The 144,179-nt window shown below is 45.8% G+C and overlaps 1 protein-coding gene and 1 long non-coding RNA gene across 2 annotated transcripts; both read right to left on the reverse strand.

Annotated features, from left to right (window-relative positions):
- Positions 1–3,833: 3,833 nt before the first annotated feature.
- On the reverse strand, positions 3,834–58,073 carry KIAA0232 (the record flags this gene model as incomplete). The annotated part of the gene is made up of 8 exons (XM_079712836.1): positions 3,834–4,053; positions 6,087–6,184; positions 10,623–10,731; positions 15,860–19,148; positions 21,221–21,302; positions 22,448–22,514; positions 34,003–34,140; positions 57,843–58,073. 8 exons carry the CDS (start codon positions 58,071–58,073, stop codon positions 3,874–3,876), a joined length of 4,194 nt encoding a protein of 1,397 aa, XP_079568962.1. The 3' UTR covers positions 3,834–3,873.
- Positions 58,074–58,180: 107 nt separating this feature from the next.
- On the reverse strand, positions 58,181–92,315 carry LOC307059120. The gene is made up of 2 exons (XR_013811110.1): positions 92,289–92,315; positions 58,181–58,341 (listed from the first exon to the last, which is right to left on the reverse strand). It is a non-coding gene; the product is annotated as an uncharacterized lncRNA (long non-coding RNA).
- Positions 92,316–144,179: the final 51,864 nt, after the last annotated feature.

Raw genomic sequence — 144,179 nt, forward strand, 5'->3', positions numbered from 1 at the left:
AAGATGGATAGAACACAATTCGAATCCTCCTGTAGAAACCCACCTCTCCTCCGTGCTGACGAAAGGCAAGTGCTCAGCTTAAGAACGGCTTAAAAAAGGATGTCTAAGCTTTCTGAGGTTGACCGTGGGTAAGTGAAACCCTGGAAAGTAAAACCACGGTAAGGGTGGGCGACTGTACATGAATTTATACATGTGATAAAATGGCACAGAATTATACATACATATTTTATCAACACATATTTCCTGAGTTTGATATTGTACAATAGTTATGGAAGATGTAGACATGGGGAAAACAGTGAAGGGCTCATGAGCCCTCTCTGTACTATCTTTGAAATTTCCTGTGAATCCCTAATTATTTTGAAATAAACTATTTTTAAAAGTAAAAAGAAAAAAAAATGTCTAAGCTCATGCACAGGTCTAAAGGACCTTGTGTCAGTGTGACATGGGCGACACCACGGCACCCCCAGCAGGCATCCCACGGGCTGGAACTGCCCTTCCGCAGCCATCGTCCAAGAAGATCCATGTTTAAGGACATCCACAGAAATGCTATTTAGAATAATGAACAAACACGAAAGGAACATTCTAAATGTTGATCCACGGACTTCCCTGGTGGCACAGTGGTTAAGAATCCGCCTGCCAGTGCAGGGGACACGGGTTCGATCCCCGGTCGGGGAAGATCCCACATGCCGTAGAGCACCTAAGCCCGTGTGCCACAACTACTGAGCCCACATGCCGCAACTACTGAAGCCCATGCGCTCTAGGGGCCACGTGCCTCAACTCCTGAAGCCCACATGCCTAGAGCCCACACTCCACAAGAGAAGCCACCGCAACAAAAAGCCCGCACACCACAACAAAGAGTAGCCCCCGCTCGCCACAACTAGAGAAAAGCCCCTGCGCAGCAACGAAGACCCAGAGCAGCCAAAAAAAGAAGTCGATCCACAAGCAACCTGTTAAATTCATATAATAGAATCATACAGCTATAAAAATGACGCAGATCTATCATTACTGACATGAAAAGATGTCTGAGAAAAAAACCTATTTCTGAAGTTACAGAAGAGCAGGTACAGTACAACCCTTTAATGTAAATTTCTCTCTCTATATATATATCCATATATACATTCAGCTGTCTAGAATGGTGTTTTGCACAAATGTTAGAAGCTACCCTCTCAGGGTGATGGAGGTACAGATGAATTTTCCTTTATACTTCTTTAATAATACATTGATTTCTTTCTTACAGTGTACAGTGATCATGTTAATATACATACATGGAATTTTTTTTTTTTTCAGAACAGAAAGATTAAGCTTTGTCTACCACCACAAGACAAAAATGGTGTGTTCTTTGCAAGGTTCAGGCAGTAGTTCCTAGGGGTGGGGATGGGGGGGGTGGACTCTTTTCTCAGCAGGCCCCACCCATTTTCTTCTCCAGCAAAGCAGACGCCAGCACTTTCTGCAACGCCTATAGGAAGAGCTAACCTTCTTCTGGAATGATGTGACCTGGGCACACATAATTAAGAGGAGGCTGGGGTTCTTTATAAAAGAATCTTTGCTATGATAAATAAAGACAACCAACTGTTTTTTAAATTTTTTATTTGGTGTTAACTCCACAAGAAAACAAAAAAACCAGTTACTCTGGTGTACGTGAAATCAGAACAATACAACCACGGGGAAAAAAATAGCCCAGGAATGGAAAACTGATACTTCAGTGCTATGGATATGCAACGCGCTTCATACCACAGTGCGTTTCAGCGTTTTGCCAACTTTTTAAAAAATGCTTTTTCTTTGTGATCCATTTACAAAACTGAAAACCATACTTTCAGCTCTGTCGCTGAAAGCCTCTGGGCTTCAGCCACTTAGCTACGAAAACAAATAAATACATAATCTGTTAATCCCCTTGCCCGCTTATAATCCATTCCCATTCCCCCGTGGCAGGTGCAATGTCTTCCCACTAGCGTGTAAGGAAGTCTGCACCTCGACCACCTGGAGCCCTTTCGTGATAAAAAGCAGCTGTCCAAAATCAACTGAGCTAAAGGTTGTGTCTGAAATATATTTATTTGGTCTCGGCTACATAAGCAACGATTTCTAGGATGATCGTCACTGTAGTGATTTTAGGAATTTACAACTTCCAATTCTTTTTTGCCTTTGCTGTTAAATTATATTTCAGTGCAGATGCTAATCAATTTTTAGGAAGCTCTGGAAGAAAGAAAAATACATATAACCTTATAAAGTCTGTAAATAAATAACAGCAACATAAAACCTTACACGCGCACACACGCACACACACACAAACCCACTTTAAAGTGTCAAAGATGTGCTGTATAAAAACAAACCCTGACATGTGGTGAGACCAAACCCAACGGCCCATCAGGTTTCCCACAGTGAGGACAGACAGCGCCGGGGATGACTCCACAGCCCTGGATGGAGTTGTCTGTGTCATCAATTAAGAAAAAGGCAACAAAACCCAATGCTCGAAGCAATTGATGTATTTCTCAGCCAGTTCAGCTCCCAGCTAGTAAATTATGCGTTTACTGCCCGCCAAAATAGTGGTGAAGCTGTCTCACCCATATTAGACTTCCTGATGTTAGACATGCTAAATTGATGTCACGCTTTGTTTTTTAAAAAACAATGAGTTGGTTAAAAAAGAAAAACAATTTTAAACGTTTAGGTTTTGCAAATGTTGCTCCTTCTAACTTCAACCTGTTGCATGGCAGCGTGAAAGCCCAAGGAAGCGACCGTCACGAACGGACGGGACTGGATGAGAGGGACTGACCCCTGGGTTCCCGAGTGACACGGGAAAGCGGGTCCCATGAAGCAATCACACAGGTATGGGAGAAATCAGTACTCTACCCTCTGACCCGCCACACACAGAACTTGCCCAGAACATTCTCTCAAACACAAAATGAGATCTAAGCTATACTAAGTCACAGCCACAAGAGCAGCCAGGTGTAGCAGCCAAGGTCTCTTTGGGGTGCTGGTGGCCTTTATTGCGTGCCAAACGTTTACAGTCTTAAGTTCTGGGGGCTTCGATTCAATATCAGTCACCAGAAAAATCTCATCTGCAACTAAGGTCCTCATCGAGTATTGTCAGACTCACCGCAAATAACCCTGAGCGGTGCCTGGGGGAAATGTAACTGCAGCGTTAAGAGCAGGTTGGGGGTGCATTCTCACCCCGCTTGGCCTCAAACGCTACCCTGTACCTCAAAGCCTTGGCTGCCTCAGGTGACAAGAAAGTCACAAACCATGGTATTGTCCATGATACTCTAGGGGGAAAATCCTAAGAGAGAAAACACAGTATTTTGTAAGTCTCTAAAAGCACACCCTTGTGTTTCCTACTTTAAATGTACATGAGATTTTACTGAATGAAGACCGGGGATGAGTCACCCATGCTGCCCTCTTGCCTTCAGAAAGGCACTGATCCACTGCAGGGTAAGTATTCATATCCCAGTTCTTAGAGGACAAAGCCTAAATGTTCCAAAGCTAAAGTCTCCGAATAGCGGAAGTGGTTGCTGACACTGCGATGCTAATAAGGTGATAGTGATGTGACTGCAGCTGGAAGGAAGGTAACTGCAGTGAAGATGCAAAAGGCAGTGATGCTTCTAAGACGAGCACATGCACACCCATTCTTGGTATGACAACACATCTAGTCTATTTCAAATAGCCAAGAATTTAACAGCTTGAAAAAAAAAATCTTCAACAGGATAGCTGTCCTCAACTCTAAAATAAGCAAGAAGAGAAAGATAATTACTGATCTGAACCAGTTAATTGAAGAAGAAACCTTAGAAACCTAAGTTGTTGTTTTAGATGAACAGGCCTCACAAAAGGGTACTTTTCGCTCACATATCAATTTTTAAAAATAATTTGTACTACTCTGCAGGTTTAGAGATGAGTTCGAGAAAAGAGTGCCTCCTCGCTGGGCTCCACCCACGCGCCTCCACCTTCCGAGCCCGTGTCCTCCGAGGCGGAGCTGGCACTGGAGTACATCTTTCTGCGGAAGCCGTTTGATTTTGCTCCAGAATTTCTCTCTCCTGTGCACCTTGCTTCATAAACAGAAGACACCTAAGATGAAAGGAACAATTGTCAACAGGTCAAAAGCCAGGTATTTTCCCAAAAGGGCTATGTGAGACACTCTATATGTGCAGAGATTAAGAAACAAATTGTTGATGTTTTCCAGTGGAGAGTTACAAAAATCTGAAGTTTTCCTGTTTGAAAGCAAAACAAACAAGCTTTCCTCCCTGATCTATACACGATCCCAAACCCTAATTCTCCACGTTCAACCCCTTGGACAAAACGCTGCCGATGTCAGGGCTGGATGGAAACGAGTCTTTGAGCGGGGACTCCACCGGGAGGACGGCACGGCCTTGCCCTGCTGGGGCTCACATTCCAGGGGAGAGGACAGCAAGCAGACCGACCAGCACAGCTTCCCAGCTTCCTGCTGCGCTGACCAGCTGGGGGATGTGGCTGACGGGGCTCTCCAGATAGGAGTGGCGGGGCATCCTCGCCCACAGGCCGAGAAGCAAGGTGTGCCACAGAAACAGCCAGAGCTGGCTTGGGACTTCGGGGCTGTGCTTCTGAATTGGGGGTCCATAGGTATATGGTACCTTTTGGGGATACTTTTGGCTGTGTGGGACTCTCCCCCACCCACAAGATGGTTAGCATCTCTGGCCCTCAGGACACCAAGTGCAAGTGGTAGTCCCTCCCCAGTCATAATACCTGGTGATGCCTCCCTGCAACCCCGTAATGCCTGGTGATGCTTCCCTGCCCAGCAATGAGCAACATCATCCTCCCCGCAACAGTGACTAGTAATTCTTCCCCCTCCCCAAAGTGACGAGCAACGCCTCCCTAGTCACCCAGTCACAGTGACTAGCAAAATCCCCCAAGCACCTGCCCACCCCCATTTCCAGATGGCAGTACTGTCCCTGGTTGAGAGCCCCCGAGGAAGGAGGACAGAAAGACCACCACACTGCTGAGCGGGGAGCAGAGCACGCGGGATCAGAGAGGCAGGTGAGGGCAAACACACGGCCTGGCAGGGAGCGCGCGCGGGCGAAAGGCCATGGCGGCCGGCAGGGGGAGTCGGACTCAGGGCTGAGGGTCATGGCTCAGGTCTGCACTTGGGCTGTGGCCATGTAGATACACGTTCTGAATCTTTACGGGCCTTTAGTTTTCTCTTCCGCAAAGTAACAGCACCTACCTCCCGGGGCGGCTGTGAGACTAAACGAAGTAACCCTCGCGAGGCTGTCCTGCCTCACGGTGTGGGGAGAAGACTGGGGAGGGAAAGGTGGAAGCAGGAAGGCCAAGGCGAAGCCCACGGCAGCGGTCCACAGGGGTGGTGATGCGGAGGAAGCGTGAACGATGGAGCCGGCTGAGAGGTGGGTGGTCAGGACGGGCACACAGACTGCGTGTGTAGGTGAGAGAAAGAGGAACGAAGAACGAGCTCTGGGTCTGGGGACTGACGCTGGGGGGTGGAACATCCACGGAGATGGAGAGACGCTGGGGGATGCCCCCAGACAGCTGCCTTGATGTGTTCGGTCTGACAGGTCCACGGACATCAAGACCACAGGGCGCTTTGGGAGCAATTTCTCACGAGACTTCAACTGACAATGACAATCACACTGAGAAGCCAAAGAAGCTCCCTTCGACTCATTCACCTGCCTGCCTACCCGGGCGAGGCCTGGGCCTAGACTGGACCAGGCACAGGCCCTGTCCCTGCCCCAGGGGGCCCACAGGCGGGTTGGGAGGCGGGCGAGCAGAAAGTGCAGTCAGCTGAGGGGCAGGAATGAGCACCAGAAGGGCTCCCTTGGGGTAAACACTTTGATGGGGAAAAGGGTGCCCACCCAAGGAGTTTAAGGGGAGTGACAGGGTCAGATTCGCACGGAGAAACTCCCTCTGGCGGCAGTGTGATGGACAGACTGCAGGGAGAGAGGGAAGCCTTGGCAGTAAGTGGGAGGCGATGCAGACCAAAGGGCCACGGACGAGAAAGGCCACACCCACAGAGCTTGGTGACAGGGAAAGGCAGTCACAGGACTCCCAGACTTTGGGGGTTGTGGTGGCCATTTGTAAGTTAATAATAAGGAGGAGGACAGTCCACTTACCCTATTAAAATCTAAGAGACGCTCTTCATTACTGGGCATTTCTTTAACATCTGGATATTCTTCTATACCATTCTCTCCCTTGGCATTTGTATAACATTCTTAATCATTTTGAATGGAGAAGGGAAAAGAGGGAAAGGGGGGGAAATTTCATTAAGACACAGTTACGAAACATACATTCTCGTTTCATTTTTCAATGAAAAGTCAGATCAATTAGGTCTACAGCCCTTTGGAGATTTTAAGGAGTCACTGAAAGCAGACATGTTCAGCGTCAGCCAGATAGGTGTGTACGAGGAAAATGTTCGGCCAATTTAAAAATTCTTCTAACAAATTGTTCATGGAGTTAAAAAGAAAAACAAAAACACAGGCCAGCATAACCATGCATTCTTGTTATCCCACCATGAGACATTCATTCAACAAATACGTACTCACACCTCTAAGTGACAGGCCCTGGGAAAACAGGATAAAAAGACCAGCAAGGTCCGAGCTCTCAAGCGCGTACGCGGTGTGGAGGGGGACAGATGATGCACCACGCGTATGTTCACAGAACAAGTGAGCAAAGGAATTTCAGACAAGAGGGGGCGCAACGGAGAAAACAAAGCGGGGCAACATCCTCTGTTCTTCCTCAGCTCAGCAGCAAACTAAGCCACCTGCAGAACAGGGAGGAGGAAGGGGGCTAGCGTTCTGACCGGGTAAGCGGCTCTCGGAAGGGGACAGGACTGGAAGCTGGAACTGGAAGGAGTCAGATAAATCATTTCATCTAATGCTTCTCAACCCTGCTTTTGCATTCAGATCACCTGAGGAGCTTTAAGAAAAGTCTGGAAGACCAGGCCCGCACCTGAGATTCTGACTGACTTAGTCTGGGTATGAGCACTTTCTGAGAAGCTCCCACGTGAGTCTGAAGCACAGCCAGGGCTGATGCCCACCGGCCTTAACCTGTACCGGCCCCCCAGTCACCTTAACTCTACAGAAAGGGTGTCAGGATTCCACCCCGGCCGCCCGCAGCAGTCACCGCGAGGTGCTGGACGAGCTGCACGCCACCCCACGTGTCACAGCAGCGGCAGGGCCAGCTCCACGACCATGGGCCCTCCTGCCACCACCGGGGGCGGGCAAGCCTGGGCCCTGCTTGGCCTCCCACAAAAGGCTGTACTCTCCGTGACCTTTAGTTCTGACAGCCTCCGGCCCTCAAACTCACTAGTGTAGGTTCACGAAAAAACCCAGGCTCTGGGATTAGACAGACGTCAGTTGATTCCTGATGATGCTACTTGTGATGTAACTTGGAGCAAATTATCGAACCTCTTGGAGTCCCAGTTCTCTCATCTCTAAAACAGGATCACCATTTGCCCTCACAGATTTCTGTGCAAATTCAGAGGTCACCTGTGTGCAGCCTCAAGTTCGGGCTGGCACAGTCATTAACACCTTCCACAGCTGCTACTAACAAAAGCCCTGGGCTTGGAGTCGGCCCGCCGCAGGACAGCTGGGGAGGACGACCTGCTCTCCCATGAGGCAGGGAACCCCTCACCCTCACCCTCACCCATTCTGGGCTGTCACCTTTTTCTCAGCTCGCCTACCAAGCTCTCATTATCCCCGCGCCCCACCGCGTTCGGTCACCATTCGTACGAGGTGGGGAAGGTAACCATTTCCTTGGCTCGGATATGCCCACAGATGGAGCGGATCCCCCTCACTATTACCTATACTGTTCCCCTGCAGGCCTCTCTCTTTGAGACTCAAATAACACAAACACTTTTGTAAGTGAGCTTTCCAAATGTTCTGAATCCGGTGTATGAGCTCTGGAGACGGACGCGTGGGACAGACTGTGGCACACAGCTTGCGAGGCCCTTGTGGTCGGACTCCCTGCCGCCCGCCTGACCTGCCCCTCCCCCCGGCCCACGTGCCGGGCTCACAGGGGCCACAGCATGTGCAGGCCTGCTCCTGCCCGGACCGCGCCCCAGCCGTCAGGCACTGGTGTCCTGACTCCCTCAGGACGGTCCTGCTCCGAGGTGAGCTGATCAGGAGGGCAGGGACAACGTCTCTGCGTCCCCAGCCCCTAGAACAGTGCCTGGCATGAGGCAAGCACGCACGAAATATGTGCGGGGTGGGTGTGTGTGGGGGCACACAGCAGGGCGGGGGCTGGGTCTTCGTGCCGACGGGGCCCTCGCTGCCCCGGCTCCGGGGCCACACTGCCTTCTCCTCCTTTGGGGCCTCCATCTCCCGACTCACAGGAGAAAGAGACAATCCTCCTTGCCCTCCTTCCCAGGGAGGCTGGAGCTCCCAGGTCAGACTCAGAGCTGCACAGGCTTCTCAGTAATCATCAGCAACGTCAGAAGCTTCAGGAGCGGGGACAAGCGTCGGCAGTCACAGCTGCTGAGTGGGTGAGAAGGCCACCTGCCTCCCGGCTAAGCTTCTGCTGAGTCTGTGCCCCCACCCCACAGGCTGAAAGCACCACACTTCATAACGGCACTCCGAGGCAAGGTCGTGAGTTCAAGGTCATTCAAAAGCCCGGTCACCACACTTATCCACTGAGAGTTTCCCTGCACGCCACTCCACAATTTATAAAAAGCTGAATGGACTAACAACCACGTACAGCACCTACAGGGCACTGTACAGATAACCACGGACCTGGTTATCAGCTGACAGCTGAAGCGCATTCCCCACTAACAACAGAAAACCGGACGGAGGCTGCAGAGACAGCCCGCGACACAGAGATGGAGCACCAACTCAGTGTGCTTGGAAGTCACCCCAAGCCATCCCCCACCCTGGCCCTGCCTGCTCTGCCACCACGTCCCTCCTTCCCTCTGGGTCCTTCCTACGTGTGGGTGTCCTCTTGTCGCACTGCTCCAGGGTCCCCGGCCCTCCCCACCTGCACTCCCATTAACTGCAGTTGGGACTCACTCAGCCAGTGCACTAGACTGGACTGAGGTCAAGGTCCGGTTTGCACTCCTATCACCCTGGTGTCTCCCGGGCACCAAGTGCAGACAGCTGCTGTGGACAGCAAGCTTCTGGACCACAAGGAAACAGCCTGGACTCAAGCCTGAGCTGCATGGCTAGTGCCTGATTCTGGGCATTCAACCTGAGACTTAGCTTCCTCATCTGAAAACCAGGCTTTCACGGGGGTTGTATAAAAGACTGAAAGCACCTCGTAAATCACAAAGAACCAACCAAATACTAGCTAATGGTGGAGGGAACAGGCCTTTAATAAATGCTGTTAAATGAAAAAGATGCTGAAAATAAAGACTCTGCTCTATGCTCCCCTTATGACTCTTTGGGAAGGAGGAAGGCAGGGTTGGGGAAGCCGTTTCTTGGGCCCACAGAACAGAGAGAAGCAAACAATCCCAGCCTTCCCCCCAGTCGGCTGAGGCCAGGCTGCGAGGGCAGGCCAGTGCAGGCGTCTGGAGCCCCCAGCGTGTGCAAGGCCCCACGGGCAGTGAGGGACATCACTGCTCCAGGTTAACTACAAATGAGCTGGGGAGATGACACACACTCGAACATGCAAATACTAACAGGAGACTGACCTGCCCCCAAGGCTCTGACGGGAGAGACCGTTGACGAAGTGCTGCAGCTGACAGCCCAGGGGACCACGGAGGTCTGCACAAGCTCAGAGTCTTGAGCTGACCACTCGGGCCGCCTCCTTAGTTCTCACTTCTCCCGACATTTCAGATCAGGATCTTTTTATAGCTTCTGAGTATGTCCACCTGGGCGGCTCACAGACTAAAATCATCTTCACCAAATCCGCTACTGCTCCGATGTCCCTCTCTACCCGGTGTCCCCTAACTCCCTCCCACTGTTCACCACTCACAGAAAGTCACCCAGCCAACGCCAGCATCCTCCACAAAACCTCTCGATGCTCTTCTCTATGCCCGCCGCGCCCCCCCACCAGGGCCTCAGTCCAGGCCTTTATCCTGTCACACCCAGATCACTGCAAGAGCCTAAGAACCCCAGCAGGGGCTCTGCAGGTTTTCAATCCCTTCCCCCTCTCCATTCTGCTGCTAGAACTGTTTTAAAAACCACACCTGACCTGATACCCTCCAGCGTGAACTCCCTTAAGTGGCCCTCTCCTCCTGCCTGTCCAACTGCGCCGAACTCAGCGCCCCCCACCCTGCCCCCCGCCTCTCTCCAGCTTCTGCTAGGACCCAGCTGGGCCCAGTGGGTCCCTGTCCCCCAGCCCGACTTGCCACAGACCCTCGGCCTTTGCTCAGGCCGCTCCTGTCACGGGGACTACCTCTCCCCAGTCCTCCCACCGGGGCCCCTCCTGCAGGTCCCCCAGAGCTGGGGACTCCCCGCTCCACCTCTCACGGGGAGCAGGCACGGAGCCCGTCAAGGCCAGTGCTGCTCCAGTGCGTTTCCACGCCCCGCCCCTCCAGGCTGTGACAGGGGTTAGAGCAGGGTCCAGTCCTCATGCATCTCTGCGTCCCCAGTGCCTGACAAACGCTGGCCACACAGAATGTTTCTGGACTGATTTTTACAGCAGAAGAACTTACTGCTCTTAATGAATTAGAAATCTGAGTGGATGAATGAATAACCTAATGCAGGTCTTCTTACCTTCACATTCTGAGGCAGGAAAAAGAGGAGAGTACAAGGCTTTTTCCCACCAGGTCTGTTTTTCTTGACTTCTATTCATTCCTTGTACATCAGTGTTCAATACAGGAAACTGTTTAGATCAAACCAAATATAGACAAAGTTCACAAACTTCCAAAATAAAGGGGAAAAAATTCAAGCGTTATTAACTATGGACTACAAACCCAGGATTTTTTAACTGGTGAGGTTTTGGTTTTTTGTTTTTACTGTTCTAGACAAGCTGAATACAAAAAGCCAACGTGTTCATAGCATACAAAGGAAGTTTTTCTTAAAAAGCACTTATATTGGGGCTTCCCTGGTGGCGCAGTGGTTCAGAGTCCGCGTGCCGATGCAGGGGATACGGGTTCGTGCCCTGGTCCAGGAAGATCCCACATGCCGTGGAGCGGCTGGGCCCGTGAGCCATGGCCGCCAAGCCTGCGCGTCCGGAGCCTGTGCTCCGCAACGGGAAAGGCCACAACAGTGAGAGGCCCGCGTACCATTAAAAAAAAAAAAAAAAAAAAAAAGGCACTTATATTGGAAATGGAATAAAAAGTCTTTTTAAAAAACACAACAAAACTCTTACAAGGCAAACACATAAAGAAACAGCCTCAAATAAGGCAAGTTTTTAGATTCTGCAAGTACAGAGATAACGGGTGGCTAGTGTGAGGTGCTCGAGAGAAAGTGAGGAGGACCTTCTTCTCCTTCACACACTTAGGCAGGAGGGAGTCAAAGAAGAAATGGGACAGAGGAAGTTTTATAGGCAGAGTTACCAACCTAATGTCTTTATAACAATTATCTGCTTCGATGAGAACCAGAAGGAAGTTGAGACTAAAACCAAGTAATAACACTGATAGTAATTCAAATTCAAAACAGGAAACAGACATCGAAATGAGAGGAGGGCCGGACTCCTGAGAGCAGGAGTGACCCCGTACTCTGTGCACATCCACGGCCCTGGCAGAGGGGAAGGCGCTCACGCCCATCCTTCGCTGGTGGAGCTCTCAAGTCCCAGCGGGACGTGCCCACCTGCCTGGGCAGCAAGGACTAGATGCAGTGTGGCTGTCATGCGTGATCAAGGAGTGTCTTCGTGAGCGGTCGTCAGAAGACGTAGCCAGGGGCAGCCACCCCGGGGCCATCCTGGTATGCTGGGGTCTTTCATGCTGCTTCCCCACCGTGCCTGACAACAGGCCCTCCCAGGCTAAGTAAGGCCTGCTTTCGGCATCTCTGTAACTCCCATCACCCATCCCAGTCTCAACAAGTGTCTGCTCGATGCATACGACCTGTAAACACTGCATACACCTTTTAGAAGACCTTTCATTACATGTTCAAGTTTAAAACCTGAACTGTTTTACAACTGATGATCTTCAATTCTCTAATAGGATTTTGTTACTCTCCTAAACAAAGTAAATTATTTTACTTTATCAAAAACTTTTTGATTCAGTAATGTGTGATTTTTATTACTTACTAAACGGGAAATATATTTCAAATTCTGATTTTCATTTAACTTTTCAGAAATACCCCTCAATTAGAAACTGAAGAATTGTGCTGTCTACCCAGAGTGGTCAGTTAACCTTCACCATTTTCTCCTGCAGTGTATTCTAACAATAAAAATTAGTAAACCTATTAGATAAACAGATACCAAGGGCAACAGCGACAAGGCCAGGGTTAACGCAAATGAAGCCAGCAACATGCCAGGTCTGCAGTTAATTCAAGGTTGATTCCTGCATCTGGCACATACTTCACAGCACTATAAGACCCTTCTGGAAAGGCTCTGCCTTCTCTCCAAGGCATACCTATCTGCCAACAGATGACTTGGTGCTATCCAGGAGGAGCAAGGATGGCTCCCTGGACAGAAGTCTCCCGATCATCCCCAAGGCACTCTCGAAGAGAGATGGATTTGAAGGTAACAAGTTCCTATTTGAGAAAGAAAGTGTCTGGGGCAGGCTGAGGAAGGATCAGTGTTTTATTCATGTGAGTGCAGTCACACTGCTTATCTTTAATCCATTCATGAGATTGTGCGAGTGAGGTAAAGAGTAAGAAAGGGGAGAGAATTCACTGGGACAGACAGGACGCGCTGGGGGAAAGCAGGCTGGAGGGGCCGAGGTGTAGCCGGGAGGGCTGGGCCAGCATGAACAGGAGGAGATGAGACATAGGCAGGACCAGACGGTGAGCACAAGGCAGCAAGCGCATCTTGCTGATCTTCACACCTCCAGGGACAGGGCCTGGCACAAAGTAGATACTCCAGGTCTGCCAGCCTCAAGAAAAGGTTCCCCCTGGCCAAAGTCCCTGATTATCTAGCACGCCACTTTTTCTCTCCCTCCCCTGCTGAAATCACTGTTAGATCATGCCATTTCTGGCATAGTTTTAGGATTTTTTCTGCATTCTCCATTTGAATGTCAATTCCAACAGCAAGGACTTATTTTTCCTGTTTTATGTTACACCGAATACATGGTCAACGAATATGCATTATGACATCTTTCCACTTAGCTATTTCCAACTTTCAGGCTGCAAAAGATAACCAGGCTTTGCTTAAATAATGTCTGTTTAATGTATTAATTCAACTTCGGACTTGGTTGAGAATGAAAAGAATGAAGAAAGAATGGAAAAAATGGAAAACGGAACAGAATACAAGCTTGGAAGATCCAGGCACGCCTCTGCCTTAGCAGTGCTCTCCCGCTCCCTCCGGGTAGCCTCTTGGCTCACGTGCCACCTGGAAGCCTTTCTTCAGTTGTACCTTGGCAAGGAAGCCTGCCCTTACTCCACATTTATCATGGCAAACTCCTCCAAGCACTCCCGTCCCACCACATCCCTTACCCGGCTCTTCTTTTCCACAGCATTGGGATTCTAACATACTGTGTAACTTCATATTGTTGATTGAATATACCTCCACAAACGCAGGGGTCTTTGTCTATTCCTTTATACCTAGCACCTAGAATAGCGCCCAGACATAGTAGGCTCTTAATAAATATTTAATGTATAAAGGAAACAGTTAAAAAAAAAAAAAAAAGAGAGAGAAGAACATGTACTTAATCCAGAAAGGCTTATCAGAAATGTCTTTAGCCACAGATGTAATACTCAGTAATTCTTCAGAAGGTGAAAGTTAGGTAAAGGCTAACTGGTCTTCAGTACTAGACTGAACTCTTCTAGGGCAAGGACAGTGTCTTGTTCATCCAGGTCACTTACCTTAGCGATGGGCACAGAACATGTAAATGTTTAATAAATGTTTGCTGAATTGAACTCAACTAAATCTTTGAAAAGGATCATAATTCATGTTCCTGGGTACCAATTCTATTAGAAATCCTACCTTCTAGACCACTCGCTCTCAAACAGATTGGCAGCTAGTGACTTTTAAAACAGGGCTTTGCCCTCTGTAAAGACTGCCCTCACTCAGGAAACGAGGGGAAGAAGACCCTGGCAGGAGCTCCCCAAGACTGACAGGCAGTGTGAGAGAGTGAAAAGGCACAGATTCTGGCCCCAGCCTGTCCTTTCAGGCCACCCTCAACCTTTCTGTACCTCAGATGAATCTCTGAAGTTAGCTCCAACCTGGCTCTGAACTGTAAGCGATGCTGCTGAGAGACCAGGGCTGTGAGGACCGATGACAGCTAGGATATCGGACAACCCCAGTGTCCTCTGAGGACTTTACTGGCAGCTGAGACTTTTCAAGACAACCCAGAATTGTGGTAACACATAAGTACATCAACATACTAGAAAGCTAAGGAATATGGTAATGGGATGATGCAGAATCTCGCTCCTTTCCTCTTTTTCTTTCTTCCCAATCTGGAACCAGGTGAAATACAAAGTACATAAAGGAATCTTTAAGGAAGAAAAGTGGGGCAATAAACAAACAGATAAAGCCTAACAACATTATTTTTTGTTGTTGTTCTGAGCAGTTCAGACTTCAGCGTTTCAGTGGGGTTCAACTCATGTCTAAACACCCCCCCACCAGCTCACGGGAGCACTGATTCTCGAGCTGCCTGTGGGGCTTCCGACCATCACATGCACTCAGGTCCACACCTCAGCACCTAGCTGACAACTGAGTAAGGCATGACCTGTATCCATAAGGAGCTTATAATCTAATGAAGAAAGTACATCAATGACTCATGAAAAAGGGCAAATGCAATTAAAAGAAGAGGCATAGAGCATGTGAAAATTAAAAGGGAGAAATGATTTCTGATGCAGGTGGGGATGCAGCAGGGGAGAGAAGAGGAATGAGGGATGCGTCAGTGGGAGACGTGGGAGCTTGAGGGAGCCTCAGGGTACCAGTGGGACTGAGCCATGTGAAGGGGGGTCGGAGTGTGCAGGGGGGACAGATGGGAGGAAGGGTGACACAGCTGCTCTCCAGCCACAGGTGGCCTGACTTCTAAACACCTCCAACTGTCTTCTTAAAAGCTGCGCCTGGAAAAAGGCCAGGCACTGCTGTATCAAATAATGGCTGCAAACGGGCAGAGCACTGTGCTTCTTTTGTGAAACAGGTGATTGCCTTAAGTGTTGTCTCTTGTATACTCACTCAGTTTAACCTCAAATCACTTCTTAGGAATAGTCAAACGGTACAATGACTCCCATTAACAAAGCTATTACTATTAACCTCATTTGATAGGCTGACGCATATCATTCATGTAACCTCAGGAATATGTACTTTGTATAAAGCAAAGTCCACCTGTATGGGTTCTGTAGAAGCTATTTTGTTGCATTTGGATTGTGGCTTAATTTTTACATGTACCTTGTTAAATTTTCGAGAATTCTATAGATATGTAATTTATTTTACATGTAAAACATAAGTTTCAATAAGCTAATCAGTGTTTCAGAGACAATCAGACAGGCTTCCTATGTAAAGAAACCCTTTGCTGCCACTTCTGAAGAGCAAAGGACCTTTTGAAGAGTAAATAGCGACTTCTGGATTCATCAGTTTTTGAAAGCTGGAGCACTTATATGCCAGGCTTTGCTTTAAGCATAGTACGTGCACATTAAGACAACACAGTAACATCTCATATCCTGATTTATTTAAAAATGTCTTTGCAGAAAATGTCTACTGTCTAGTTCAAATTTATGAATATCAAATCCACGTTAAGTCCTTCCGTAAAAATCATCAGAATGCTAAGTTTTAAGACATTTAAACTAAATTCCCAATAATTTAACCCTATCTTTCACTGTCTGAAATGACTGCTCTTTAGAATTAAAGTCTGATCAAATGCTTTTACCAAATACCAATACACACTGACACATACCTCTTCCAGCTGTCCTGAAGAAACTGGATTATCTTCATAAGCAGGGAACTGACAACCTGCTTTGCAACTGCAAAAATTATTAATTTCTTCTTCACATTGTGCCATTATTTTACAATTTGCTTCTGAGCTTTCTAAATCTATTTCCAGAGACTCATTCAGGCTACATTCCAAACACTGATTCTGCTTTCCTACTGGCAGAATCCCAGCTGATTCCTCCTGGGAATCCAGTGATGTTTGAGCACTCTTTTCCATTCCAGATTTTTTTAACCTGGGAAGGAATTTTCCAGACTCAAGCTCTGATTTTCCATAGTAATGGCCTTCCTTCTCTGCATCTTCTTCCAGTGGTTTGAGATCTGCCTGTGGATCTTCAAATGCATCAACTTGAGAAGGAATGGGGATACTTGCTTCATCTTTTTCAGATTCAAATTCTGACTCACTTCCTCCTCCTGGGGACAGTTCAGATGCAGAAATTGGGCGAAAGTGAGTCCTAGGAGAGATCCGAATAGCCCTGTATTGTGTTCTGTCAACGCCACATATCCTGGGGTGGAGAACTTCACTGTCTGAATCAGAGCAGAGGATTGATTTCGGTTTAAAACTAGGACTGAAAGATGCAATCCCTTCGGGTTCAAATGAACATTCTACATGAAGAACTTGTGAAAATGGATTGCTTAAGTCAAAGGAAGAGAATGAATATTCAAGTCCAGGATCTTCAACTTGAAAGTTACCACAAGCTCCTAATAAGTCTTCATGGAAGATAAAAGAAAACCCCTTATTCAATCCGTTTTCCCCACTCTTCGGCTGGTCATTCTGTTCAAATGACACGAAGGGTTTCCATAACTGCCTGTGACCAGGAGCAAAACTGTTTCCTGGGGTCATAAAGACATCTGTACCAGCTATTGTCACCACGTCAGAAGCTGCACACTGTAACAAACTTCCTTTTGTGTGACTGGGTGGTACTACTGCCCATTCCCCATCGCTATTAAAGGTTTTGAGCTCTCCATAAACTCCTCCAAGAATGAATGAGTTCTCTTTATCTTGGGCCACATCCCAAGGTTTAGAGGGGGTAGTATAATCACCACCATCCACCTTTGATAGCTCACCAGAAACAAAAGCTCTTTTCTCTGGGTTCTCTTTCTGTCCCTCCCACAGATGATATTCTGATCTCTGCACAGCCTTATTAGGCTCCTGGAGGGGCTCCATTTTAGCTTCAGCATCCAAACAGCAGCAGTAGTTATTTACATCTGTCGAAAACAACTCATCATCAATCCTTTCTACTTCTACCATAGCTACAGAATTTCTATCTGCCATCTTTGTCCAAATGTCTTTAATAACCCCTGAGCTGTAGCCATCTCCACGTGGGCTGCTTTCACTACATACTTGTGTAGTTTCAAAGGTTTTGTTTTCTGTTTTTTGTTCTAGCTGAATACCACAGACAGATTCTAGTTTAGATTTTTTTTGGAAAACTAATGTCGGAATTTCTCCTAAAGTTCTACTGTTTTGCTGGCAAGTTTCATCTTGCAAAAAATCTAGAAGTTCTTCATCTACATAATTTGACGAGACTCTAGGAACTACATAATTCATATCGTCTGCATTAAACTGTGTGGATTCCTCAAACTGAATGTTTAATGTCTCGTTGTCTGAACGTGTTTCTTCTGAATGGGACCATGGACTACAAGTTCTTGTTGAAAGATTAGAACAGTGTTCATTTTCTTCAAAGGCACTATTTTTGGTCCATATTAGTAATCTAGACTGTGTTTTTCCAAGCACATTAGCACTAGAATCTGTATTTTCATTTCCCAAGTTGAGTGTTTCAAAAGAAAATGGTAAAACAGAATTACTGCATTGCACTTCAAACACTGAAAAACAAGAGTTTATACCAGATCCTTCATTAATATCTGAGAAGAGCTCTTGATTGCCAGCAAGCAAATGCGGATTGAGCACTGTGCTGTCTAAGATCGGGGAGAGTCTAATTGGAGAATCTCCTCCAAAACTCTCTCCATCGGCATCGCCAGAGCTGGATGAACAGCACTCCCAGAACTGAGCCAGACTGCCAAGGTCTTGCAGGAATAAGCCCTCAGCGCCCACAGAGCTGGTAGAATCTGTCCATATTGCACGTTCCCCTTGCAACTCCATTCCATCTAACACTATGCAACATTCTGCCTCAAAATCTGTTTTCTCTTTGCTTTTTTGTCGAATCATATTCAAAATCCGACTTTCTCCTTGCATTGTTTCTGAGGCACCAGGATCCAACATGGATTGGTCAATATCCACTTCATAGAAGTGTGTTAATTCTGATAGATGAATATCATCCAAGTATTTGTTGTCCTCTGGTAGAGAACAGAATGAGGTCCCAGTGAGGTCAATATCCTCATTTATAACTGCAGGCATTTCTACAAAATGACCATCAATGAAAGTACCTGCTGCGAGGTATGTTTTATGAATATTATTGTTGCTGATACGAAGACCATGCACTGATTCAGACAATTCTTCTACTGCTTCTGAGGTCAGATCGCTTGTATCTTGCCTGTTTCGGTATGTGGTCTCCAGTTTACTTTTTCTGCTCAAAGGAACGAAATACTCAGCGATCGGTTCCGTGTACCACAACGGCTCCTCTTTGTACTCTCTGTCGGCTCTGCTCTCCAGGTACAGGTCTCTTCCTTCAGTGCTTCCGGCGTCTTTCCTGCCCATCTCCTTCAGCGGCCTTTTAGCCCGCTTGCACAGCTGTTTGATGGAACCACTGCTGCTGCTGCTGCTGCTGCTTCCAGCATGCATGCTTCTTTCCGCCTTTTCGCCATGCTTCAGTGAAAGCCTGCTCTGCCCATTCCGCCCTTTTCTGTTTCGGATTTCTCGTGTCTTGTGTCTCACTTTCACACACTTCATGGATGCTTTTAATTCTCCCTGATTACCACTTGAGCTCGAGCCTCCTTCGCTAGAGCCGGAAGACCAGGAGCGAGGGCGCATCTTTCCTTCAGGCTTATGTCTGATTTGCTTTTTGTACAAAGCAGGCTTCTCTTCACCTGTGCCATTCCTAAATTTGTTCTCCTTCTCATTTTGACTCTTGCTCTGGGTTTTCTCATGCACAGTGGTGGGCATGTCGCTGCTTCTCTCCTTGATGAGCTCACCTTCACTGTTGCAGTCCTTCGGGGAGGACGTGTCTGTGCTAGCTGGTGGGGCTGTGGACGATGAAGAAGAGCTAGGGTAAGAACAGACTGTAGACTTGTTCCACACAGTCAGGATTTCTTGCAGGCAAACTGGTTTCTCAGAAAGTGGTGGAAATGCTTCATAGTACCTGAAAAACAAGTAGAGAGTTCAAAAGTGGGCGCTCAGACGTATCAGATATAGTAAAAACAACATCACCAATCAGAGAAATGGGATATTTCATTTCAATAGTCAGTGTTTATGCCACCCATGAATTAGTAACTTTTTAAAAATTAGTAATACCGTAAAATATACTTTATATTTAGTTCTATGGATCAAGCACTCTTACGTTCAGCAGTGAGATAAGCACTATAGGAATATTTAGAAAATACGTTAAGATGACTTTGATCTTTAAAATTTGGATTTTCATTAAGTCACTAGTTACAAATTAATACAGTAGAAAGAATGTAATATTTTTGATTCAAAATATCTGAATTTGAATCTCAGCTCAGTCATTTACTATGCTTGTGACTTTAAGCTAATCATGTAATGTCTTGGTCCATTTCCTCACCTGTAAGATGGTGATACTATGACTTACCTCACAAGGCTGTTATGAGCACTGGAAACAGATGTAGGTGAAAAGCTGGATAGCAAAGCAGTTGAGGACATGAGCTCTGAAGCCACTCTCCCTGAGTTTGAATCCTCACTCTGCTATTGCCTAGCTATGTGACCTTAGGCACGGTCCTTAACCTCTCTGTGGCCTAGAAAACGGGGTAATTATAGTATCTATCTCACAGAGTTGTGAGGAGTAAAGGAATTAACATGAGAAATGAGTCAGAATGACACCTTCAGTGACTGTTGTTATCGAATCTTTTCTCAGGAGGCAAGTGCAATGCCCAGCATTAAGCAGACCCTCAGAAATGGCAGGTTTCTTGGAATTCAAGTGTTCAGAAAAGGGGATGCTGGTGAGGCCTAGAACAATCAGACAAAGCGGACCACAGCTGAGCCCTGACGTTCCAGATACGCAGCGGTTTGGTGAGTACTGTGAGGCATGGGAATCTGTGTGAGGACACGAAGATGCTGTGCCTCATTAGACCAGCAACCATGGGAAACACAGGGCAGGAAAACCAGGGAGGCTGGCTTCAGAGGGCTTGAACAGGAAAGAAGCGTTTTCAGTTTGCTAGGAAACTGGTAGCCACTTAAGATTTCAGAGCAAGACAGACTGACAAAGGAAGACTCGAGAGTCAGGATGGCTACCAAAGTGGGGACTGTCATTCTGGAGGCAAGTCAAGGTCACACATGAAGTGATAAAAGGCCGGATGTTCAAAGGGCCTATACTTGACTCTCCTTTTCAGTCTAGACCAGAGCTGTCCAATAGAAATATATTATGAGCTTCATAAGTACTTTTTAATGTTCTAGGAATCCCATTAAATGCGAAAGAAGAAAGTGAAATTAATTTCAATAATATATTTTACTTAACCAAATATATCCACATTATCATTTCACATGTAATCAACAGTAAAAACTATTAATATAGTGTTTTACATTCTTTTTAAATGAAGTCTTTGAACGCTGATGGGTATGACACACACGGCACCTCTCAGCCTGAAACAGCCACGTCGCAAACGGCCAAAAGCCGCACATGGCTACGGCTACCGTGCTGGACAGCACAGCAACACAACCAACTAAGTACTCTTTTTCCCTTAAGATTTAGAAGTTGAGAAGATTCAAATAAAATGTATAATAAGGAAGTCTCCTTACAATGCAGTCAATTTAAATACGAACCATCTACAAAGAAAGACAGAAAAGCATCTTTAGGAAACAAGTCCGACAAGGTCAACGACTTGCCCAGTTCCCTCTGTAATCAGCAAGGGGAATTCGGCTTCCTTGTGTATAAAAGAAGGACAAGCTTAATTGCTTACAGCTGTCTCAAAGGACTGGCGTGAATTTCAAAAGAGGTATATGAATGGACCATAAATGGCCTTGTTTGCATCATTCCGTGAATTTCACAAATATTGATTCAATATGTGTGAAAAAGATAAGACCCTCTTATTCACCTTTGATTTCTCAGCATCAAGCACACAGTAAGTGCTCAATAAATTCCTGAGTTATAAAATATCAAACTAAATAGCATATGACAAACAAAAAACTGTAAACCATGTAGCAGTCATTAGTCTGATTTTAACAAATGCATGCTTTATTACTGAATACAATCTTACATACATTTCCACTTGATCCTTTGCTGTAGGGGATAATTCTGCCTCTGGAGAGGGAGACCCCTCTAACTTTTTGTGAATCTTCTCTTCTGTCATGAAACAAAAATTCAGAAAGATTTGTCTTATATTTAGTTAATAAATACTCCTGTTTTTTTCTTAAGTAAATTTAATCAGAAATTACATAGGCTTTTGTGGCTTTAAAAGAACTCTACACCAGTTTATCTTTTTAATAAAAATCTATTTCTTCAGTATGCCAGAGGGAACTCTGGCTAAGCCACGTTAACGTTGGGCTGAGAACAGAGAGAGGTTCACCTCATCACTGACAGAGGCTCTAGAGACACTTAATTAAGGGAATGAAATTCCCTGTGTACTTATTAATTACACCAGAAGGAGAGATCACCTGTTTAGATTCCAAAAATATTTTCTCACAAAATTCTGCACTCGACTTTATACTGCCTCATCTTGACTAACACTAATCTGTAAAGAAAGTTATTACAATTAGCTCTCTATTACTTAACATCTAGGTGAGGGCTGTGTTTCAACTAAAATAGAAGCAGAGGGCTATACTCTTAGCTTAGCTCATGATACTGCCCTCAGGTTAGAAACAAATAAATTGTGCCCTTATTAAAAAGAAGGCTCAAGGCTTGGTGGGCAGCAAAATGACCATGAAGAGGACATGTAAAATAAAGATCCTTAACTTTAATAGGTCACTCTTATTCTATGGGCTTGCAGGAAAGTTGAGAAAAGAAGCTGTGAGGGTTCACGAATCAAAATGACTTAATGAGCTTGTCAAGCCTGCCTTTCCAAGAACTTCAAGAGTCAAGGCAAAACTTCCTTCCAAACCTAAAATAACTAGTTGACACCTTTGCAGGCCTTGATGTCAACAGGCAAATATTAATTTGGGGGGTGGGGGGGAGGAGAAGGATGGGAAAGGTAAGAGGTTATTGCTCCAGATCCCTGAGTTTCAGTTTGAAGACAAACACAATGAAACATCTCCTTTCCATGAGGGCACTTGTGGATTAAGTCATCCCTTTGAGGGCAGGGATCTATCGACCAGTGATGGCTGTGGAATGACCCAGAAGCCACTCACAGCTAAAGACAGAGCATGACACTGGCCTGGTGACACACTGAATACAAAGACTTTGCTCCTGTTGCCTTTTCTTTCTGATCAATTCTAAGATCTGGTGACTCCACGCCCCTGTGCGTGGATAGCCCTTGGAGGCGGCACTCTCACCTTGCTGGCTCTGCAGGTCCTTCAGCCTGGAGCAGAGCTCCTCCACTAAAGTCTCGATACCAGAGCTCTGCGTGGGAACAGAAATGCACATAGTTTACTGCCAGGTATGTAAGACTCAGGTATTTGTATACTTTTGTCTTAATATAGAAGCTTTACAAATCTTCCATGTTTCAAAAGAAACATTATCAATATTTAAATGAACATAAGAGTTTAAAAACTATAGGTTTCTAGATTCAATTTAGTATACGTATTTTACTAATAAAGTATATTCACCAGCACTTACTGACAAAATGTGAAAATACTAATGTACCTCCCAGAGTGGCTTTGTCTTCCCAGTGATACAGCATCTTGCTCACGGGGGAGAGCCTAAGGACCTAAATGCCCATCTTTCGGTTAAAAAGTCAGTCACTATCAAAACCATTATTCAATATCTGTACGAGCAAGGGCTTGTACGAGACTCAATACAAATTAAAATCACAAAAATCTCCTCGTGGTCCTCTAGGAGTACATGGTCTAAAGAAAACAGGTGACTTTTTTTTTTCTCTTAAAGTGAACACTCATGACTGGAACAAACAGAGCACGTGGAAAACATATGTCATTACTGCAAGTGGATGTGAAAGCTTTAAGGGTCATGAATAGGGTATTAGCCTCTGTACAGAACTGGGGTAAAATTTAAGGAGAGTCTGAAATTGGGAGGAAAGGAATAAGAGCCAAACTCTAAAGAAAAATGAATGATGGAAACAGGCATAAGCAAATCTTTTACTATGTAGACTTTTAAACTTTTAAAATTCTCTATTTCTCACAGGAGAAAAGAAAAATCTTTTACAAGGTACCAAAAAAGTGAACGTATTTCCTAGGAACTTTTTATTTATTCAGTGGCTGAAAGCCCTATTTAAATTGGAATCGAGTCTCTCTAGGTGGCCACGACCCGAACAGACGCACAGGACTCTGCCTCCTGTCGTCCTCACAGGGCCTTGAGGGGCTAAAAATAGACGCTACCCCATTCACCTCACCCAAAATGACTCAGCAAAGTATTACAGATATCCTCAACAAGAAACCGCAGTTACATAGTTTGAGCAGCAAGAAAGATTACAATGAAAACAGCTAATTGTAAACATTGATAGTTACAGTCTATCCACATATCACAGCTTTTAACAGGAGACAGGACAAAAGAAGAAAGGGAAATGGGCCAGAGGAGAGCTGTCCTTTCCTTAAAAACTCCTAAAAACCATGGCAGATATTAGTCATAAGCTCAACTCTGACCACACAATTCCATCGGAAAGATTCTGCTTACCATAATGTTCAAGGTGTGATGAGTATGGCCGTTTTATTCCACTTCCTCCAGACCATGAACCTAACACCGGTGTCAGCTGACTCGCGGCTGCACGCTGGTCTGTACAGCAAGCCTGTGTCACTGTGTTTCTAAAGCCGGTGCCAGTCTCCAGGGCAGAACACCAAGCCCTAGGGATTGCTTATACGACTCCGCTCAATCCTCTGCAACGGCGGGCCATCTACTATTCTCCATAGAGCGCTCATTACAACAGTCACCAGATGTTACTTTTTATGCTTTGTCTTGGAAATCACTTCCAAGCAACTGTAAAATTTAGCTGTTCTGGACAGTAATGCAGCTTAGAAGTATATACATTTGCTCTCATATATAAATGGAAAATAGACAACACGCTTAGTCCTTAACCCTGTACACAAGAGCAAGCTCTACCGACCCCACTTCTGTCTTCCTTCCTTGATTCCTGAAGCATCATAATTGTATTTTTTCAAAAAAGTCATGAGACCACTGGGTTATCGTAACAGCAAACCGAGCAACAAAAAGGGGTGTCAGAAGCAGCACTGGACCCTGTCATCTCCTGGCAGGCATTCTGAAGTGTCGATTTGGTGCTGTTAATGAGAAACTTTATCCATTTTCCCAACTATGATATTAAGTACTAGATAATTTTATTAATCATATTTTAACAGTGTACCATATCCACGAGGGCATTCAAGAATACGGAGAGCCTGCAGTACATTATACTCATATCTTAGTGACAGCTCTAAGGGGAAACAATGCCGTAGGTGAAAAAACACTAACATTCTACCACGTAACTCATGAACTGCTTTTCCCAGCTGTAAGATGGCTAATACCCACTTACCTCCCAGTACCAAACCAACATGAGAAACTGCTCTGCAAACCACAGGAGCACTCTAAAATTCAAGTTATGGTATCCAAATCTGAACAGCGGGGGGCGCACACACGGAGCCGGGCACTTTTCAGGAGATGTTCAATAAGCGGTCTTCCAGACGCACGACCATTCACTCGTGTACTTCCCACTCACTCACACAGCAAATGGTCAGGGCCCCCGACGGCCAGGGAGGACACCCGGAGAGATGAGCTCCCTACCCTCAGGGAGTTTACCCTCGAATAACTGTCACTTCTCACAGTTGGGAGATGGCCGGGGCAATGTATCTGGGCCTGCATTCCTGCCTTGCCCATACTCACTGGGCAGTGGGGTGCAGCGCCACTCCTGGTCTCTGAACACCTCCCTCTCAAGATTCCCGAGGGTAAACTAAGGTGACGTGCGTATGAGGCACCCCTCAGAGTGCCTGTCACATGGGTCACCTAAATACTGTGCCCCCTTCTAGACTGTTGATACGTTTCTCACTTCCCAGAGTCTCATTTTTGGATTCACTGCTTTTTAAAATGCCTTGAGTTTTTGCTCTGATTTGTTTGAGGGTGGAGGAGTAGGAAAGGTAACTAACCTGATCTAGATACCGCAAAGTCCTCTGGATTCTGCCGGGACTCCACAGTGCTGGCACTGCTGCCTTCCCTCTCCTAGGCTACAGGGTGGAGCCAGACACTTTCGTGATGATGCAGCCCAGGTCAAACACTGCAGCTACTGTCCCACTGCTTCTGGGAAAGATTTTTTATTTGTTCCCTGATAAACTTCTATCATTTCCCATACCACAGCGTTTCCAATGCTTCTTCCCCCTCTCTGCGCTTCCCGTCCTTCTCAACTACTGACCTTAATCATCAGCATCAAGGAAACAAAGGCAATCTGACTTATTCTGCCTCATTCTCTCTCCTCTCCATAGTCAAAGGCTTCTGTAGCTATATTAATCATCTCAAAGGTTAATCTTTTATGGAGAACCCTTTGGGACTGGATATTGCCTAAATGCGTGACAGGCAGTTCCATACCAACCCTGTGATCATTAACCAATGTGGTACTCGGGGGCACTCAAGCGGTCCATGCCGCTGGGAGTCAAAAAGACATGGGTTTGAACTTCACCTCAGGGTTAGCCACATGACCCCCTTAAGCCAGTCACCTAGCAAAGCCTTACTTTTCACAGCTGGAAAATGGGAGCATACCAATGACACTTCCAAATAGCTGGGTTTTGAACTTCTTGTATTGGTCCCCTAATTTCTTTTTTCTTTCCTATTTGCCATTTCTTCTTTTTTTGGTTTTACTTCCTGTGAGATTTCCTCAGCTATACCTTCCAACCCTTCTGTTGAGTTCTTTCATTCCCATTATCATGTTTAGAATTTTCAAGAGATCATCTTGTCCCTTGGATTGCTTCTTCTTTGCAGCAATCTTTTCCTCAGAGAGAAATTCCCCAATCTTCAGAGTTCTAGCAGACAGGGAGAAGAAAGGGATGGGGATTCAACAATTTGCCAACTTTCATTTAGTCCCCAGTTTTTATTATGGTATCTCATGCTTTCTCTCAGAGGTGCCTGGAGTCCCAAGCCTGTCTGGTTTCCATCTGTCACGAAAGTACCTGTCAGGATGGGGAAAGCCTGGTACCCTCAGTGAGCCACAACTCCTGGCACTCACCCCTAGTATAGGCCCCTCCCCCAAATGTGCTAGGATTCCTCAGTGAGACACTAGCAAGTGTGATGCACGCCCTCTCGGAATGCTAACTCCCAGGCTCCATCTGCCATAGACAGAAGCCTAAGCTAGCCACACAGAGAAGGTCACAGCTCCTAGCTATCCCTCCTGAGGTGCCAGACAAGCTAAGAGAGCAATCTTGGATGTTCCGGTCCCAGCTGCCAATGACTGCAACAGTATGAGACCTCAAACAAGACCAGCGGGGGCTTCCCTGGTGGCGCAGTGGTTAAGAATCTGCCTGCCAATGCAGGTGACACGGGTTCGATCCCTGGACCGGGAAGAACCCACATGCCGTGGAGCAGCTAAGCCCGTGCACCACAACTACTGAGCCAGCACCACTACTGAAGCCCACGTGCCTAGAGCTTGTGTTCTGCAACAAGAGAAGCCATGACAATGAGAAGCCCGTGCACTGCAACGAAGAGTGGCCCCCGCTCGCTGCAGCTAGAGAAAGCCTGCGCACAGCAACAAAGATCCAACACAGCCAAAAATAAAAACAAATAAATAAATTTATTAAACAAAAAAAACAAACAAAAGACCAGTGGGACTTCCCTAGAGGTCCAGTGGCTAAGACTCCGTGCTCCCAATGCAGGGGGGCCAGGTTCAATCCCTGGTCAGGGAACTAGATCCCACACGCCACAACTAAGAGCCCGCATGCTGCAACTAAAAGATCCCGTGTGCTGCAACTAAAAGATCCCGCACATGCCAACTAAGACCCAGCACAGCCAAATAAATAAATATTAAAAAATATATATAAATAGTTAAAAAAAAAAACAAAACAAGACCAGCAAAAGAACCTCCCAGCTGAGCCCTACCCAATCCACAGACCTATTAAGTCAATAAAAGAGCACCAGTAAGACAACTGAGAATATATACCAGGGTTCATATACTCATGTCTTCAGTGGCCAGGGAAGTAATACAAACATGTGACAGCCAGGTATAACGCAATAGGAAGCAGTGGGGCACGTGGCTACGTGGATGGAATAAACATCCATGGCCTACAGCGATTTAAGGATAATTTTTAAACAAAAAATCCAAACAAACAAAAGGCTGTCTCTGCCAAGGCACCTGCATGAGGGCTGTGATTCCCATCCTTAAACACAGGAGGATCTACAAACATCTACCCAATGGCTTGCCTCCAGCTCTTATTTATATTCGCTCTCTAGAATGTGTTATAGTGGAGAAGGGAAGTATGCAATGGATAAATATTACTGCACACCTACTACAGGCCAAGGAGGCATATAAGAAAAGATAATCTTTCTGGTTAGGTCCACAGCTTTCATCAGATACGCAAGCCTGTGATGCTAAAATGGTGAAAAAAACAACTGACTTTAATGTAGCAGTCTGATGCCTAAGTATATACTCTAGAAAAGGCACTGTACATATGCACAAGGGTGGGAGCACAAGAACGGTCCTTGCTGTGTTCTTTATAACAATCAAAACTGGGAAACAACTGAAAGGTCCATTACCAGAAGAATAAATAGCTTTACAGTGTTACAATGGACATTTAGCAGTGAAGAGAAACTGTAAGATCATACTAGTAACATAGATAAATCTTTCAAAATGTTAACTAAAAGAAGTTACAAAATACATAGAGTATGATACCATTCATATAAAGCTAACATGCAAAACAGTCACACCTTTGTGTATCCCCTCAAACAACATTTAGTAAAAGCATAACAATGTGCACGGGAGAGAGGAAAACCAAGTCCAGAGCACTGGTAACCTCAGAGAGAGACGGAGAGAAGCACCACGAGGAAAGGGCACTTGCGGGGCTCAAGCTGTTTTCATGATTATATGTTTCTTAAGCCACGTACACAGGTGCTCACTGTCCTGGTCTCTGTCCCTCCCCGCGTCTGCCTTCCCGCCCTCACACACTCGGTCTGTCACACCCCACTCCATAACCCCCGCGTACGCCTCTTTTTATGCCCTTTTGCTCACCTCACCCTCAGATTTTTAGAGCAGCCCCTCCCACTTGTTTCCTGTTCCATACCCTCACTTTCAGCATTTAATAGTGTAGGAAATTTCCTATAAAAATCCCAACTTTCTACCTTTTCTAAAAAGAGAGAAGACCTGGAACCACCGGGATGGCGTTTCCCACAGGCCAACCCGCTCCCCACCGCCTCATTCATTTAGCGTCCTACTCAGCCCCTGGAGACACGCCAGACGGCAAGCTCTGGCCAAACAAGCAAGTGGTCTACTGTTCAACCTCCTCCCCCAAACCACCCAGCCCATCAACCCCAGACGCGCATATCCAACTGTGTTTTCAAAATCTCCACCGGCTCTCTCTCACAGGCATCTCACGTTCAAATCCTAGTTCACACCCATCCACCCACAAATTAGGGCTTCTTCCCCTATTTCCTTTTCCTCAGTAAATGAAGATTCCTTTCTTGCAGTTGCTCAGCCCAAAAACCTTGGCTACCTTCTCTGACTCTGCCCTCTTCCTCCACCCTACATCCAATCTTGTCAGCTCTACCTTCAAAATACATTTAGAAACTAACAAGGTCTCGTCCTCATCGGTCTGCTGGACTAATAAGGTAATAGCTTCTTACCTGCTTTCTCTGCATCTGCCTCTGCCCCTCCCCATCTACCCTGCCTCGCCCCAACCCATCTACTCTTAAATGCAGCAGCCAGCAGCACCTTATCAGCATTTAAGTCAAGTTACATCACCCCTCTGCTCCAAACTCTCCAACTTTCGAGGCTTCTCAGAGGAAAAGCCAAAGCCCTCACAACGGCCTACAGGCTTCCTTGAATACCCAGCTCTATCTATGCCCAAGGAGATAAGGCCTAGGCTTCCCCAGGCAGGGTTGGCTGTGACAACACAGCAACTGTGAACATTCTTAGCTTTAATAACCACTGGCTTCTCAGGGGCCTGGCCTGTAGAGGGAGCACCGCGTCACCTCTTACAATGTAGACAGCGCACCCAGACGGGTACTGCACATATTTAAGGGCTCAGTAAATATTAGTTATCATTGTCTTGATGCTCATTATCCAGAATGGATAAGTTCAAACATCAGCATGCAAAGAAACAATGTATATGGTCAAAATTAACCTTGAAAGTAAATTGCCATAAATGACTTTACATGTTTTTTAATATACAACCCTGTACAACATATAAACATACATACGCAAAATATTGAGATGTACTATGTACTTTACTGGTGAAAAGAATTTTACTGGTGAACTTAGCTGAATGTGAAAATATGAGCAGTTGCAATAAGATTTCACTGTACCGAGGACATAAATCCTCTACAAGACTCTTTAAATAACCACAGATCAAGTCAGTTACCCAGGGTAAGTTGCAGTGCTGTTACTTTCAAGACTAAGTTAATTGAAATAAGGTATCATTGCATCCTAACTTTATTCCCCAAACAGGGCCTTGTTGAGTTTCTAATATTCTAACCATTCCCAAAATGGGAGATGAAATACTAGCTCTGATTCAGTTTTAAGTAGCTCAATAAAAATAAAACAGAAATATAACTGATTATTAAAAACAAAAACAAAACAATATGAAAAGTTCCAACTCTGGGGAAAGAGAAAACAGAACCAAGTAAACTTGAGGATTCAAAAAACAACAGTCGGCACAGTTCCACTTTTTATGTTTTTAAAAGGGAGAAAGGGAGGTGTGGATATATGTAACCACATCAGGCATGTGCCATGTCCACTGGTAACAGAAACAGAACAGCTTAGGATAACATCACGAAACTATAAAATGCCCACCTGGGGAAGGTCTGAGTGGCCTATTGCTGAGTCACAGCACCGTTCTTATTTACAGACCCCATTACTAACTGCACTCAAATCAAATGCAAACTGTTATAGCAAAAAATGAGTACCAGGGCTTCCCTGGTGGCGCAGTGGTTGAGAGTCTGCCTGCCGATGCAGGGGACACGGGTTCGTGCCCCAGTCCGGGAAGATCCCACATGCCGCGGAGCGGCTGGGCCCGTGAGCCATGGCCGCTGAGCCTGCGCGTCCGGAGCCTGTGCTCTGCAACAGGAGAGGCCACAACAGTGAGAGGCCCGCGTACCGCAAAAAAAAAAAAAAAAAAAAAAAGTACCAGAGAATTCCATGTTATTTGCATGTGTAAACGAACAGTATTAGCAAAGGCAGTTTCAGCTGGGACTTAACAAACAACAAAGCCCATTAAAGGTCATGGTCCCCAACAGGAATAAACAATGGCTCACAGATGTTCACGGGCGTTGCCAAACCTATCATCAATGTATAAAATTAAATTTGGACATAACTGAGTTTCCTTATGGTTTTGGTGACGTTTCTCAGATAAATATCGGGCTGAGCGGGTTCAGAGACGTGCTGAAATGTGGGTACAGCTTGATGCAAGGATTAAGCGGAAGCACAGCATCACACCACAGGGATGTAAAACTGCAGTCAGAGAAGTCAACCATTCTATTTAAACCATGGCGCAGCGAAGAGTCTGATAACTTTGGATGCTTTTACAGAAACAGCTAACATTGTAAATGTAACAGTCGCACATGCACACACGAAAGTAATGAGAAAAGAATTCATCTCACATGTAATGCAAAACATCACCTCTACCTACCTACCTAATATAGTGATAGCATCACCTATGTTACTGTCTTGTGATTACGTCATTAACATTTTAAGCAATTAGACTGTAAACCTGTTAATGGCTTTTGACTCTGATCAGTTAGTAGTGACTACAGAGAGCTGCACGAAGAAGGGGTCTAAGTTGGCATTAGAACTGGTGGGAAAGCAAAGCACAGAATCGCCAACATTACCATCCTCAGTATTTAGGGAATGAACAACACACCCACGTGCAAACATTCACTGTGGCAAAAATATAGATAAAATAGAACTCTGCATTATAATTTCCTACATAGGGCCTTCTTTGCTCTCTTCTTTTCACTGAAGCCACCAGGCAGATTCTAGAAAAGAAAAACCAGCCTACAGTTCATAAGTGACCACAGTGAATCCTTTCCACTGGTACAGGCCATAGTTAGAGAGGGTTCTTTTCAACTTCTTTCCATTGGCTCCCAAGAGCCAGGTGAGCTGTCTTAGGGGGCTGTGCACTGATGCACACACAGCAGGCGGCTTGGGACAGGGCTCCGGGGCTTGAGGACTTCCTACTTCCTTTTCATTCTGACCCAAGCACTCGGCTGAGCTCCTGGTGTATGACTGGCACATTCACTTCCTCAGCCGACTTTAATTTGGTGAGATTAAAAAAACAATCCTTATTAGGAAAAAGAATGCAATAATTTTTAATAAAATGACAAGGAAAGAGTTAGGACAAATATGCTTCATTGGGTTTGAAAACAAAAATCCCGCCTTTGACAGCCAGGCAAAGGAAAGCATTTTCTAAAGCAACAACTTAAAGAATCAAAGATCTGTACAAGCCACTCTCCTCCCCTGCACTGTTTCTACCTGACACCAAGTTCTTTGTTGGCACACATCATGCTCAGCTAGGATGAATTACACACACTCAAAAAGCTGTCAGAGGAGAAGGGTCTTGCACTGCACACACCAAGGTGCCTGTGCTCCCCCTTTGCCCACAGCTGATTTCAGCTGTCCTTGTTTTTCAGTCCACTTCACCATGAGTCGAAGGCTAGAGTCATTTCTCAGCAACTGTGGTCCAAAGCAGAAATAAGATCCTTTCCCAGATTGAAACTCCCTACTAATATTTTCCTCCCAACCATGACTCAGCAGTAGCTTTTTTGGATTTTGCTCAAAGAATTTACCTGAACTAACCTCTTACTTTTAAAAACCATCTCCATTTTCAATTCCTTTAAAAGCTCTGAAATCCTTTACCAATCCATTACCCCCTTCAGTGTCACACAGAAAACACCTTTTGGGTAACTATCCAACCACCCCCTTTTCTCTGAGGACTGCCCATCACTCAGCCCCTGCTGAAGGAGTGGACCTGCAGGCAACTCTGTCCCCTCGCCACAGCTTATCAAAGCACAGGTGGACAACTGGCGCAAGCCTAGCAAATCAGATTCTCCCTCAACTGAATGGGACTGGGTACCAGACTTCAGCAGTCATGCTGGGCTGGGGCTAGAATGGTCATTTTTTCACCATGCGTGTGCCGAAGCAGAGAAAGCCAGACTTCAGGTAGAGAGGGAATGACCCAGAAGCACAGAGAGAAGCAAATGAGAGACTGTGGGTCATTAGAGAAAATGACTTCGGCTGCCAATCATTTGGTTCCCAGTTCAGGTCACTCCCCAGGCTGCTGCATTTCCAGCACTGGGTTTCAGTGAGATAGCCCTGTAACCTTTATGTATATTTCCATTTTTTCTTAAACTAGGTTAATTATGTTCCTTCTCTTTGTAACAAAAAGGTACCTAAGATAACCACATGAGTGGTAACTTCCAAATTCCTATCCCATAGTCTATGAGGCAGCAGCTTCAAGAAATCAGAAGTTAAAAAAAAATCCAAGGGGTGAGGGAGAGGAAAACAGTGGGAAGGAGAAAAAGAAGGACTGGATGAAAGTGGAAGACTCTTTGGAAACTGAGGTTCAATTCAATTCAAGAGAAATGCAGTACCTTCTACACGACAGGCACTCACTCTGCTAGGCACCAGGAGATGCAAAGATGGGGAACTCACAGTCCTGGCATCCAAGGAGCACAGTCGTGAAGGGAAGACAGAAATGCACAACTGCATTTAGGATGTCAGGGTATGCACCACGTACCATGGGCACAGGCCAGGGAGTCGGGCTCCCACAGACAACTCTGAGCAGGATGAGAACACACAGCTGGGAAGCACTGAACAAGCTTTCAAGGGCATGTGTGGTAGGTGGGAGACAAAATAGAACTTCTGCAGATTATCAAATGCAGCAAAGCTGGTTACCCCCAACATCAGACTGCTTGATAACTTAGGAAGTTTCTGCAGGTCGGAAGCTTCTCTACACATCTTGTATGAATCTTCTCAATTTAACTTCGAATTGTAAAGGTGCTTAAAGCACACTATCTCAAATAGCATGGTAAAAGCAAAATAATTTTCCAAGTAGTTATGATCTCAGAGATTTTATCTTATAGTGAGTAACAAAGAATAAGAATATTAATTTAAATAGGCGATTATGCTCTAAAACTATGTTGTTATTTCAGGATGCTGAAGGACATAAGAAATATTTTACATGAAACGTTAAAAGGTCACTAAAACAATCTTATAATATTTTCCTTAAAAGCAAACAAAAACTTATGAATCAAGCAAACATAGTGTTCTTAAATGTTAGAACTGCTTTCCCACTTCTAGCAATGTATCCAAAAAATATATATATACCATGGAAAAAGCCACGCATGAAAATATTCTAGACAGCATAACAAAAAATCAAGAGCAATCTAAATATCCAGTAATAAAGAATATATGAGGTGGCTATTGGAATATTATTTGATGAAATATAACTTAGCCACTAAAAAGAATAAAGGTAATGTATCAGTAATAACAAAATGAAATATATGTTAAATGGGGAAAAATATATATAACATTTTATGTATTCTCCAATTACAATAGTACATAAAAAATATATAAAACTCAATATATATAGAAAAATACTATAAAGGAAAACATGACAATGTTTACGTAATGGTGGTGAGATAATGAGTACTTTACTTTTCTAAGTTTTTTTGGTCAAGATGTGTTATCGGTAAACTTTTAAGACACACCGCCTCCTTTTTTTCTCCCCTAAGTATTAGAAATCAAATGTAAACTTACTTCATCAGAAGCAGATCGAAGACACTGGACAGCAGCCTGTTTTTTCATTTCTTCTAGAGTTAGATCTGAGCACTTTTTCTTACTCTTTCCCCATTTCTTATAAGCTCCTTTTTCCCAGCCCAGGAAGATGTCATTCTCCTAAAATAAGAATAGACGAGTTTCAATGATCAACGCTGAATAACAAGTTTCAAACACTTATTATTTCCCACATACTTACACATATATTCCCCTACCAAATTATTTTCATTCACAAATTGGTACACACTAATAAATTAAGAGACCATAGGACACTGTCAATCAGAACACTTCAGAATAATCCATTGTTTTGATATCTGTTACTGAAGTAATTATTATTTAGGATGTATGATCTCAATAAATCTGACCCATTTATATTTATAGAAAATGCTAATAAACTCATTCACATGTAAAGTCAAGTGTTATCATTTAAATTTCAGTATAAATTCTAAACTATACACACAATTAAATGTCCTCTTTTCTGTACTCCCCACTTGTCAATAATGACTGTTCATGTTACCAGCAGATTTTTTTTTTTCCAGCCACGCCACACGGCATACAGGAGCCTAGCTCCCAGACCAGGAATTGAACCCGTGCCCCCTGCGGTTGAAGGGCAAAGTCCTAACCACTGGACCGCCAGGGAAGTCCCTAACTAGCAGATTTTAACATTTAACAGGTGAATGGTTCATTCCTATATCTTGCAGTCTAAAAAACAACAGATATAAAATATTTTACATATTTTAAGTTTATTTTCCCCTTGATTATATATGCCTGTTATAAAAACTAAGGAAAATTAGAAAAGCAGGAAGAAAGCAAATTATCCACGATCCTACCACCCAGCGAAAATTATAACAATTTGGTCTGCTTCATTTGGTCTTTTTCACATGCTTTAAAAAAACACATGATTGAACTCACACTATTTGTACAATTTTGTACTTAACTTATATTGTAAACATTACCCCCATGTTACTACAATTCTTTGGTTATACAATATTCCAAGATGTAGGTTTACTTTACCTCCCTAAACTGGGACTTGAGTATTTTTAATTGCTTTGCCACTTCATTTTGCCCTTCATTTGGTAAATTATTATTAAAACCAGTGGACAGACAAGGGGGGGGAAGATTAGAAAGAAAGACAAAGGCAAAATTAAGAAAACTCCTTAGAAGAATATTTGGCCTACAGTGGGCCCTCAGGAAATAGATATGAATTAATGAATGAGATGGAAGAAAGGAAAAGCACAATAATAATAAATTCAAAAGATCTCTTGGATCAAATCACATACCATCAACTGTGTAGCCAATCTTTACTTTGATCAAATACAAAAAAGTACTTTCATGCCACCAGATAAGAGTGGGAGGACCCCTCCCCTCTATACTCACCATAATTAACATACTTTTTACTTAATTTCTTGGGCATGTTTGCAGATCTCGTGAACCCGAAAAACATATTTGCTGGCTGAGTGGTGTCAATTCCATTTGCCAAGGGAAAATGTGCTTGATGGCCAAGTAAGAACTCTCAGTGTATTTCCATTTATCTAATGTGTTTAGCTGGACAACACCTGAAACCTGACATTCCTTATCAGTGATATCTTCTGGAGATAGAGCTTGTCTTTTCACAGAAGCAGAAATAGAACCATAACAACGTAGATTTGAAGCTTCTGAAGACAGAGGAAAACGTTATAATTTTCCTCTATTCACAGCATATAAAACAAAGAAGGTAGAAAAGTTCTGTGTAATTACTGAAAACAGGACTCCTTTCTGTTTGAGTTGCTGAGACTAGCTTTCTCTTTACTCAGCATTATAAACATGTTTCTCTACTGAAGCTATACATATATATATATTTAAAATATTTATTTATTTATTTATTTTTATTTTGGCTGCGCCAGGTCTTAGTTATGGCATGCGAGATCTTTTAGTTGTGGCATGCAGGATCTAGTTCCCCAACCAGGGATTGAACCCAGGCCCCCCACGTTGGGAGCATGAAGTCCTACCCACTGGACCACCAGGGAAGTCCACTGGTGGTCCAGTAGTGGAAGTCCACTACTGCAGCTATATTAAAGTTCAGCAGGGTTAATACACATTCAAAGGTCCAAATAAAGTTTTATTATACAGACAGAAGGGACTTTCAAAATTCACATGGACACACAGTCCTTCTGGAGGGCAGTTTGACAATACATATCAAATATCTTAAACATGCATATGTACTTTTGATCAATAATTCTACTTCCGGGAATTTAGCCTAAGGAAAAAAAATCACCAAAGTGTGCATAGATTTAGCTACAGTGATGTTGACCATATAGCTGTCAATAACAGCAAACATGTAGAAACAACCTAAATGTCAAATAAGGAGGACTTGGTTAATAAGTTATAATTCATCCAGGCAATTAGATATTACAGCCATTAAAGAGATTATGAAGTGTATTTACTGACATGGGAAGCTACTCACAATATATATAAGAGAAGTAGTTTATACAACAGTATGATCTCATTTTTGGTTAAAATACACATGCACACCTATTAATGTGCATTAAAATGTCTGAGAGAAATGTACTAAGAGGCCACCAAGGAGCTTGTCTCTTGGTGAGCAGGAATAGGAATCTATAACTTTTCTTGTAACTAGGTCATACTCCTTTAACAGTTGAAAGTTTTTTTTTTAAATGGAATACTCGTAAGTCAAGAATAGAGAAATGAGAAGAGTTCCCGTAGCTCTTCACCTAGAACATGTGTCTGGCGCTCGCTTTGTTTGTCACATACCATAGAATTTGCTTTTTAAATATACAATTCAGTGGTTTTTAGTATAATTCACAGGGTTATGCAACAATCACCATTACCTTATTTTTTAAAATTAATTAATTTATTTATTTTTGGCTGTGTTGGGTCTTTGTTGCCTCACGCAGGCTTTCTCTAGTTAGGGCGAGCGGGGGCTACTCTTCATTGCGGTGCGCGGGCTTCTCATTGCGGCGGCTTCTCTTGTTTCAGAGTTCGGGCTCTAGGCACGCGGGCCTCAGTAGTTGTGGCTCGTGGGCTCAGCAGTCGTGGCTCACGGGCTCTAGAGCGCAGGCTCAGCAGTTGTGGCGCACAGGCTTAGCTGCTCCGCAGCATGTAGGATCTTCCCGGACTAGAGATCGAACCCGTGTCCCCTGCATTGGCAGGCGGATTCTTAACCACTGCGCCACCAGGGAAGTCCCACCATTACCTTATTTTGAAACATTTTTCATCACCCCAAAAAGAAGCCCTGTACCCACTAGCAGTTACTTCCCATTCCTCTCTCTCCCAAGTCACTGGTAACTACTAATCTGTTGTCTCTATAGATTTTCCTATGCTAGACATTTCATATAAATGGAATTATACAATCCATATCCTTTCCTGCCTGGCTTCTTTTGTTTAGTGTAACGTTTTAAAGGCTCATCCATGTTGTGGCATGTATTAGTACTTCATTCCCTTTTATGACTAAATAATATTTCACTGCATGGATGTACCACACTTTGTTTATCCATTCATCCACTGGATTGTTCTCACCTTTCGGCTATTGTGAATAATACTGCTGTGAACATTCATATACAAGTTTTTGTATGCACACATATTTTCAATCTTGTTGGGGATATACCTAGGAGTGGAATTGCTGGGTCACACAGTAACTCTATATTCAACCTTCTGAAGAGCTGCCAGACTATTCTTCAAAGCAGCTATACCATTTTAAAACCACACCACAAGTATATGAGAATTCTAATTTCTCTACATCCTCACCAACATTTGTTATTGTCTGTGTTTTTTATTTTAGCCATCCTAGTAAGGATGAAGTGGTATCTCATCATTTTCCCTAATGACCAATGAAGTTAAGCATCTTTTAAGGTGCTTATTGGCCATTTGTATATCTTCTTTGGACAAATGTCTATTCAAATCTTTTGCCCATTTTTAAATTATCTATTCTGAATACACATCCCTATCAGATGTAAATGATCTGCAAATATTTTATCTAATTCATTTTTTAAATATTTATTTATTTTCTTTATTATTATTATTTTGGCTGCGTCGGGTCTTAGTTGTGCTACATGGGACCTTCGCTGAGGCATGCAGGATCTTTTGTTGCGCGTGGGCGTCCTTCTAGTTGTGGCGTGTGGGTTTTCTCTCTCTAGTTGTGGCACGCTCTGTAGTTTGTGTCAGGCGGGCTCTCTAGTTAAGGCATGCAGGCTTAGTTGCCCCGCGGCATGTGGGATCTTAGTTCCCTGACCAGGGATTGAACCCAAGTCCCCTGCAATGGAAGGTGGATTTTTTACCACTGGACCACCAGGGAAGTCCCTATTTTATCTAATTCTATGGGTTGTCTTTTCACTTTCTTGATGATGTCCTTTGAAGTATAAAAGTTTTTCACTGTGATGAAGTTAATACACTGATATCTTCTTTGGCTGTTTACGCTTTGGTATCTAAGAAACCATTGCCTAATCCAAGTCATGAAGATTTACTCTTATGTTTTCTCCTACGTTTTATACTTTTAGCTCTTACATTTAGGTCTATAATCCATTTTGAGTTAATATTTGTAGATGGTATGAGACAGGAGTCCAACTTCATTCTTTTACACGTGCATATCCTCTTGTCCCAGCACCTTCTGTTAAAGACTATTCTTTCCCCCATTGAATCGTCTTGTTGGAAACTACAAAGGTTTATTTCTGAATTCTCAGTTCCATTACATACGGCCAGCCATATGTATGCCAGGATCAAACCATCTTGCTTACAGGAGCCTTGCAGTAAGTTTTAAAACTGGGAAGTGTTAGTCCTCCAACTTTGTTCTTCTTTTTTCAAATTCTTTTGGCTATTCTGGGTCCCATGCATTTCCGTATGAATTTTAGGATCAGCTGCCAATTTCTGCAACAAAGGTAGCTGGGATTCTGATAGGGATTGCCTTGAATCTGTAGATCGGTTTGGGGAGCATTGCTATGTTAACAATATTAAGTCTTCTGATCATGAACATGGGATGTTTTTCCATTAGGTCTCTTTGATTTCTGTCAATGATGTTTTATAATTTTTAGTGTGCAAGTCTTACACTTCTTTCGTTAAATTTATTCCTACATATTTTATTCTTTTTCATACTATTGTAAATGGAATTTTCTTAATTTCATTCCTTAGGATTTTCTATACACAACACCACCTCAATATGTCAATAGAGATAGTTTTCGTTCTTCCTTTCCAATCTAGATGTCTTTTTTGGTTCTTACCTAACCACCCTGTTAATGCTGATTTTTAAGATTTTATGTATTTCATCTTTGAAAATGTCTTTACTGATATTAATCCACAGGCATGGGTTCAACGGAACAGATTAATTGCTTAGAAGGAATTTATAAAATTCTGTTAGCTTCTTCCCTTGATACGTGCCTTTTAGCATGTCATCATATTGCAGATCAATCACTCCCAAGTGAAAGTTAGGTGGGAGCTTCTCACTGAAGTTAAACAGATTCTGAGATACAGACATTTCCTTTGCACTGTGTCAAGGTGTGAAAAATGCTGCTAGAACTGCAGTTTGACCTTGGACAACATATCCAGTGCAAATTTGTGTGGGAATGGAGATTTTGCTTCTTGTTTTAACTTTCGACATAATGAAAATGCATAAAGCAGCTTGACATTATTTGTGATTCAAACAATGTTAGCTGTTAGAATGACTTTACCACATTACAAATTTTGCTTATACGTGCTGCTTTGCCTTGCAATTTTAGGCTGAATTCATTAAGAAACACCATCAAGTCTATAGCAAAAGCTATACCAACACTAGTACACTAGATATATTTTTATGCATCCTGCTCTTGCCACTTACTGTATTTGAGAGCTCCCTTATTCTATTTTTTTCTGCCTTCGTGTACTGTGTGAATGTATTATGACTTATTCATTAACCATTAGCATTGAACTAATAATTAGACCTTAAAAGAACACAGTATAAAAAAGCTCAAGATATTTCTATTTTCTGTGCTATACTAATTAAAAGTCCACTTAGACATAAACATATAATATTACGCATGTGTCATATATTTACTAGCTAAACTCAGCAAATCAAGTATGATTCTTCAAAGTCATAATCTTAAAGACAGAGCACAATTATCAAGCACCAAAAGAAGATGTGGCTAAAGGACTTCTCAGGCCGAGAATCTACTGTCGGGCGTTTTTCTAGACACTACTGTAAGGTAACATAAGGCTAGAGTTTTGATTGACTTTGTCTTGCCGTCTTCTATCAAAAAGGAAACTGAGAACTGGAGGAAGGAAAAGACCACGGCACTGTGAAATGCAGCTGGGATCAACGACTGCTGTTCGCTGCGGGGCACCCGCCTCCCACAGCTTCCCGTTAACAAGAGTCCTGAAAAACCAAACCACCAAGTGTCTGAATGGGACTAATGCCACTCCCATCTGTGGGCCTTAATCCCTCTGGCCACAAAGACTGGCTCAGAGAGAGGCATGTGACCAATCAGAAATGAGCACTTGAAAATGGGCCCTCCACACAAGATTTCTGCTGGGAATGCAGGGAACACACCCTCTGCATAGTGTGAGAGCGGGATGCTGGAAACGTGCTCATTGTCATTTGCCCTCCAGTCCCCAGCAGGGGCTGCAAAACCAAGCTGGTGCTGGGAGGTGGGCGGACGCCCTAATGACACTGTGAGCTCTGAGCTGAGCCAGGCAGGGCCAGTCCTCATTCTGGACTTGCAGCTGTACGAGAATTTCTTTTTTTCTGATTAAGGAGATTTACGCCAAATTTTTGGTTGCTTGTGAATGAAAGATATAGCTAGAATCTGAGGAAAGGCCTCAGTAATAAATTCACTTCTCACTGCTCAAAGGAACTGTAAACTGCCTCTAAAAAATGAGTAGCACCAATTAAATGAGAACAACTTCAGGTTAAGTGCATCCTTTTTTTTTCCTACTAGGTCTTCAGCCAACAAGCTCCTCCCTGGCCTCCCTGTTTCCAGGTGCCCAACCCGATCACCCATTACCATGCTTGCCACTTGGTACTGCTGACTAAATATAGCAATGGGTCTTTTTGTCTCCAGGACTAAAATACAGATCCTCCAGCAGAGCACATCAGGTTCTTTGGAATCAGCTTCCTGCTTGCCTCTCTCGGTCTAATCTCCTCCCTCTCCCTCCCTATCCTCCTCTGGCCTCCCAGTATCAGGCCCCTTCCCGCTCCTGTGACCTCGTACGCACCCGCCTTTTCTTCTTCCTTCAAGGCTGTTCAACCGTGGTCTTGCCTGTGGTTCCCGCCGCTGCTGCCCCCCAGGCCCACGTCCCGGACTGTGTACACAGCCAGAGCACATCACAGACCCGAACCTGATGGCTGTCTCCCAGAGCCCCACTCAAGTCATCTCTGCAGTCCTGGTGCCTGCCGGTGTCTAGCAAGCACGTCATGGCCATTCATGTGGTGAGTAAAAACCCAGGCATTAAATGCAGTGCTGATATTCAAAACATCTTCTCTATTTTCCATGAAAAGATTTTACCAAAACCCCCCCCCACCCCTTTCACTATGTATCTGAGGGAGTCTGTGGACATGAACTTGTGCACCCACCATTAGTACTAACTCCTACTCTAAATTTTTTTTCACACTCCTTATGTGTAAAGTTAATTTAAATTAATGTCTATTGAGTGAATGACTGTTGAAATACAGTATATGCAGCAAGACAACTGAGGAACCCAGGATGGGTCCACTGTTATTGTTAAAGGAAAATACTGCAAATGCTAGCTTTTCCAAGCAGTGAAATGCTACACTAATGGGGATATACTGTAAAGTAGGTTACAAGTGGGCTGAAAGAACAAACAAGTTTTGTTGAATACAGAAATGATCCAACTCAACTAGCAATCAGTACAAGGATTATTCTTATTTAACCTGTGGGCAAAACCAGAAAGTGCAATAACTCAGCTACATTTCTAGGATGATGGACTCTGAGGTAGAAGATACAATTAATTAGGGATTTAAAAGAAACTGCAACAAAGCTACAAAAGTCAAGACAGTGAGGTACTGGCATAAAGATAGGCATATAGACCACTGACCAGAACAGACAGCCCAGTAATAGACCCTCGCATATATGCTCAAATTATTTTCAACAAGTGTGTCAAGAGCATTCAATGAGGAAAGGACAGTCTCTTCAACAAACAGTGCTGGGAAAACTAGACACCCACATGCAGAAGAATGGAGTTTGAGTGAGTCTTACCACATACCTAATATAAAAGTTAACTCAAAATGGATCAAAGACCTATGTGTAAATAGGTAAAGCTAAAACTATAAAACTCTTGGAAGAAACATAGGGCAAAGCTTCTCAGCATTGGATTTGGCAAAGATTTCCTGGATGTGACACCAAAGACACAGGTAACAAAAGAAAAAATAGACAAACTGGGCTCCATGAAAATTTTTAAATTTCGTGCAATGAAAGACACTATGAACACAGTGAAAAGGCAAACCCCACAGAAAGGGAGGAGATATTTGCAAATCATGTATCTGATAAGGGGTTAATATCCAGAACCTATAGAGAACTTCTAAACTCAACAACAACAAAACAACCAGATTCAAAAATGGGAAAAGAACTTGAAAGTCTCCAAAGAAGATATGCAAACAGACAATAAACACAAGAAGAGATGCTCAACGTCATTAATCATCAGGGAAAATGTAAATCAAAACTACAATGAGGGGCTTCCCTGGTGGCGCAGTGGTTGAGAGTCCGCCTGCCGATGCAGGGGACACGGGTTCGTGCTCCGGTCCGGGAAGATCCCACATGCCGCGGAGCGGCTGGGCCCGTGAGCCATGGCCGTTGAGCCTGCGCGTCCGGAGCCTGTGCTCCGCAACGGGAGAGGCCACAACCGTGAGAGGCCCACATACCGCAAAAAAAAAAAACAAAACAAAAAACAAAAAAAAAACTACAATGAGGTACCCCTCATACCAATAAGAATGGCTACTATGTAAAAAAAAAAAAAAAAAAACAGGAAATAACAAATGTTGGTGAGGATATGTAGAAATGGAACCCTGTGCACTACTGGTGGGAATGTAAAATGGTGGAGCTAGTGTCACTTCCTCAAAAGATTAAAAACAGAATTATCGCATGATCCAGCGATTCCACTTCTAGATATATACCCCCCAAAGCTGAAATCAGGGTCTCAATGAGATATTTGTACACTCATGTTCATAGCAGCATTGTTCACAGTAGCTAAATTGTGGAAGAAACCCAAGTGTCCACTGATAGATGGATGGATAAGCAAAACGTGGCATATCCATATGATGGAATATTATTCAGCCTTAAAAAGGAAGGAAATTCTGACACCTGCTACAACATGGATGAACCCTGAAGACAACTGTGCTCAGTGAAATAAGCCAGTCACAAAAGGACAAACACTGTATGATTCCACTGATACAAGGTATTTAAGAGCAGTCAAAATCATACAGACAAAAAGTATGGGGCTTCCCTGGTGGCACAGTGGTTAAGAATCCGCCTGCCAATGCAGCAGACACGGGTTTGAGCCCTGGTCCAGGAAGATCCCACATGTGGTGGAGCAACTAAGCCCGTGCGCCACAACTACTGAGCCCGCGCTCTAGAGCCCGCGAGCCACAACTAATGAGCCTGCATGCCACAACTACTGAAGCCCGCATGCTTAGAGCCCGTGCTCCGCAACAAGAGAAGCCACCGCAATGAGAAGCCCGTGCACTGCAATGAAGAATAGCCCCCGCTGGCCGCAACTAGAGAAAGCCACGCACAACAACAAAGAACCAAAGCTGCCAAAAGTAAATAAATAAATAAAATAAATTTATTTTTTAAAAAAAAGGTAGGGCTTCCCTGGTGGTGCAGTGGTTAAGAACCACTTGCCAATGAAGGGGACACGGGTTCGAGCCCTGCTCCGGGAAGATCCCACATGCCACGGAGCAACTAAGCCCGTGTGCCACAACTACTGAGCCTGCGCTCTAGAGCCCGTGAGCCACAACTACTAAAGCCCGCGTGCCACAACTACTGAAGCCCATGCTCTGCAGCAAGAGAAGCCACCCAATGAGAAGTCCACACACCGCAACGAAGAGTAGCCCCCGCTCGCTGCAACTAGAGAAAAGCGCGCGTGCAGCAACAAAGACCTAACACAGCCAAAAATAAAAATAAATAAATAAATTTATTTAAAAAAAAAAAAGAAAAGTATAATGGTGGTTGCCAGGGGCTGTGGGGAAAGGGGAATTATAAAGTTTTCATTTTACAAGATGAAAAGAGTTCTGGAGATGGATGGTGGTGATGGCTACACATTATGAATGCATTTAATACCACTGAACTGTACACTTAAAAATGGGAAAGATGGTGGTGGTGATGAGGGAAGAAGCTACAGTAACTTCTCTGAAGGGCAGGTAGGCCCCAGTGTGTACCTATGACATCTGCACTCACCTCCATCATGTTTCCCCCTCCACACACAAGTCATACACCTGAGAAAGAAGCACACATCTATTCATGTCTTTAATAAATCTCTGAGCATCTTCTACATCCCATGAATTGCTTTAAGGGCTGGGAATACAGCAGAAAACATGGCAGACAAGGTCTCTAACTTCATGAATTGTATATTCCAGCAGAGGAGACATACAAATAAACATAAAATATCACAAATAATCATACAATTCCAGGTAGCAACAAGTGTTATGAAGGAAAATTAAGTAGAAAAGAGGACTGAGAATGGAAGGTTTCTTTTTAAATATGGTGGTCAAAGAAAGACTGAGGACAAGATAAGCAAAATAAATACCAAACTAAACAAGAAAACAAATGAACACCCTCTTTTAAAAAGTAACTGGTGGACAATCCATGAAAGAGAAAATGGGTAAGTTGGATTTCATTAAAATATAAACTGCTCTGTGAAAAACAATGTCAAGAGAATTAGAAGACAAGCCACAGACAGGTAGAAATGTTTGCAAAAGACACATCTGATTAAGGACTGCTACACAAATTCACAAAAAACTCTTAAAACTCAATAAGAAAACAAACAACCTGATTAAAAGATAGGCCAAAAGGGCTTCCCTCGTGGCGCAGTGGTTGAGAGTCCGCCTGCCGATGCAGGGGACATGGGTTCGTGCCCCGGTCCGGGAAGATCCCACATGCCGCGGAGCGGCTGGGCCCGTGAGCCATGGCCGCTGAGCCTGCGCGTCCGGAGCCTGTGCTCCACAACGGGAGAGGCCACAATAGTGAGAGGCCTGCGTACCAAAAAAAAAAAAAAAAGATAGGCCAAAGACCTCTACAGACACCTCATCAAAGGAGATATACAGATGGCAAATAAGCATATGAAAACATGCTCCACATAATGTCATCAGGCAAATGCAAATTAAACAACAGTGAGATACCACTACACACCTTTAGAATGGCCAAAAACTAGAACACTGACAACAGCAAATGCTGGTGAGGACGTGGAGCAACAGTAACTCTCGCTCACTGCTGGTGGGAACGCAAAATGGTGCAGCCACGTTGGAAGGCAGTGTGGCAGTCTCTTACAAAACTAAACATACTCTTACCATTCCATCCAGCAATCAGGCTTCCTTGGTATTCACCCAAAGGAGCTGAAAACTTACGTCCACACAAAAACCTGCACACGCATGCTTACAGCAGCTTTATTGGGAACTGCCAAAACTTGGAAGCAACCAGTATGTCCTTCAGTAGACGAAGGGATAAATAAACCATGGTCCATCCAGACAGTGACTGTCATTCGGCACTAAAATGAGATGAGCCAGCAAGGCACTGAAAGCCCTGGAGGAACCTTAACCACATATCACCAAGTGAAATAAGCCAATCTGAAAAGGCTGCGTATTGTATGACCCTGATGATGGAAAAGATAAATCTATGGAGACAGTAAAAAAGCAGTCACCGGGGGTTAGTGGAGAGGGAGGGATGATGAGGTGGGGCAAAGGGACTTTTAGGGCTGTGAAACTACTCTGTCTGACCCTATAATGGTGGATACATGTCATTACACACTTGTCCAAACCCACAGAATGTACAACACCAAGAGTGAACCCTCATGTAAACTATGGACTTTAGGTAACAATGATGTCAATGCAGGTCTGTTGATTATAACAAAGGTACCACTCTGGCAAGGGGTGCTGATGGTGCGAGAAGCTGTGCATATGTGGAGGCACAGGGGATATGGGATCTCTATACTTTCCGCTCAACTGTACTATGAATCTAAAAGTGCTCTAAAAAAACTGCCTTAAAGAAAACAAACAAAAAAACCAAAAAACTGGCAGCAGATCAACTCTCCTGCCCAGACTAACCAGAAAAGCCAGATAACATACCAAACCAAACCAAACATCCAACGCCGGTGCTAAGTCATTAGTGACCTATTGAGGCACCCAGGCCTTGAGAAAAGCAGGAAGGACAACCATTCCAGGGAGGGACAGCTAAGCCTGCTTTCTCCCTTGGGAAATGTACCCATTCCAGGCCCCGGACAAAAGGCTGAGAAAAAGGTAGCCTTTAAGAGGCAATAAACCAGTGGAGCTGGGGGTGGTCTCTCAGAGCTGGAGAGAAAAAACTAGAGATGTAGGCATCAGGATCCCAGAAAAAGGAAGGAGTGGAAAACAGAAGCCACAGTCTGCTGGATTCCCCTCTGGACACGTGAGGAATTCTAAAACTGTGTGGGGCGGGGGTGGCGGCGGCTTCTGTGTCAATGGAATGTTCTATTTATTTTTCTGGGAGTAATTACATAGATACAAGCTTTGTGAAAATTCACTAATTTGTACCCTTTCTGTATGCATTTTATACCTCAATTAAAAGTTCAATTCTTGTACAGAATCCAGAGTTGCTCTATATCTGCAACAGTTAATGAAGTTCTTGGGAGTCTAGGGACCTAAAAAAACAATCTAGCGTCGTAAGAACATCTAAAGCAATCACACAGGTTGAGGTTCTATCATGAAAGGACAATTTCAGAGGAGGTCTGCAAAGATAAAACTCCTAGAAGTAGCAGAGAGAACAAAATCATGAAGAGAGTGGATAACATTAGCAGGTGGTTTGTTTGAGGCCCAAATCTTAGAATGTAGTACAATCAGGGAATATTTACTAAAATTTAAATTTATAATAAGAAAGCGTGACTTTGTACACAGGTATTTAGAGAGCGCTTCTTTTTGATGGGTCAGCACCCTCATCATTCCAGATTTCCTTGGGAGCCCACCCTCTCCAATTCGTAGTCCTCATGGTTCCAAGTGCTTGCAGCCCAGGCACCAAAGTCCCCTCATCCTAGCAGCTGGGTCAGGGACCGGTCATGCACGGATGAGGGTGGGAGTCTGGGCTTACAGTGAGGAGGGGAGCGGGGAAGCTCGAGAATAATGGCAACAGAGAAGGCAAACTTCAAGATGAGGCACTGATTCTTTGAAGGCCCCTCAAGCTGCCGCTGAGGCCAGACCTACCCCATGGACATTTCAAGCTTTAAAACCAATAAATGCTCCAATGTTTACTAGCTGTGTGATGCTGGGCAAGTTACTTAGCCACTGTGTCTAAGTACCACCACCTATGAAATGGGGACAGCAGGGTGGCTGTGAGGGTTAAATGAGTTGCCGTGTGTTGGAAGTGAGCGCTCCAGCTCGAGGCTCACATGCAGTACATGATGCACATGGGCTTGTTTTTTACCATTACTTCTGTTTAAGACAGACCAAGCTGGGTTTTCTGTCATAATCACAGACTCCAGACAAACAGCTTTCATGACGCTGAGAACATTAAAATATAAAGACATAAGAAATGTTTTAATAAGTTCTTGGATGGTGGTTTTAATGTAATTGGCTATATAGGAAAACTAAGACTGCCTGGGGTTGTATAAGAATGATGTAGTGAAAGGCAGTTCCACCTTCCTAAAATAATTCTTCCTACTCATGACAGGTTATGGAGAACTTGCTGTTGACCATGATCCTCAAGACAAGAAAAGTTAACTCCCACCTTTAAATTACAGTTTTACTATAGCTTTCCTTTCAGCCATTTTTAATAAGACTATGAAATATTTTGGAATAATGTAACACAGTCTGTTTTTTTGGTTTTTTTTTTTGTGGTACATGGGCCTCTCACTGTTGTGGCCTCTCCCGTTGCGGAGCACAGGCTCCGGACGCGCAGGCTCAGCGGCCATGGCTCACGGGCCCAGCCGCTCCGCGGCATGTGGGATCTTCCCGGACCGGGGCACGAACCCGTGTCCCCTGCATCGGCAGGCGGACTCTCAACCACTGCGCCACCAGGGAAGCCCCACAGTCTGTTTTAAGAGTTGCAGGAGCCAGGCTAATGCTCCGAGCCTCCTAGCAATGCACACCGCTGTCTGCCGCTCACTTCTGCTCCATGGGCACTCAACTCATAGTTCAACTGTGAGCTGAGAAGACAAACCAATCTTTCCCCACCTCTAAAGCCCACAGTGCATAAAAAAAACAGTAAACCAATTCCACGTAGTTTCTAAAACTTGCCTTTACAGTAGAGTGTTTTAATGTTATTCATTCAACAATTATTTGTTACATACGAAAGCCAACAAAAACAAAACTCTGACATAACAAATGGGCATGGGATTTGGCTGCCAGACATGAGTTTAAATCCTGACTCATTACTAACTACCCGGCCTTAGGCATGTCACCTAACCCCTCCGAACATATATTTCCAGGTGAGTAAAAGCAGGGAAAATACCACTTAGCTTCAAGATGTGGCAGGAAATGGCTGGCACTGCACTTGGCCTACGGCAGTGTTCTCTACAAAACAAGGAGACTAATTTTAAAAAGATGAAGGCACTGCAGCACGTGTCAATGACTAAATGTACATGGGATGTCCGAGTTAGGAAAAAAATCATCATTTTGTGACCATCAAAGTAATAATTAATTCAGGTGGGAGTCATCTATGGACGGCAAACTCAAAGTCTCCTCTGGACAGGTAACCTGAAAACTACACAGAGAAGTGTTCAGCTTTACGGTGCAGAAACCTGGCTGCCACCATGTGAACCAAAGTCAGCGTCAACAAGAATGAAACAGACTGACGTCATGTGCTGTCTACCGTAATGCACAAAAAAGAGGGAAACTCATCGCTTCAGTAACATTACACAACGTTACTCCCATAAATCATAAGCTGACTCTAAACAGGAGGAAACATCAGACAAACCCAAATAAGGGATATTCTGCAAAATAATAACTGCCCTGTTCTCTTCAAAACTGTCAACATCATGAGACACAAAGGAAAGATGAGGAACTATTCCTGATTAAAAGAAATTAAAGAGATGTGACCACGAAGGTCAATGCAGGACCCTAGATGAGGGAAACAATTACAGTGGAGGACATCAATGGGACAGCTAATAATAACTGAACATTGACAGTAGATTAGATAATAATGTGTCAGTGTTAACTTCCAGAATTTTACAACTGTTCTATGCCTAAGAGAAAATCCAGCCTTAAGAAATAATATGCTGACATTCACAGAAAGACAGACAAGATGAAAAGGCAGAGGGCTATGTACCAGATGAAGCAACAAGATAAAACCCCAGAAAAACAACTAAATGAAGTGGAGATAGGCAACTTTCCAGAAAAAGAATTGAGACTAATGATAGTGAAGATGATCCAGGACCTCGGAAAAAGAATGGAGGCAAATATCGAGAAGATGCAAGAAATGTTTAACAAAGACCTAGATGAATGAAAGAACAAACACCTAGAGGAATTAAAGAACAAACAAACAGAGATGAACAATACAATAACTGAAATGAAAAATACACTAGAAGGAATCAGTAGCAGAATAACTGAAGCAGAAGAACGGAGAAGTGACCTGGAAGACAGAATGGTGGAATTCACTGCTGAACAGACTGAAGAAAAAAGAATGAAAAGAAATGAAGACAGCCTTAGAGACCTCTGGGACAACCTAAAACGCAACAACATTCGCATTACAGGGGTCCCAGAAGGAAAAGAGAGAGAGAAAGTACCAGAGAAAATATTTGAAGAGATTATAGTCAAAAACTTCCTTAACATGGGAAAGGAAATAGCCACCTAAGTCCAGGAAGCACAGAGAGTCCCAGGCAGGATAAACCCAAGGAGAAACATGCCGAGACACATGGTAATCAAATTGGAAAAATTAAAGACAAAGAAAAATTATTGAAAGCAACAAGAGAAAAATGACAAATAACATACAAGGGAACTCCCATAAGGTTCACAGCTGATTTCTCAGCAGCAACTCTACAAGCCAGAAGGGAGTGGCATGACATATTTAAAGTGATGAAAGGGAAGAACCTACAACCAAGATTACTCTACCTGGCAAGGATATCATTCAGATTCGATGGAGAAATCAAAAGCTTTACAGACAAGCAAAAGCTAAGAGAATTCAGCACCACAAAACCAGCTCTACAACAAATACTAAAGGAACTTCTCTAAGTGGGAAACACAACAGAAGAAAAGGACCTACAAAAACAAACCCATAACAATTAAGGAAATGGTAAAAGGCACATACATATCGATAATTACCTTAAACGTGAATGGATTAAATGCTCCAACGAAGACACAGGCTTGCTGAATGGATACAAAAACAAGACCCATATATATGCTGTCTACAAGAGACCCACTTCAGACCTAGGGACACATATAGACTGAAAGTGAGGGGATGAAAAAACATATTCCATGCAAATGTAAATCAAAAGAAAGTTGGAGGAGCAATACTCATATCAGATAAAATACTTTAAAATAAAGAATGTTACAAGAGACAAGGAAGGACACTACATAATGATCAAGGAATCAATCCAAGAAGAAGATATAACAATTATAAATATATACGCACCCAACATAGAAGCACCTCAATACATAAGGCAACTGCTAACAGCTATAAATGACTAAATCGACGGTAACACAATAATAGCGGGGGACTTTAACCCCTCACTTACACCAATGGACAGATCATCCAGACAGAAAATTAATAAGGAAACACAAGCTTTAAATGACACAATAGACCAGATAGATTTAATTGATATTTATAGGACATTCCAACCAAAAACAGCAGATTACACTTTCTTCTCAAGTACACACGGAACATTCTCCAGGACAGATCACATCCTGGGTCACAAACGAAGCCTCAGTAAATTTAAGAAAATTGAAATCATATTAACCATCTTTTCTGACCACAACGCTATGAGATCAGAAATCAATTACAGGGAAAAAAACGTAAAAAACACAAACACATGGAGGCTAAACAATACGTTACTAAATAACCAAGAGATCACTGAAGAAATCAAAGAGGAAATCAAAAAATACCTAGAGACAAATGACAATAAAAACATGATGATCCAAAACCTATGGGATGCAGCAAAAGCAGTTCTAAGAGGGAAGTTTATAGCAATACAAGCCTACCTCAAGAAACAAGAAAAACTTCAAATAAACAATCTAATCTTACACCTAAGGGAACTAGAGAAAGAAGAACAAACAAAACCCAAAGTTAACAGAAGGAAAGAAATCATAAAGATCAGAGCAGAAATAAATGAAGTAGAAACAAAGAAAACAATAGCAAAGATCAATAAAACTAAAAGCTGGTTCTTCGAGTAGATAAACAAAATTGACCATTAGCCAGACTCATCAAGAAAAAGAGGGAGAGGACTCAGAACAATAAAATTGGAAAAGGAGAAGTTACAACAGACATCGCAGAAATACAAAGCATCCTAAGAGACTACTACAAGCAACTCTATGCCAATAAATTGGACAACCTGGAAGAAATGGACAAATTCGTAAAAAGGTATAACCTTCCAAGACTGAATGAGGAAGAAATAGAAAATATGAACAGACCAATCACAAGTAATGAAATTGAAATTGTAACTTAAAATGTTCCAACAAACAAAAGTCCAGGACCAGATGGCTTCACAGGTGAATTCTATCAAACATTTAGAGAAGAGCTAACACCCATCCTTCTCAAACTCTTCCCAAAAACTGCAGAGGAAGGAACACTCCCAAACTCATTCTATGAGCTCACCATCACCCTGATACCAAAACCAGACAAAGATACTACAAAAAAAGAAAATTACAGACCAATATCACTGATTAATATAGATGCAAAAATCCTCAACAAAATACTAGCAAACAGAATCCAACAACACATTAAAAGGATCATACACCATGATCAAGTGGGATTTATCCCAGGGATGCAAGGATTCTTCAATATACGCAAATCAATCAATGTGATACACCATATTAACAAATTGAAGAAGAAAAACCATATGATCATCTCAATAGATGCAGAGAAAGCTTTTGACAAAATTCAACAGCCACTTATGATAAAAACTCTCCAGAAAGTGGGCATAGAGGGAACCTACCTCAACATAATAAAGGCCATATATGACAAACCCACAGCAAACATCATTCTCAATGGTGAAAAAGTGAAAGCATTTCCTCTAAGATTAGGAACAAGACAAGGATGTCCACTCTCACCCCTATTATTCAACATAGTTTTGGAAGTCCTAGCCACGGCAATCAGAGAAGAAAAAGAAATAAAAGGAATACAAATTGTAAAAGAAGAAGTAAAACTGTCACTGTTTGCAGATGACGTGATGCTATACATAGAGAATCCTAAAGATGCCACCAGAAAACTACTAGAACTAATCAATGAATTTGGTAAAGCTGCAGGATACAAAATGAATGCACAGGGATCTCTTGCATTCCTATATACTAATGATGAAAAATCTGAAAGAGAAAATAAGGAAACACTCCCATTTACCATTGCAACAAAAAGAATAAAACACCTAGGAATAAACCTACCTAGGGGGCTTCCCTGGTGGCGCAGTGGTTGAGAGTCCGCCTGCTGATACGGGGGACGCGGGTTCGTGTCCCGGGCTGGGAGGATACCACGTGCCATGGAGTGGCTGGGCCCGTGGGCCATGGCCGCTGGGCCTGCACGTCTGGAGCCTGTGCTCCGCAGCAGGAGAGGCCACAGCAGTGAGAGGCCCGTGTACGGCAAAAAAAAAAAAAAAAAAACCTACCTAGGGAGACAAAAGACCTGTATGCAGAAAACTATAAGACACGGCTGAAAGAAATTAAATATGATACAAACAGATGGAGAGATATACCATGTTCTTGGGTTGGAAGAATCAATATTGTGAAAATGACTATACGACCCAAAGTAATCTACAGATTCAATGTAACCCTTATCAAACTACCACTGGCATTTTTACAGAACTAGAACAAAAAAATCTTAAAATTTGTATGGAGACACAAAAGACCCCAAATAGCCAAAGCAGTCTTGAGGGGAAAAAAATGGAGCTGGAGGAATTAGACTCCCTGACTTCAGACTATACTACAAAGCTACAGTAACCAAGACAGTATGGTACTGGCACAAAAACAGAAATATAGATCAATGGAACAGGTTAGAAAGCCCAGAGATAAACCCACACACCTATGGTCAACTAATCTATGACAAAGGAGGCAAGGATATACAGTGGAGAAAAGACAGTCTCTTCAATAAGTGGTGCTGGGAAAACTGGACAGCTGCATGTAAAAGAATGAACTTAGAACACTTCCTAACACCATACACAAAAATAAACTCAAACTGTATTAGAGACCTAAATGTAAGACCAGACACTATAAAACTCCTAGAGGAAATCATAGGAAGAACACTCTGACATAAATCACAGTAAGATCTTTTTTGATCCACCTCCTAGAGTAATGGAAATAAAAACAAAAATAAACAAATGGGACCTAATGAAACTTAAAACCTTTTGCAAAGCAAAGGAAACTACAAACAAAACGAAAAGACAACCCTCAGAACGGGAGAAAATATTTGCAAATGAATCAACGGACAAAGGATTAATCTCCAAAATATAAAAACAGCTCATGCAGCTCAATATTAAAAACACAAACAACCCAATGAAAAAATGGGCAGAAGGCCTAAATAGACATTTCTCCAAAGAAGACATACAGATGGCCAAGAAGCACATGAAAAGCTGCTCAACATGACTAATTATTAGAGAAATGCAAATCAAAACTACAATGAGGTATCACCTCACACCAGTCAGAATGGGCATCATCAGAAAATCTACAAACAACAAATGCTGGAGAGGGTGTGGAGAAAAGGGAACCCTCTTGCACTGTTGGTGGGAGTGTAAATTGATACAGCCACTATGGAGAACAGTACGGAGGTTCCTTAAAAAACTAAAAATAGAATTACCATATGACCCAGCAATCCCACTACTGGGCATATGCCCAGAGAAAACCATAATTCAAAAAGACACATGCATCCCAGTGTTCACTGCAGCACTATTTACAATAGCCAGGTCATGGAAGCAACCTAAATGCCCATCGACAGATGAATGGATAAAGAAGTTGTGGTACATATATACAATAGAATATTACTCAGCCATAAAAAGGAACGAAATTGGGTTATTTGTAGAGACATGGATGGATCTAGAGACTGTCACAGAGAGTGAAGTCAAAAACAGAACAACAAATATCGTGTATTAACGCATTATGTGGAACCTAGAAAAATGGTACAGATGAACCAGTTTGCAGGGCAGAAATAGAGACACAGATGTAGAGAACAAATGTATGGACACCAAGGGGGGAAAGTGGTGGGCGGGGGGTGGTGGTGGGATGAATTCGGAGATTGGGATTGACATATATACACTAATATGTATAAAATGGATAACTAATAAGAACGTGCTGTATAAAAAAATAAATAAAATAAAATTCAAAAACTCAAAAAATATAAATAAATAAATAAAATAATATGCTGATTTATGTAGGATAAACGGGCATAAAGAGGAGAGGAGAGAAATAAAGCAAAAGTGGGAAAATGTTAGCAACTGGGGCTGACTGAAGTTCTTTGTCATACTCCTCCAATCCTTCTGATGTCTGAAATTATTTCAAAAAATAAGTTTAGGGGCTTCCCTGGTGGCGCAGTGGTTGAGAGTCTGCCTGCCGATGCAGGGGACACGGGTTCGTGCCCCGGTCCAGGAAGATCCCACATGCCGTGGAGTGACTAGGCCCGTGAGCCATGGCCGCTGAGCCTGCGCGTCCGGAGCCTGCGCTCTGCAACGGGAGAGGCCACAACAGTGAGAGGCCCGCATACCACAAAAAAATTAATAATAAGTTTAAAAAAGATTTTAAGATGAATATATGATTTCCGCCATTAAGCATCTTATAAACTACTGGGAAAGATAATACATTCTAATAACTATAATTAAGAGCTCTATAGTAGAAATATGGTCAAGTTTGGAAGAAGAAGCCATTGTTTTCATCAGGAATTATCAGAAGTGGATTCACAGAGGAAGGTGACCTTGACCTTGAAGGATGGGTTAGAAAAGTAGTTTATATTTACATCTAAAAATGACGTATAGTGAATTCCTGATTTACCTAAGCATACGTTTATCAGAGTATGGTAATCCTGACAAACAGAAAAAAGAAAAAAAAAAAAGAATTTGTGGAAACAAAATTACTATGACCCACCTATAATATCTACGTATTAGAAGGCAGTTGTTCTCCAGAACTACGCAGTACACATCTGATGCCACAACTGTATTTACAAACCTGCCCAAATCAGAGGTTTACATGTAACTCTGTTTGTTAGTCAGCCTCAAGCAAGACCAGGGCCTGATGAGCTGTACTTCCTACCCAATCACCAGGGGCTGCTGAGACAAGTACAAAATCTGTTTCTCAGAACTCAAGAGCTCTTTGTGTGTTTCTTTTAGCCAAAACTGTGAAAAGCCATGAATTCAACATGACAAATAAGGCCAGTAGTTGAAGCAATGGCGTTAAAACTAGGCATTTTCAAGTCAAGGTTAGACTAATTCAAGGACTGAGGGGTGAGAAAAGATGCAAGGAAACAAACACCCAAAAGTGGAGTCACCTGGCCTCCAAATGAGGGGTGAGCCCACCCTCAGTGTGACCCAGGGATCAGGAGAGTGGCACGCTTGCTCGCCCACAGCAGGCTGGTGAGCATGCCCATTATTAGGTGGAGTCTGAATCACAGAAGGTCAGCTCAGGCCCTTCCCTCGGCTCTGTGCCCTGACTCTCTCTGGGGGGATACAGTGAGCACATCCTCCTCCTTGAGTCATGGAAAAGTTATGGGTCATCTCCTATGAAAGGTCATTTTCAATTTGACCTTCCCCATCAGCATGGGACTTGGCACTGTGCTAGCCAGGGCTGAGCAGAAAAGGATTTTAGGGCCCTTTTAATTCCCTGTGGATTCTCCTTGTAATTCCAGACATGCTCTGTTTTCACTAACCTTTATCCGTCCTGTGTCCTAAAGATGAACCAGAACAGGGAGGATCAACACAGTAGGGTGCTGACAGCTGCCAAGACCCCCTCCCCGCCCCGGCCCTACAGCGAACACAGAGACCAGAGGGATTCACAAACAGGTCTCATCACGGAAGTGTGCACTATAATCTTAATAGCAGGCCTATGTTTTACCCCTTTTTCCATGTACTATACCACCTAACACATAAATACTTTGTGCTACTAAATTTATTGGTGTTGATACTGTTAATACACAATTTTAAGAAGAGAGAAGTCTTATTAAACTCCTACTAAAAAACGATGTTTCCAACGAGTACATATTTACAACTGAAGTACATGATTTTCGAGTTAAGAGAAATATCTTCCTCATTTCTGGAAATAAAAATTCTTCTACATTGGTAGATTTAACATTTTACTTGCCCTTAAAGTATATTTACTGGAAATATGATGGAAAATAATAGAGCTTTGGTATGAAACTTATGCAAAATACTGACCACCAAAATAACACATTTTCTGATTATTAGGTTTTAAGTCCACCCTCTCAAAGCCTTACTTGACCTAATAATCACCAGCCAGGGCAGTAAGCAACCTGGAAGCAGGGGAAATGTAGTTGTGTCCAGCTAGAAAGGATGGGGAACACCAGCAGTGGAAAATACTCTGCACAACTGACATGTGACAGAATGTTAGGCATGAGAAACCCCCTGTATGTACAGGACTCTGAAACTGCTCTGTGGTTTGGAAGGTCAAAGCCAGATTCTTCCGTCAATGAAACTTTGCTCCTGTTTTCAGTGTTAGTAACAATGGTTTAAAACAACAACAACAAATACTGCCCACAAAACACTCCCTTTTTAAAAAATTGTTTATCTTTTGGCCGTGACACAAGGCATGTGGGACCTTAGTTCCCCAACCAGGGATCAAACCTGTGCCCCCTGCAATGGAAGTGCGGAGTGCTGACCACTAGACCGCCAGGGAATTCCCAAAACACTCCCTTTTACATGACATTTGTACCCAGAAGTCACCCAGAGCTCATTCGTTCAGTGCTGATGACTCTGCTTCCCTTTCAGCAAGCCTCACATTCAGGAGCTTCTCTTGGAGAGTGAGACTGAAATTGAGATTTTTTTCAAGAACATAGATTTGGTTCTTTCTTCACCTTAAGCACCTAAGTCAAGTAAAATGTATATTGGCCACTTTAAGGTTATATGCTTTACCAAAATTTTAAGTCTACTGATTCAAAACACACGCTTTGATTAATAAGCAGTTTATCATCGTTCTTGGAGATAAAATGAAATATTAAACTTTGGAATGTTAAGAAGTATAACAGACCCAACGATTAAAACGTCTAATCACAATGTGTGATTTTCCTAAACAGTAGAAACCAACATTCTGGAGCAGTGCTAACTCAAAGGCAGCGGGTCATCAAACTATTACCATCTGTGACAAGATCCAGAGTCTGTGCCAGAATGCAATCAACATCAAGAAAATGTCAGAGAAAATGACTGAACCAAACAGTGTGCTTGGTAACGCGGCTCATCTATATTCACTGACAGCTTAAAAGTTTGTGGACCCCAGCCATCTAACTTGTGCTAGAATACGAAAGTGCTCTTTGAAGGAAAATGTAGACACAATCATAAATTTTCACAAAACATTTACAATATGTAAATACCTGTTCCTGCAGGTCGTAGTCATAGCTGTCATGCAGCAGAAGACTGAGGACGTATCGAGTATAAATCATGGCATCAATGCCACATTTCTCTAGCTCTTGTCCCAGCCAGGTCTGCACTGGACCCAAAGCATGAAGCAGAGACATTTCAGAGACAGATACAGGGCCTGGATAAGAGCTTGAGGAGCTTTCAGATGGTAAACCATCCACAACAACTGTACAGATAGGGCGCATGAATTTAGGTTGCTGACATCCTTAAAACGCGGAGCATTTTCTGCAGTGATGTTCTGTTGGTATCTGGAGGGGATTTTCACTCCAGTAAAAAGGAGAGATGCTTGACATCTAGGGTAAGCATTTATTTTTGCTGGCAGTCAGCCATCTAGAACTGAATTTCCCTCTTCAGGCATGATCAATGAATCAACATCCTGATAGCAACATACATGTAGATGTGATTTCCTACTTTAATTTCACATTGAGGCCAAATGTAAGTCTCCAGCAGAACCTACAAAAATAAGAGAGAAAAAAGGTATGCGTTATGTATAAATATAAATTACATTATTGATCTTTTGAAAAAAATCCAAATGAACCATTCCTCTTTATTAAAATACCTTTGGTATCTTGGAACATTAATTTTTTTTTTTACTGTAATTGTTGACATTTTAAACTAAGTGACATTTTAAACTTTTAAAAGCTTAATATCATTTAAAAGTAAGGAAAACTCAGAAATTTGTATTTTTGTACTCGTGCTCAATTATACTGATGTTTATTTTGCTATGTCTCAAGAGACTGGACTTGTAAAATTTTGCTATGCTGGAAGAATTTATCTCGTAACAAATCACTAGCTCATTTTAAAGTAAAACAGAAACAAGCAGCTGAACGGTAATTTCATTGAAACACTGGTAAAAAAAATTAGTCCCACAAATGTAAGTTTTACATAGGTAATCAATTTTTGTATGGCTAAAAACTTTGGACTGCTCATCACTTATTTCATAAAAATTAAGATGAAACACACATTTGTCTTATAACCCTGCCAGGCTATACTGTTATATCTATTTTAACTTTTCTTCTTATATACCTAGGTTGACTTTCTGATTACTTGTGATAGATGCCACTCTTTTCCACTAAATTAACATACTTTAAATATGTCATACTAATCTAACAATGGCTTTATTAAGTCATAATATTCTTTATGCTAGAGTTCTGATTAATTTATGCCACTAGAAAATGAAAACTAACATAGTGATAGGTAAATCTCATTGGATCAGCTTTTGCATGAATTTTAGCAGATAATAAGAGGGTTACAAAAGTGACTTTTTAAAAACTATTAATAATTATTTTTAGTAAGAGCATCAAGTCAGAAAGACAGACACTCTTCACCAAAGATTTAATGCTCAGTTTCTTGCACTTCATCTAGAACTACACATTAAATGTTACAAACATTAAATATAAAGAAAATATGTTTAAATCCACCACAGGATGAAGTTACTAGATTAATGTATCACTAATACGTATACTGCTACTTCCTGAAGTCTTCTCTATAATTCTTTTCTGAATTATAAAAACTAGATAAACTAAAGCAAAGATTTTCTATAATGTTTACTTGCTGAAATTTTCCAGCTGACTCTCAAAATTAAAACATTTTCCATAAATTGTTTAATACGTGTGGATCTCAGGATGCCAGACAGATCATCAATTAACCAATACATTCACTTCTGGGGACATCACCTGAAGCGAGTGGATAGCCAGCACTCATTCAGTGAAGGTTGCACCAAGACAATGAGGAGACATGAAGCGGTGGCTGAAGGAAGTAGGTCAGAGAATCTAAGGCAGCTGGAGATCACAGGAAAAGTACCGAGAGGAGAGAGCTGTCCAGAGGAAAACACCAGATACCTGCAAAGGGTTGCTCCTAAGCCTTCAACAGAGTGTTAATCGGGGCATGCATCTGAGGACCCAGCCACGGCACAGGAAAGGGTCATCATAAAGGAAAGGAGGAAACAGGCCCTAAGGCTCAGTGTGGCTGGGGATGGTGCCTGTTTTCTACCAGCCAGACTGGAAAACCTCATAATTCAGGGCACACTAGGTAGAGTGTTCAGAAGGATCTCGACTTAGTAATGGGGAATAATTAGCCCTACACTAAACACTGCTCTGGACCTGCCTAACAAATCTTAAAATCAAGACCCAAAACACCAAACTGTTTCCAACTATTTTCACTGTGGCCCCAGAACAAAGCTCAAGGGATACAAAATATCCACCACCCAAGAAGATAAAATTTACAATGTTTGGCATCCAATCAAAAATTAGCATGCATGTGAGAATTCCCCAGCGGTCCAATGGTTAGGACTCCCATCTCACTGTCGAGGTCCTGGGTTCAATCCCTGGTAGGGGAACTAAGATGCCACAAGACCCGCGGTGGTGCTGCTGCCTAAATAAATAAATAAATAACTAGCAGGCATGCAAAGAAATGGGACACAAAGGGAGTGGAAATGAGGAGAAAAATTAACTGAAACCAATCCAGAATCAACACAAAAGTTAGAATTAGAAGAAAAAGACTTTAAAAGTTATTATGACTATATTTCATATGTTTGAAAAGATATAAAAATCAAATATCTAAAGATGAAAACTACAATGTCTGAGATTAAAAATATAGGACAGGACTAATGGCAGATCAGACATTTGAGAAGAAAAGATTACTGAATCTTAAACCACACACATACACAAAACTATACAAAATGAAATATGGAGAGAAAAAGAAGTTCAAAAAATTAACAGCGCTTCAGTGAGCTGTGTGATAACTTTAAGAAATCTAACATACATGTAATCAGAAGAGAGAGAGAAGGACAGAAAAAAATATTTGAATAATGGCCAAAATTTTCCCAAAACGAATGAAAACCAAAACACACAGATCCAAGAAGTTCAATGAAGTCTAAGCACAAGAAACATGTAGAAATTAACACATAATAAAACTATTCAAACCAGTAATAAAGTCGCCAGAGAAAAAAAGAAACATTAGGTAGAAGAGAACAAAGTTATGGATGACATCAGATTTCTTGATGGAAACCATGCAAATGAGAAGATAATGGGGCAAAAACACTTTAAAGTATTGAAAAAAAAACCTGTCAACTGAGAATCCTGTACTCATCAAAAGTATATTTCAAAACAAAGGTGAAACAAACACTTTTTCAGACATGGAAAAGCTGAAAGAATTCATCACCAGCAATCCTGCCCTAAAAGAAATGTCAAAGGAAGTCCATCAATAGCTGATGCCATATAATTTTTAAATTGTCCATATCCCTAGAGTCATTAGTGACTGGGCAGAAGGAAAATGATAGGACAAAATGTCCTATCCACACAAAGGAACAAAGAGCACCAGAAACATTAACTAAAATTTTCTTGTTATTTAAGTATCTTTAAAAGATAATTGAGGGACTTCCCTGGCAGTCCAGTGGTTAGGACTCTGCGCTTCCAATGCAGGGGACGTGGGTTCTATCCCTGATCAGGGAACTAAAATCCTACATGCCTTGCTGCATGGCCAAAGATTTAAAAAAGAAAGAAAGAAAGAAAATAGATAACTGACCATTGAAACAAAAACAACGTATTGTAAGGTTTATAACATATGTATATATGTATAACATATGTATAAATAAAATGTATGACAACAGCAGCATAAAGACCAGGAGTGGGAAACTGGAACACTATTATAAGGTTCTTATACATCACATGAAATGGTATGTTATCTCTTGAAGACTGTGATAAGATAGCTGTTAATAATCATAATAAATTTAAATGGCTTAACCAACTAAAAGGCAGAGATGGGTCTTAAAACAACAAGTCCCAATTACAATATAGTAAAAATTCTACAATGAACGTAAAGTCACAAATAGGTTAAGTAAAGGATGGGACTTCCCTTGTGGTCCAGTGGTTAGGAATCCACCTGCCAGTGCAGGGGACACGAGTTCGAGCCCTGGTCTGGGAAGATCCCACACGCTGTGGAGCAGCAAGCCCATGACCCACAACTGCCGAGCCTGCGTGCCACAACTACTGAAGCCCGAGTGCCTAGAGCCCGTGCTCCGCAACAAGAGAAGCCAACCCAATGAGAAGCCCGTGTACCACAGCAAAGAGTAGCCCCCGCTCTCTGCAACTAGAGAAAGCCCGCACGCAGTAAGAAAGAACCAACGCAGCCAAAATTAAAAAAAAAAAAAAGTTAAAAAGAACGTATTTCTACATAACCAACAGGGCAAAAAGAAATTAGAAAGTATTTTGAATTGAATGAAAATAAAAACATAACGTATCAATATTTTTAGGTTGCCACTAAAGCAGTATTTAGGGGAAAATTTATAGTACAAAGAGAGCCTATATTAGAAAAGGTCTCAAATCAGTTTTCATCTTAAGAAACTAGAAAAAGAAGAGCAAATGAAACCTAAGCTAAGCAGAAGAGGGAAATAAAAGATGAGAGCAGAAATCAATGAAATAGAAAATGGAAAAACAATGAAACCAAAAGCTGGTTCTTTCAGACAACAAGATGGACCTCTAGCCAGACTGTTCAGGAAAGAGAGAAGACAAATGACCAATATCAAGAATGAAAGAGGTGAGATCACTACAGATTCTACAGATATAAAAAAGACCATAAGGGGATATTAGAAAAATTTTACACCAATAAAATAAACTTAGATGAATTGGACAAATTCCTTGAAAACACAAACTACCAAAGCTCACTCAAGAAGAAATAGAATTAATAACCCTGTACGTATAAAAGAAATTGGGTTTACAGTTTAAAACTTTCCCACAGGGGCTTCCCTGGTGGTGCCGTGGTTGGGAATCCACCTGCCAATGCAGGGGACACGGGTTCGAGCCCTGGTCTGGGAAGATCCCACATGCCATGGAGCGACTAGGCCTGTGTGCCGCAACTACTGAGCCTGCACTCTAGAGCCCGTGAGCCACAACTACTGAAGCCCGCGTGCTGCAACTACTGAAGCCCGTGCGCCTGGAGCCTGTTCTCTGCAACAAGAGAAGCCACTGCAGTGAGAGGCCCGCGCACCGCAGCAAGGGGTGGCCCCCACTCGCCACAGCTAGAGAAAACCCACACGCATCAAATGAAGACCCAATACAGCCAAAATAAATAAACAAACAAACAAACAAAAACTTTCCCACGAAGAAATTTCCAGGCACAGTTGGCTTAAAGGTGAATTCTACCAGATATTTAAGGAAAGTATAATGCCAATTCTATACAAACTCTTCTCAAAAATTGAAGAGGAGAGAATATTTCCCAAATCATGTTAAGAGGCCAACATTACCCTAACATAAAAACCAGACTAAGATATTATAAGAAAACTACAGACCAACATGGCTCACGAACACAGATGCAAAAATTAACGAAATTTTAGGGAATTGAATCCAACACTATACATCAGATCCAGAGAGTACTGAGGTATCAGAAGAATGTCTTTAACGAAATGTATATAATTGTCTTTGCCAGAGAACTTCTAAAAATTAGTTTCGCTGCAAACAACTTAGTATAAGGCTTTTTCCCATTATTTAAATGCATAAAGGCCTTAAAAACTCACATATGAAAGACCTGGTTCACTGTTAAGACTGATAAAGAAAAACTGTTTTAGTTTACTATGCTTACTTTAAAACATGGTATCAACCCAACCATGGGATTCTCTCTGTTGTCATTAAGAGATTTAGACAAATGAAAGGATTCAAGAAGTAGGTGAGATGCAGAAAAAAAAAGCAAAACACATTGAACGCCCATGATCTCATCAAAGCCAGTTAAGACCTTCCCTTGCATCATTACCCCTAACAGAACTCCTGCTGTGACTTGTTCAATAGCTGATGCCATATAATTTTTAAATTGTCCATATCCCTAGAGTCATTAGTGACTATAGTTTGTTTTTACTCTCTACATAGAACAGACTCAGAGGACTGAGGAAAAGAGAGGAAAGGCTGGTTAAGTCTGGGAGCGTCAGCCTATGTACTCATCTGGGCAGCACCTGTAACTGGACACCAGTAACAAGGGTCTGAGACAGAAGCACCCCAAGCTGGCTTCCTCCTGTACCGTGATGACACGTCTAAATGTTCCTGGGGCTCAGGAGTGTCCATTCTCCTTACTGTGAACCTAAACTGTTAACAGATGGCCCAGGTATAAATATTAGGTCATAACTAAGCTTCCCCTCCCCTAAGCTGCAAGCCCTTGGTAGCAGAGTGAACATTTGACCGAATGAGAGACTCTTTATTTCTAGTTCTGAACTGTTTCAGAAATAAAATTACCTGTTTAACTTACTTCAGGTGTGATCCACCACGTGGCCAAAACAATGGAGGGATGTGACCAGCACATGCAAAACCCACTGAACATCCACCCGGCAAGTTCAAGAACATGGCTAGCAAACACCCATATGTCAAACTCTGTCTATTCACCTTCATACTCATTCCAAATGTGAAGTTTAGTCAGTATGAAGTTAAAGTTTAACTTCTCTAAAAGTTTTAAAGAAAAAGCACCACCATATAAACTCAAAGGTTCTTCGTTTTGTTCCGTTTTTTCAACTTTTCCTTCTACAAAGGTTTATGCTGAGAAAAAAGGACCTTCAAATTGTCTTGAGCATCTTTCTCCCACGTAAAATTAACGCAAATCATCCTAAGGACTGGGCTATATAAATGATAATTTTAAAGGTCCAACAATAATACACTTATTTTAGAATTTCTCTTGTCTTTTTTACTTTAAATTTTAAACGGTTTCTATTAAGGATACATATATATATATATATATATATATATATATATATATATATATATATATATAGCTGATTAATGCCCATGGAAGCATGCATCTTCTTTAATTCAGGAAGGCAGGATGGAAGAGTGCAAAGTGCACCAGCCCAGTGGTCCATAACATGTAGGTTTTTGTAGTCAGTATCACTTCCACTACTGAATAGCTGGGTTTTCTGCCCGTAACTCATCTGTAAAGGAGAATAATAAATACTTGCTCTCCTTGCCTCTCAACTTCTCTCAAGGCTGTTTCAATGAGCAAGTGAGAAATGCATCCAAGTATTGATATTTGTGACCTTTGTATTTCACAAAATGTCACACCAATGGAAGGTGCTGTTATTACAAACTACCCCCCTCAAATTGTTTATATTTGCTTACTCTAACAGGGTTCTTCACTGATATGATTATCTGAAGAATAGTAATTATGTAAAATACATTAGGCTTCTAGTACAAAAAATAATTTCCTCGTTATCCTTAAAAAAAAAAAACTATGAAATCACCTTCATTTACAATAAAAATCTAGTTTTAGTCATACCAAAGCCTTTCCTCTTTTTAAGTAACAGTTTGGTCTCTACTACAAATTCCAGTGCGATGCTGCTAAGAACTCAAGGTGGTGAAGTGCAGAGGATGAACACAGAAATACCATGGCTGCTGTTTCCTGTCTTTTGGAATGTGCACATCTGCAGAGCAACCTCTGCATTTAAGCCGCACTATCCCCAAACAGTACAGACTCAGAAGCTTAGCACACACCGCTTTCCTTCTGTGGCCTAGTGTGCAATTTCTAGACATTTTATGGACTCTAGAATTAAACACAGCCCTGCTGGTGAATGAAAATCACCCCCAAAGACTGGGGGATGGATGAAAGCCTCCAAGCCTAGTATTAATATGACCCTGGCAGTGAAAGTGGAAGAGTGAGGGGGGAACATCTGTCAAGCCACGCCCACGCCCATGACACCACCCCCCACACACACCCCTCCACCCCCTCAAGAAACCCCGTGTCACCCTCAGTCTCCAGGAGTGAGGGCCCTGGGGCCTGTGGTGCTTATGATCAGGCCTGGAACTAGAATAACAAACTGAATTCTAAAACCAAAAGCATTTAATTCTTTATCTAGTCCACGTGTTTTCAGAGTGATAATTGGTCACAAATGATTTGTCTATTAAGGAGAAAAAACAGATCTAGGTAATGAAGTTATTACATAAATACTTTTTCAACAATAGCCAGACAAAACATAGTAATGCCACAATCTTCAAATGAGTAATTTAATAATGAAGTGGGATTTTTTTTGGGGGGGGCAGGGTGCTGAGGGGTGGGGTTTTTTTTAATAAATTTATTTATTTTACTTATTTATTTTTGGCGGCATTGGGTCTTCGTTGTTGCGCACGGGCTTTCTCTAGTTGCTGAGAGCGGGGGCTACTCTTCGTTGCAGTGCGTGGGCTTCCCATCACGGTGGCTTCCCTTGTTGTGGAGCAGGGCCTCTAGGCGCGTGGGCTTCAGTAGTTGTGGCACGTGGGCTTAGTAGTTGTGGCTCGCGGGCTCTAGAGCACAGGCTCAGTAGTTGGGCGCACGGGCTAAGCTGCTCCGTGGCATGTGGGATCTTCCCGGATCAGGGCTCGAACTGGTGTCTGCTGTATTGGCAGGCGGATTCTTAACCACTGCGCCACCAGGGAAGCCCCTGAGGGATGGTTTTTTGGTTTTTGTTTTTTGTTTTTTTGCGGTACGCGGGCCTCTCACTGTTGTGGCCTCTCCCGTTGCGGAGCACAGGCTCCGGACGTGCAGGCTCAGCGGCCATGGCTCACGGGCCCAGCCGCTCCGTGGTATGTGGGATCTTCCCGGACCGGGGCACGAACCCGTGTCCCCTGCATCGGCAGGGGCACTCTCAACCACTGCGCCACCAGGGAAGCCCTGAGGGGTGGTTTTGAAGAAGCTCATTGATCTTCCAAAATCTCATACCCTATGTAACAATGTGCTAAGAAATGTAGTGCCATCTTTTTATACTCTTTGTAACACCACATACATTACTGAAAATAATTCAAGTTACAGCTCCCATGAGTGCCCTTAAATAGCTGTAAGAGACATACACTCAATCTATAGCTCAGTTTCCTTAGTGCTCAAGTAGAGCAGACATGTGGCAGACATATTAAGGTACTTCCCTTCATTTTTGGTAATATATTGTACATATTTTTAGGTTTGCTCAAAACTCATAAAAATTATTTCAAAAAGCATAATGTCTTTCTGACATGGTACACACAATATTATTTGTAGATTGTTTTCTCAATTTACTTGTGTTACAGCACAACTGATGATAAAGAGCACCAGATAGTAAACAGTTGTAAATCTGGCTTCTTCAGGCAAAATGTATTAAATAAAATGTAGATCTTGTGAAGAAATATCTGTGCAGCTCTGTTCAAGCAATATATTCACTTGCTGAAGCATTCTTTTAGTCTCAGAGCACTTTTTCTTTCTGCTCCTATATACTTTTATTATAAAAGTTCTTTAAAGTATTTTTAAATATGAAAACAGAAGGGCACCCATACACAATTTCTCTACCCTAATACAATTCACTGTTACTATTCTGGTGTGATTATCAGTGTTTTCTCCTTTGCAAAGAACTTAAAAATTTTCAATATTTCAACATGTTAAAAACGAATATATACTTTTGTACCCTGCACTTTTCACCTAGCATTATGTCATCCCAGTGTTCTAGCGTCTTACTACATTGTCAGACACAGTAGTCACTAGTCACATGTGGCTACTTAAAATTTAAATTAAAAATCAGTTCCTCAGCCACACCAGCCACATTTCAAGTGCTCAATAGCCACACATGGCTAGCGGCTTCCGTGCAAATATAAAGTACAGGACATTTCCATCATCACAGTTCTACTGGACAATGCTGGCAATGATTATGTTGGGCTAAACCAAGAACTGTTAGCTCTTTTCAAGAGTTCACATGTCCTTCCTCATGTGCCTGTAGACTGTACGAGACACTCTTCCTTATACCCAGAAGGTAGGGTACCAACCACAGTGTTATTCTGAGATAACACTGTGCCCAAGAGGAATCGTGTGAGGGAACTGGAAAGGATTTACCTTTATGTTTGAGAGGCCTCAAATGTCAACAAGTCAAATTTCGTTACGGTAGAACGCAATCATGGAAGGTTTAATGACGAAGCCAGACTGTACGGAACGGCAAGAAGAGATGAAGCTTATCAACAGAGCAAAAAGAAAACTGAGAATAAACAGAATAGAGGGCCAACAGACAAAATTGGGAGGAAAGGTTATTTAGTCCAAAGAGGGTAGATGTGCTGCAGAAACAACTCCCAAATTGCCGCAGCTGAACACAAAGGTCTGTTATCTTGCTCACGCCACGTGTCCATCCCGGGTTGGCAGGGATGCCCGGCACAGTCACTCAGCAGAATCACCCTGGGACACAGGATGACTATTGCTGCCAGTCTTGAACCCTGATAATCCAGGAATGAGAGAAAAAGAAGATCTGCACCAAAGTGTGTACCAGCGCTTTGAAAGCTTCCTCCTGGAAGTGACTCACTCACACCTCATGAGTCAAACCAAGTCTCATGGCCTCACTTCACTTCCACAAGGTGGGGAGACACACTCCTCTTACAGGCTGCGAAGGAGAGGCAAGAGCAGGAACAGGTGTCAGTGGCCCTAATGACTACTTCAAGGGGCAAAAAATATGGGACTCTTCATAAAATACAACCCTAAAGTCTAACATTGTTGAAACCAGCCGTCTGGTAAACTTAGATGGAATATTCAAAGGCACAGGTCAATTAAAACACTGCAAAAGAAAAATCATCCATACAAAAGAGACTAAACTAACATGCTCAGAAAGGTTTCGGAAGGCATGAACACCGCTGAGACATTAACACCTAAGTGGCAGTGGAGTGGGGTCCTGCCCCATCTCCTCTAAGAAGCCTCCTCTACATTAAGGCCAGGCCGCACGGCTCTCTCCCTGCGACACTGAGGGCTCTTGCTGTCCTCATCACCCTTGCCTTTCAATGACCTCCATTCACACGATTCTCCAACTGTCTCCCTGCGTGTGGGTCCCCTCAAATGAGGCTGAAAGGTCTTTCAGGGCCAAACTGTGACATACTCTAGGTACTATTTAGCAGAATGCTTAGACCCTGGCAGGTGATCAAAACTGTGTCTAGCCAAATACTTTCCAAATCTAATGGGGGGAATGAATTCCGAAGGAGAAAGTTTGGGAAATAAAACAATATTCATAACACCAGCAGAGGGTGGGGAGGGCTGGGGAGGGACTCAACTCTAGTCAAGTTCTAAACCCCCTGGAAGGGAGTAACCCTCTAAGCCAGGGCTCTCACTGATTCTCTCACCACCCACACACCTACTGGAGGCTTACTGTGTACCAGGCACTGTGCACGGTGTTAGTGATACACAGCGACGCTCGGGATTTTTCCTTCGGTGTCACCACACTGAATTAGTGGGCTTTGGTCTTCATCCTTAGGTAACCAATTTGCACTTCTTCCCACTGAAACCCACTGCCCTCCCTTTGACCTGGTATGGTACTTCTACAAATTATGCCTTCACTCTATTTTTAACTGGTCCTTTGTCACTACAAATTTCATCAAAAAATGGTTAAAATGCTTAGTATTCATCAAAGGCCTACATTACCTGCAACTATCTTTTCATAATTCTTCAATTTGGGTGTCCATAGGATTTTCACATAAAGAAAAGCCTTTGAAGGGGAAGGGTAAAGGGTATAAGATAGAAATAGAAAAAAGAACATAGAAATGAGAATAGATGTCTGAAATAGTAAGACTCTGGCTTTTATATTCTACTACTCTCACAAATTTCCTAAATAATATTTGCCAAGCAAACCAGAGAGTGCACTCATACAATGAGATAGTTATACATATACACACAATCTTTGCCTGTTAGTTTCAGATCTCAGTGCATCAATTTGGAACACAAGGTATTGCTTTTCTCTTTAGTAGGTAGCCTGGCTCCAGAGCCAATTTATGGCCAGAAGAGAAAATCCACAGAGAATCTATAAACTAACCTACAGCCCTATCACTTAAGACAGGACCAAGGGCTAAAAGCTGGTCACGTACGTTTAGCCACGTAACTGGAAAACTGTATGGTAATGGACAATCAGACCTATAGTCTCTTCCCCATCTAGAAGTGTGTCAAGTCCTAGGAAATGAATAAAGCTCCATTTAAAAATAACGTAATCAATAAATCTAGTGTGGGACATGAGTTCCTTCTGTGCAAATAGGAAGAACTGCATAACAGATTAAGAAATTCCATTTTTATTACAGGTTATCAGAAATGAACTGATAAGTGTATATTCTCCAGTGACAAATAAAATGAATTTTTTTTCATAAATGTAGGATTGTTCTTGTAGATAAGACGACTACTTGATAGTAACAAGAACTAGCAGGTGTCTTAATAAACTGCAGGCATGTAACATACCTGGGTCAATATCTATGTTTAAAAGATAAGAAAAAAGGAGGAGGCTTCCCTGGTGGCGCAGTGGTTGAGAGTCCGCCTGCCGATGCAGGGGATACGGGTTCGTGCCCCGGTCCAGGAGGATCCCAAATGCCGCGGAGCAGCTGGGCCCGTGAGCCACAGCCGCTGAGTCTGCGCGTCCAGAGCCTGTGCTCTGCAACGGGAGAGGCCACAACAGTGAGAGGCCTGCGAACCGCAAAAAAAAAAAAAAAAAAAGAAATAAAAAGAAAAAAGGAAGAACCAACTATATGAAGATAAAGTATAGGTGAAAGCACTCAGTTCTACATAAGAATCAGGAGTACTAAACAGACTTCCATTAAAGCAAAACAAATGAGATGTAGATCAAGTGTGTAATGAGAATGAATAAAAGGGAAGAGCTTTCCATCCAGCTTGGATGAACTCCCCTCTACGGACTGTGCTGTTGTCAAATGCTTACAGAAAGTTGGATCAGCCTCTATGTTCTTATAGTTTTAACTAGGCTGAATATTAAGGAGATGAACTGCTTATGTAAAGTAACATTGCTTTATTTCTAACTTTTACTTGACTGGCAGTTATTTGCTGATTCATACTCATCTGTTAATATTTCTGGTTTGAAAAGGTGAACTGCTTTTCAAAGGTTATAATTTCTTTGCAGGTTATCACAGTACAGTAACCAATGAGGTGTTTAGTTCAAGATCTATTAGATGTCAGAATTCTTTAGCAGGGCTACAAAGCGATAGTTTTCATGCCTTCAAAAAAGTCCTATGGAGATTTTTTTAAATGCCCTTTTTCCCTAAAAGGGGAAAACTTCACGTCACACAGTTTACAGGATAAAAAAACACACATGAAGCCATTTGGGTCAAAAGGGAGGGGGAGGGCTTCCCTGGTGGCGCAGTGGTTGAGAGTCCGCCTGCCGATGCAGGGGACACGGGTTCGTGCCCCGGTCTGGGAAGATCCCACGTGCCGCGGAGCGGCTGGGCCCGTGAGCCATGGCCGCTGGGCCTGTGCGTCCGGAGCCTGTGCTCCGCAACGGGAGAGGCCACAACAGTGAGAGGCCCACATAACGCAAAAAAAAAAAAAAAAAAAAAAAAAAAAAAAAAAAAAAAAGGGAGGGGGAAATGTATACACTTACATCTGAAATAAAGAAACAGTGTAAAAGATTACAAACCAGCTATCAAACAAAATCCAAAAATCAAAACATAGTTCACTGTTATGAAATTCTAGAAAGCTTTTAGAAAAATTGTTGGAAAAGTGATGGAACAACTAAATTATAGAAACCTAAAAACTTCAATTAAGAGAAACTTAAATTGATCTTCACTCTAAGAAATGCAAATTTTCACAAGCCCAAAGCAAGTTTATTTGGAAACAAAAAATTAAAACAAGTAGATTTTTAGAATTGTTGAAAATGCAAAAACTCTAACATGATGAAACCCATTTCGTCAAGGATGAAACATTTTATCAAGTAAAATACTAGATCACTGTGTACTAAAATAATTTTTCAAAGTGATACTGTTGCTTGTCAAAATGTCTGTGCATAAAAATTTTACAGCTTTCAACTTCTCATCTCAAAACTACAAAGTGATCTATCTTCTGAGTTTCAATGAGTGGGGGAAAATAAATGGCCTGAAGTTCTACAACTGGCTGCTAAGACAGTGGGTCAATTCTTTTTTGTAGTTACTATTAAAAGCCATAATCTAAGTAATACATATTACAATTCTCTAAAATGAACTTAGGTAATAAGCAATACTTCGGTGATGTTTTAGTATCTGTTAATAAGAGATATCTAATTCAGTGTAAAAATTTTATATGGATTATCTGACTCATCCAACTAGTTATAAATTTTAAAAAATCAGAATAAAATTCTCTTTGATCTTGCAAAAAGATATATATTTGAGAACTCAAAATATGTTCAAAGTACATATTTTCATTTTGCATCCATTAATTATTCAATACATGCTTCAAAGATTAAATCAAGTTTTTAGATGTGACTTTTTTTAGCTTTAAAAATGATTTTTTTAAACTTTTTATTTTATATTGGAGTATAGTCGATTAACAATGTGTGACAGTTTCAGGTGCACAGCAAAGGGACTCAGCCACACATATACACGTATCCATTCTCCCCCAGACTCCCCTCCCATCCAGGCTGCAGAGTTGAGCAGGGTTCCCCGTGCTCTACAGTAGGTCCTCCTTGGTTACCCATTTTAAATACAGCAGCGTGTACCTGTTGATCCCAAACTCCCTGACTATCCCTCCCCTATCCTCCCCCACCCCCAACCTTAAGTTCCTTCTCTAAGTCTGTGAGTCTGTTTCTGTTTTGTAAATAGGTCCATTTGTATCATTTCTTTTTAGATTCCCCATTATCGTACCGTATTTCTCTTCCTCTGCCTGACTTACTTCACTCAATATAACAATCTCTAGGTCCATCCATGTTGCTGCAAATGGCATTATTTCATTCTTTTTAATGGATGGGTAATATTTCATTGTGTTTACATACCACTAGATGTGACTCTTAACATAACGATAGTTACAGCCCCTAGGCAGCTATTTAGGCACTGCAGCCCCTAGGCAGTGTCATCATTTAAAAGATAACCTGCTACAGTTTCCCTAAGGTGTATTCCAGGTGATATAAAACTATATTACTTTTGTTATAGAACTTCTTCTTTTTGCATAAATTAGGGAAATACCAGAGCTGAAACAAAAGCAGGTTTGTTTATTTTGGGACACCTTGAAACTTTTAATATGGTAATGTGCCTGTGGAACCTCCCTGAAGGAAACAAAGTAGAGAGCATTTTCCATACTTGTTAAGGATCCTGTGTTCCTCAGAATATGCTCTGGTAAACATAATCTTCTAACCAGAAAGAATTAACATTTTCTCTAAGGTCCACATTATAAGCAAAACATAGATCACCTAGGGTCCTTACAGTCTCTATTTCCCAGGGTTGAAAAGTTAAACTGAAGATATAATTTTAGGAATGAGACCATTAAGTACATCCTTCTCCTTTTCTTTAAATGATCTGCATAAATTGTACTGTTCTATACAGTAAAATCAATCAGTACTCCATTTTTTAATAGTGTCAGAAACTTCCAGAATCTCCCTTTTCCCCTGGGCATGCCTCATCCTCATTTATTATCTTTGATTACATAAACCTGGAGGCTCTTGACTCCTCAACGCATTCTCTGCCGCACTGCAAGGGCAGGGTCCACTGTGACCTACCTACCTACATGACATGCGCAGCAGCAAGGCAGGCACCTGAATATTATGCGGGTGCCTACAGCCACTGAAATGGTCTTGAGTTGTTCCTATTTCACAGAACAACCAAGCTATTTTGTAGTGGATCAAGACAGACATCTGACAACAGGATGTTCATAGCAGAGCCACCACCAAGAGTGAATCCAACTGACCAGTGGATCTACAATGGAGAAAAGAGGATGGCGTTCAGAGGGCACACTCCTGGGGCTGGTGGAGACGCAAGCTAAATGTGAAGTACCTGTATTTAACAGACTTTTGCTGGATGTCAGGCACAGCTGCTAAAAAATTTAGAAATGCTACCAAATTTAAGTGTACTTTGAGGCATTCCTGAATCTGGGAAACATGCCGAGAAGCCCTACTACACTTGGAGCCCAAGTAACTACTTAGGTATGGAAGTCTCCCTAGATCGATGAAATAGACATACTCTTCAAACCTAAAATATAAGTACTTTAAAGACAGGTTAGGGCTTCCCTGGTGGCACAGTGGTTAAGAATCCGCCTACCAATTCAGGGGACACGGGTTCGAGCCCTGATCAGGGAAGATCCCACATGCTGCGGAGCAACTAAGCCCGTGCGCCACAACTACTGAGCCTGCGCACTAGAGCCCGTGAGCCGCAACTACTGAAGCCCGTGCAACTAGAGCCCATGCTCTGCAACAAGAGAAGCCACGTGCCACAACTAGAGAAAGCCGCGCACAACAAAGAACCAAAGCAGCCAAAAGTAAATTAAAAAAAAAAAAAAAAAGACAGGTTAACAATGCAACATTCCTGAAAAATATATTTAAAATACTGTACTCAGCCAAGTATGACACTCAACAAAGGTGATATATTTGAGATTGGAATTTTACACTAATTAAAACTCTTCCCCTCAAAACAACAGACTAAAAGACTATAGAGCCCAATACAGGTCAAAACTCTTTAAAACTTCACAGATACGTTCAAATCATAAGTATTACGTTACAAAGGTAAATGTAAAGGAAGGAAAAAATCAGCAGAAATATTACGCAGCACGGTTCAGAAAGGCATATAAACAAAGATGCAAGAAAAACAGTTAACTATCCAAACACTAAACAAAAAAATCAACTTTCAAACAACTCATGCCAAATATGAAATTGAGGGCTTCCCTGGTGGCGCAGTGGTTGAGAGTCCGCCTGCCGATGCAGGGAACACGGGTTTGCGCCCCGGTCCGGGAAGATCCCACATGCCGCGGAGCGGCTGGGCCCGTGAGCCATGGCCGCTGAGCCTGCGCATGCAGAGCCTGTGCTCCGCAACGGGAGAGGCCACAACAGTGAGAGGCCCGCGTATCGGAAAAAAAAAAAAAAATGAAATTGATTGTTCCTTTCTTATAGATTCTGGTCAAGTTTTCTGTCATGTGAAATAGCTGATTTGGGGGTTAGTAATGAGTATTCTACTCAGATGAATATGAAATTAAACAACTCTAAAAAGAAAGAGATTATCATCCCTGAAATATTTAATAAATTAATCTTGTTCTAATGCATCTTTCAGGTGTTACCTAACTACCAGTAATTATAACTACTGGAGTGACTTTTACCTAGAGTTGTGTTATAGACCCTATGAACATTTATGTTTCAACTATTCGATGACAATGTTAAAGATCTGTGTAACTTATGCGAATGTCACCACCTACAAATCAATTCTCCTACTTTGACCTCTCAGTCTAATATTTCCAACTACCCAGAGGATATTTCCATTTGAACGTAAGTTAGCTAGGCCTCAATTTGTACAAGAATTGCACATATATGCAACTCGTATTTTTTTTTAACATTTTTTTTTTGATGTGGACCATTTTTTTAAAGTCTTTATTGAATTTGTTACAATATCGCTTCTGTTTTATGTTTTGCTTTTTGGCCAGGAGGCATGTGGAATCTTAGCTCCCCGACCAGGGATCGAACCTGCATCCCCTGCACTGGAAGGCAAAGTCTTAACCACTGGACCGCCATGCACTCATATTTAACTGTTACCGTTCCTTCAATGTTCTGTCATTCCTTCCCTGAGATAATCTCACATCAATTAATTTCATTCTTCTGCGCACACTACATCACCAATCCACTTCGCCTTGCTCTATACCTGAATCACCACTGTGTATCCTATTATGTTCCAGCAAAATCCCCTTTGTGTCCTTATGTCCTTGGGGGAGGGATGAAGATGAAGCACAGCAGAGCCAACACCACCCAGGCCTCCTACAAAGCTAGCTAACTAGTGCTCTGGCCTGATGGTTGCTCAGAATCATGAAACTCTGAGAAAGGGTTAACTGAAATAGAAGGATGCCTCCCCAGGCATCTGTGATCTTTACTACAGGAGCAACTGAGGTTAGGAAGGGAGATAGTCACTATGAAGGTGAACTTTAGGTGTCAACTTGACTGGGCCACGGGTGCCCAGATGCTGTGTCTGTGAGGGTGTTTTCTAGGTGAGATTAGCATTTGAATTAGTAGACTAAGTAAAACAGACAGGCCTCCCCGACATGGGTGAGCCTCACCCAGTCCACTGAAGGCCGGAGTAGAACAGAAGTCTGGGTAAGAAAAGAATTTTCTTTCTCTCTGCCCGTCCTTGAACTGGAATACTGGTCTTCTCCCGCCTTCAGACTGAACTGGAGGTACCCCATCAGCTCTCCGGGGTCTGAAACTACACCATCAGCTCTCCTGGGTCTGGACTTTTTTCTCCGGCTCCAAAATCACAAGAAACAGTTCCTTATCTCCCCACCCTCCACCCCACCCCTATCCTATTGGTTCTGCTTCTCTGGAGGACCCTGACTAACACAATCACTTAAGACAGAGTAGGCCTGTCTCTTTCATCTGTCTTCTAACGGAGCCTACTAGTGGTATTAACATTTGCTTTTATTACAGGTAAAACATCTATGCACATAACGCTTTTCAGTTATAAAACACAAAAAGGTAGTAAGTACCACCCAGCCTAGAACACATTACCATTTATTTGTCCACCTCCCCACCCCGTCCCACCCCATCCCACTGCCTCCCCATCCAACAGTGGCTACTAACCTGTGTCATTTCTTTGATTGTTTTAAAAGATAAAACTTGTCACAAATGCAGATTTGCTTAAACAATATATTTTTCAGTTGTATTTATTCTTGAGCTCTGTAAAAATGGTATTACAATGCATATAATCTCCTGGGACTTCCTTTTTTTACTCAGCATATGTTTCCAAAATTCACTCATGTTGTATGCAGAAGTTTATTCACTTTTACTATTTTATAATACTCCATTGTATAAATACCACATTTCATTCCATCTCCTGTCAGTGAACATTTGAGTTGTTTCCAATTGCTATTATAAACACAACAGCTATGAACAGTCTGGTATATGGCTCTTGGTACACATTTCTCCTGAGGATATATACCCAAAAGTGGGACTGTCAAGTCATAGGATATACAGATGCTGAACTTTGCAACATAATGTAAAATTATTTCCCAAAGAGGTCATACCAGTACTGCACTCCAATCAGCAATGTATGTAAGTTATCCCTTAATCTACATCCTCTCTAATACATGGTACTCAGAGACATGAATTTTTGTCACTGTGGTGAATGTAAAAAAAGAAAAATACTTCATGGAGATTTAATTTGCATTTCCCTTATCATTAGTGACAAGCACCTTTTCATACACTTATTGGCTATGATTCCTCGTTATCTGAACTACTTGTGCAGTTTTTACTCATTTTTCTGTTGAATTGTTTCTTTTTTGTGGCCTTCTAGAAGTTCTTCATATAATGGACACAAATCCCTCACCAGTTATATATGCCAGAAGTATTTTTCCCAGTGTGTGGCTCATCATTTTCTTTATGCTATCCTTTGATAAAAAATTCTAACTTTAATATGCTGAGTTTATCAATCTTCCCTTTTTATGGCTGGCACTTAGTGTGCCTTAAAGACTTTGCTACTCAAAGTGTGGTGCATGCACCAGCAGCATCAGCATTCCCTGGGAGCTTGTTAGAAATGCAGACTCTGGGACTTTCCTGATGGCGCAGTGGATTGCACTCCCAATGCAGGGGGCCCGGGTTCGATCCCTGGTCAGGGAACTAGATCCCACGTGCATGCCGCAACTAAGAGTTCACATGCCACAACTAAGGAGCCCACCTGCCTCAACTAAGACCCGGTGCAACCAAATAAATAAATAAAAAGATTTTAAAAAAGAAATGCAGACTCTAAGACGTCACTCCAGATTCACTGAATCAGAATCTGCATTTTATCATGTCCCCCAGATAACACATATACTTTGAAGTTTGAGAACACTGTCTTCAGATATCCTTCCTTACCTCAAGGTCAGAAAGATACTTGTCTGCATTTTCTTCTGAAAGTATTCAAGTTTCTCTTCTTGCATTTGTGGCAGACTGCAATACTATTGTTCCCAACTATCCTTTTCCTTCCCTTATCCATCCCTTTACCCAGCAGGTCTCTACTGTCACCACGGGACAGACTGGCAGTACCTCCCTGAAGCCTCAGTACATGCCCCTGCACTGCTCCCTATGACTGGTCAGACGTAACATACACCAGGTCCAAAGAGATGCTTTAAAAGTGATCATGGGGGCTTCCCCGGTGGCACAGTGGTTGAGAGTCCGCCTGCCGATGCAGGGGACACGGGTTCGTGCCCCAGTCCGGGAAGATCCCACATGCCGCGGAGCAGCTGGGCCCGTGAGCCATGGCCGCTGAGCCTGCGCGTCCGGAGCCTGTGCTCCGCAACGGGAGAGGCCACAGCGGTGAGAGGCCCGCGTACCGCAAAAAAAAAAAAAAAAAAAAGTGATCATGGGATTCAGCCTGGCCTCTTCTGGTATCACAGAACAGCATGGGCCCCAGAATGAGAAGACACCTAAAACAGAGCCACAGCAGCCAATTCACAGCAGCCAGTATGTGATGTGAACCAGGAAGAAATGTTTGGTGTTTAAGTCTAATTATGTTAAGTCTAAAATCTAATAAAATATTCAAGTCCTTAACCCGTCCACAAGTTACCTATATCTAGAATTAGTGAAGTGGAATTGTGAAGAAGGCATCTAATTTCATTTTTTTTCTACAAGGAAAACCAACTGTCCAGCATCACTTACGGACCAGCCCTCCACCCCCATCTGTAGCACCACTTCTCTCCCGTATCAAAGTCCCACATAGTCACAGGTCTTGTGCTCAGTATACTCATCCCACGCCAGCACCATGCTGTTTTCATCACTAGACCTTTCCATGAAGTCTCAAGATTTTCCTCCAGAGGTGTCTTCCCAATCTTGGCCTTTTGCTCTTTCTTATAATTTTAGAATCAGCCATCACATTCTATGAGAAACCCTACTGGGATTTTAACTGGAAACGCATTACATATACAGGTCAATCTGAGGAGAACTGACTGCTTTGCAGTATTGAGCAAGGGCCATTTGTCCATTGAACTGCATCTCCTTTTATGTCCTTCAAATAAGTTTTAATTTTCAACACACAGACCGTGGCTATTAGATTTATTCCCAGATACTAGGTTACAGATTCTCTTAGGTCTTCTACACAATCATTGTCTGCATATGACAACAGTTTTGTGTTCCCAGCATTCCAATCCCATTAACACTGTTCTCTCCTTGTGTGGGCTGGTGCTCAGGACCATGGTGAGGAGAAGTAGTATCAGTGGGGCACCCTTTGTCTTGTACAAGATTATACAGGAAGTGTTTCCACACTTCCTCACTAAGACGGATGTCTCTCTAAGTTTTCTGTAGACATTCTTTATTAGTTAAGAACATTTCCTTCTACTTGACATTTGCTAAGATCACAGATATAGCTCAGTCACCTATATCTAGAATTAGTGAACAAAGATACTTTCTTCCTTATAACATAAGCGTGGTTTTCTTCCAGCAACAGCAGAAGCAGCTTACGTTTACTGAATCCTTACTATCTACGTGTTCCCTTTTTACAGATGATGAAAATGAAACTTAGGAAATTAATTTCCCCAAACAGCAAGAAAAGAGGAAGAGTTCGGATTTGAAAGCAGACTGAGCTAACACCAGGGTCAAACTCTTCACCACCACAGACCATCTGATAACAACTCGCAACAACCCAGAAGGATTCTTCTGGCCCCAAAGGGGACGACTTTAGCAGCAATGGTCTCATCTAACTCTGGCTTTCCAGGAATTACACACTTTGCTCTAATGGAGTCCAATATGACCACAGATTCTGTACAGGGTCCTTCAAATCATCAAAACAGGACAAATCAACAGCGGAAAGAGAGAAGTAGCATAAAATGAGATGAGAATTTAAATTCACATTAACTAGGTTTCACATTTTTGAGAATGAGCTATTGCTCTGAGGACCTCAATGTCACTGATAAATATTTGAAAATAGGCAGACAGATGGCTAAAGAAAACCAAGGAAGTCTCAACCACACCAGGAAAATAGCAGGTTAGCATCGATACCACGTGAAATAATGTAAGTTTAAGGACACCAGTCTGTCTAACCTGGGACAGAAAAGCTTACTGTACGCTGTAACTCTGTTCACCACCCGAGCCCACCCCTGCCACACATACATACGTATTACATACACAGTGGGGGGGTGGTGGTGAGGGGAGTCACAAAGGGGACAGACTTATCCTGTATTTCTCCAGAAGGCTAACCAATGAATCAAATCAAATCAATCAAAAATTTTCTAAGAAAAATACTGTCCAACTGTGGCAGACACTGTGATGTACCAGCCAGACCCACAACTGAAGGACACGTTGCCAGCTGCTGGGAGTGCTGTGCCAGCCCCTCAGGGACTGCCTCAGCTGCAGGGAGCTGTCCCTTCCAGCGTCCTGACCCTTCCCAGGACCGCCCCACATCTGACGACTGACTGTCGAGGGTACAGAGGTCCAACCTGGGGCAACCCTGAAGGGCTGTTCTAGCTCCACAGCTCCCCATGGCGGGTGCCAAGGCTGTGACTGGGCCTGCAAAGCAGCCCAGCTTCTCCCTTCCTTCTGCAGATTCTGCAGGTGTGGCCCCCAGGCGTACTTTTTTTTTTTTTTTTTTTTTTATCTACTTCTTTATTTGGCTGTGCCGGGTCTTAGTTGCAGCATGCAGGATCTTTGACCTTCATTGCGGCATTTGGGTTCTTTAGTTGCGGCATGCGGGATCATTTAGTTGTGGCATGTGGGATCTAGTTCCCTGACCAGGGATCAAACCCAGGTCCCCTGCGTTGGCAGAACAGTACCTTAGCCACTGGACCACCAGGGAAGTCCCTCCCAGGGGTACTTCCTAATCAACATTCTGCATGCTAAACTGTCTGCAGCTGCTTTCCAGAGAACCCACCTACCAAAGAACTCATAAAGGAACCAACTGCCCCATCAGATTCATGACCCCCTTAATCATAGTTAAATATTAGAAACAACCACCATTTGGTGTATGTTTACTTTGTGCAAGACACAGTGGGGGACACAAGGCAGCTTAACCTGGAAGGTAATGGTGGCGTGTTGTCTAGTAATTTTAAAGCTAAGAGAATGTGATTTCAGCACATGCATGAAATGATCATACTCACACATCGTTTGCTCTGCAGAAAAACCAGAATCCACCATTCCACTCTATGGAAACTCTATGTTTTATGTGTAAGAACATGAATATGCTTATCAAAGCTCTAGGCAACGTAACCACTTTCAATTAGTAACTCTTCTTCATTCTCTTACAAGTGCCATTCATTTTCAATCTACCTCTGTTCAGGCCCTAATCCAATGACTGATGTCATTATAAGAAGAAGAATATGTGGACAAAGACACACAGAGAATGTCACACGAAGACAAAGGCAAAGACTGGACTGCTGTGCCTACAAACCAAGCAATTCCAAAGATTGCCAGTGACCACCAGAAGTTAGGAGAGGGACACAGAGCAGGTCCTCCCTCAGAACCTCCAGAAGGAACCAACCCTGCTGACAACATCTGGACTGCAGACTTCTGGCCTCCAGAACTGAGAGAGAACGTCTGTTGTTCTAAGCCACCTAGTTTGTGGCACTTTATTACAGCTGCGCCAGGAAACAATACAGCACCTCTGCAGCACTTCCTACCCCGCATATGACTGCAATTGCATTTATTCTCCCACAACTTTTACCTTGGCACAAAGTATATAGGGATGTGACAGCGGGGAGCATCGGAAGCGTGCCGTCTTCACGTTCAGAGATCGGTCTGCTAACCTGGTGTTGTGCAAACATTTCTCAAAGTAGCAGAACCCAGTACTATATCTGAGACAGGCTGAAGGGGCACAGGTGAGGGGGGGCCTGGCCAAACACACCTCCCTGTCACCCCACCCTCTGCCTCATGCCCTAAGTACCTGGGCTTTCTAGAATTCTTTTATTCATCCGTTCATTCAATAAATCTTTGAGCACCTACTTTGTGCAGACACTGCTTTCACAGCATGAACAAACACTGAGCTAAACCAAACCTCCTCATTTTATGGATTAAGAAACTTAAACATGTATTCGGGGTCCCAGGTGAGTCAAGACCAGGGCCACTGTGGGCCTAGGTCTGAAACTGGTGCCCTTTCCATCACACCATCCACCCCTCATCTAACTTGTAGCTTTGCCATCAGATAATTTTAAAGAATCAAAGCCAAGCCTTCTTACTTTGCATTTAGCGTATCCTTTTAATCAGTTCCTGGTTCAGCCATTACTGCTCACTGTCCCCACAGGCCCAGAGGCATCTTGAGAAGCTGACAGACCTGACTCCCGAGCCAGAGAGAAAGGGAGACCAGCCCTGCCCCACCACAGCCAGTGCAGACGGCAGGGCGCGACCTGAGGCTTTTCAAGGTGACCGCCAGCCTGCCCTGGCAAGGCCCAAGCGAGTTCCACTCAGAGGAGCTGCGGGTTCCATGAGAGCTTCTATCGCATGGCTAGTGAAAAAACTTGGAAACACTGTTCTTAGATGTGCAAGTGTGTTTTTGGAAATAGGAGAATGAAATGCAGGGGAGAAAAGTATAAAATCTAAGGGCAAAAACATGTGCCTGACACACATACCAACAGAGTGAAAAGAAGCCCCTGAGCGGCACCGGAAGGTCCTCAGACGGCCTGTTGCCAGTGAAGGGCCAAGCCTGTTCCTCAGCTCTGGAGCCCTGTGCGCTGATCAGGCCAGAAGTGGACTGGGGCCGGGGCCGGGCAGGGAGGGGACACGTGCCAAATCATGTGACTACCACAACAGAACGAGCTGCATGTCAACCAGAAAACCCAATTGCAGGTCTAGATAATGATGGCCACGTGGAAGCTAGGTCCACTCCCCGGCTTAGAACTGGGAAAAGGAAGGTAAGAAATTCTCACAGTCGTTTCATCAAGGGAAGGTTGCAAGATGAAAGAAAGCCCTGAGAGCGAGGCTTTGAAGGTCAGAGTCACTTGCCTGCATTAACTGTGTCCAATCTTCTAAATGTGGGCTTCTTCCTACTGCGTGGCTGCATCCACAGAGAGGCTACATTTTAACTCTGGATGAAAAGGCTGCATTCTTGTCCTGATGAGACTCACTTAAAAAACAAAAAACAGTATAGGGAAAAATCCCACTCTACAGACCACCTCCAAGATTTGTTCACTCCTAAAGCCACGGCCTTCAGTCACACGGTGGCAGGCCTAGTTGCTCTCTGGTACTTTTCTTTCGCTCAAGCTCTAGAGACCACAACTGTTACCACCCTCACTGCCCCGCCCTCTCAGCCCTTCCTCTGCAGGCCCCTCCTCTTCCCCAGCTCTCCGCCCAGGCCTCACACTTCTCTGTTTACATTCACTTCCTCCTTTGAAGCCATCCAACAGCAAAACCTGAGTCACACCAATGTAATTTAAAAGTTTCTAGCAGCCATATTAAAAAAGAAAAACAGATGAAATTAATTTTCATAATATACTTTAACTCAATAGACCCAAAATATTATCACTCCAAATATAATCAAGGTAAAAGATCATTAATGAGCTATTTTACATTCTTTTCTCCCATACTAAGTCTTTGAAATCTGGTGTGTATGTGACACAGAACATCTCCAGTCAAACCAGCCTCATCTCACATGCTCAGAAGCCGCATGTGGCTCATGGCTACCTTACTGAACAGCACAGGCCTAGCTGATCTCCACTCCCATGATTGTAATCTCTACATCTGCCTAGAGATTACTCCAAACTTTCTCTCACCCCCGCTTCTCTCTCTTGAACCCAAAACTTACAGAGCCATCAAGCTACTAGACGGTGTCTGAGTGGCATCTCAACTTACAACATCTCTTAAAAAACACAAATGAAAACCCACAAATTCTTACCACCACCATCCTTGCCAGGACCTTCCCAGTGTCAGTCAAGGGCAACTCCGTGCTTCCATTGCTCAAGTCAAAAGCTCTGGCATCATCCTTGACACCTCCTGTTTCTCTCACATTCCAATCCAACCCGTCAGCGAATCCTCTCGGTCCCACCTTCATGACGATGCATGATCGGGGTCTTCCACTTGCTCTGCCCTCGCCCTCAATAAGGCTCTGCTCCTCACACAGCCCCACACCTTTCTCCCTTTTCCCCTCAGGTCTCAGCTCAAGTATCATCTTAACAGAGAGCCCTTTCCTGCCCACCCTAAACACAGAGCACCCCTCCAGCCTACTTCATTTTCCCTCTCAGCACGCATCTGCACTGCACCCGTGTACCCGTCTGCTCGCTTCCCCCACCCGCCCCAGCGCTGAATGGTGTGGTGGCCACGGGCTGGTCAGGCGGACCCTCGAGACGCCCTGCCATGGGGAGCCCAGCTGACTGAGAGCCTCCACTTGCTACTACACGGTGGCAAAGACATCAGGCCATGTGTCCCTCAGGCTGCTCCCAGCAATGCTGACCAGGAGGGGGTACAGATCTGACCTGCCAAGCAGCCAGCAGCCTGGCCAAGACTGTCTCCAACCTGCCCTGGCCTGAGGCTGCTCTGGCCTGCCCTCCCCCATCTCTCCTCCCCCAGGATCACACCTGCACTCCTGCTCCCTCCCTCCCGCCCCCGTGTAAGTCTCCTGTACGTCTAACCATCTTGGCATCTAGGCATAGGACACTGTGAGCAGACAAGTGCCCTGTGAACCAATGAATCTCTAGGAAGAGCCGGGCAGTGGGAAGGAAGTACGTTAACTTTAAGTTGCAAAGATAGAAGTTGGGGCTCCTGCTCTGCCATGTATTACGTGTAACCTTAGGGAAGTTTCTTGAGACCTCTGAGCTGCAGCTTCATCATCTGTAAAATGGAGATAATACCTCCTCTCTCAAGAGCTGTCAGGAGGATTAAAGGAAACACTTTACCTAAGGTCCCTAACAAAAGGCCTCACATGTAGGAAGTGCTTTAACAAGCGTGAGCTCATTCTCCTCCTTACCCGTTTTCTAATAGCTACTTCTAAGAATCCCTTACCTTTCCCCTTCACCACAAACTCTGACCACTTTTAAACTAAATAACGCCCCCAAATAACCCTAAATACCCGCAGGACTACTTCAGAAGAGAAAATATCCAGCCTAATGTCTAAAATTATTAAATCTAATAAAGCCGCCAAGAAAATTTTCAATATGATCAATGATAATTTAGAGAAGTTAGAAACTTGTTCGTCAGTTTTTGTTTTGTTTTGTTTTAGGCTGCCTAGGTTAAGGAGGTTTCTCACAAAAGTTCACCAAAACATTATATATAAAAATGTTTACTGTGTTACAATAACAACATGGAAACCCACTCCATCAACTAATCAAATAAATTCTGGTGCATTCATACCACAGAATACTGGGCACATTAAAAAAAAACAGTGGCACTTCCCTGGTGGCGCAGTGGTTAAGAGCCTGTCTGCCAATGCAGGAGACACGGGTTCGAGCCCTGGCCCGGGAGGAACCCACATGCCGCGGAGCAACTAAGCCCGTGCGCCACAACTACTGAGCCTGTGCTCTAGAGCCCGTGAGCCACAACTACTGAAGCCCACGAGCCTGGAGCCCGTGCTCCGCAACAAGAGAGGCCGCTGCAGTGAGAGGCCCATGCCCTGCAATGAAGAGTGGCCCCTGCTTGCTGCAACTGGAGAAAGCCCACGCACAGCAACGAAGACCCAACACAGCCAAAAATAAATTTTAAAAAAACAGTGAAGTAGATCTGTACACGAGGTAGGTCTATACATCCTGATATGGAAAGTGCTCCAAGATACAAAGTTTAGTGTTTGTTTAAACGAAGAACACTCTCTACCATAACTCCAATTTTAAAAGTACAGGCATAATCTTTTTTCTATGACATCCGAGAAGCTTATCAGTGATTTTTCAAAATGAGTACAGGATGGGAAGGGGAGTGAAAGAGAAGACTTACTATTCATCTTATAACTTACTGCTTTTTTAGATTTAACATGGACTCTTTAAAAAATAAATAGGCTTTATAAAAGTTACTTATATTCAAAACAATGTTTTGGTAAATCATACAAAACATATTTTGATAGTTTTAAATTGAGCTTTACATCTTATAAAAACAAGAAACTCCTTCCATGGCACCAGCGAAAAACTATTAACAATACAATCAGTAATAATTATCTATGGTGGTAATCAAAGGAAGCAGTGGCAAAAACAACAACCAAAAAAAGGACCAAAAATATGTCTATTCAATTTCAACTTTCTCGTGATCACTCTGTAATGTATAAAAATAACTGAATCACTATGTTGTGTAGCAAAACTCATATAATATTGTAAGTCAATTATACTTCAATAAAAAAAATGTTTCAACTTTCTCACCATTAAAATCTTCAGGGAAGACGCTAACAAGGAGCTAAATGTTAATCAGACCCAAGAAAAAGCTAGTTACTGAAGGAAAAAAGTAAAGAGCTTGAATAAATCCCCAAACCAGGTAAACAATTTTGAAATAGTTATGTACTGGCTATTAAGATTCCACAGGTACTTTGGAAAATGTAGTTGAGCTAGAAACAAACTCCTGGCTGAAAGGGAAAATAAATCCCTCCCCACTTTCTACCTCCTCCTGTTACTGAGGTAACAACCACATTACCAAAAAAGAAATTTGAAAACGTGCTGAGGCCCATTTCTTTACACTTATTTCTCTCCATGTGTGACTGACTCATCTGACATCAGTGTGTGCTGAGTGACCACTCCCTGCGCCAGGCACCATAAAGACTATAGACACACAGTGCCTAGGTTCGCTTCCCGTCACCAGAGAACCACATACGTGTACAGACGTGTACACACACACACACAACCTGCATTCACAGAACTCACATTCCTTCATCACTCTAGCTAGGAACACACACACATTCTCAAGCATTTTTGCAATTATTAATCTTCTAACTGTCCTACTGCTTTTATTTCTAATTGATACTAATTCATCCACTGGGATAGGCCTATCATCCCCAATTCTTTGGGGCAGGTTTTAAGAGAGATTTATTAGGAATATAATAATTCCTAATAATATAATAGGAATATAATATTTCCAATGATTTTTTAAAAGCTCATAATCGTCAATATAGTCAACGTAAGTTAAATAGCAATTAATACATATTCTTATGTTGCTGCAAGTAGGGAATTCCATATTTTGTTAGAACCAGAGATACCACTTTTTAAGGTTTCTGGATACAACCTGTCAATCAGTAACACATATAAACTTAAAAATAGTATCTAAATATTCAATTAAAAGTTTCAAAATGATAGCTGGTTTTCCTCCCCTAGCTTCTCCCTGTCTAGTCACAGGGCAAGACTGCTGAGCAGACAAAGGAAAAGATAGAAAACTACGGAGAAAGCCTAGTGGCAAGAAAAAGCTTTGGAGATGACTTCAAAAACAAAATTTCAACAGTCATTCCAAATACTAAATAAGGAGATTCTACTGCTTAATATACAATTACAGGATATAAGGTTAAAACGAAAGCATGTGCTTTACAGAAATATAACATATAGTATAACAACTGACAATCCATTTTCCACTTTCTTAAGCTACTGCAAAAAACCTGGCTCACTTACAGAAAGGTTTCCCGTCTTCAGAATAATTTAGGACCACCATCATGAATCTGCTTATGCAAAAGCTCCCTCCAACCAAATACTCACTTTTCTGCTAATTCCCAAAACTAACGAAAAAGTGAAGATGGAGAGACCAGATGATTTTTTTTCCCTTTACACAGAAGCCAGAAATAAATCTGTGAACACTGTTACAGTAACCAGCATATACAATCAATCAACATACCATGCTAACACATATATATGGAATCTAAAAAAAAAAAAAAATGGTTCTGAAGAACCTAGGGGCAGGACAGGAATAAAGATGCAAAGGCAGGGAATGGACATGAGGACATGGGGAGGGGGAAGGGTAGGCTGGGATGAAGTGAGAGAGTGGCATGGACTTATATATACTACCAAATGTAAAATAGCTAGCTAGTGGGAAGCAGCCTCAGAGCACAGCGAGATCAGCTCGATGCTCTGTGTGACCACCTAGAGGGGTGGGATAGGGAGGGTGGGAGGGAGACGCAAGAGGGAAGAGATATGGGGACATATGTATATGTATAACTGATTCACTTTGTTATAAAGCAGAAACTAACACACCATTGTAAAGCAATTATACTCCATGAAGATGTTTAAAAAAAAAAATCAACACACCCAACCACTAGTGTTCTCTACACCTGCTCCAACTAACAGCTAAAAGCTGCCACTTACTGGGCACTTACTACGTGCTGGGCCCTGTTCTGAGTATGCCGTGTGGATTCATGAAGCTCTCACATAAAGCCATTCCAACCCCACTCCCCCCCTGCTAAATTCAGAGAATGTAGAGTGACTGAATTAACTCAATCAAGCATTTAAATCAACAAGTACTATGTGAAAGACTACATTACACACTAGAGGGAATCGGCAATGGATAAGATTTTCCCCTCTTCCCTTAACGAGTCTGTAATCCATGTAAAGAATAAACTAAAAAGTCAAAAAGAAAAAATAGCTGAGTGGAAGTATCCTCAAGCACTGTGTGGAAGAATAATGAAGAGTTAATTCTGAAAATCAGGAGAAGCTTCTTTCATAGAAGTAGAAGCATTTAAGCCAAGCCTTCATTCAGTATTAAGGATTTTGATAAGAAGAAAAAGGCAGAAAGTACATTCAAGAGTAAAGAAGTCAGACCAACAACCACGAAAGCGGCCAGAGGTCTAGTGTTGAAATACCAGGTAACAAGAGAGATGCAGTAAAATATGAAGCTAAAAGTTAGAATGAGGCCAGATGGCACAGTTCTTAGAATGCTTTCCTAACCCCTTAACACTAATTCTCAACCGGCCAGGTGGTGATGCCTCCAAGGTGAAAACCTTTGTAGGAGTAAGCCTACTGGACAGCACTAGGTCATAACCCCAGGTGTGATGGAACGGGGTGGGGGGGGTGCGGGATGTCAAGAACCGCTGGTATATACCTGGGGGGCAGGGCATGATACGATTTGATTTACATATTGAATAATTCTGGGAACAGAACACAGGAGGACTAGAGAGACTAGATACAGGGAGGCCAGTCAGCAGGCCTACAGGAACAACCCCCATAAGAACTGACAAGAGCCAGGGAGGGCAGGGACAGGGGAACTGTGGAGAAAAACAAAAGCAAAAACAAAAAGGTTGATGGAAAAGACACATGGAGGCAGACCTGGTAAAAATCTGGTCAAGAAAAGGAAGCCTCAAAAAGTTTCCAGCCTGGGTGACAAGGAAGACCAATGTGCTGTGAAGTAATATCATCTTATTACCTTTATCTGAACAAGGGCATGCAGTACACCAAGAATAGCCACTCTAAGTGACACCGCAAAGCATTTCACAAAATAAAGAATCTGAAGTTCCAGAGAGATTTAACCGACTTGCCCACGGTGACCCAGGGGTGAGGAGATGGGCCAACACACAAACCTGAGTCTTTCGAATCCAGGTCTAATGCACTTAAAATAAGCGCGCTCAAAAGCAGTTTACTTTTTATGAGTATAATAAATCTCCAAAAAAGTTTCAAACAAGAAGCGTGTAATCTGCTGAGAGTGCAATGACATTTTAAAGGTAAAGGAATATTTTACAACGTATGCTCTGATCCCCTCTCCCCAGAGACAGGGTGCAGTGACTTCAGTCAGCATTGCTGGTTCATGGACCCTGAAAGTTTCCACACACATGGGACAGGTGGTTGTTTGTACTTTGTATAAAAATACCACTTGGTATTTTGTGAGAGATTAAAAATAATTGAAAAGAAATATGCTAAGTATTAACCATCTTCAATATAATAAAACCTCATTCCCAGTGCTGTGGCTGGTAGTACTGATGTTTGTTATTAAAATCGTTTATAATAATAATAATGTCCTCCATAAGGTGGATTACAGACTTTGACTTTATTTAGCAAACATTTGAACATTTTCATGGTTAAACCCCTGAGCAAGGTGTTGGGGATAAAATAATGACAGGGTCACCACAGCCAGAGTATTACATACACAACACGTGATACAGGCAATAACGAAAGTAAAAATAGAAGATTATGACTGCAGAAATGAATAATTCACTTTGACAGGATTTCCAAAGGGCTCCAGAGAGGACATAAAATCAGATGTGGACTTTTAAAAAGTGGAGTGGGTGGAAGTGAGATGGGGCATTCCAGTCAGAGAAAGAGATATAAAGGGAAGAAAGGATGAAGCAGCCTGGCCTGTTCAGAGAACCAAGAGTAGTCTCATTTGGCGGGTCAGTGTGGAAGGGGAACTGAGAAGACAGGTAAAGTTCAGAGATGACCAGGGCCAGACTGTGAGGGGCCTTGAATGTGCTGCTGCTGAGTCTGGTTCTGGCCTCCAAACAACAGGCGGTCAGTCCTTAGAAGCCTTCTGAGCCAGAGGCTGACAAGATGCAATCTGGATTTAGGAAAGATGACCTGACAGCCAGGCAAAGTGCAGACAGGAAGGGACGGGGAGGGGCCTAAGAAAGCTTTAAGCCAAGAGAGGAATCTGAAGCTTCGACACACTAGCACTACCTAGTATTTTAAAAGGGACTGAATGTTGGCATAACAATTTCACATCTCCCCTCACTTGATCATTCCAACCATGCCACGAGACAGTTATCATCACTCTTCCCATTTTAGAGATGAGAACACTGGCCCAGAGGCCATGAACTGCTCCAAGTCAAATGCTTCTGAAACAGGGAGAACAACCCAGGCTCAGTACTTTCCACACAATGCAAAATAAAAACAACCCTACTGCTTTTGAAAAGTGCTACTATAAAATAAAGCACAGAGTGATCTATGGTATCATTAAAGAAGCGCTAAAAATCCATTTAATTTTCTTAAATGTTTGCAACTTGTGTAACAAATAAGCTAATTGCCCTTAAAATAGTTACAGATTTGCCTTATGTTGATGCCATGGTAAAGACTGGTACTTTTCTTTAAAAACAAAACATTTGTACCTCTAATTCTACTTTCTACAAAGTTAAATATTGAAGAGTAATATTCTCTCCTTCCTTCAATGTTTCAGTGGCCAAACTGGCAGTTCATTGATGACACAGGCTTATATAAAAACCGTAATATATGTGCCCAAACTGAAGCAGTAAATATTTTTTGAATTATTAAAAATTCATTATTTATCAAGTACAACAACTTAATATAGAACATTGCAAGAAGCTTACCTATAGGTATGCAAAGGCACAATTTCAGAAATAATTTTTGCTACCAAGAAATGTCATAAAGATCCTGAGAACCATTTATGAGTGGATCAATCCAAAATAACCGATGAGAGAATATTTGACCTTCAGGCTGCAAAGTGATAGATTCCCGCCCCCGACCACCGCCACGTCGGATTCGAAGTCTATGAAATGGTCAAGGTGCTCTGGCCCCGGTCCTATTGCACAGGAGAAACCTACCTTAGGGATTAGGGATTTGATTGTATAGTTAGTTTTATCCACGGCATCACCTATTATCAAAACTGCTTGCCCCGACCTCTTCACCAATCTCCTACCACTGTTTTTTTAAAACAAGCAAAGACCCAGACATGTAAAGCTCAATCTTAGGAACCTGGCCGAAGTAGCCGACCTAGATATCCAAGAATCCAACCCAGATATTTATTAGCAGAAACCACATCTAGTTAAACCATTCCAAAGAACCACATGTCCCCCTACCCGCTTAATCTCCTACACTTTGTACTAGATGAGGTCTCCATTGCTTGTCTATGGAGGGCAAAAAGTGAAAGGTGGCGAAAGTGAAATCAAAACCGGCTTCTGCCAGGATTTGGGGGGGGGGGGGGGTCCGCCACCAGCAGTTCGGCAGGCCCGTTCAACTGCGCACCGCCCGCTAAATCCTGGGGCTGCAGGCATTTCCCTCGCGACCAGCCGTTCCTCGGGCACGGAGGAGCGCAGAGCTCCGAGGGGCTGCGGGGAACGCGTGTGCTTGGAGCCTGCCCGAGCAGGCTCAGGCCCTCCCGCGCCGGCTCAGGCCCTCCCGCGCCGCGGCCGCGGGTGACTTTGCGGGCCCGTCCCTCCCGCGGGCGGCCGTAACCTTCGCCGAACCTTGCGCCTCAGGGCCCGCCCCACCGGCAGGGCCCGCCCCGCGCGCGCAGCGCCACAGGCCCGCGCGCCCGTCCGTCCGCGCCGCCCCGCCCCTCCCCTCCCCCGCCGGCGGCTTCCCTTCCCGGGCCCCTAAAGGACAATGCAGGAGGGGAGGGGGCGGAGGGACGCAGCTGGGCGAGGGCAGCGCCGCGAGCGCCCACCCGCCGGCCGGCCGGCCGCTCCGGGTGTCCCGCGGCCGCCGCACTCTGGGCGCCGCACCCGGGCCGCACGTCCGCTCCCCGCCTCGCCGCGCCTCCCCCCAGAGAACCGCTCCCAGCGCGGCGACACCCGCCCATTGTGCGGACTCATCGTCCGCCCCGTGCGCCGGCGCCCGGCTCCCCAGGGCTGGGTTCCCCGGGCCGGCAGTCCACCGCATGCCCAGGGTCCAGCCGGGGTCCTCGCGGAGCCCGCGGCCCGGCGGGGCGGCCCGGCCTCCCTCTGGCCGGTCCCGGAGACCCTCGGCCGCGGTGGCGGCCCGCCCCAGCCGCCCGAGGGGCCGCGGCCCGCTCAGCCCGCCCAGCCCACCCGCAGTACCTGCCGAGCGGCCGGGCGCCGCGGCGGCTAGCGGGGGCGCCTCCTCGCTCCGAGGGCTCCGAACGGCTGCCGAGCGCCGGGCAGCCCTGGCCTGCGCCTTACGTAAAGCGGCGGCGGCTCCGGCGCCACTCGGCGGAGGGCGGGAGGCGGCGCACCGCGGCCGCTCCGCTCCGTTACCCGGCAACTGGCCTCAGCGCCCAGCCAACCGGGCGCGCTCCATATCCTTCCGCCCAGGAGCCGGGATTACATCAGCGCCACCGCCCCGCCCCGGCCCCGCCCCTCCGGCCGGCGCTGGGCTTCCCGACGCGGGCGGGCGAGCAGAGGGCCTTGGAGCCTGGCGGAGCCTTGCCGCAGCCTGTGGGCGCTGGGAGTCGCCGGGAGGTTGGAGGACAGGAGGCAGGAGCCCACCCAGTGTGCGGGGCGTAGGAGCGGAGACGCCCCCTGCGGAGGGGCGAGTGGGGCTCCTGAACTCTGCCGTCGCCCCTCCCCGCCTTCGGGCTGCCTCGGTCCCCGCCTTCCCGGCACACGCTCCACCTGTCTGCGGCCCCCTCCTCGCCGCGTCCTGGGATGGCTGGAGTGGGCGGTTTAAAATACAGGCTTAAAAAAAATTTTTTTTTTAACCCAGAAGACAAGCTAAAAAAATGTGACATGGCTCTTTTTATTAAGTAGGCAAAAATAAATTCTGGAAGAATCGGAAGTGGGAACCAAAAATGTGCACTAACCTTTTAATCAAAGTCTCTTCACACCCACCCACTTTTCCTAAATGTGATTCGTAGGTCTGTCCTTAAAAAGGCAAATAAGTATCACAGGTGCCAGAGAGAAAGGAGCCTTGGAGATTGCCTATTTACTTAAGAGGGAGCGTGACCTGCCTGGGGGTCATTCTTCATTGATTTATCTGTTGAGCACCTACTACGTGCCAGGCACTGAGCTTTCCTTTCAGAACTTGCGAAGCAAGGTTCCCGCACCAGCTCCCCGGCATAGAAGAAGCTGACGTACAGGCTGGGAAGGGGCAAACTGGATATTACGGTCTGGGTGGGTGCTGGAGGGATGGACCACGAACTATTTGCACACTACCTACAAAGTGCTTTTCTGTACACCTGTGTTTTGTTCTTAAGAAGAATCCTGGGTCAAGGCATTATCATCCTCACAGGAGAGAAACCCGAGGCTCAGAGAAAGTAAATGATTTCACCTAAGTTTTCCTGCTCCGGAAGAAGTGAGGTTTTCTGACTTTCCCAAACCACACTGCCTCTTGCAGGATTTGAACCCAGGCTCCTGGCTATGAGGTCTGGGGTCTTCTCCTTTACACAGCTCTCTGCCTTCATCAGTTTGCTCCCAATTTTATTCTGTGAGGTTCATCTCAGCTGAATGTGTCTCATCATGAATCACAGTGCATTCAATCCGTGTCTTCTGAGCACCTGTTCTGGGTCTTGCTGGACGCCAGCCAGGGGTAGCCCTGCCCTCTTGGAGATCAAACTCTGAAAAGAGGGAGAGGATGAAAGGGTGTGGGAAATCCAGAGTGACCTGGGTGCAAAGAAGGGGCAAGTAATGGAGCTTTGGAGTCTAGTTCCCAGGTGCCCTCGGACCTGGGATTCACAGACCAGCCAGCGAAATTTAGCCCCCAATATAGGGGATTTGCAAAGAGTGGTCAACTTTTAATTTTTGCCGCGTTAACTTCGTCGTCATCTATACTCATCATTTAGTGAAAAGGACTTATTAGTAAAAAATAAAAATACAGTCAGCCCTCTGTACCCATGGGTCTGCATCCGTGGACTCAAACAACCATGGATAAAAAATACTTGAGAAAAAAATTCCGGGAAGTTCTAAAAAGCAAATTTTGACTTCGCCACAACTATTTACATAACATTTACATTGTATTTATAACTATTTACATTGCATTAGTTGTTATAAATAATCTAGAGATGATTTAAAGTATGAAGGAGGGGAATGTGCATAGGTTATATGCAAATACTGTGCCATTTTATGTAAGGGACTTGAGTATCCTCCAATTTTGGTATTGAAAGGGTCCTGAAACCAATCCCGGCTGAACGGAGGGATGATTGTAGTAACAATATATCTCAGATATTCTCAGAGAAAGGTAACACGGTTGGCAACTTTTTAGCCACACACACACACACACACATACACACACATGGCTTTTCTGACATTTTTCTCATTTTGCCACAGACCAGTTTTTATAAACCACGAACTAGTGGGACCAGAAGTCTTCTTGGAGGAAGAAGTATTTAAACTGAGTAGGAATTAACTAGTATTAGTATGATTTTGAGGTGGTGGGGGAAGATTACAGGTTAGAGAATGAAAATATCTTGTTTACTTTGTTTCCTTAACGAAACAGCCCCCTTGGGAATTCCCTGGCGGTCCAATGGTTCGGACTCTGTGTTCTCACTGCTGAGGGCCCAAGTTCAATTCCTGTGGTGTGGCCAACAAAAGCAAAAGAAAACAAACAAAAAATCCAGCCCCCTTGCCTTCAGATTATTTGGTTTTTGTCATTTATTTATTTATTTATTTATTTATGGCTGCATTGGGTCTTTGTTGCTGCGTGTGGGCTTTCTCTAATTGCGTTGAGTGAGGGCTACTCTTCGCTGGCTGCCGTGGGCAGGTTTCTTATTGCGATGGCTTCTCTTGCGGAGCACGGGCTCTAAGCACGCGGGCTTCAGTAGTTGTGGCTCACGGGCTCTAGAGCACAGGCTCAGCAGTTGTGGCACATGGGCTTAGTTGCTCTGCGGCATGTGGGATCTTCCTGGACCAGGGCTCGAACCCGTGTCCCCTTCATTGGCAGGTGGATTCTTAACCACTGAGACAGCAGGAAAGTCCCAGATTATTTGTTTTGATGAAAGCCCTAGAAGGCTTGGCTGACTCCAGCCTCAGGGCTTTTTTGCACTTGCTGATTTCTCTTCACAGAAACTTCTCTCCCCAGATGTTTGCATAGCTGGCTCCTCCTTGTTCAAGGCTCAGCTACAATGTCACCTGCTAAGAGACACCTTCCCTGATCCCCACTTTAAAGTAACCAGGCTTCCGAGTCATGATGCCACCATCCTGTTTCGTTTTGGTTTTTATCCATAGCTCTTATCAGTATCTGAAATTATCTTGGTTGTATGTTTGTTTACTCTTTAAGCTCAGCCTCCCTTCCACCGAAGACCTGGATCCCAGGAGAGCAGTCATCTGGTCCATGGTGTTCACCGACCCACCACAGGGCCTGCCAGTTTGTAGATGAATGACTGAAAGGTCATCTGTAATGTAGTCCAAGTAGACACACATGAGAAAACAACCCTGAGTTCATGAGAGCCATCGGGAACTGGGTTCTCAAGCATGAATCCACACTCTCTTTTTTTAATTAATTAATTAATTTGTACTTTATTTTTGGCTGCATTGGGTCTTCATTGCTGCGCGCGGGGCTCTCTCTAGTTGCGGCGAGCGCAGGCTACTCTTCGCTGCGGTGCGCGGGCTTCTCATTGAGGTGGCTTCTCTTGTTGTGGAGCACGGGCTCTAGGCACACGGGCTTCAGTAGTTGTGGCTTGTGGGCTCAGTAGTTACGGCTCACAGGCTCCAGAGTGAGCCACGAGCTTCCAAAGCTTTAAGGAATGTCAAAGGCAGGGTGGCACAGTAAAGAGTGTGGGTTCAGACTTCCCTGGTGGCACAGTGGTTAAGAATCCGCCTGCCTGGGCTTCCCTGGTGGCGCAGTGGTTGAAAGGCCGCCTGCCGATGCAGGGGACGTGGGTTCGTGCCCCGGTCCGGGAGGATCCCACATGCAGCGGAGCGGCTGGGCCCGTGAGCCATGGCCGCTGGGCCTGCGCGTCCGGAGCCTATGCTCCACAATAGGAGAGGCCACAACAGTGAGAGGCCCACGTACCGCAAAAAAAAAAAAAAAGAAAGAAAAAAAAAAAAGAATCCGCCTGCCAATGCAGGGGACATGGGTTCAAGCCCTGGTCCAGGAAGATCCCACATGCTGTGGAGCAACTAAGCCCGTGCACCACAACTACTGAGCCTGCGCTCTGGAGCCCCACTTCAGGATTTTGTAAAGAGAAACCATCTTGGCCTCTGTATATGTCTGTGATCATTCATTTCTCCAGTCTGAGAACCACCTGTCTCGGCTCTTTAACCCCTGCACGAGGACAAGGCAATGAGAGGGGGAATGTGACAACTTCCAGTGCCCTCTGACTTTGATGTTCTGGATTCCAGCAAGGATTTCGGTGGATGCCAGCTGGGGCAGTAGTTTTGTAACCCCGTGTATGCGTGGTGAACATCAGGATGAGGCTGAGTCCAGGATGCTTGGTGATGCTATGCAACCCACACTTACTGATAGAAAGCAGGGGTCAGGCCTCCTTGGCTCTGTGACCTTGGGTATGTAATCTCCCTCTCTGGGCCTCAGTTTCCCCTTCTACACAGCAAGGGACTTAGGCAGGAAGGTTTCAAAAGTCTCTTTTTTGTTTTTTTTCTTTTTCCTGTGAACTTTGGAAACAAATTTTCAATGCAGCTACACTTTAATACAAGTGGGAGGCTGGGGGGTGGGTAGGAGGCATATGGGAAATTTCTGTCCTTTCTGCTCCATTTTGCTATGAAACTTAAATTGCTCTGGAAAATAAAGCCTGATTTTAAAAATCAAAGAATGTGTACAAACCTCAGCTGTGTCCAACACTGACAGTAGCAGCCCGTTTACTGAGCCCCCAGCTGTGTACCTGGTGCTTTACTCACGCCATACTGATCCCACACATCAGCCAGCAGTGGGGAGGTTACCCCTATGTGCAGTTAGAGACGCCGAAGGCTCTGGAAGGGTTAGGTGGCCTGCCCCAGGCCATGCTGCTACTGTGTGGCAAGCACCGGGATTTGACTGTAGCCCTGCTCTGTGCCCCGCTGTGTCCTGAGAGTCCATCCCGAGCCAGCTTTTCAGTGAATGATCCCCCGACCAGAGAAGCTCCCCATTGACTTCCCTTGGGACCCATCCCCTCCTTTAGGATTCTAACGTCCATCTCAGCTTGGACGTCGTCACTCAAGGCGGCCAGTTGGGCCTACAGCCCCTCCTGACTGCCCGCCCCTCCTCTCAGCAGCCCTGCATTCCTCTTGGGGGTGCCAGATACCCTTCCAGCATCTGGAGAGTTGAGGTCGAACCTCTGACACAACCTCACAGTATGACCTTGAGGAACCCACTGACCTTCACAAGGCTTCCATTTCCATGAGAAGATGGAGGGGTAATAGGCCTACCCTGCCTGGCTGTTAGCTGTGCTCAAGGCCAAACAAAATCAGAGGCGCGGTCTTGCCATTATTCTTCCAAATTTGTTCCGATGGCTGCTGGCTTTTTCCTCATTCCTACCCCTTCACCCCAATCCACGGAGAACTCAACAGTGGCTCCAGCGACGGGCCAATCTAGAGGTCGGGTAGTACGGTGGTTAAGCCCACTGGGTTGAAGCAGAGCCCCACCACTTATTAGCTTGCTGATGTGGATAAGCTATTTAGCCTCTCAGTTTTCTCATCTGCAAAATGGTGTAGTAACAATAGTATCCACCTGGGACTTCCCTGGTGTTCCAGTGGATAAGCCTCCAAGCTCCCAATGCAGGTGGCCCGGGTTAGATCCCTGGTCAGGGAACTAGATCCCTCACGCGTGCCACAACTAAGACCCGGTGCAGCCAAAATAAATTTAAAAAAATAAATAAATACGTATATTTAAAAAAATAATAATAATAGTATCCACCTGAGAGGGTTGTTGTGAGGGGGATACGTGAATCCATGTAGAGGGTCAGAATAGTTCCCGGTGCACAGGAAACACTCCGTAAACACCAGCCCCAGCTCCGGTCCCTTCTTCCTCTGTCCCCCCTCACTCAACCGCTTCACCCCATCACTCAGCAGGCTCCTGGGGAAGTTTCATCTGCTCCACAGCTTGAACCAACATGGAGATGAGGGACACGTATATCTCTCTCCTCACCCTGACCTTTCTCTGAGGCCCCAAACTTGCCTCCTGCACTTGTCACCTTGCTGGTGGGGACCCGCACTGCAGCATGTCCACAGCTAACTCATTGCCTTCCCCAGATAATCAGTGCCCTCTCGCCAGCCGCTGAGCTAGAGCCCTCATGCTCTGCCCTATTAAATTTGCTCTAGAAATGACCTTACAGTCAGGCTCTGAGGTCCGGCTGACCAGGGTGGGAGTCCAGTGCTGCAGCTCGGCAGCCGTGCGACCTTGAGCAAGTTACTTCCTCTCTCTGAGCTGGCTTCCAAACCTCGAGAATAGAAACACCAGAGCACCCTCCAGGAGCAAACACCAGTCTCTTGATTGCCCAGGATATGAAGCCCCTTCCTGTGATTGGGGAAACCGCCTCCCCGTTGTGAGTCTGGGTGGGAAGCAAGGCTGTCGTCCCTCTGCTGGAGCCTGAAGGCTAGACATTGACCACACCTCCCGACCTCCTGGCCTCAGCACTGATGGTTTGTTATTATTAGTAACAGAGGCTTCCTCTGCACTGGTTTGCCCTTCTACGCCCAGGAGTACCCTGCATCTGGGTGACTGACATGCAAAGAGGGCTTGGAGGTGATTTTTTTTTTTTTTTTTTTTTTGGCAGTACGTGGGCCTCTCACTGTTGTGGCCTCTCCCGTTGTGGAGCACGCGCAGGCTCAGCGGCCATGGCTCACGGGCCCAGCCGCTCCGTGCATGTGGGATCTTCCCGGACCAGGGCACGAACCCGTGTCCCCTGCATCAGCAGGCAGACTCTCAACCACTGTGCCACCAGGGAAGCCCTGGAGGTGATTTTTAATCAAGGTATTAAACTGTGAGCATAGCCTACAAGCAGCTTGTCAGACACCAGGCCTTCCATAGGAGAGGATGCTCTATCCAGGTGATATTTAAAAGCCCGGAGCAGGTGAGCTGGAAGGTAGTCATCCCCTCTTCTCCATCACAAGGGGCTCCCCTGCTGCCATACCAGGAGGAGGGACCAGGAAGGCATAAGAGGGGTTGCCTTTCAGGAAAGCAGGTCCCACCACTGGGAAGCCTGGGCAGACCGAGATCCTCTCCATTTACCTCCACGTCTTGGGCCAGACCAGTTCTCGCACCATTCTTGTCAGTGCACACTGTGGGGCAGTTCCCAGCCAGGAAAGGATGACAGGAAATCGGCCCTTGTCTTCCAAGCGCTAAGGGCACAGGGCCCTTACAAGGGCACTGATGTGCTTGACTCCCACCTCCTGCACTCTCAGGCCAGGGCTGTGCTATGTGGGTCAGACGCGGACACTTTGAGGACCGCACCATCTCCCAGGGACTACGTGTACATAACAGAACGTGATAGAGCAAAATGAAGGAAGGCACACTGACCTGACATTTGTTCAGTGCCTACTGTATCCATTTCCTAGTGCTGCTGTAAAAAGTGCAAGAGAAATTTGTTTTCTCACAGCAATGGAAGCTGGAAGTTTGAATTCAAGGCGTCAGCAAGGCTGTGTCCCTCTGAAGGCTCTAGGGAAGAATTCTTTCTTGTCTCTTCTAGATTCTGTTTTTTGTTTTGTTTTGTTTTGGCTGCGTTGGGTCTTCACTGCTGCATGCAGGCTTTCTCTAGTTGCAGCGAGTGGGGTCTACTCTTCGTTGCAGTGTGCCGGCTTCTCATTGCAGTGGCTTCTCTTAGGTGCGTGGGCTTCAGTAGTTGTGGCACGCAGGCTCAGTAGTTGTGGCTCGTGGGCTCTAGAGTGCAGGATCAGTAGTTGTGGCACACAGGCTTAGTTGCTCCTCAGCATGTGGGATCTTCCCAGACCAGGGCTCAAACCCATGTTCCCTGCATTGGCAGGTGGATTCTTAACCACTGCGCCACCAGGGAAGTCCCTAGCTTCTGTTGTTTTCCAACCATCCTTGGCATTCCATGGCTTGTAGATGCATTACTCCAATCCCTGCTTTGGTTGTCACATGGCCATCTTTCCTCTGTCTCTCTCTCTTCTTTTGAGGATGCCAATCATATTGGAGTAGGGGCCCACCCTACTCAATATGACCTCATCTTTACTAATTACATCTGCAAAGACTATTTCCGAATGAGGTCACTGAGGTACTGGGGATTAGGATTTTAACATAGCTTTTGGGGGGAACACAGTTCAACCCATAACACCTTCTATGTTCTTGGTCTTGTGTATTACACACACTATTTAATTCTCACAAGAAGGGAGGGACTATTATTATCTTTGTTTTACAGAGGGGGAAACTGAGGCTCAGGGAATTGAAGTAACTTTCACAAGTTTACAGTTCAGCTGGTTCACAGATTCAGGACTGGGAAAGAGCCAGGTCCCTGTCAATCCCAAATCTAGTTTTCTTCCCTTCCATCTTTCTGTCCATTGATTCAACAAACTTGGCAGACACTGTGTTAGACTCCTGGTACACATTGGTAAGTAAAGCGAGCATGGCTCCATGGAACTTACAACCTAAGTATGGAAACCAACTATAAAAAAAACAGAAATATATCATTACTAACCTGTTAAATGCTCTAAGAAGAAACAAACAGGGGGAATCTACTTAACTATCTACTTAGACTTTTATCAGCAAGAGACTTCTCTGAGGAAGTGATATTCAGCTTGAGGTTTAGAAAATGAAAAGGACCCAGGTCTTTGTGATCAGTACCGGAAGGTAGGTTGAAGGGAGTATTCCAGGCAGAGGAATAGCACATACAAACGTCCTGAGGCAGGGGAGGTCATAGTGCACTGAGAAAATGAAAGCAGTTTGGCATGGCTGGAGGATTCCAGGTGACATTGGAGAGGTGGGACGTGTGTGTGTGTGTGTGTGTGTGTGTGTGTGTGTGAACAGAGTGCAGATCAAGCCTGGCCTTGTAGGCTATGGCAAGGAGTTTGGAATTTATTCGTAGTGTAAGTGGGAGCCGTGATTGCTCCTCTCTCCTGGGTCACCTTTCGTGTTTTCCCTCAGTAAAGTATTCAGCTCTCTTTCTGAGTGCCACGCTCTTCCCCTGAATTGTACCCATTGAACAGACATATGGCAGGGAGGTTTGTGTTGGAGAACCACTGGCTGGGAGGGGTGTCACTTTGTCCTGAGTCTGAATCCTGCCTCTCACGCTTCCCAGCAGAAGGACCTGGGCAACTTGGCTCATTTGTTTTTCCTTCTGAAAAATTTTTAATTGCCATAAAATACATGTAACATAAAATATACTATCTTAACCATTTCTAAGTACACAGTTCAGTGGTACAGTTCAGTGGTATTAAATACATTCAGTGTTGTGCAACCTTCACCACCATCCATCTCCATAATCTTCATCTTGCAAAACTGAAACTGTGCACATTAAACAATAACTTCCATTCCCCACGCCCGCTGCCCACCCCCAGCCCTTGGCAACCATTCCACTTTCTGTTTCGATGAGTTTGACTACTCTAGGGACCTTGTTAAGTGAAATCATACAGGGTTTGTCTTTTGGGGACTGGATTATTTCACTTAGCATAATGTCCTCAAGGTCCATCCATGTAGACAGTGTCAGAATTTCCCTCCTTTTTAAAGCTCAATAGCATTCCACTGTATGGATCCACTTTGTTTATCGATGGACACTTGGGTTGCTTCCACCTTTTGGCTACCGTGAACAGTGCTGCCATGGTGCATTTCTTTTTAAGCCTCATTCCTCATTTGCAAAATGGTGTCCCTGTCCTGATATTTTAGATGAATTAATTTCCCTGCCATTTGCTTAACTAGCCACGGAGGCCTCATAAGCAGGCCTAGTATTTGCTGAGTACTCTCTGAGTGCTGGGTGCCCTTCTGGACTTTACATGTGTTGACACATCAAATCCTCACAATCCTGCGAGGCAGGTGCCGTTGCTCTCCCATTTTACGGAAGCAGAGAGAAGTAGCAACCTTGCCCACGGTCGAACAGCCAGGAAGTGGCTGAGCTGGGACGGGACTCACTGGCTCCAAAGCCTGATCTCTCTCAGTCACGTATTTTCCCACGTGACTGGGCTTCTCCCATCCATGGTGCTGGGGGCACTGTGTTCACAAATTCCCTGGTGACCGTTCCTATGACCCCCCCCACCACTGCTGCTGAGTCCCTGTCTTGTCCCAAGCATTCCTGGTGGCGGGAAGTAAGCCACCGAGGGGGTCGATTCTGGTTGCCCTGGGGAAGACGATGGAGAAAAGCACTAGAAGTCTCTGCAGACAATCTAGTTGGCAGAAAGTTACCCAGCTGTTCCTGCAAAGTAAATGTTCCTTCAACCCAACTTTTGAAAAACAAAACAACAACGAAACCCACTCAGGAATCATGTGGAAATTCCTATTTCATCCATCTCTTTTGAACAAAAGGCTAAAAGAAAACCACATTCCATCCAATTGACATGATCAAGGGGAATACCTAACAATATTCACATGGAACAGCACATTAATTTAATGCCAAAAAACATCAAAATCCATCATCTAACTTATTTCCACCGTCAAATGGAAAGAGTACATATGGTTCCATGGAAGACTTACCTGAAGGGGAAAGTTGTTATAAAATCAGACACCCTTCCCATGCGTGGCTTGATTTATAGCATTTCAAGGAGGTTTAGAATTTCTACCTCAAGACCATCGGGCCTAATTACCCTGGTGGCTGACCCAGGGCCCACTTTTGAAGCAAAGGTGCTTGTGGGTCCCCTGAAGAGCCCCCTCCTTCTCCCATGCTACCCCAACATTTCAGCTACCTTCCAGAGGGCATCAGTGTTGTCTGGGATAATTGTCAGTTGCACCAGGCTTGGAGAAATCAGCTGGTTCTTTGCATCCAGGAAACAAACAAACTTCTTCGGCCCCTAATCAGATTGGCAGTTCAGGGTGGTAGCAAAGCACTTATTTATTTATCATTAATATTTTCTATAAAAAAGATGGTAACCACCTAGGGCTAGAGCCACCTGGTCCCTGACAACAGCTCTTGTTTCCGGAGAGCCTACTGTGCTCCAGGCACTTCCCACCATCAACTCTCTAACCTGCTTAGTCACCCCTTGAGGCCCCTCACACCTTTGTCAGGTGAGGACACCGAGGCTCTGAAAGGACCAATGAGTCTTCGGAGGTCACAGAGCAAGGAAGTTGCAGAGGCAGCATTTGAACCCAGCTCTGGCAGTGACCAAAGCTGTGCCCTTGTCTCCATCCCAAGTGTTGCTCCAATTCTCTGCCTGGCTTTTTACCTCAGTTGTCCTGGTTTAAGAGAGACTCCAAGAGCTGTGGGCAAGGCCTTGGTCAGGGGGTGTGGATTTTGGAGGAGGTAATTCAGGGTGAAAGGTCAGCAAAACCCAATGTCTGTTGGAGGCTGAACTGCCAAGACTCTCAGAGAAGGGGGAGAAATGTCGACTAGAGCTGGGGCACGTGGAGAGAAGCGAGGGGCTCAGGATTAAGGTTTGAGGTTCTTAGTTTGAGGCCCCTATCAGACCTTGGGGCAAGGATTCAGTGCAAATGGGTGATTCTGGAGGTGAGGTCTGCAGAATAACGGCTCCCAAAGCTGTCCACTTGCTAATCCCAGGAACCTGTGAATCTGTTACATCACACGGCAAAAGGAACTTTGCAGACGTGAATAAGGTTACAGACCACAGATGGGGAGATTATCCTGGATTATCTGGCCAGTAATCTAATCACATGAGTCCTTAAAAGTGGAAGAGGAGAGGGACAGAGGAATGGATCAGGGAGATGCGATGTGAGAAGAACTTGACCTGCTGGCTTTGAGGATGGAGGAAAGGGCCACGAGACAAGGAATGCAGGAAGCCTCTAGAAGCTGGAAAAGGAAGGGAAAAGATTCTCCCCTAGCGGTTCCAGAAAGGAACGCAATCCTGCAGACACCTTGATTTAGGAACATCTGTGCCAGACTTCTGATCCCCAGAACTATAAAATAATAAGTGTGTGCTGGACTTCCCGGGTGGCGCAGTGGTAAAGAATCCGCCTGCCAGTGCAGGGGACATGGGTTCGAGCCCTGGTCCAGAAAGGTCCCACATGCCGCAGAGCAACTAAGCCCGTACGCCACAGCTGCTGAACCTGCGCTCTAGAGCCTGCGCGCTACAACTACCGAGCCCATGCACCGCAACTACTGAAGCCCATCCGCCTAGAGCTGGTGCTCGGTGACAAGAGAAGTCACCTCAATGAGAGGCCCACGCATGGCAACGAAGAGTAGCTCCCGCTCACCGCAACTAGAGAAAGCCCGTGTGCAACAACGAAGACCCAACGCAGCCCTAAATAAATAAATAAATAAATAAATAAATAAATTTTCTAAAAAAATAAAATGTGTGTGTGTTGTTTCACCTGCTATGTTCGGGGTCGTTTGTTATAGCAAGGACAGGCAACTAGCACAGTATGTGACCCTAGGAAAGGCTGGCAGGAGAAAAGGCAAGCAAGACGGACGAGAAGGCAGCCAGTTCAGGTGCATCATCGAACCAGTGGCCAGGGAGCACCTGGCACTCAGTCACCCCACCTGAGGCACCAGGGCTCCTAGTGGGAGTGAAAGGAGGTGGAGAGGGGGCATGCATACCAGCAGCCAGAGAGAGCCCTCAGGAAAAGAGCTGCAGGTGCCTGAAACTGGAGGAGGCCTCCATAGCGCCTGTGGCAGGAACATGCGGAGAACAGACAGTGGAGTCTCAGCCTCGGGGTGACCGTCTCATTGAGTTCAGGAATCCGCAGTCTTTCTAAGATGCTGATCCGATGTCTCACCCCTGCTCAACACCCTCCCTTGGCTCCCCGTTGGTCCACAGTCCCATCTTGCCCTTACCATGGGGCCTGCCTTCTTCCCTAGCCAGACCCTCCTCCTCCTCTCACAGGCACCCCACCCCCCAGATGCCCAGTTACTTGCCCTTCCTGATGGGTCACACTTGTCATACCTCTGCCTTTGCCGATGCTGTTGCCACTGCCTGGCACGCGCCCCCATACACACACCTCTTCTTTTTTTTTTAACATCTTTATTGGAGTATAATTGCTTTACAATGGTGTGTTAGTTTCTTCTTTATAACAAAGTGAATCAGTTATACATATACATATGTTCCCATATCTCTTCCCTCTTGCATCTCCCTCCCTCCCACCTTCCCTATCCCACCCCTCTAGGTGGTCACAAAGTACTGAGCTGATCTCCCTGTGCCATGAGGCTGCTTCCCACTAGCTATCTAGTTTACATTTGCACACACCTCTTTTTAATTCCTGCATTCACCCATGTGACCTATTTCCGGAAGCCTTCCCTGCCCCACCCCTGTGACTGGGTGAGAGGTCTCTCTTGCACCGTCTATTGCACCTGGCCAGTGCTAGCCCCTCCCAGGCCCCGCAGGCCACGGTGCTGCCTAGGACGTGTCCCGCCCAGGCAGCTGTGCCTGACTCAGCACTGACTCCCCGGTGCCCGGCCCACGGCCCGGCACACAGGAGGGCTCAGGGAAGTCCTCTGCTCTGCAGGACCCAAGTCATGGGAAAGGCATGCCTTGCTGCCCACAGTTCAGCCGCTGGCCGCTCAGCCCGGCTATTTTTACTTCTTCCCCCTGCAGAGCTGAGGCCTGTGGGGCAGGTTCTCCCACCGAGCCAGTGAGACCTGCCAGATGGAGCAAAGACACTTGCGGTGCTGCCCCAGCCACAGGCCGGCAGGAGTGGCCGTGTGGGCTTGTCCTCTGGACAGAGCACAGCCCCTTGACCGCAGCCAGGGAGCTGTAGGCTCAGAGCCACCAACCTGATGCCCCGGAAGAGTCCCCTAAGATGGAGCTGGGTTCAGGGCCCATCTTTCCCACGTTTTCCCTGAGTCACCTTGAGCAAGTCATGTCACCTCGTCTGCCAGGTGGGCAGGAGTCTAGCTCTCTCTTGCAGGTTATCCTGAGGATAGAATGATCAATATGATAAATAGATATGTCTAATTTGAATTGAGATTTTAAATAGGCAAAACAATCACATGATTCGAAATTCAAAATGTAGGGACTTCCCTGGTGGCACAGTGGTTAAGACTCCGTGTTCCCAATGCAGGGGGCCCAGGTTCGATCCCTCATCAGGGAACTAGATCCCACATGCATGCCACGCTAAGAGTTCCCATGCCACAACTAAGGAGCCCACCTGCCGCAACTAAGACCCAGGGCAACCAAATAAATAAATAATTAATTTTAAAGAAAAAGAAATTTAAAATATAGAAAGGGGTATTTACTCAGTGCCAGTCCAGACCTTATCCCCAGACAGACAGCTACCCTCCCTGAAGTCACAAATGTGGCTGTTCTCTCTCTCTCCCTTTCTTCCTTCCCTACCTCCATCCCTCTCGTCTTTTCTCTCTCTCTGTTTCTCTATGGATATACAGATATAGTTACATAGATAGATAAATATAGATAGGTAGATAGATAGATAGATAGGGACAGAGAGAGCAAGCCAGAGGTTATGAGAATGTATATGTTTGCATTTATATTTATACACATGCACGCACACCCTATTATGGAGTAGCTGTCCTGAGCTATGTGCTTTGGCACATAGTTGTGCTCATAAATGTTAGCTTTGATGTCTCACCCTCTGTCATCACCAGTTTCATAATTGTCAGTGTCAACTACTGTTCATTGATTGCTCAGCTACCAGGCTCTGTGCTAGGTTCCCTGCAAATATTATTCCCATATATAGATGAGGAAACTGAGGCTCAGGGAGGCTGGGTGACTTGGTCAAGTTCACACAGCTGGCTAGTGGCAGAGCCAGGAATCAAACCCTGGTTTTGGACCCCAAAGCCTGTGCTCAGATTCACTTGGCTTCTGATGACCTGGCCCCAGGCAAATGTCCCAGGTTCCAGGAGTGATAGGCACACCCAGGCTGTCCCCGTGAGGGCCCCACATCTCTGGACAAGCATTAGGGAGGAATGTGTCTGCCCCGCCTCCCACACAACCGATGGAGCCCCACCTTCTTCCTGGTGTCAGCAGTGTCAGGCTGGAGGACCCTGTGCCAGGCAGCCCACACCCTCGTGGTGCCCTAATGTCCACAGACGGCAGGGCCTTGCCCCAAGTGACACAGCAAGGGAGTGACAGGCCCAGAATCAGAATGCAGGGCCAGTCCCGTCCTGCCCTGTCATATGGGAAGTGTTTAATAAATGCCAGTGTGGAAAGAGTGCTCACCCGTAACTTGCTGGGGCACCTCAAAGCATCACTGGGATTCCGGTTCCCATCTAAGCTGCCCTCACTAAACCCTGAGCTTCTGGATGTCAGGGCCACCTACAGCTTATTCATCTCCAGGGGCCCATTTCCACCATGGCCCCCACCCAGGGCTCTTGGGATGGGGCCTGGAACAAGGTTGAACTAATGCACAAAAGAATTCTTCTACTCCCTTGACGTTAGATATTACTGATTTGAATCTTAAACTCTTAAAATAAGAACTCTCAGTGTGTTTAAATCCTGTAACATACTGTGTTCCCTCAGGCATAGAAGGCCCTGGACTTAGAATCAGGGGGCTTCTTTGAATTCAAGTTGTTCCATTTACCAGCTGTGTGACATTGGGCAAGTTGTTTAACCTCTCTGAGCCTCAGTTTCCTCATGTGAAAGATGCAAGTAATAAAACCTACCATACAGATCGTGGGGAGGGCAAAATCAGGTAGTACAGGTAAAAGCACCTGGCAGATAAGGATAAAATCTTATTAACCACAACAACCCTAACACACATTGGGCCCCCTTTCGGTGGAGGACAGGGACATTCATAGAACCTTTGTGGTTTGAGAGCCTTCAGACCTCTTACGTCACTCAGTCACCTGACCTAGAATATTCTTGCTAGCTTGTTCACTGTCTGTTGTCCCCCCACTGGAATGCCAGGGCTGGGAGGGCAGGGACTTATCTGTGCTGTTCACCATTCTACCCCAGGCTCCTGGAGCCTGCCTGGCCAGCACATGGTACCTGCTTGTTAAGGATTTGTTGAATGAATGCTCACTTCAGGAGCTGGGTAAGGGAGACATACTCTTTCCCATTTTACAGATGAGGAAACTGAGGCACAGATAGGTAGCCATGGCTTCCTCTCTACACCGCATCCACAGTCCTCCCACCACAGTTTGCCTCTGGAGTTACGGGGAGTGGAGGGGCTGAGAGTGTGGGCCCCGGAGCCAGACTGCTTGGTTTCAAAGCCTGGCGCGGCCGCCTACTAGCTGTGTAACCTCAGGCAAGCCACTCGAGCTCTCTGGTCCTCAGTTTCCTGTCTGTAAAACGGAGGTGATAATAGTAGCTGCCTTGTGGGTTGTTATGAGAGTTAAATGAGGCTATCTCTGGACTTCTCTGGTGGCGCATTGGTTAAGAATCTGCCTGCCAACTCAGGGGACACGGGTTCAAGCCCTGGTCCGGGAAGATCCCACATGCTGCGGAGCAACTGGGCCCATGCGCCACAACTACTGAACCTGCGCTCTAGAGCCCACAAGCCACAACTACTGAGCCCGTGCACCACAACTACTGAAGCCCATGTGCCTAGAGCCCGTGCTCCACAAGAGAAGCCACCACAATGAGAAGCCCATGCACCACAATGAAGAGTAGCCCCTGCTCGCCACAACTAGGGAAAACCTGCACGCAGCAACGAAGACCCAATGTGGCCAATAAATAAATAAATGTATAAAAAATAAATGAGGTTATCTCTGTAAAGTGATTAGCACAGTGCATGGCAGAGAGGAATGTCAGCTGTCAAGAACACCATCCATGGGCTTCCCTGGTGGCGCAGTTGTTGGGAGTCCGCCTGCTGAGCAGGGGACATGGGTTCGTGCCCCGGTCCGGGAAGATCTCACATGCCACGGAGCAGCTGGGCCCGTGAGCCATAGCCGCTGAGCCTGCGCGTCCAGAGCTTGTGCTCTGCAACAGGAGAGGCGACAACAGTGAGAGGCCCACGTACTGCCAAGAAAGAAAAAAAAAAAGGAACACCATCCATAATACTAGGAAGAAACAGGTCCAGGGAGATGACTCACCCACAGTCACCCTGCTAAACTCCAGGCTCTGTCCACCACCCACACACACCCCACTAGCTGCACCTGGAGACCAGCCATGGCTGGGGAGTTAGCCAGGCCAAGCGATGGGCTCCCAAGACAGTTGGGGTGTAGGGGTGCTCCATCCTGGACAAGGCCTGGCCCGGGGACTCTGCTATCAACACCACATTCAGCTCCTGGAAACGGGCACACCCAGGTTGGCCTCTATTGGTCTGTATAGGCTGCAGCTGCTCTGGCCCAGGCTGGGTAGGGAGCAGAGGTGGCTCCAGACCTGGCCGGGAGCCCAGGATGGGAGACAGGAGTGGGGAGCAAGCCGAAAGGGAGGGGCACTGCTGGAAGCCTGCCTCTGCCTCAGCTGCACCCAGGCATGGACCCCATCCTGTTAGAGGCTGCAGTTCTAGATTGTCCCCTTACTCCGCCTTGGAAGGCTGACTCATAGGGTCCAGAATCAAATTCTGGTTATGAGCTTGGATGTGGATTTCCAAGCCTCCTCTGCAATTAAGATCACCTCTGGGAGGCTTGGGACTAGCTTCTGCAAAGAGTTTGTGTGATATTGTTCAAACAATAAGGGTTTTGTTGCCATATGGACCTGCCTCTGCTGCTTACCTTTGTGTGACCTTGGACAAATAAAAACCTCCCTCAGCCTCAGTCTCCTCATCTGTAAAATGGGCATAATGACAGTTGTTCCTCATGGCTGTGTTAAGTAAGAAAGAGCCTGTAAAGCCCTTCCTTCCAGAAAATCCTCTTCCCAGCAAGGACAGCAGATCAGCAATTCTTCAGGCATCCCCAGGTGGGAACACCACTTCCTTGCCGGGTGCCCAATGGTCCTGCCTGCTACCATCACTCAACTTGATTAGAGCGATTTACTGGGAAGCCAGGTCGTCCTCAGAACTTTGCATGACCAGTAGGGCTCTCATATTCATCTGACTTTGATTCAGTGCCTAGTGGCACGGAGCTCTGTACGGCCCTCCCTGCTGCCCCAGGGCCCAGGGTTTATGCCCAGCTCATGTCTAAGGTGGGACAGCCTGATGCACCTCTTTCCACTGTGGAGCAGACCTGCGGGGGGGTCAGTAAGTGGCCTGAAACATCAGGGCTAAATCCAGTCCCGGCTCCACTGTGTGACGTAGTAAGGCAAGCTACTTAATCTCCCCGAGCCCGATTCCTCTTGGAAAATGGCATAACTCATCACCCTGGAAGAGGTTAGTCAGTGTCAGTGTCGAGCTTAACACAGGAAGAATATTTTCCGCCCATCTCCAAGGAGGTGGGCCCTTTCCACCTGGCTCTGGGTACCAGGGCCACAGCATCATCCTGGACAGAAGCCCAAGACCTTGGGAGGCGACCCGGATGGCAGACCGAGCATTCACAAAGATGGGAGCTGCCTGGCGAGGAGGCCTCAAATGTGGAAACTGAGAAAAGCGGACTTGGAAGAGCATAACCTGTGCCAATGAGCTCCACCTGCCCCAGGGGAGGGTCTCATAGGAGGAAGGGCATGGATCAGGAGGGAGGGAGACCTCACAGGCTCAGGGCTACGAAAGGAAAAGCCAGCAATCTCTGATGGGTCCAGGATCCTCTCAGAGAGGGGCCGACGGTGGGGACAATGACCCTGAAAGCCCTGAACCTTGGACTCTGCCCATATCTGCTCCTTGTGGGCTCCAACTGGGGCTCTGCACACAGATACCAAAGTCCCGGTGCCATGCCAGCCAGATGGGCCACTCCTGCCAGACCTGGGAGAGAGGAGAGGATGGCCGTGCTCTCAGGATGCAGGCCCACCGTGCATCGGGAAGCTCCCTGGACGTGGGTGACCGGCCACCCCAGATACTTACTCTGAATGCACTGGGCATGCTCTGGGGAGGAATTAGTACAGCAGGGACCTCCAAGAGAGAGGAAAAACATCCTCACCTGAGACAAGTGTGCTGGTCACTTTATGTGTCAGCTCGGCCAGGTTCCTCTCCCCAGTTATTAGGTCAAACTCGAGGGTGGGTGTTGCTGTGAATGCATCTGTCGATGTGGTTCCTTCTACAATCAGTTGACTCAAGTGAAAGAGGTCATCTCCATCACGTGGGTGGGTGTCATCCAATCAGCTGAAGACGTGAAGAGTAAACCTGAGGTTCCCTTGAAAAAGAAGAAATTCCGCCTGTGGACGGCCGTTCCTGCCTGTCTCCAGCTCACAGGCCTGCCCCGCAGATTTCAGACACGCCCAGCCAGACCCCACAACTACGTAAGCCCCTTCCTTAAAATGAATCTCCATTTCTCTGCTGAACCCGGGCTGACACGGAGAAAACAGATGTCCAGTTCCAGGTTCACCTCCCCTTCCTTCTTTCCATTCATTCTTTGGAGCCCATGATGCAATAGACACCGTACTAGACCCCAGGCACGTGATGGTGAGCACAGCCGACACCTTCCAGACCAGCAGGGAAAAGACACACGCACCGTGTAAGTGGCGATTCCTGCCTTTGTGGTGCGCCGTGGCTCGTGGAGTTGACACATCCCTTCCTGACTCCGCGTTCAATGATGTCACGTGGTGACTTGAAATTGGCTGTGGTGTGAGTATTTACACCCCGGACATTGTCAGATGCTGCAAATTAGGGCTCTTCCCACCCCACCCTGGCTCGTGGAATTGACACATCCCTTCTTGACTCCGCGTTCAATGATGTCACGTGGTGACTTGAAATTGGCTGTGGTGTGAGTATTTACACCCCGGACATTGTCAGATGCTGCAAATTAGGGCTCTTCCCACCCCACCCTGTCTCGTGGGGCTTATAGATGAGAAAGAGGGGGTGGAGGATGCCACCCATGTTTCTGGCCTAAGAAACTGGGGGACAGTGGTACATTGACAGAGATGGGAGTGTGTAGGGGCATAGGTGTTAGGGGGTGGGTGCTGTACTAATTCCTCCCCAGAGCATGCCCAGGGCATTCAGAGTAAGTATCTGGGGTGGCCGGGTATCACAGGTTCTGAATTGGCTGTGAAAAACTGAATGCATTTCTGCTTGGGGCAGTTAAAGGGTTAAGTCAGCAGTCAGCCAGACAGCCTTGGACTCCTGGTCACTGGCTTGGGATCAGGAACAACTAACATATCTCTTTGCTCTGCCCTCCTGAGTCCTGGCCTCTAACCTAGAGGTCACTTCAGGGTCCAAAATAGCTTGGAACTCCACGCTTCATGTCTTCATCCCAGGTGTAAAGCAGGAGGAAGAGGGGATGGGCAGCTCTCGGCCTCCTTTTTAATGAGCTCTCCTTTCCAACTTCTCCTACGTCTCACTGGTCTGAACTAGGTCACATGCCACACCTGGCTGCAAGGGGGGCTGGGAAATGTAGTCTTTGGTGGGACACATTTAAAACAGGGTTTCGTCGGAAGAGAAGAAGTGAGGCAGCAATCTCAGCAATACTGTCTTTCTCTCATGGCTCTCCCACTCCCTGGCTGAACAATTCCCCACACCCCTCGTGTGGACACGTAAAATTCAGACTTCTTGCTCCGACCTGCAAACCCTTCACCATCTAGCTTCTACTGTCCTGTTCCACCTCTCCCAGGCCTCTCCTTCTCTTGTCCCCAGACCTGATTCTCATCGCAAGGTGAAAGTCACGTTGTGGTCACTCCATGTGTCCTCAGTGCCCTGACCAGGGCCTGGCACCAGGCCAAGGCCAAGGTGTACTGAAGGAATAGGTGTTGAGGTGCTTTCTAGGGCTGTGCACGATCCCAGGGTTATTAGCGACATATAAAAAGCAGTTCTGTTCGGTGTCACCACCGTCACTGCGAGGTCCTCCCCCTGCAGATGGAAGCAGCCAGAGAGCTCTGAGAGATCGGGGTGGACGGCCGAGCCACGACCCCTCGACAGAGGAGCTGCCGGCTGCATGGTCCCAGGAGGTGAACACAGCTCAGCTGCGGACACCTCTGAACTGTACTGCGCAATTAGAAAGCAAACAAAGGAATGTTTTAAAGGTTGACATTGCCGAGGCAGGCGGCAGGATGGAGAGGCCAGTTTTGGGCAGAGATGCTTGCAGAGCTTACGGGGGCCTCTCTAAGCAGCCATCAGCCCCTTATTCCTGTTCATGGTGAGGACAATGTGGTCCAGAGAGGGAGAGAGGGAGGGGACCAGAACGGCCCAGTATGTGCCCCTGGGCACCAGGCACTGTGCGCAGATTTCCAGGTGATGGTTCATTTCTGGAGATGGAGAAACTGAGATTCACAAAGGTTAAACAACCTGGTTGAGGTCACTAGGCTGACTCCGTTTTATTTTATTTTTCTGATTCTTCATCTCGTATTATCTTATCGCTGACTTTTTCTTCCCTCCCTTCCTCTCTTAAGCTTCCTTCTTCTCTCCCTCCCTCCTTCCCTCTCACTTTTTTTTTTTTTTTTTTTTTTTTTTTTTTTTTTTTTTTTTTTTTTGTGGTACGCGGGCCTCTCACTGTTGTGGCCTCTCCCGTTGCGGAGCACAGGCTCCGGATGCACAGGCTCAGCAGCCATGGCTCACGGGCCCAGCCGCTCCGCGGTATATGGGATCCTCCCAGACCGGGGCACGAACCCGTATCCCCTGCATCGGCAGGCGGACTCTCAACCACTGCGCCACCAGGGAGGCCCCCCTCTCACTTTTTTTAGGAATAATTTCATGTAGTAAAATGCACAGAACTTAAGTATTTGATGAGTTTCTCCAAACGTATACACTCTGTAACCACTGCTCCCATCAAAATAAAGAGCATTTCCACCTCCCAAATCCATTGCCCTCACATCCCTTTCTAGTCGACTCCCCTCCCACTCTGAAAGCAACCCCTGTTCTGATTCCTGTCTCTGTGGGTTTGGTTATGCCTGTTTCTGGACTTCATACACATGGATTCAGGCTGGCTCTGCTTTTGTTTCCTTACAAATGGCGTGGGGACTCCAGGGCCATGTGGGGAGGGGCTGTGGTCAGGGGTTGTCAGCTAAGGGAACAAAAGGCACAACGCCCGCCGTCTGTACAGCACGTCCTTCAGCCCAGCTCCCGCAGCAGGGATGCACGCCCACATCACTCCTCTCCTTCCTGGCCAGCCGTGCTCCCAGCCTCCTCCAAGCACTTACCCGCTATCTCTCTGGGAAGCGTTCCCTGACCCACCGGCTGCTGTGTGCTCCCCTTGCCCGGAACTTTCCTTCAACACCCTCAGCGCAATCGTGATGAAATCACTGGTGGTGTTATTTTTATTCAACACCTGTGTCCCCCCCACACGAGGTCAGGTGTGTCATGGTCACATCACATGCCCAGGTGTAGCTTGCTCCAGTGCTTACACGTCTTCAGTAAAGACTTGTTGAACGATTGATTGTAGGAGTGTGTGTGTGTGTGTGTGTGTGTAAGGGTTGTGCTACAGGAGAGAGGAAAAGGGAGTATGGGCAAGTGTGAGCTGAGGAACACAGAGGGGCCCAGGGGAAGCCCTGCCTGGGGAGGCTGCAGGGCAGCGCCCCAAGGGGTGCTTATTCAACCCGGCACTGACCCATGCTTGCTCCCTTTAAATCCTTACCAGCATCCCTAAGGAAGTTACCTCCATCACTTCCTTTTATAGACGAGGAAATGTCCAGCCTGGAGCCCATCTATCTCCTGCCTCAAGACTGCTCTGAAGAGGCAAGGGAGGAGCCAGGATACAGAAGGGTTTTTGCAACAAAGACCAGAGAGTCGAACATCAAAAGATTACTTTTGGGGCTTCCCTGATGGCTCAGGGGTTAAGAATCCGCCTGCCAGTGCAGGGGACAAGGGTTCGAGCCCTGGTCCGGGAAGATCCCACATGCCGTGGAGCAACTAAGCCCCTGCGCCACAGCTACTGAGCCTGTGCTCTAGAGCCCACGAGCCACAACTACTGAAGTCCGCATGCCTAGAGCCCCTGCTCCGCAACAAGAGAAGCCACCACAATGAGAAGCCTGCGCGCCGCAATGAAGAGTAGCCCCCGCACGCTGCAACTAGAGAAAAACCTGCACGCAGCAACGAAGACTCAATGCAGCCAAATTAAATAAATAAATAAATAAATAAAATTTCCCAATTCATTCTGTGTATGTGAGGTTAAACAAGATGTCTTTAAATGAAAGAATAGGACTTCCCTGGTGGCGCAGTGGTTGAGAGTCCGCCTGCTGATGCAGGGGACACGGGTTCGTGCCCCGGTCCAGGAAGATCCCACATGCCGTGGAGCGGCTGGGCCCGTGAGCCATGGCCGCTGAGCCTGCGCATCCGGAGCCTGTGCTCCGCAACAGGAGAGGCCACAACAGTGAGAGGCCCACACACCGCAAAAAAAAAAAAAAAAAAAGAAAGAATAACAGGTATGATATTCCTGGATAACTTTTGGTCAACTCTTTTTGGCGCAATCTCCTAGGAACTGAGAAAGTGAAGGACTCTAAAAACTAGGTGACGAATCCCTGTGCAAACCAGGCGTTTTCCATCAAATTGAGAAGAATCTAACCAAGTCACCCACTGACTGATCAGTAAAAATAATTTAGATAATAAATCATTATTATGTGATTTTTTTTGGGGGGGCCACATATCTTTGAAGGAGCTCAGAGAATTAAGTGACATTTCTATAACAAAAGTGCTTCCCTTCCCATAGATGTATTTATATGAATGAATTATTTCCATGCTTATATCTATAAATACAAAAAAGAGGAATAAAACCTACCTTGAACCATGTCTCATTTTAGCTATAAGTAATATGCATCTGTGGATATCATGAACTAATTCAGCTAGCAAGGCCTGGATGGGGCCTCAAAAATTTTCTTTTCTTTTCTTTTTTAAATTTTTACTTTTATGTTCAGTAAGTATCAGAATGTGTAACATAAGAGATTTTTACTAAGTATTTTGGTAATGGTAACTCAATCCAAAAGTAAATTTTTTAAGCCCATAGAGCCTCGGAGTGAAAGGAGATTAATTTCAATTTATATAAGGATTTTTGTTAGAGAAAAACTAATGATTGGATAACAGTAAAATACTTTGGGCATACAAATATATGCTATTAAATTAGGATAAAATTCCGGAGGGAGTAGAATGAAAATATAAAGCCACAGAGGAAAAGAAACAAAACAGTATGTTCGATTGTCAAAGAGCTTGTTCACAAGTTTTTAAGTGGAGGGTAAGTGGGGGTCAAATTTCTACAGAATTTAGATTCCATTGATTATATTTATTTATTTATACAAATTTATTTGTTTATTTTTGGCTGCGTTGTGTCTTCGTTAATGTGTGCGGGTTTTCTCTAGTTGTGGCGAGCAGGGGCTACTCTTCGTGTGGTGCACGGGCTTCTCATTGCGGTGGTTTCTCTTGTTGCACAGCATGGGCTCCAGGTGCTCGGGCTTCAGTACTTGTGGCACACGGGCTCAGCAGTTGTGGCGCAAGGGCTTAGTTGCTCCACAGCATGTGGGATCTTCCCGGACCAGGGCTCGAACCTGTGTCCCCTGCATTGGCAGGCATATTCTTAACCACTGTGCCACCAGGGAAGTCCCCAATGATTATATTTAAAAGAGTGAAGTAACAATTTTATTTTAAAATGTCAATATTTTCAATACTTTGGAAGTTACGTTATTTGCAACTGTGTAAATTTAGGGTAAAAAACTGAGAACCAACTTATACAAAGTTGAGAGAGTCAAAATGTACAAGGGAGTACATCGGGGGTCCCTCTCCCAAATTTTTTAAGGCTTAGATGAGCAAAAAAGTTTTGAGAGCATGACTTGAAGGATAGCTCTTCAACAGCAGACCACACTCCCATTTCCTCTCAAATGTTGGTGTGTTTTTTTTCTCCTGAGCTGTTTATTACTCAGCCTGAGCTTTTTGAAAGGAGCCTGCACATGACATGCTGTGGAGGAGGGTCTGGTCTTCTCAGGTAGAAAGTTGCAGAGTTGATCTTGACATGTTTCAGAGGGTTTGTCTCTTTCCCAACCCTATTCCCTTGAAGAACAGAAAACCTCTGGGGTAATCTTATTTGAATCCCCAGGACCAACATCAAGTCACTTGGGACAGGGAGATCAAAGAGAGGCTGGCATCTCTGTGCAGGGAGCCTGCAGTGAGCTTCAGGGGATGCTGTGCTCCCAGGATTGGTGTGTTGGAGACGACAAGTGTCTTATCTTGGCCTCCTGAGCCCTCTTGGAGACTTCTCTAGGTCTTCGTGCAGACCAGTGGTCGGTAGAATAGTTGGGCTGGACCTGAGGCCAGTTCTTCAGTGTTCCTGGCAGGGTTGCTACTATGGCCACTCAAGAGAGACCCTAGGGAGCCACTGTTACTGACTAGGAAACAGTTCCTTCTTTTTTTTTTTTTAATATAAATGTATTTATTTTATTTGTTTATTTTTGGCTGCCTTGGGTCTTCGTTGCTGCGCATGGGCTTTCTCTAGATGGATTGAGCGGGGGCTGCTCTTTGTTGTGGTGCGCGGGCTTCTCATTGCGGTGGCTTCTCTTGTTGCGGAGCACGGGCTCTAGGCGGGCGGGCTTCAGTAGTTGTGACTCGCAGGCTCTAGAGAGCAGGCTCAGTAGTTGTGGCGCACGGGCTTAGTTGCTCCCCTGCTTGTGGGATCTTCCCGGACCAGGGCTCGAACCCGTGTCCCCTACATTGGCAGGCGGATTCTTAACCACTGCGCCACCAGGGAAGTCCAATACTGTTTTTTTTAAGACCATTCTCTTAGTACTTTTTAAAAACTTAAGTCAGCATTGTCTTCCAGTGTTAAAGGCACCCCTCACCTCTGCATTGAATTTAAGGTGTCAATCAGTACAAAGGAATGGAACCTACATCCTGAGACAATTCCATTGTGTGTAAATTCACACTATTTTAATTTTTTATGCAAGCTGATGAGGAGATGAGCTCAGATTTAAAATTCTTCAAAGCACATTTACCGTAACAAGAATTGTTATGTATTAATACTGCAGTTTTCAATAAAGACTGACTTATGTTACAAAAAAAAAAGAAAAAAAAAGCAGACCACAGAAGGATGAGCTCGTTTTCCTGAAGTCCCTTCAGTCAGGACTGTGATTTGTGCTTCGTGCTTCTTTGTTTTAAAGCACGCAGGTGATGCTTGCCAATGGGATTGTCAGCTGAGAACACGTCTGCTAAGCGCAGGGAGGTTGAAGTCAGCCTGCTCTGGACAGGCCTGGCTCTCCTGCAGCGCTGGTGGGCCACAGGCTGGCTGTTGGCCTTTGGACAGGCAGGCTGGCCGGCCAGCAGGGAGAAAGGGCCACAGCCAGGCCAGGTGCTGCTCCTGAGATAGGCAGAGCTCCTGGAAGCCTCCTGATCTTCTAGTCAGGACTGGAGTCTAGTCCCTACTCTTGTTGCGATGCAGGGTGAGATGTTGATTTTCCCAAAGGACAGCTGAGCAGATGTTGGGAAGATCACCAGTAAAGGACATACGGACCCCAAACTTCTGTCTCTGCAAGAGCCACTGGCTTCCTCTGGGCCAGGGACTGACCTAAGAGCTTTCGCACCTAATCGTCAAACAGCCCGTGAGGGCAGAGTGATTGGAAACCCAGGCAGCCTGATTCTGGGCCACATCATGTATGAGGTGCCACCGTGAACACAGACACATTCTAGCCGCCGAAGGGGTGATTTAACTCTTACCTCTTTTACTTAAAACTCTGTGATCTGGAGTGAGGCATTAACCCTCTCCAATCCTCAGTTTTCTCATCAGCAAAATGGTCCAGGCAGTGGCGGCTGCTCTGCCTGGGAAGGACTCTGCGATATCAGAAAAGTTTGTGCCTAAAATTAGAAGGCTGAAATCTCAATTTTGACGTGTTGGATAAGATAACATAGGAGGACAAACCACACTTATTTTTGTGGCTTTCGTAGTTGGCTCTGCTTGGAACATTGTCTGGCATTTTCTATGCCTGGGGCATCCCCAGCTGCCTCTTGGGGCCTGAGAACCTTTCCTCCCAAACCCCAAATACCGTAGCAGTTGCACCAGGGCTGGCAGCCATTTGGATGATTCCCAGGTGGCCTCTTTTGGAAATTTATGGTGACTGGGCAGGAACTGTGTTCCTGCAATGGGGAGGATGAGGCCTGTCCTAGAGAGGCAGGGGTGTGGCGAGGTCAGTGGAATCCAAGTCCAGAGACCTGGGTCTCGCCCTACAAAACCGCTTACTGTGTCATCTCAGGTGGGTAGCTTCACCTTTCCGAGCCTCATTCCTTCACTCAGCTGTACTCAAGGCTGAGCCCTGGGGACTCAGGAACGAGTCAAACAGGCCCTCCCCTACAGGCCCTCCCAGTTTCATGGGAGAGGCAGCCAAAGAAACAGTGACAGTCAGTGGGATCCTTCTGCAGCTGAGAGGCAGTGTGCCTAGACATCAGGAGGACTTCTTGGAGGAAGTGAGGTCGGGGCGCCATTTTCCTCTTCTGTTAATTGAGAGGGCTAAAATAACTAACTTTTTTTTTTTTTCGGAGTCGAATTATATTTTAAACTATTTTATCATAAATGTAATACATGCTCCTGATGAAAAATTTCACGAGAACAGAAAGGTATTAGGTGAAATGTCTCTTTCCCTGCTCATCTCTGGAAGGAACTATGTAGCGTCCACAGTTTCTTGTGTAGCCTTCCAGAAATGTTCTATGTGCGTGGAAACCTATGTGGGCAAAACATGAAAAGCCCAAATAAATAATAATAATGGCTCCTAGCTGTTGAGTGTTTCCTAAGTGTCAGCCTCAACGATGACGCTTGCTCTTTTCAATTAATATCTCTCTGACATATTTCTTCATCCATAATCAGCTTTTCAAGATACTGCAAAAGTAGCCTGGGAGGCAAGTGAATAAACATTTCCCACTGCCTTTGTCAGAATTGCCTAGATCCCACTGAAACCTCCCTATGGTTGAGTTACTGTTAGCTCAATTTTCAGATGGGGAAACTGAGGCCTAGAAAAGCACAGTGGGGTTCTGAGTCCACACGGCAACCAGAGGCAATTCCATGCCCTGATTAACCAAGTGGGGCTGTGGGGCCAGAGGGAGGCCGCACTGTCCTCAAGTCCTGGTTTCTGGAAGAGAGCAGGACTAAAGATAACCCAGGCAGGCGGGAGGCGAGTGTCAAAAGCCCCAGCTTCACTAGAAAGTGCAGGCCGGAGGGCAGGCCCGTCCTCCACCCGCAGGGGTCTGGGATCAATGCACAGGCCAGGCTCTCGGGATTCAGGCCAGTGTCCCTACTCTCGCCCACCCAGGTGCCCACACATCCCCAAATGCGTCATTGTGGCTGCTTTGATTGTCACTGGCTGGGTGACCCTGAGCCTGGGCAAGTCACTGGCCTTTCTTTTTCCTTTCTTTTTTTTTCCCTTTGTTTTTAAAAATTGAGGTGAGATTCATATAACACCAAATTAACTATTTCAAAGTGTTCAATTCAGCGGCATTTAGTGCATTCACAAAGTGCAGCTGCCCCCTCTATCTCGTTCCAGAACATTTCATCACCACCAAGGAAGACTTGCACCCTTGAAGTAGTCACTCCCCAACACCCTGCCCACCAGCCCCTGGCGGCCACCTGTCTGCTTCCTGTGTCTATGGATTTGCCTCTCCTGGACGTTTCATATAAATGGAATCACACAATACGTGGTCTTTTATGACTGGTTTCTTTCACTGAACATCATGTTCTCGAAGTTCATCCATGTTGCACCGTGTATGTCAGGGTTCCATTCCTTGAAACAGATAAATAACATTCCACTGTATGAATAGACCACGTATTTTGTTTATCCATTGTTGTCTGCAGACATTAGGGCTGTTTCCACCTTTTGGCTACTGTGAATAGTGCTGCTATGACACTGCCTTTTCTCAGCCTCTGTTCTCACATCCGGAAAATTCAGATACTAAAAGTACCCCCCCTTGCCTTTCCCCGCTGGGGGCAGGGAGGGGCTGTATAGGGGGAGGGGATTAAGAGGTACAAACTATTAGGTATGAAATAAGCTACAAGGATAAATTGCACAACATGGGGAATATAGCCAATATTTTATAATAACTATAAATGGAGTATAACATTCAAAAATTGTGAATCACTACATTGTACACCTGAAACTTACAGAATATTGTACAGCAACTATACTTCAGTTTTTGAAAAGTTAAAAAAAAAAAAGTACCTACTTTGTGGGGTTCTGGGGAGGATGAAATTACTTATGGATGTAAAGCCATTACCTGGCACGCCACGACACTCCACTACAGCTTCGGTTGGGTGTTTACTGCACAACCTAACATTGATTGAGCACTTGCTGTGTACTGTTCTCAGCACTTACTTGTTTTCAGTCATTTATGGAAATGTTTTGAACCTGAAGCCTCTGCTGGTCTACACTCGTGGGGGGTTGACACAGCTATCCTTAGTGACATCTCCTCCCGGCTGGGGACTGTGAGACACTTTCACTTTCTTTTTTCCTTTGGGCTTTCTCTGTTCCACATCTCTGTAAGTTCTTGAATTGTGTTTTGTTTTGTTTTTTTTTTCTTGCGGTACGCGGGCCTCTCACTGTTGTGGCCTCTCCCATTGCGGAGAACAGGCTCCGGACGCGCAGGCTCAGCGACCATGGCTCACGGGCCCAGCCACTCCGCGGCATGTGGGAACTTCCCGGACCAGGGCACGAATCCGTGTCCCCTGCATCAGCAGGCGGACTCTCAACCACTGTGCCACCAGGGAAGCCCCTGATTTGTTTCTTTGTTTGTTTAAAATTTTATTTATTTATTTATTGGCTGCGTTAGGTCTTTTGTAGCTGCGCGCGGGCTTTCTCTAGTTGTGGCGAGCGGGGGCTACTCTCCGTTGAGGTGCGTGGGCTTCTCATTGTTGTGGCTTCTCTTGTGAAGCACGGGCTCTAGGTGCGCGGGCTTCAGTAGTTGTGGCACGTGGACTCAGTAGTTGTGGCTCTTGAGCTCTAGAGCGCAGGCTCAGTAGTTGTGGCGCACGGGCTTCGTTGTTCCGCGGCATGTGGGATCTTCCCGGACCAGGGCTCAAACCCATGTCCCCTGCATTGGCAGGTGGATTCTTAACCACTGCGCCACCAGGGAAGTCCTGCTTGATTTGTTTTTACAATGAGCAGATCATAATTTTGTAATCGGAAAGAATCAGGAATGATTTTAGGTGCTGGCATGTTATATGTTATGTGAGAAGAGCTGAACCCAAAATTCCAGGTACAGCTTGATCTCAACCATCTTGAAAAGTGTACAGGAGAAACCCCATGCGGGGTGGGGAGGGCCTGTTTGTCAACATATTAATAAGGTTTGTCTTTGGGGGTCTGGATGGGGTGATCACGTGTTTTTTCATATGAGTTTGGTCTCCTTCTAGCTTTTCCAACTTTATTTTGACGACAAACAAGTATTGCTTTTATATTCAGAGAGAAAGTGATTATAAAAACAAAAGACATTTTCTCAGCTGGGACCCATGGGTGCTTCTGCTTTGGGCCCGGCCAGGCAGGTGGGTTTGATCTGCTGGGAACAGTCCAGGGAACGCATGGGAAGCTATCAGACGGGGGTTCCAGCACCGAGGGACATGCCCAGGGACTGCCAGCCTGACGTTGCCATTTGCCACCTCACTCCCAGCCCAGGGATACAGAGAGGACACTGCAACCCCAGGGCCTCACGCTCAGCACCTAGAGCAGGGGCACCTCACCCTGGGCTGCCCACCCATCCCGGCCACCTTGCCTTTGCTTATGCACTGCTCCCACCTGGCATCCCCTCCCCCCTGCATTTTCCAAATCCTCACTCTCCTCAGGCACAATCAGCAAGACCCGGTGGAGCATTAAGCAGAGCCGCCCACCTCTGAAGGTGTTTGTCCTGGCTGCGGTGGACGAGGTGTGTCCACAGCTCTGTCCTTCTTACCTCCTGGGGAGACAGTATTGCCTGTCCTGATCACGCCTGTGTTCCAGGGTTCTGGAACTGGGCCCGGCACACAGGAGGTGCTCAGTGCATGCTGAATGGATGGTATTGTCCTATTCTTAGTCTAGAATGGAGATATCTGAGGCCCAGAGAGGTTAAGCAACTTGCCTAAAGTCACACAGGCAGAAGGATGCTGGCCGATGGAGCCTGGACTGTCACATTTGACACCAGTGCTCCTGGCCCCCACGCCTGACCTCCCTGCTCTGGGTTCTGATTTCCAGGGGGAGCTGGTCCTCGGTGATGAACAAAGGGCTTTCGTGAAGGAGATGGGCAGCAGCACCGGAGGGCTGGAGTTTCTATCCCAGTTCTGCCACATACTAGCAGTGTGACCTCGAGCAAGCTTCCTGACCTCTCTGTGCCCCCTAGTTTCCGCATCTGTAAAATGGGTACAATGATGCTACCCACCTTGCATGACTGGCAAGGGGAGCATGCGTGGTCCAGAGTATGTCTGATGTCTGCTTATTCAAGGAAATTGAGCTTCTTAAGGGGTCAGCTGAGCTGCCGAGCAGAGCAGGGCACCCTGACCCATCGCAGCAGAGGCTGTTGGATTTTGGGCTGTGTGGTGGCAGCCAGGCCTCCTCCCACCGGCAAGTGGCCATTGAGCCTCTCAATCTGACTGGACATCTCCATAGCTCTCTCTCTCTGCGTGACACACACTTGAGTCTGGAACCACCATACCCTCACATGCCCTGATTTAAAGTGACACCCACCCCCCCACGCAGGAAAAAGAGTGAGTCAAGCCGCCCGGCAGGGTTGGGGACCTCTGCTGTAACCACGACGGCCAGAGAGATGGCTAAACCCGTAATGACAATAATAGCAGGGGCAGAGCTGCCAGACTAATTCCACCTGGGGGAGTCCAGAAGCTTCCTGGAGACAGTGTCATTCCGGCAGGGCTGCGACAGCTGGGTCAGAGTTTGACAAGAGAGCTGAGAGGAGAAAGACTTCTCAGCCGTGGACGGGATGGGGTGTGCAAAGGCAGGGAGGGCAGAGGACGCTGCATGTGACCCCACGGCCACCTCTGCTTTGGCAGGACACCCAGAGCTGGCCTGACCTAACCCTGACAGCAGCTGCCAGGAAAACAGGTCAGAGCGGGATGGACCCTGGCGTCTTTGCACGCGAGCTTGGCTGGGACACGCGGCCCGAGCAGAGGAGGGGGTGTGCTGGGCAGGAGTGTGTGACTGGGCTGCTCCCCCGCCTCCCAGGGGCTGTTACTTCCACCCTGATGTCCAGGCCTCCCAGTGAGTTTGCAGGCAGTCGTGGCTGGCTGGCCGGCCGCCGAGGGGAAGCCGGAGGGCTGCCTCAGCGCCTGCAGCGTGGGTGGGAGCCCCTTCCCTGCCCAGCGGTCCTGACGCAGCTCCGCCCAGGAACCGGGCGGGGCCTCACGTGCGATGGATCTGCCCCTTCCCGTGAGGGGAATGGGCCAAGAGTGCAGCCCTCTGAGCCTGTTTCCCTATAGCTCTGCACTGAGCTTCCAGGGAGATAAAGTTTGAGAAAGTGCATGTGTTTATTTATCTTTTTAAATTTTAACCTTTTGGCCACACCATGCGGTGTGCAGGATTTGAGTTCCCTGACCAGGGATCGAACCGGGGTCCCCTTCAGTGGGAGAGCAGAGTCCTAACTACTGGACCGCCAGGGAAGTCCCAGAGAAAGTGCGTTTAAACACGGGAAGCTCATCTGCAGAGGACCGTTGTTCCTGTCGCTACTATTATTATTGCTTTGTAAGGCTTGACCCACGGGAGGCTGTTTCATTCAGTGCGAGAAGTCAGACACCTCTGGATTTGAATTCCAGTTCTGCTTCTGGGCAGCTGTGGATTTGGACGGATTACTTCTTTGAACCTCAGGTTCCCTGTCTGTGAACATCTAGCACGAGTGCATCCCTAGGCTCTGCAGTGGGGGGTGGCCGGCCTCCGGGAAAGGCCAAGGTCAGCCCAGGAGGGGAGGGCCCGTCTGGGGCGGCTCCAAGTCAGAAGCAGCGTCCTCGCGGTCCAAGGCCAGGCCACTGCCCTGGCCTCCGACGCCACCCTTGCCCCGGCCTCTGACGCCACCCCTACCCCTGCTTCCCCTCCCTACCCCCACCAGTCTGAAGCGCTAACTCTCATAACCCCTCACCAGTGCATGAACCCTCGCATTTCACCTAGAAGATACTGCCAGCACCCCTTATACAAACAGCACGGTTGAGCTGCTGCCATGGGCAGGCCCCATGCTGGGCCCACGAGGCCACAGGCCAGGGAACACAGACGGACAGCCGCGGCGGCCAGCGCCCTCCACCGAAAGGCAGGTGGGAGGGCCGCGGCTTGGGGAGGGGTCAGGCAAGGCTTTCCTGAGGCAGCAGCCTTAGGCTGGGCTTTGGAGGGCCCCATGGCCCCCCATCACCACTTCTCAAGTCCAGGTTCATTGTGGGTCCCCAGGGCCCAACGCACGCCTGGGGTTTGGGAGGGCCCAGTGAGTGTTCATGGAATAAATGAATGAGTGAGCGAATGAGACAGGGTGGAGAACTTTTCAGTATCTTTATATCCGACTCAGAATTCTTCCCAGGGAGAGAACTCAGCTCTGGGAGGTTTACTTAGTCGGGCCTCTTAGGTGGTGATGGAAGCGTCAGGGGACGTTTGGTGACTGAAGGGTGGACAGTCCCCCTTGGCTACCAGGCCTTCCTCTCACTCAAGAGGTGAGTGGGGCTCTCCCCAGTCTCGACGACCCTCACTGTGCTGTGTGGCCTCAGGCCATCCATGGACTCTCGGCCTCAGTCTTCCCACCCATGAGATGGGGTTGTGACCGCAGTGTGCCCGGGGGCGCGCACGGGGCTCTGTGGGTGGGAGGGTGAGCAGACACAAGGCTGCGCTCCTGCAGCTTCTTGGTCTGGGCTCTCTGGAGCCCCCAGGCTCCGTGGGCGGGCTCGTGGGGCATCCAGAGCAGACAGCTCCCTTTCATTCACTCTCCCGGGCACCCCAGTGCCAGCTGTGCTGGCTGCCGGCACCCTCTTTAATTATCATGTCTGTCCCCACACCCAGAGTGGCCCATCTGCCTGAATGCAGTCATTGGAGCCCCCTAAAACCTGCGAACAGCTGGATTGTTGCCGCCAGAGAGCCTGGCAGGGCCTGGGTCAGCCCTTCCTTCCAGGGGAGGTGAATGAGAGAGAGAGAGACAGAGACAGAGAGGCAGACGGCGGGGGGGGGGGGGGGAAGGAGAGAGATGGAGGTCGGAAGGCCCACAGACAGGGCCGGAGACAGAGAGAGAGACTACGGGGCGCCCGGGGGTGGGGGTGGGGTGTAGGCGGGGAAGGGAGGAGGGAGAGGCAGCCTGGAGAGAACAACCTGGCCACCAAGGGTTGGGCAGCCCCGCCAGAGCACACAGAAGCCTGGGCAGCTGCTGGAGGTGGGGAGACACCCTGCAGCCCACCAGCAGCCCCCTCCTCCCTGTTCCCAGCCCTGTCCCCAGCCGTGGAAAACCCTTACACTCTCTCTCGCTCCCCAGCAAACACACATGTGCCCACCGACACCCTTCATGCACACGCGGCATTCACACACTCACACACACTCACCATCACTCACGACTGCACGTGTGCCCGTGCTCAACTCAGCCCCGTGTACACGTGGCTGGCATGACCTGGGGCTCCCATCTGCCGGGGAGGTGAGAACAGACCAGGCAGGCGCATGCCTGGGACTCTGTCCCCTGAGGCTGCTGGTGCTGTGGCCCACAAGTACCCCTGAATCGCCCAGAGCGGTCCTGGGACCTCCTAGAGCTTCAGCAGGGTGGACGCTTGCCTGCAGGGGCTGCACAACCCCTGCTTCAGAGCTGATTCTGCCTCCCCGCCGCCCCGCATTCATTCTGCAACCCAGACGGGCAGCCAGGGCCCCAGTTTTCAGAAAGCCTCTACCCAGGGTTTCTGCGTGGTGGGCCCACTGCCTTGTGCAACCCCGCTGCTCCTGTTGGTCCCCGTGTGACATGCAGCTCCCGGTTTACGCTGGACACCAAAAATCCACTCCCAACAGGATCGTGGATGGAGGATCCGTGGACAGCCTCAGGGGATCCGGGGAGGGGCAGGCAGAAGGGGCCAAAGGAGCAGCGCCCACCATCCACTCTGAAGACATCCAGACGTGGACGTCCATCTGAGTGCACCGCAGCCGTGGTCCATACCTGGCCACCCCTCTCTGCCCTCTGCCAAGTTCAGGGCGGACCAGAATTGCTGGGTTGACCCCATCCCACCAGCCCTCGACCACTGACAGCTCAGAATATTCTGCCTTGAGTGGACAAGTGAGCTCTCTCACTTCTATTTTGATTAATCATATCTGTGAAAATGGATTTGTAACAGTTACAAAATCTGTGCAGCAGAACAACTCAAGACGAACAGTCATTGAAGAGGGTTCCCATTGCTCTGTGCCTCGAGGATCACAAGATAACTCAAGAGTGTCATTTTGGTACATTCACAAACTATTTTCCTACATTTACTTTTTTAAACCGTACTTTTAAAAATTTTATTTATTTATTTATTTATTTATTTATGGCTGTGTTGGGTCTTCGTTTCTGTGCGTGGGCTTTCTCTAGTTGCGGCAAGTGGGGTCCACTCCTCATCGCGGTGCGCGGGCCTCTCACTATTGCGGCCTCTCTTGTTGTGGAGCACAGGCTACAGATGCGCAGGCTCAGTCATTGTGGCTCACGGGGCTAGTTGCTCCGCAGCATGTAGGATCTTCCCAGACCAGGGCTCGAACCCGTGTCCCCTGCATTGGCAGGCAGATTCTCAACCACTGCGCCACCTGGGAAGCCCTAAACTGTACTTTTAATTTAGGTATAATTCACAAAACATAAAATTTGCCATTTTAAAGTACTGTACACAGTTCGGTGGTTTTTGACATATTCACAAGGCTGTGCAACCATCACCACTGTCTAATTCTAGAACATTTTCATCACCCCCGAAAGAAACCTTGTACCCATTAACAGTCACTCGCCATTCCTCCCTCCCCCAGCCCCTGGGAATCACCAATCTACTCCCTGTTTCTATCGATTTGCCTATTTTGGACATTTCTGATAAATGGAATCATACAGTATGTGGCCCTTTGTGTCTAGCTTCTTTCACTGAGCATCAAGTTTTTGAGGTTCATGCACATCTTCATATGTATCAGGATTCTGAGGGAATAATATTCCATTGTATGGCTATCCCACATTTTGTTTACCTATTCATCTGGCAATGACTGCTTGGGTTGTTTCAAACAAACTTTTAAGATACATTGTTCCAAAATTATTTTGGAAACAGTGTGCAGTTGACAACTCTCCTTTCTTATTTTCCCTCTTCTGAGGTTAAGTCCTTCCTATGTTTCAATGTTTTTTCTTTTAGGAAATAATGGTGACTCTAGAGGAAAGTCTTTATTTATTTATTTATTTTTATTTTATTTTTTTGGCCTCGCCGCATGGCAAGGCGGCATGTGGGATCTTAGTTCCCCGGCCAGGGATCGAACCTGTGCCCCCTGCCGTGGAAGTGCGGAGTCTTAACCACTGGACCGTCAGGGAAGCCACTAGATGAAAGTCTTAAACAAAATGTCCTTGGTGGGGAGAAACAAGAGTCAGCAGCCCTAAATGAACTCCCAAACCTTTTCTCCTCCCCTGATCTGGAAGCCATGAGGCTGATGAGCCTGCAGATCTTGTTCCGCGGTGGCATTACTGATAGCTGACACAGGGTGCCTTCCCGTTTCATTAGAGCTTCCTTGCCACAGTGTTTTCAGGAATCTGCACTGGGTGGAGAAGGCCATTCCCAGCCTGTGGGGAAACAGACATTCTTTGTGCTCATCCTCCCCAGCCTGGAGGCTGATCTGTGCAGGGCAGGGGCTGGGAGGAGAGGCGATTACAGCCACTGAGTCACCAAGATGTGGGGAGGTCAGGCCTGCGCTTTCACCTGTGTGCCTTGTTCCCTGCCTGAGTCTTGTTGATTCAGAATAACAAGAAAGGACAGTTGTCAACTGCATACCGTGCTCCCCGGATAAGCTTAGGTCCCAGGTATCTGGGCTCGGGCTGGAATGGTGGGAAGGTGATAAGGAAAGTAGCTCCATTGGATGTGTTGACAATTACATGTACATAGAGTTTATTATAAAAGCAATACAACAAAGCACATCAACATTTTTTAAATAGGAAAAGAAAGGGAATTCCCTGGTGGTCCAGTGGTTAGGACTCCGCACTTCCACGGCAGGGGGCACAGGTTCGATCCCTGGTCAGGGAACTAAGACCCCACAAGCCGGGTGGCACATCCAAAAAATAAAATAAAAAATAAAAAATAAAATAAAATAGGAAAAGAAAGAAAAATTCACCTCTAATCTCACCCCAACAGGAGCACACTTATTCGCATTTTGATGAACTTTTAATTTGCCTAAGAGAAAAACAAGATTTAAAACAAAACACTTAAAAAATTATAATAATCTGATGTTGTGTAACCATCACCATTATTTATTTCCGCAACTGTTTTCATCATCCCAAACAAAAACTCTGACACACTGAATAATAACTCCCCACTCCTCCCTGCCCTCCACCCCACATAATCTCTATTCTACTTTCTGCCTCTGTGAATTTGTCTATTCTAGGTATCTCACGTAAGTAGAATCATACAGTATTTGCTCTTTTGTGTCTGGCTTATTTCACTTAGCATGGTGTTTTCAAGGTACATCCATTTTGTAGCATGTGTCAGAACTTCATTCTTTTTACGGCTGAATAATATTCCATCATATGGATTGACCATGTTTTGTTTATTCATCTGCTGATGGATGCTTTGGCTGCTTCCGTCTTTTTGGCTGTTGTGAATAATCCTGAACACTGGTGTATAAGTATCTGTTTGATTCCTGCTTTCAGTTCTTTTGGGTACATACCAAGGAGTGGAATTGCTGGGTCATCTGGTAATTCTGTTTCACTTTCTGAGGAACTGCCAAACTGTTTTCCACAGCAGCTGCATGACTAAAGGCCATTTTAAAAAATTTATCTTTAATATTGTTAAGACATCAATACTACCCAAAGTGATCTACAGAGTCAGTGCAATTCCCACAAAAATCCCAATAACATTTATAATAGAAATAGAAAAATCCTAAAATTCATATAGAATCTCACAGACCCTGAATAGTGAAAACAATCTTAAAAAAGAACAATGTTAGAAGTCTCACACTTCCTGATTTCAAAACTTATTATAAAACTCCAGTTATCAAAACAGTGTGGTAATGGCTTAAAGACAGACATGTAGACCAATGGAATAGAATAGAGAGCCGAGAAATAAAACCTTGAATACATGGGCAAATGATTTTCAATAAGAGTGTCAAGAGCATCCAATGGGGAAAGGACAGTCTTTTTGACACATGGTGTTGGGAAAACTGAATATCCACATACAAACAAAAAAGTCGGACCCTTATTTAACACCATATACAAAAATTAACTCAAAATGGATCTAAACATAGGCCTAAAAGTACAAAACGCTTAGAAGAGAACATTGGGGAAAAGCTTTATGACATTGGATTTGGCAATGATTTCTTGGATATGACACCAAAAGCACAGACAACAAAATAAAAAATAGGTACATTGGACTTTATCAAGATTAAAAACTTTTATGCATCAAAGGACACCATCAACAGAGTGAAAAGACAACGCACAGAATGGAAGAAAATATTTGCAGATCATACATCTGATAAGAAATTAAAATCCAGACTATATAAAGAACTATTACAGCTCAACAACCAAAAGTTCCCAAACAACTTGATGTAAAAATAGGGAAAGGCCTTGGTAGGTTTGATCTTCAGGTCCCACCTGGCTCTGAGCACCCTGGCTTTTCCAGTCACGGAGGCTTCTCCAAGAAGGAGGCAGCTGGCAAGAAGGAAGCCTGGACTTTTCCAGCAGGCTGAGCGCACCTTGCCCCCCCGGGCAATGGGCTGGAGGCTTTGAAAGAAAAGTGGGAACCCAGAGAGAGCTAGTGGGCTCCTTTGCCTGCCTCTCCTTGACTGGCCAGGTTCCAGCTTCCCCTGGAGGACTCCGCCCGCCCCCAGTTGCGGCAATGGCTCTGTCACCCTGGCAGGGGAACCAGCCCTGGGATCTGAGCAGGGCTCATCAGAGTCGGGTGGCTGCCTCAGCCTCCCTCCAATATGGGATGCCAGCTCCCTGGGAAGCCATCTCTTCAACATCAGGGACACAAGACAGGGGCCCTCGGCCCCCAGGTTGGGGCAAACAAGGAGCTCATTGGAGGTGAGAGAGATGTGCGGTCCTTTCTGAGGTCCCTTCTGGTCACTAGCACTTCAGGTTTAAGCCAAGAGGAGGGCTTGTTTCTTGGATTTGATGTCAAGAAAGTAGCAGGTGGTTTGGAGATCCTAAGAGTGGCCGGACGGAAGCTGCAGCGGCAGGAAGAGGAGGGGGGATGACTAGAAATAACAGCACGGATGCTGGCCGGCCAGTGAGCACCGCGCCCTCATCACTGTCTGTTTCTTGTCTCCACCCACAGACTTCTGCAGAGTACCCCTCTGCAGAGAGGCCTCCCTGGCCACGTGGCTACATTCCCCTCCTCCCTGTGGGTCCTTGGCTAGAACGATAGGTCCACTTGAGCAGCACTCTGTCCCCTGCTCTTTCCTTAGTGCCTACAGCAGCGCCTGGCGCATAGCAGGTGCACGAGAAATACACACCTGAGGAATGAATGCATCCTGTGAAGGGAGTTTACTTTCAACAGTTTTTTTCAGACAGGCTGTATAACTCCTCTGAGAGCACACAGCCAGAAAGAGGCAGGGCTACGATTTGAACCAGGTCTCTTTCCTGGAGTCAGAACCTGGGAGCCCACTGCCGGGGTGGGTAGTGTCTGCACATGCTTCTCTCTGTGCAACGTGACAGGACATCCTGTCACGTGCTAGCACATGCACACGCTCCCGGGAGCCGAGCCCTGGGATTGGCAGGAGGCTCTGTGCTGTCCTGGAGGATGACGGCCTCCTCCTCTCTCCTGCTGAGGGTTTATTCCTCCAAGCCTGGCTTAAGCGACACCTCTTCTAGGAAGGCTTCCCTGGGTGTCCCCAAGTCCCCTTCCTCCTCTAGACAGTTCTAGAATCTTGTACAAACTCCTGCCAGGGAGTCCATCATGGCGAATCACAAGTACAGCAGAAAGACTTGGGGCAGGTCTGCCTGGACTAGAATCTGGACTTGCCAGTAGCTGTGGGACCCTGGGCATATCACTTCGCCCTCCCCCCGCCCCACCAGCATGGCTCTCTCACCCGGACAGTGGAGACACTAGTACCCTCTCTGCCAGGGCCGCCATAACACAGGACCACAGAGACAGGGCTTAAACAACAGAAACTCATGTTCTCACAGTTTTGGAGGCTGGAAGTCCAAGATCAAGGTGAAGGCAGGGTTGTTCTTCTGCAGCCTCTCTCCTCAGCTTGCAGATGGCTCTCTTCTCCCTGTGTCTCCATATCACCTTCTCTGTGTTTGTGTCTGGGTCCTAATCTCCTCTTCTTATGAGGACACCAGTCCTATTGACTTAGGGCCCACCCTAGTGACCTCATTTTAACTTCATCATCTCTTTAAAGGTCCATCTCTAAATAGAGTCACATTCTGTGGTACAGGGGGTTAGGGCTGCAGCATCTGGATTTGGGGGAAACACAATCCAGCCCTTGGCACAGCCCCTAACCTGACCCTCGAATTCCCTATATAATGCCCCTGACAAGGGGTTTCCCCGCCTTGGCTTGCACACCTCCAGTGATAGGGAGCTCTGTGCCTTCCCAGATGGTAAGTGGTGATGGTGACTTCCAGTGGGTGGCCGCCATCCTTTTGAGCTGCCCCGTGTGGAAGCTAATCCCTCTGGCCCTGGAGAAGTGGAGAGGGCCATCTCACAGTCTTGAACAATTCAAAACAGGTTGGTTTCTCCCCAAACAGTGAGAGAGCTTGCTTGTTTTGGAAGACAAATTCAAAGGCAGAGACCTGTTGGTGGAGTTATCTGTGTTTTGTTATCTGCCTTGAGCAGAAGTGCTTTGGAATACCCAAACAGCATGGATGCCTTGTTTGCACAGATAAATGTCAAGTCTGCACCCAAAGGGGATATAAAAAAGCCACCTTGGAAGGAGGGCATGGTTTTAGGGGCAGCCACTGCGAAACTGCAAATTATTTTCTTCCCCACCCAGATGAGTTGGATTGTTCTTGTGTTATCCTAGCCAGATGGCAAAAGGCTGCTACCAGGGACGTCTGATAGTCTTACGCGATTCAGTTTGGCTTTAAAAATCCATTCTCAGAGCTCAGCAAATGAAGCAATTTTTTTTACCCTGATGTCATTCTATTTTTACTTAAAGTTTTTTCACATTATAAACATAATACATGTTTTTTGTAGATAGTACAACAAAGCATAAAACAAAAATTACCTTTAATTCCATCTCCCAGGAACAATCGCTGTTAACATTTTGATGCATTTCTTGCATTTCTCTCTCCCTCTCTCCCTTTCCCTCCCTCTCATAAAAGAATACAAAAATTAAAAAAAAAAAGGTTGCATTGTATCTCATATACCCACTAGATATGACAGATAGAGCAGTGAATGAGACAGACAAGGGCCCACCCTCTTGGAGCTCAATCTAGAGGGAGACAGAAAATAAACATATAAATGAACTTTCAGGCTGTCTCCAATTTTTCCTCTGTTGCAAACAATATTGCATTGAGCATTCTTACAGCCAAGGGCCTAAATACACACATGCTGATTGCATAAAGATAACTTTCAAAAGGTGGAATTTAGGAGACAGGATGTTTTCCATTATTAAAAAAAACCTGTGATGATCATCTGTATGCATATTTATATTAGTAGTGTATGGTTATTACCTGATAAATACCTCCTCTGCCTGTATTAGACAGTTTCCTATTATAGATCTGTAGATTCTCTGGATTAGAACAGATTTTGCAGCTTTCCTGCCTAGGCTAACCCCTCACTCCTCTCCTTATGTAGCTTTACATACTTCCAGGGACAGACAGCTCATTCCTTTCTCTGGCAGTTCATTCCATCTTTGCATGGCTCTGTCCTGGGACAAGTCCCCCTGTGTTGAAATGAGATGGGTCCTCCTGGGCTTCCACCACTGACCCTGGTTTTCTTGAGACCGTGCAGAGCAAATCCAGGCCTCATTCTTGCACCAACCCTGCTGAGCCCAAGGCTAGCGCCACACAGCTCCCACTCCCTGCTGAACGGCAGTACCTCTCTTGGGATTCCACCCAGGGATTGTCTCACCTCCCCCAGGGAGCCTTCCCTGACCAGCCGTCCCTTAAGAGCCCCATTCCCAGTCCCCACTCCTCCAGGGAAGCACCGGCCTCTTTTCCTGCCTGCTTCCTTCTCTCGCGGCTTTAGCTCCATCTGTGCACCCCCTGGCCCCTCCACTGCCCTGGAAGGGCTTAGAGGTGAAGTGGGGAAGATCAGATGATTAAAGACGGACGTATCAGGCAAGGATTCCTGCCTGTGTGCCCTGATCTCATTAATGCAGTAATTGATCCATTGAATCCTGGCCTCACTGACTCATAGGTTGATTTCTCAATAGGGTGGTTGGTTTATTCATTCGTTCATCTAGTAAATCTTGACTGTGGCCTTTTTTTTTTTTAATTTTAGGGAAGTATAGTTGATGTACAATGTGTTAATTTCTGCTATACAACAAAGTGATTCAGTTATACAAATATATATATTCTTTTTCATATTCTTTTCCAGTATGGTTTATCCCAGGATATTAAATATAGTTCCCTGGGCTCTACAGTAGGACCTTGTTGTTGACCCATTCTCTATACAATAGTTTGCATCTGCTCATCCCAAACTCCCACTCCATCCCTCCCCCAACCCCCTCCCCCTCGGCAACCACAAGACTCTTCTCTATGTCTGGGAGTCTGTTTCTGTTTCGTAGATAGGTTCATTTGTGTCATATTTTAGATTCGACTGTGGCCTTCTTGAGCCAGGCACTGTGCTGCGCTTTGGGGATGGGCATGAACAAGACAGCTCTTTGATCCGTGAAGCTCACCCTCTCGAGGGACAAGACAGAGGCTAAATACGTGGGGAAAATCCAACAGGGCCGCGAGACAGACAGCGGTCAATGGCGCCAGATCCCAACCCAAGGAGGAACCGCTTAAGCTCAGGCTTGCAAGCGACCAAGAGGCAGCCCCGCGAAGATCAGAGGAACAGCCCGTGCAAAGGCCCAGCGTCCGAGTGGGCTCAGCATATGCCAGGCTCAGCATGTGCCAGCCTCAGAGGGAAGCCTGCCCTTGAGCGAGCTGACTGGAGGCCCTGCCTGAGGAACACGTGTTTTGCCCTTAACAAATCACCCCCTAATTCCAAGGGGCTGCCAACGGGGAGGTGCCCTGTCTCCAGCCACACACAGCGTGCGTGTCTTCCTGGAAACCGGTAAAGGCAGCCTCCCCCAGCTTGCACAGCCTCCTCCCAGAGAGGCCGGAGGGGCGGGCGGCTGAGTGGAGGGAAGAACAGGGCCGCATTGTGAGAGTCCCACAGGCCGCTGTGGGCAAACAGAAGGCCCGAGTGTGTCCAGGGCAGGCAGGCGGGAGCTCAGAATTGCTCAGTGAGCCCTCAGTCTCCAGGCCAAGTGTGCGGCCAGGAAGAAACAGGTCTTTATTACAGGGAGGCCCGGCACGGCCTGAAACGGAGGACACGCCGGGCTGTCCATCTGCAACCTTCCCGAGGCTTCACAGGGGTGGGGACTGGACACAGAGCCACAGGCGAGTATAGACACAGGGAGTCTACATTTATGATCCACGGGGGGGTTCACACACACACACACACACACACACACACACACACACACACACACGCCTGGCTCCCTTCCATCTGTTGCAGCAAAAAGAGAAGTGAAGTCTTCCCTTCCCTGAGAACAAGGAAGATAAAAGGGAACAATGAACAGGCTAGAGAAGAAACATAACCTGGCCTGAAAGAGTTAATCATGTTGCAATGTAAATAGAAGTGAGACTTTTCTTTCTTCTTCTCTGGAGAGCAAGGAAAGCAAAGGGAACAGCCAACAGGCTAGAGAAGAAACATAACCTGGCCTGAAAGAGTTAATCATGCCTTGGTTTACTTTAACTGTCACTCATTTGTAGTAACTAGATTTGTACTTTACAAAGCTAACCTCACTCCCTGACACTGTGTAATTCACATTCGGTACCCATCACCCCTAACTCTGTGTGAGTTACATCCCGTGCCTCTCACCCCCTAACCTTATTATGTCCCGGCACTTACATTCTATATGCCCCTCGTAAGAAATCACCCCCTATAGTTTTTGCATTTCAGAAACAAGGTCACCGGCCAATAAACCAGAGGCAAACGGACACAATTACCAGACTGCCGGACCCCAATTACTGGGGCGGGCTGACACCAGCTATGACTGTTTTGAAATAATGCAAAGGAAAGGAAGAATGCAAGACTTTCACTACTTTGATCCTTATCATAGACCCCGGACTGTGAGCCTCACATATAAAATCTTCCCTGATTCCCAAGGAGAGAGGGCACAGCTCTGGAGGTGCTAGCCTGCTGTGTCTTCCCTTCTGCCTGGCAGAAAAATAAGCCATCTCTCTCTTCCTCCAAAATCCCTGTCTCTGTATTTCTGTTCAGCCTCGGTGCACAGGGGAGCTGATATTTTGGCAACACCACCTCCTCCCTCCCCTAGCTCAGAGAAAATTTCTAACATCCTTACTTGAAAGGTGCTGGCTGGTGAATAATGCCGACCACGTGAGGGCCTCTGTGCCCCGGGGCTCAGGTGCTCTTCAACAATCCCATGAAGCAGGTGCCTTTAGAAACCCCACTCTGCAGACGAGGAAACTGAGGGTCAGAGAGAGTCTGGGACTTGGCCGGGTTCACAGCTGGTAAATGATGGACAGGGATGGAACCCAGGCCGGTCTGAGCCCTGTACCCATGTATCTCACCACCATGGGGTGCGTGTGTGTGTGTGTGTGTGTCTGGTTGTTCCAGGGGGCATTCAGAAATCCGACTTGGTCAGGACGACACGCAGGGTGGGCTTACTCCCTGCAACTGTCGGGGAAAAGTACCCTCTAAGTGCCCCCTGTCAGTGACCAGAACAGAGCGCCTGCTTCAGTCTGGGGCATTTCCTTCATGGGGTCAAGGGTCTGGGGAGCTGGGTCAGCCCCTGGAAGGCTGGTGGGCAGGAAACGGAACAGAGCCCTGGGGGGCGGGGGGAGGAGGGAGGGGGGGAGGAGGGAGAGAGGGGGGAGGGGAGGGGGGCCTGCTGAACCTCCCCACCCTAAGGCAGACCCACCTACCTGGGAAGGGGGATCCAGTGTTCATGGGGCTGTAACCTCACAGTTCACTGGCCTCTGACCGGGACCCTCCCCCCACTCCCTCCCCCGTCCTCAGAGAGTCTCTCAATCAAATCCACCCCAGTCCGCCCCGCCCTTCGCCTTGTTTAGAGCTTCCTGGGGACAAATTCCAAGGCCGCTGGGCCCGCCCCTTCTCTCCCTCACCTCCCGCCTCCCCCGACTTTGGACTTGGCGCTCTCAGGAATCTCCCTGCCTGTGCTCCTGCGGACGCTCTGCCGGCATCCTTGCCGCGACTGCTCCACCGGGAGGGGGAGGGGGAGGGTCCCGTCCCCTCCGCCCGGCCCCCAGGCCCTTGCGCTTCCCCTGCCCAGTGCTGGTCACAGTGGGGATGGGTGACTCTGCTGTCCCACTCCTGGGCTGCTCCCCTCCCAAGGGTAGGATGGGGGTCCCATTACTCTGGCTGTGGAACAAATTACCCCAAGACTTCGTGGCCTGAAACCACCACTTCTTAAAGTCACGGATTCCGTGGGCTGGGAGTTTGGGCTTGTCTGGGGCCTCAGATGGAGTCACCTGAAGGTTTGTTCAGGTCGCGCGGTCGATGCTGGCTGTCCAGTGGGCCCTCCACGTGGGCTAGCAGGGGGGGGCAGCACCCACTTCAAGATGTAGGCGGTCTGGAACTTCCCTGGCGGTCCAGTGGTTAGGACTCTGCACTTCCACTAAAGGGGGTGCGGGTTCCATCCCTGGTGGAGGAACGAAGATCCCACATGCCATCAGCCAAAAAAAAAAAAAAAGGTGGAGGGGCGCTTCATGGGGTGGGGGGCATGGACCCCCCCGACTGCTTGATGGGAGCTGTGTAGGGAGGGTCAGTTAGGAAAATACAGGGCCAGCCCCCAGCAGGTTCTCAGGACGTTTCTGCTGCTCTGTTGAGCCCACATAGCCCCGCTGCAGCTTCCAGAAGAGGAAACTTAGGCCCAGGGTACTCGCTCAAGGCCCTCACGTGTGGGACGCCAGTTCCACTGCAGGACACTGCCCCCTAGTGGCCAGAGGCGGCATGTCCAGGAGCCGAGGCCTGAGAGCCTGTGTGGACCGAGCGGGGGGGCGGGGGCGGGGGCGGGGCTGGCCCTGCCCCTCCTGGACCAGCGGGCAAACTCTTGAACCTCGGCAGGTTCCGCAGAGTGGGGTCAGCACACATTTATGTCGTCAGTCTCGGTTATCCTGGTGACCCTCCCAAGAGTGACACCCTTAGAGGTCTCCACTAGAGGTAGTGTGGTACAGACTGGACCTGCTGAGTGGCCGTGGGGTGACCGGATGGTCACAGGGTTAAAGTCCACTCTGACTTATCCGGGGAAGCCATCAGTGACTCCCGTGGTCCCCAGGATAAAGGCCACAGTCTTTGAAGTGGCTTGGGAGGCCCCACCCACCCCTGTCCTCCCCCTCAACCTCAAATTGTCAAGACCCCAGAGGTTCCCACCACTTGAAGTCCAGCATCAGCAGAACAAGAGGCCCAGGTTCTGCAGGCCTGTGGGAGCCAGACCAACAGCCCAGCTGCAGGTTCCTTGCTCCCATCTCGTGCTTAGCCTATTTCTTTTTCTTTTAAAAATGTAAAATGCAGTTTGCCAAACTGAATTATCATAAGTTGATTGCACAATTATGACCCCACTGTATTATATGCTCTCTCTGTCTCTGGCTCTGTGTGTTTGCACTTGCTGTTCCCTCTGCCAGGACTGCCCTTCCCCTCAAATCTCTCTCTGGCAAACTTCTCCTCATCCAGCAAGGTTCAGCTCAGTCATCACCTCCTCCAGGGAGCCTTCCCTGACTGCCCACCCCAACCCCAGACCTCATATAGAAGGCCAAGTTTTTTCTTGTGACAACCTAGATGACTCTTTAGCTGTCTCTCTCCTTACTGTCCCTTGAGGTCAGGGACTGGGTCTTATTCACATCTGTGTCCTCCATGCCCAGACCAGCACCCAGCACGTGTTATGAACTCAAAACAGTGTTTGTTGAGAGAATGAATAAAGAATTGCCTGTAGAAATGAGACCATCCAGGGGCGTGGCTAAGAGCTCAGATGCTGGAACCAGCCTGTCTGGGTCCAACTTCCATTTTTGCCACTAATAAATAGGCTGTGTGACCTTAGATACTTTCCTTGGCTTCTCTGGGCCTCAATCATCTCAAAGGCTAGGAGAGTCTGAAAGGAGTGGGCCAGCTCTTATCCATGCATTTTCATCCAGAAGTATTTTTTTTTATCCCAGCTGATTCTAAGACTGGGAGGAAACATAAAAATGTATAAAATACAATGGGAACACTGAGATGCAGAAAGCACCCTGGAGTCGGAGCCTTGACGCAGCTGGGTGTGGCCGAGAGCAGGTCCCCTCCCTGCTCCCTTCCAGGAAATGTAAGTCCTGCCCTCCTGAAGTGCTAACTACGGGCCAGAAAATCGATTAGCTCATTGAATCCTCACGTGATCCTTTATGAGTATGATCATTGACATTTTATAGATGGGGAAACTGCTTCCCAGGGGAAGACAGCTGCAAAGTGGTGGAGCTGGGATTTGAACCCACGCAGTCTGGCCCTTGAACCAGTCACTCAGACGCTTCACTGTACCACCCGTTGTTTGCCATTCCCTGCCTTCTCGAGATTCAGCCTCCCGCCTGCCGTGGCTGGGTCTCCCAAAGCCCTCACATTCCTCTATACTTCAATATGCAGGGGACTGTGTCTCAACACACACCTGTACATGCACATACATGCACACGTGCGTGTATCTCCACCTGAAAGAGTGTGGCTTTCTGTCCTCTCTCTCTGTGCAAGTGTCCTGGGTGAGCTCCACTGTCACCGTCCCAGGTTTATCCAGCGAAAGTCAGGACAAGTGGCCAGGAAGTGGAATCCCCACACGCAGGGGAGAGACACCTGACACCAGGGCCTTCGTCTCCGTCTTCACTGGAAACCTCACCAAGGCACTGGTGCCACCCCTTGTTGTTCCCTGTGCCTTAGCTGCTTTGCTCCCGATCACAGTCGGGCTGTCTAGCTCTCCTGGTTCTGGTCTCAGCATGGATGATACCACCTGCCAGAGGCCTTCTCCATCCTGGACCATCCCAGGAGTTGGGGGACGGGGGCGTGGCTGGAGTGCTTTTCCAGTGTGCAGGGCACCTCCTCTCACAGCCAGACTAGAAGCAAATGACATCTTCTCTGTGCTTCTGCTCCCCATCTGAAAAGTGGGGATCACCTCTGGGTCCTCACCTGGTAGAGTCTATGCTGGCTGTGGAATGTGGAGAGAGCCAGAAGGGAATCACTGGCCAGGGCCCCTGGGAGTTGAGGCCACAGAGCCCAGGGTTCTGGTGCCTGGAGCAGAGCATCCAGCCAGCACAGAGCCTGGAACCTGGGGGAGAGGAAAGGGGTCAAGGCCTCTTCCCTCGAAGGGAAGACAGACGTCGTGAGACCAAAAGGAATGAACTCCGGACACAGCCTGGGTGGAGCTCAGGGGCTTGTGCTGTGTGGACAAAGCCACTGTCAAAAGAGCACATGCTGTGATTCCATTTACATAACACTCTCAAAATTAACAACAACTATGTGTGTGTGTGTGTCTCTGTGTGTGTGTGTATGTGTGTATGGTACTGTGGAGAGCAGATCAGTGGTTGCAGGGGTTCGGATGGGGGGGATGGCCATAGGGAATAGCATAAGGGAATTTTTTGGAATGATGGAGCAGTTCTGTGTCCTGATTGGGGTGGTGGTTACACAAATCTATGTGCAATAAAATTCATAGAACTATATACAAAGAGAAAAGTAAGTGCATGGAAAAACAGGAGAAATCCAAATAAGGTCTGTGGTTTGGTTAGTAGTATCATGCCAGTGTCAATTTCCAGGTCGTGGCCATCGCATTATGGTTTTGTAAGATGCTGTCACTGGTGGAGCCGGGTGAAGGGCACAGGAGAGTTCTCTGAATTATTTTCGCAACTTCTCTGCAAGTCTAAAACGACTTCAAAGTAAAAACGCTAGGCTAGGAGTACTTCATCCAACAACAGCAGAATATACACTCTTCTCAAGTTCACATGGAATATTCACCAAGATAGACCACAAAACACACCTTAAATTTAAAAGAATACAGATTGGGAATTCCCTGGCTGTCCAGGGGTTAGGACTCTATGCTTCCACTGCAGGGGGGAATGGGTTCGATCCCTGGTCGGGGAATTAAGATCCTGCAAGCTGTGCGGTGCGGCCAGAAAAATAAATAAATAAAAATTTAAAGATTAAAAAAATAAAATACAGATCATACAATGTATACTCTCAGATCTCAATGGAATTAAACTAGAAATCAGTAACAGAAAGATAGTAGGAAAAGCCCAAGATACTTGGAGATTAAACAACACTCTTCTAAATAACACGTGAGTCAAAGAAGAAATCTCAAGAGAAATATTAAAAGATTTTGAAATAAATGAGATTGAAAATGCAACTTACTAGAATTTGTGGGATGCAATGAAAGCAGTTCTCAGAGGGAAATTTATAGAATTGAATGTATCTATTAGAAGACACATCTAAAATCAATCATTTCAGCTTTTAGAAAAAGAAGAGCAAATTCAATCCAGAGTAAGCACAGATGGCCAACAGGGACACGAAAAGATGCTCAGTATCATTAATCACCAGGGAAATGCAAATCAAAATCACAGTGAGATGTCACCTCACTCCGGTCAGAATGGCTGTAATTCCGTAACTCCACCCAGCTGAGAAATGAACCAGGGGTGCCCGAGGCTCGCACACAGTACTCTGATAAATCACTCCTACCGTGGCTGTTATCCCTGGTGGCACTTCCCCATCATCACCATCACCATCTACCCTGAGAAACCTTTACCTCCTCACTACCTCACGCCATCAGGATGGCCACTGTCAGAACAAGTGTCGGTGAGGATGTGCGGGAACTGGAACCTTCATGCACTGATGGTGGGGATGTCAACAGAGCAGCTAGGTGGGAAATAGTATGGTGGTTCTTCAAAAAAATTGAAAATAGAACCACCATGTGATCCAGCAGTTCTACTTCCAGGTACATACCTCCAAGATTGAAAACAGGATCTCAAAGAGATATTTATACCCCCATGTTCATAGCAGTGTTATTCATGATGGCCAAAAGGTGGAAGCCGCCCAAGTGCCCATCAACAGATGGATGGATATCAGGAGTTCCCTGGCGGCCCAGTGGTTAGAACTTGGTGTTTTTGTAACAGGAAAGAGCCAATCCTGACTCCATGTTGGATATGCTTCTTTACTTTAACCTTTGCTTCCCGTTGCTTTTGTTCACTAAAAGGATACTGCCTATACATAATGGCCTGCATCGGGGAACCCTGCCACTCTGTCTGAATGTTAAACCAAAGTGCCTTTGGTCAGGGAAGCATTCTGACCCTGTCCACCTGTGAATGGCTGCAAGAAAGATGAAATTAACACACCCCTCCCCGAAGCTGGCCATTCCAGGAGATATTTGCGAGACTTATGGTCTTTTTACTTTACTTCCCCACCTCCTCTCCCTCTCTGTTCTCTAAAAGAAACTGGCATCCAAACCCTGAGAAGATGGTGTTTTAGAGACATTAGTCTGCCGTCTTCTTAGCCTGCCGGCTTTCCAAATAAAGTCACTATTCCTTACCTCATCACCTCATCTCCTGATTTACTGGCCTGTCATGCGGAGAGCAGAGCGAGCTTGGACTCAGTAACACTTTCACTGCCGTGAGCCCGGGTTCGATCCCTGGTTGGGGAACTAAGATCCTGCAAGTCACACGGCATGGCCAAAAACAAAAAAACAGATGGATGGATAAGCAGTGTGGTCTATCCATACAATGGAATATGATTTAGCCTTAAAAAGGAAGGAAATCCTGTCACAGACTACAACAGGAATGAAACTTGAAGACATTATGCTCAGTGAAATAAGCCAGTCACAAAAAGACAAATACTTAATGTGAATGCGCTCATATGAAGTCCTTCCTTAGAGCAGTCAAATCCACAGAGACAGAAACTGTAATGGTGGCCACCAGGGGCTGGGGGAGGGGAGGGAGTGCAGAGGTGTTTCATGGGGACAGAGTTTCTGTTTTGCAAAATGAAGAATTGTGGAGATGCATGGTTGTGATGGCTGCACAGCAGTGTGAATGTACTTAATGCCACTGAACTGGACACTGAAAAGTGGTTACGATGGTAGATTTATATTATGTGTATTTTACCACAATTTTTTTTTTGGAAAAAAGAATAAAAACAATGATTGAACTAAAAAATCAGTTAACAAAAATAAAAGAACACTTACATTCACAACTTAGATGCCTTCCTGAACAATCTTATAAAGCAGTAGTGCTGGCACTTGAAACTCAGGTGTCCCAAACTACTGAGAACTGTGACATCCCTAATAGCACATCACCCCCCCAAACCTCCCATCCTGCTGGTTCTTGTCTCAATTAATAGTGTCACAGGGAACAATGTGCTATTAAGAAAGTCTATGGGTAAGCATTTCCACAATCTAGAAAGTGACAGATATTTGGGGGTGAGGGGGAAGGAAGGTGACATGTGTGTGTGTGTGTGTGTGTGTGTGTCTGCTTTTTTTTTTCCAAGAAAAGACTGAAATCGTTTTTCTGGTTTTGCCAGGACAAGGAGCTGAATTAACATCGGAGGAGCCTGAGAATGTGGCCCTCGCCATTTCCGCCCTCCTGGTTCTCTGCGTCTTGCTCATCCTCCTGTCTGTCACCTTTCATTCATCCAGCAGACACGGTTGGAGTGTCTACCCTGTACCCAGCATGGTGGCAGGTGCCACTGATCCAGGACTGCACAAAACGGACAAAGGCCACTCTCCTTGCCCTAGCAGGGGAGACAGAAAAAACAAGAAAACAAATAAATGAGCATGCTCATTCCGGTAGAGAGAAGAGCTGCGAGGCCAGCAAACAGGGTGAGGGGCGTTGCCCTCAGCTACCACGTCCACCCTCCCACGCCCCGGGCAAGAGCAGCCAGCTGTGCCTTGGCGTACAGCTGTGGTCCTCACACTGTGTGCCCCTTGGGCGGACAGGGC

The sequence above is a fragment of the Hyperoodon ampullatus genome (genome assembly GCF_949752795.1).
Source record: "Hyperoodon ampullatus genome assembly, chromosome: 1".
Classification (NCBI taxonomy): domain Eukaryota; kingdom Metazoa; phylum Chordata; class Mammalia; order Artiodactyla; family Ziphiidae; genus Hyperoodon; species Hyperoodon ampullatus.